Raw genomic sequence first — 144,179 nt, 5'->3', positions numbered from 1 at the left:
TCATAATTCACACATTTGATGCCGTGTTTGGTGTTTGCAAGTGAGGTCTTGATAAGTTTGCATTCTCTTACCCCCAGATGAGGTGACGGCCACCAGTATGAGGTTGGCAGGCTGGGTGGGTTGGTCCTCACTATACTGGAGTTTCTCTTTCACCAGAGCCAAGATCTCGCCGACCCGGCATGAGAGACGGCTCCGGATGGTCACGTACGAGTGATCTGGTGTGTAAACCCTGCAGAAGACTTAACAAGGACCAAACAGTCAAATTTACTATCCGATGCACATCGCCCACATCTTAGTCCCACTGACTGCACTGCACACAGTACATTATAGAACTGATTAAAAATCATTTTATTGGTATGTAATTATATTTCTGATCTCCTTACTGAATATCAGTCTGGAAGAACACTGAGATCTAGTCAAAAGCTGTGTAAAAAATTCCAAGGTCTAGACTATATCAATGAAGTGATCGTGCATTTGCTGTAGAAGCGCCTAAACGTTGGAACAGCTTGCCTAATTATAATCGAGCTGCCACTACTATATATGATTTCAAATCACAGCTTAAAATGTACTTGTTGGCGCTGACACTGGCAAATTTGATAGTCATTCAGTTCACCAATAAGCTTTCAGGCAAGAGTATCACATGCTTAATAATAACTATTAAAAAAATTATAATAACATCAACAACAATAACATGTTTTATTATTATTTGGAAAAAAATGGGGTCAGCTAAGTGAATAAAATTTAGTTTGTGCACAGCTCATTTTCTAAAATTAAATCAAATTAAATAAGATAAAATAAAATGTGAAATATTATTACAATTTAAAATATTTGTTTTCTATTTCAATATATTTTAAATTTAATTATGCATGTGATGGCAAAGCTGCATTTTCAGAAGCAATTATTCCAGGCTTTAGTGTCACATGACAGAAATCATTCTAATATACTGATTTGATGCTCATGAATCATTTAGTGTTATGATCAATAATGAATGCTTTTTTTGTGGAAACCATGATACTTTTTCAAAATTCTATGTTGAATAGAATGTTTTTGAAATTGTAATCTTTTCTAATATCATTACTGTTACTTCTGAACAATTTGAAGCATGCTTGCTGAATAAAAGTACCTATTTATTAAAAAAAAAATCTAAACAGTAGCATATATATATATGATTTTCTAAGTATTAACATCACCATCACCCATTTTTACTGAATAATTTCATGTCAAGTTAGATAAATGAGGCAAAACTTTGAATAGTAGTAATTCTGTACAATATTGACTTCCTTTCCATTCGGCAGTCACGGCTCTGACAAAACTGGCACAAACTGGGTCACTGTAGGCTTCGGGGTCAGTAGAGTTTTGTACTGTCAGATTGCCTATTGATTAAGGTCTGGAAAATCACTTAGCTTGGCTTGAGCCACTGCCCTCACAAAGAGTCCCATTCCATCAGATGAGCTCATTGCATCTATAAAACTTGGCAGATGCTACTTCTGTGACCCGATTGGTCATCCTAGTCTGAATGAAGTGGAAGCAGACTGGCACTTTCACAAAAAAAGGATGAATAAGATGATTCACTAACGGTATTCTCACGGGCGTTATTGCAAGCGCAGTGGTAATAAACTGCGGTCAGTCTGTGCAATATTTATGCATCCTATTGAAACGAAGGCTTGAACGTACTTTCGTCCGAGCCACGGAAAGCCTCTCGGGGCTGCAGGCAGGCGTCGATACGTCTAAAGTGTCGGAAGAGCGGGCGGACTTGCTTCTTGCGACTCTCCTTGTCCTCCTCGGCTCTGTCGGATAGAAGGGAAAACAAGTCAGGTAGCTATTCATGTGTAAATTACTGAATAAGTTATTTGTCTCCAAAAGACTATTATTTACCTAAAATTAGTTTAGTAGTGGCATCAGGGATGGAAAATATTCTATGCATGTGCAAGACATTTGAGGACCAGTCATGGCATGCTTTTAAACTGTTTATAACTGGACTGCAAGACATTTTAAACTCCAATATGCCAAAACCATGAATATTAGTGTTTTTTTTATTTTTATAAAGTGAGTTAAAGAACTGTTTAAGGGTTTTTGAAAAGACTGCTGCCCTGTTGACAGGCTTTAAATGACACAATTGAAATCCAACACAACACATTAAAGTACTAATCTCTGCACATTAATTCTTCATCTGGTTCTAAAACGCTTAATGGGCAAATGCATGTGCCTCATTTAATACTTTACTGCTCAAGCTGTACTTCACCAAACTAAGAGGCTCTGAGGGTTCGTGTATTATGTGATTTTCTGTTCCTCTATGATTTCTGCAGCCATTATTGCTCATAAAAAATATTTATAGCTTAAATTAATATTCCACTGTGAGGATGAAGGGGATTTGAAGCTTACGGGCTGTGTAATATCTCAGTCCAGCGCTGAAGCTTCAGGATGTCTTCCACCAGTTCAGGAAAGCGGCTGAGCTCCTGAACGGCGCACAAATACAGCTCCTGAAACGACATGCATTTATTATTAAGACCTGCAAGAGGAAAATAAAGGAGAAGCAACTGATGATTATAAAAAATGAATTTCAGCAAGTATATTAATATTAATAAAATGACAGATAGTCTGATGTCAAAAAAACAGCTGCAAGAAAACATAAGAAAAGAGCAGGTTTCAAAATAAACCTTGTGTAGTCATGTACCAGAACAAAATATCACAAACAAGAAAAAAAAAAACATCTGGAGCACAGGTGTGTTTGTATTTAATTAAGAAGCACTGATGTGAAACAGACGAAAAGAGCAACATTTTCCTTAGCGGGGTAAAGCTATGTTCTGTTACCATAGTAACCCTTTATACCAGTGATGACACTCTAAAAACTGTTCAAAAGGTACAAAATTTGCAAATCTCCAATTTTTTTGGAGTCGTGGCCTAATGGTTAGAAAGTCGGACTCGTAATCCAAAGTTTGTGGGTTCGAGTCTCCGGCCGGCAGGAATTGTAGGTGGGGGGAGTGAATGTCCAGCACTCTCTCCACCCTCAATACCACGACTGAGGTGCCCTTGAATGGCTGCCCACTGCTCCGGGTGTGTGTTCACGGTGTGTGTGTGTTCACTGCTGTGTGTGTGTTCACGGTGTGTGTGTGTGTGTTCACTGCTGTGTGTGTGCACGCTGGATGGGTTAAATGCAGAGCACCAAAACATTTTTTTCCTACATTTCACTGCTGGTTATACCCTGTATAATTGTGTATGTGACAAATAAAAATCTTGAATCTTGAAAAATTAGGTATATTTTTCTAATTAAATTTCTAACAAAATTGAATGAGGTTTATCCTTAAAACAATTGCCAATGGGTTAATAAATGTGATCTTAATTCAAGATATATTCTCTGAAGAAGACTCATGTTGTTTCCCAAATCAATCTAGTTTTTTTTTGGGTATTTTACTGAAAAACAAGACATAAATACATATTTAAAAAAAAAAAAAAAATTATAATTTTCAGTGTCTATTTTGCAGTTCTAGTTTGTTTATATTTTTGTTGTTTGTAAGCATTTGGGGCAGTCGTGGCCTAATGGTTAGAGAGTCGGACTCGTAACCCAATGGTTGCGAGTTCGAGTCTCAGGTCTGGCAGGAATTGTAGGTGGGGGGAGTGAATGTACAGCGCTCTCCTCCACCTTCAACACCATGACTGAGGTGCCCTTGAGCAAGGCACCGAACCTCCAACTGCTCCCCGGGCGCCGCAGCATAAATGGCTGCCCACTGCTCCGGGTGTGTGTTCACGGTGTGTGTGTGTTCACTGCTGTGTGTGTGCACGTTGGATGGGTTAAATGCAGAGCACGAATTTCGAGTATGGGTAACCATACTTGGTCACTTTCACTTTCTTTTTTTTATCACTTTGAAAACTTGAAAGAAAAAAAAACATTTTATGACCTTGGAGCTTTTTGTTTTTACAAACGTGAGCAGTACCTTTGGGAAGGTGTTGGAGCGATCTCCCTCCTCCTGCAGTAAGTCTCTGTATGTGTCCAGATAGCGGAAGGCCACAGTCAGAACTGCAAGTTTCCGCTCAGCTCCGTCCCAGCCGGGCCAGCCCTCACCCTGCTTACCCTCTGAGCTGAATCTGAGCCAGGAGTTAAGAAACAACACACTCACGAGCCAACACACACCTGCGCTCACTAAATACAGTCAATATAACTGTACGAACACGTCCACACCTGTACACAGACAGACAGACAGACAGACAGACAGACAGACAGACAGACAGACAGACAGACAGACAGACAGACAGACAGACAGACAGACAGACAGACAGACAGACAGACAGACAGACAGACAGACAGACAGACAGACAGACAGACAGACAGACAGACAGATAGATAGATAGATAGATAGATAGATAGATAGATAGATAGATAGATAGATAGATAGATAGATAGATAGATAGATAGATAGATAGATAGATAGATAGATAGATAGATAGATAGATAGACCAAATAGAACATACAGCTAGTGTTTTTCAGCACAGAAATTGCACTGAGTGGGATTTTATGAGTGTATGCAGATAAACACATACTCAGACAGCCGCTGTCCGATCACCTGACACAGATGCCGCACTGGAAAAACAAAATCTATGCTTCAGTGGCCACACAGCCAGAATAATTACAACCTTTGAAAAGTATTGAGGCCGATGGAGCACACCCATCACACCCACACACACACACACACACACACAAGTTACAACATAAACACACGCCAAATGGATTTTTCTGTACTCGCATGCTTACATAAGTCACGTTGGTGAAGTCACACATAAGCATTTAAGCAAAGACATATACTTCTTTGGCACGTAAAATGACCTAAAAAACTGCAAAGACTCCCTGTCCCAAATCCTGACACTCAGGAAACCTGAAAAGCAGACTAAATTTAAACTGGAGTATCCCTGAGCCTCTCTGCCTATGATTAAAGAGTCCCCGACACCCGTCTAAAATTGACACAGCTATTCCCAAACAAAAAAGGCCCGAGAGGAGCTTCTGTAAATGGCACCCCAGATCTAGTAAATCTATATCCAGAGCTGTCACCTCTGCTCGGGTGCCAAAAAAAACAGCAGCAGTCTGAGCCACTGGGCAGCTGCGAAAGTTGAACTCGCACAAGCCCAGGATCGCAGCCGCCGCAGCGGTTTGGAGTCCGGCCAGGCCGACTCCACTGGGACTGTCAATGTGTGAAGAGCTAAAAGCACTATCAGTTCTGAGTGAAAAGGAATCATCCTGCTTTGAAATCCTTTTATTAAACCCCTCAAATGAGCCCTAACGAGTGGGAAGTCTACGAGACGGGGCTTTTCTAAGCAGGAAGCAGACATATTGCCACAACAAAAAGATCTGATTAGGCCTGGATTAGGTCAAGTCAAAGACCAGGAGAAAAGGTGTGGAAAGTGGAAAGATAAATGGCCTGGGAGGAGGGACAGGAAAGAGAAAGAGAGGAGCAGATCATAAGGCGAGGTGGTGACGGCAGTCAGGGAAGATTAGCGAGGGTCACTGATTGCCGCAGACTCTCGGGGGGCTGCTGCGCAGCAGACACGCTGCATTAGAAGCGCTGAGGCATGCAGACGGGCCTCCCCAGGAATACCTTTGTCCTTACAGTCCGCAGACAAGCCCCTCAGACGCCATTATGGTCTGGGTAGAGGGGGTTATGGCACTCACAGAAGGAATGTAGGTCATCGAATGAGAGGGGACTTAGAGAGAGAGGGGTGTCCTCTACACACACACACACACACACACACACTTATACACACTCTGACACAACGCCTAAAGCTAACAGAACAAGCATTCCCCACATTGCACTCTTCTTATCTGAATTTAGGCAACCAATGGCCCCCGAGGGATGTGGGGGGGTTGGCCCACAGAGTCTGCTAGAGCTAGGTTAGCCTTGCGGCTAATTGGTAAATCATTTTGAACCAAATCTTAAACGGCATGTGCAACTGTTAGCCCCTGCGGTAGAAAGACGCTGGGCTCTTCGGCTGCGCGTTGGCTGTTTTTTGGCAGATAATTCAGTTTGTTTTGGAAGTGTCTTGAAGACATTCAAGTGTTTGGCTTGATAATTCAGAGCCAAATGCTTTTTCTGAAGTTTTGCGAAGTAAACAAACTGATCGGAGAACATGTAGGACACTAGCATAGCTGTCGGTGTGATAATTCAGTTTCAAACAAAACATAAACAAAGCCTAAAACTAATGAAGTTTTAGATAAAAACTTAAAAAGTTAGGTGAAGCATTACAAAATTTCACCAGAAAGACAATTAGCAGGTTATACATGATTTAACCAGTTCTGAGTTGTGTCTAGATGGTAACCATCAGTCTGATAAACCATAAAGCTTGGTCATGCTAGAATTTGATCATGTAAAATTTCTTCAGACGCTGTAATGGATATAGACAACAGAACATGATGTCACGCTATAGTAAACAGCCTCTAAGAGGACTTTATGATGGAAAAATTAGATGAGCAGAGAAATTATATTTTAATGCAAAAGTATCACATTCCCAAAACTCAATGTTACCAGGGAATGCTAAATAATTTGCTAGAAAAGTTTTGTGAGCAAACACCAAAGCATTTAAATTTAAGTTGTCCCTCAGTACTATAAGGCTTCTGTTTTCATAAATAATTAAAAACAAAGAATAAATAATACATTCAAAAGGAACTAAATGATGTTAAATCTTAAAATATTTAGTTCAAAATTAAATATTCAATTAAACGTAAAAAATACTTTATACAATCTACTCCACTTGCCCACATCAAATATGTGAGCTTTTGGTCCTGAAGCAGCATTCCTATCATAAATTGCAGCCTAAATTTTACTCTTAATCTTAATGCTAACAGAAATTATATGTTGATAAGACCCTAAATCCCAGCTGTAGCCCTAAAACTGGTTAATAAGGCTATGGTGATCCCAGGTATATGTTCTACTCAGACAAATCCCACTAAAACAGGGTTATAGTCGTCCAATGGAGATTTTCAGAAGTTAAAAGGTATACATTTGACACTTATGGTTCTGGCGAGGGGAAAGGATACTGCTGAAGCAAGACCTGCTGGAACTTGTCTGGGGCCAAGAAGATTGGGTGTGTCAGCATGAAGTCATCCAGGAGTATTTCTGCAAGACGACAGAGAGAAAAACACAACCTTATTAGTGACATCACAACTGAACAAGATGTTCGTGTTCGTGTGAACAAAGAGTTGTGTAGCGGAGATTGACACGAGGAGGGCAGTTACAAGGAAAGTCTCTGGAAAACCATGCAGACTTCATTAAAGCTGTTCTTCTTTGACAGGTTGTGAATGCTCGCTCTGTGAGAATGTGTGGAGAAATGAAGTTAAACCTGCCTTCACCTCTGCTAACTCATCTCAAGGACAGTGGGTTTGTGGGTAGAATAAATCACGGCGCTTTCTGGCCCACTTTGGACCTCAGACACTCCCAAAGGCTGCAGTGATGTACTGTACACACACATCTGCCCGTACAATACAGCGGCTGAAAGCAAAAACTAACAAACTAGCTCACATAAACGTCAACAAACAGTGAAAACGACATTATAAACAGCATAATAAATGAGCAACGCTTTGAAAAACTGTGTGACATGCACAAAAAAGAAATAGAAATGTGTATAATATCTTTCGATCTGGGGCGCATCTTGGCAGTGAGGATTTGAGGACTCTATTTTGGCTGATGAGAGGACATGATGCTTATTATGTATCTGGGTTAGAGCAATGTGGAGCACATAAATCATTGATACTTAACTATTAAAAACGTGATCGCTGAGAGGAATGAGAAACGAGTCAGTAGCACGAAATGAATAGGTCAGTTGAAAATGTTAAAGCTTTCACGTGTCATGCAAATAAAGCAAAGCATGCATGAACTAGAGCAAAACAGGGTCCAATATTCAAAGCTTAACTAATAAATTCGTATTTCAGAGCAGTAGCTTGGACACTGAATGAATTTGTATCGTTGGATCAGTCAGACAATGAATTTAATTAAGATGAACTGTCAGCTGAATTTCCTCAGTTGATCCATTCGTCTGAACAGCAAAGAATCCCACAATCATGCCCTGCTTTGCATACTGATTTGCAGGCAACAACCGATCACTGATTGGTGCAGATGTGTTTAGTTTAGCTCTTCATTGTGACTATCGAGAAATTACGCAAACGTCCTCGTGTCATTACGGGATACTGGGGCGCAAGGTGTTCTAACGTGCATTTTAGAAATGTAACATGTTCAAACCTGCATACTTCACACCTTTGTACATGTTTCTTGTGAAGTCACACCTCTTGTGAGAGTTACAGGTGAGGCATAATGTGTGGGGAAAATAGGGTCACATGCACACCTACATATTATTGTATTATATATATAAAATGCAATCTAATATTTATATACATTTTTTAAGAATAGAAATAATTGTTTCATTTGTTTCATATACATATGAATTTAAAGTATTAAAAGTATATTAAAATAATATATATATATATATATATATATATATATATATATATATACGCAAACATACTAAATAGCAATGTATTATTGTGCTTTATATAAAATAGTATGTGTGTGTGTGTGTGTGTGTGTGTGTGTGTGTGTGTGTTAGGCAAAACATAACGAATATATCATGAATGATATAATGCATTGAATTACTTTATATACGTATATATGAATTTAAAATAAGTATTTATATTATTACATTATTAAAATAAATAGCTATTATTCCTGATATTCCTGCACACATATATATTATTACTTTCATAAAGTATATATATATATATATATGTGTGTGTGTGTGTGTGTGTGTGTGTGTATGTGTGTGTGTGTGTGTGTGTGTGTGTGTGTGTGTGTGTGTGTGTGTTAGGCAAAACATAACGAATACATCATGAATGATATAATGCATTGAATTACTTTATATACGTATATATGAATTTAAAATAAGTATTTATATTATTACATTATTAAAATAAATAGCTATTATTCCTGCTATTCCTGCACACATATATATTATTACTTTCATAAAGTATATATATATATATATATATATATATATATATATATATATATATATATATATATATATATATGTGTGTGTGTGTGTGTGTGTGTGTGTGTATGTATATCATTTAATGAACATTGTTAAAACGTTAGTGTTATATATATGTATGAATTACATTATTATTATAATTATAGTACCTATTGCATCAAATTTACCATGCATGGCCCACTTTAGAGATCACAACATCATACTTGTTGAATAAAATATATGTACGTTGGAGTCAGACTTCCACATCTTTGCAGCTGCAGATCTTTTGCGGTTGCCATGGCAACGCTGACTTTAGAGGTTGCACGGTGAGTAAAGATGAGAGGCCAAGAGCAAGACACACAGACAAAATACAGACAGACATGCGCAGAGAGACAGAGGCAAAAAGACTCAAGGTAAAACCCACAAAAAAAAGCAAATGGGATGCAAAGCCAGAAACGGCGACAAGGTGGGCAGCGATGCAGTCAAGTTAGTGTGAAAAACAAGAACGGAATGACTGGAGATGGAGTCAACGGGGTTAATTACCACCTTTGAAGGCACATGTTAGTAACCAAATGGAAGATACACGCCGGACAAGTTCTAATAAAGTTGACGAGGAAATGATGAGGTGTTGTTTCAGAGCTGAGGGTGTGAAATATATTCACACAACTTACTGTAGCGGGTGGGTGTGTGTGTGTGTGTGTGAGTGCTGACTGGAGCCCCTCCGGTCAAACGTAAGCATTCTTTTCTAGGGCAATGACCATCTCTCTTCATTAGCATTTGTCATGGCTGTTGAGATTAAATTAGAGTGGGAGTTTATAATTCTCTATAACTTGTGGTACAGCAGAAATTGAGCCATGTGTTATGTCAGTGCGTGGGTCTGTTTGCCTCCCTCAGGCATATAATGCCTAGCAGAGAGCATCAAAACTGTCCTAAAGAGCCAAGTAAATTCCTGAATCATGTGAAGAATCACTCCAGGACGTGCGTTTAATGCATCCAGCTGTCATTACTCAACACTTTTGGCTTTGACACAACAGATATGAGCCAAATTTAGGATGAGTTTTATGCTAATAAAATTTTGCCACATCAAGGTAAATCAAAGCAATAAAACAGAAAAATGCAAATGTGCTTTTGCACGTTGCGTATGCAGGAACTATGTAAGCCTGTTCATTTATTTCTAGTAAATACACATTTATATCTCACAAGTGCAATTTTGTTTCTCATAATTGTTATTTAATATCTCTCATTTGCAGCGTAATATCTGCAACTACAACTTTATTTCTCATAAATACAACTTTATATCTAACTACTTAAACTCATAATTGCAACTTTACAACTTTCAGCTGCGACTATATCTCTTAATTTTGACTTTATATCTTTCAACTGCAACTTTATTTCTTATAACTGCGACTAAATATATATATATATATATATATATATATATCTTACATTTGTGACAATATCTCTAAATTGCAAATTTATATCTTAAAACTAAAACTTTTTTATAATTGCAACTATATCTTATTGTGACTATATCTTACCCTATTCTTATAATTGCGACTTTTTAATCTTACAAATTACACTCATAATTGCAACTTTACATCTCTCAGTCGCGACTATATCTCTCAGTTTTGACTTGATATCTTACACTGCAACTTTATTTTATATCTTACAACTGCAACCTTATTTCTTATGATTGCAACTTTATATCATACAACTGTGACTATATATTTAAACTGAGACTTTATATCTTAGAACTAAAACTGTATTTCTTATCATTGCAACGTTATTTCTTGTAATTGTAACTTTATCTTACAACTGCAACTATATTTCTTATAATTGTGACTTTATATATCTTACAACTGCAGCTTTATATCTCATAACTGCAGCGTTTTGCCTCAAAATGTGAGTTTATTTCTTATATTAAACATTACGTTGTGTCTCTGTGACCTGTTTTAGGTGGAAACAGGCTGTCCTAAGAAACTATCTATGTGTCTTAACCGTGTAAAAGTTTGATACCTACCTTTAGTGGTAAATTAGTCAGTGTTGATGTTTAGCTTGGAAATATAAATCAGCATGATGGCACAGAAGATGAAAATATGACACCTTTCCGCCTTGCATGCTTTTTTCTTTATTTAATCCCTTCTTTCTCTGACGGCCCACACATTCTCCAGCGTTCTTTAAAGCATTTTCCTCTTTCGACTCACTAGTTTACATTATGATAAAGCTTAAAGTGTAGCAAATCTCCTGCCCAGATTGGCACAAAATGCATCTATTAATATATTGCAGAACCTTAATATATTTAATTTATGGCTAAATGTTAATCCCGTGACAGAAACAGAGAAACAAATAGAGACATAATTAGCGTAGCTGCTGTTCCATCTAAGCAAAATGATTTGTTCAACCCAAGTTAAGGAATAATAATAAACGTACATTTGATCAGAAATAACTGCAGTACAAGATTATAAGATGCATTATGTGAATGCTTGGCTACAGAGATGTGTCTTTAATCTAGATTTAAACAGAGAGAGTGCGTCTGAAACCCGAACGTTATCAGGAAGGCTATTCCAGAGTTTGGGAGCCAAATGTGGGAGCCAAATGACAACCAGCTAGCAGTGCATTATAATAGTCCAGTCTAGAGGTCATGAATGCATGAACTAGCTTTTCTGCATCAGAAACAGGTAGCATGTTTCAAAGCTTGACAATGTTTCTAAGATGGAAGAATGCTGTTTTTGTAACTTGGGAAATATGATTTTCAAGTTGCTTTCTAATATAACACACAGATTTTTGACTTTAGAGGATGTGACAGTGTATCCGTCTAGTTGCAAATTGTAATCCAAGAGATTCTGTGTACTGTTTTTTGGTCCAATAAGTAATATCTCTGTCTTATCTGAATTTAATAGGAGGAAATTATTGGTCATCCAATCTTTTAAATTTTTTACACAATCTATTAGCTTAGATAGTTGAGAAGTTTCATCTGGTCTTGTTGAGATATATAGTTGAGTATCATCAGAATATGAAAACATATCCCGTATTTTCTAATAATATTACCAAGAGGCAACATGTATATTGAAAATAGCAGAGGACCTAGGACAGATCCTTGTGGCACTCCATACTTTACTGGTGATAATTGTGATGACTCTCCATCTAAATGAACAAAGTGGTAGCGATCGGACAGGTAGGATCTAAACCATCTTAAAGCCTGCCCTTGAATACCAGTATAGTTTTGTAATCGATCTATGAGTATATCATGGTCTATAGTGTCAAACGCAGCACTAAGATCAAGTAATAATAGTAATGAGATGCAGCCTTGGTCTGAAGCAAGAAGCAAGTCATTTGTAATTTTAACAAGTGCAGTTTCTGTGCTATGGTGAGGCCAAGATAACAAAGTTTGTGTTTATTTATTGTGTTTATTACATCGGTCTTCCACATTTTAGGGCAAATCAAAACAAATAAACAAATCAAAATGGAAATTATTAGATTTATACTTTTTATTTTTTAGACATTATACTGACTGACCTTTAACGCCAGTGTCCATTTACACTGTTTGCCCTGAATTGCAGTCTTTCTGCATGTGTGTAAATCAGAAGTCAGATCAGTTCTTTCGATAGGTTACTATGTATGTTATATATGTCTATATGTTTCCATATTTTATAGATTTTTTTATATTTTATAAGTTTAATGTGTTTATATGTTTATGTCTATGTTTATACATGTTTCAATATTGGTCCTGTGAGGCACAACATTTTGTTCCTTCGTATGTCTCCAAATATAAAGGACTGACAATAAAGCTTGCTTGAACTTAATCATATTAATGAATTTAGACTTTGCAAACTTCATAAAAAGAGCCAAAGATTAATCATAACTGGCCAACCACTATCAACACATACTTAAAACATAACCAAGGCCTCCTTCAGGTCTGCTAAAAGACAAAAAGTGCATCACATGTGCAATTTCATTTTCATATATAAATGTTTTTTAGACACTGGGACACCTCCAGGATAGGGGGGGTCACTGGGATTCACGCTCAATAAACGAGGCTGAGAGTCCCAGCTGCACGGATGTGGTCAATGTAGATTGTAATCAGCTGGAGATGTGAGATTGGGATTTCAGGAGAGCGTAATGGAGAGGACCAGGGTGGCGTTACATAAACCATGATAGACATTCCGTTACCATGGAGGCCTTATCAAATCTAAACCCCCCCACTACCCATGCATGCTCTCCTTTCTCTTCCTCACGCCGTCTTTTCTTCATCTCTCCCTCGCTCACGTTGGTGCCTTTTGGCATGACGCACCGTGTGTGTGCATTCGTGTGTTTTGAAGGTCTCTGCTCATTCTCTGAGGCTGTATGCTCTTGTTCTTCGTATCTGCATTATCTCGACCCCCCTGCAAAAAATCTGTCCGTTCTGGGAGGCATTTCACCCTTCAACTCCCATCTTTTCTTTGGCTCAAAAGACCCAAAACACAAAACAACCATCATTCACATGCAAATCTCCTCTGGCGGGCCGCCAACTATAAGTAAATACACAAACGCCACTGGAGGACTGCCGCTATTCCTGAAACAATCCTTTGAAATGAATGCTCATAGTGAAAACTTCCCATACAGTTTGGAAAGAAGAAAGCAGGTGCGAATGAAAATGCATGCGCAAAAGCAAGACAAAAGCAAGAAAGAGTCCATGTCAAGCCACCAGCATAACACACACACACAAAAAAACACCTTGTGGCCTGTAAACTAAAACAGAGCTTGCTGAATTTAGAAGCATGCCACTTTTTTAGGTCTAACCCAGTTCAAACTGGCCCCAGGAGAGATTGTTCCTAGATCAAAACTCACAAAAAGCATTTTTAAAGTCTGCTCTCTGGTCAGACGCGAGAAATGATTTGAAACCTCTGCGACTGGTATTACATAAGATGAAAACGAGAGGTGTTGTTCTAATAGCTCAACAACATCAGTCCAAGATGTGCCCACATGAAAGCACGACACAACAGATCTCAACAAGAATATCAGTGAACACCCATGCAAACAAATCAAAACCCACAGCAGAGGTAGTGGATTCATTTTGCACCCTTTTGTTTGCCTATACCATGTGCACAACCGTTGAACCGATCTCTCAAATTATGCTATAACGCTGGAGGCAGAGGGTTGATGCTGCTATTACTTGAGGCATTTTGCAAATTTTCTTGCAGCATTTATTGAACTCGAATGTGTGCAGTTTTATCACATAATTTCTTCAAAGATGGTATGAATATTTCGAGGGGCGAGAAGCAGAAGGACGTATGTGACATTTTTGGTGAAATGGAGCTTTTAATGAAAGCTCTTAATGAGCTCTTTCTACTGGCAAAAGTACTGTCATCCATAAGCGTACAAATTTTTTATTATAAACAATTGAAATCAGTACACAAATTCAGATCAAACTATGGTAAAATTTTAGTTTTGGCTCTCCTGTAAAGTTACGTCTTTCTGTTCTCACCCCTCAATTTATTCAGACTCTAATGTATGTATACCATTCAAGCGTTTAAGGTCAGTAATATTTTTTTAGAGAAATTATTACTTTTTTTTCAGCTAGGACACATGAAAAGTTTCATTAATGTTACAAACATTTACGATTTCAAAATAAATTTCTTTTGACTTTTATATTCATAAAACAATCCTGAACGAACAGTTTTCAATATTGATAATAAGAAATGTTTCTTGAGCAGCAAATCAGCATATTAGATTGATTTCTGAAGGATCATGTGACACTGAAGACTGGAGTAATGATGCTGACAATTCAGCTTTGCATCACAGGAATAAATTACATAGAAAACAGCTTTTTTTATTATAATAATATTTCATAATATTACTGTCAATATTACTGTTTTTACTGAATTTTAAAGGAAATAAATACAGCCATATATATATTATTGGTTAATGTTAGTTTTCCCATGCATGCTCTTGGTGACATTAACAGAAAAGTAATTTCTGTGCTGCAGAAAGTTGTATTTTCAGTGACAACAATAAAGATAGTAAAAATATCCTATAATGTTCACTGATGAATCATAAACAATAAAACCATTTACTAAGAAAGAGAATTGAGTAAAATGTCAAGTCCTGTTGTTTTTAAAAGGTTATCACACACCTCAATGCGATATACACAGTAAATATCCTCAAGCCAGCCTGTGTTTGTAAAACACTGGATACGCATAAACTTTCTTATGAAAAACGTGTCACTTTCTGCCTCATGGCTCTTTTTCCTGCAAGCGAAGAGAGATCACACACAGCGAGAACGGCCCTAGCATCTAACACGTTTGATTAAGTCTTTTTTTTTTTTTAGTCGTGACGTATTGTCAAGTATGGTGCCATACTCGAAATTGGTGCTCTGCGTTTAACCCATCCAAGTGCACACACACAGCAGTGAGTAGTGAACAAATGCACACACACAGCAGTGAGTAGTGAACACACACACACACACACACACACACACACCGTGAACACACACCCGGAGCAGTGGGCAGCCATGCTGCGGCGCCCGGGGGGCAGTTGGGGTGCTCAAGGGCACCTCAGTCGTGGTATTGAGGGTGGAGAGAGCGCTGGACATTCCCTCCCCCCACCTACAATCCCTGCCGGCCGGGGACTCGAATCCGCAACCTTTCGATTACGAGTCCGACTCTCTAACCATTAGGCCACGACTTCCCCCATGATTAAGATGATCATCAAAGTTAAAAGCTCCTCTATGGCTCTGTTTCTAAATGGTCCTGTATATAATCATCGCCATCTTCCACTAGAGTGAACTAAATGAATGAACTTCATCGCCATTATAGTATGCAGTGATTTATATTACTCCCTACACTCGCCGCTTTCTGCATTACTGTTTATGGTAAGTTGCTTCGGAAGGAGGCTTTCCATGTGCGACTGCTTCTTGGTGGGAGTGATCACTGTGTGCTAATCACATCCTTCTCTCTAGCAAGCAGGAGGCTGTTTTCAGGCTGTTATTAGGGTTGTCGGTCAAGCCACTGATCCGGGAGCTCGAGGCCATCTGTGTGTGCGTGTGCACGTGTGTGTTTGAGTGTGCAAACTGCGTGGTGAAAAAGAGCAACCTCTGCTGTCACTTCAAAGGGGCGTCACGTGGCGCATTTGCTATGGCTTGATTCAGCCTCTGACTCGCACTGACTGCAATGCTGTTTTTGTAATGCAGAATGAAAAGAGCGGAGAGAGAGAGAAAGATCAGAAGTGGCGCCTTATAATCGCTTTCAAAAATTGTGACTATGTAGCCAGAGTGTGATGTTCTGCAGTAACATCAAGGCAGGAATTATGGGGGTTTGCAAAGGGAATATGATGCCTAAAACAAGACATGACTCACCAAAAGAAGGTCAAAACAAAAAGATTATTTGTTTTGAATATATGTACGTCACCGGGGTTTTCAAATGTCAGTAACCACAAAAGTAAGATCGCAAGTTAATATATGGATATGTATGAATTTTCATCTTGCGGTAAATAGACACTCGCAACCCGAAATCGCGTTCACCTGACAAGGTAACCATAGCAACAGTGGACTGCTTGTGCACTTTCCTTAGGTTCGGATTGAACATTAACACACACGCATATATATATCAATGGATACATTAAATTAATCAAGTGTGACAGTAAAGGCTCAACAAACACAGGGTTTTTTTTTACTTTGTTTTCATCAAAAATTCTTCTATTCATCTTGAAAAAACATTATCACAGTTTCCACCAAAAAATATTAATATATATAAGTGTTTCTTGACCAACAACTCAGCATATTAGATTTCTGAAGGCTCACGTGACACTGAAGACTCAGGAATAAATAATATTTTAAAATACATTCAAACAGAAAACAGTTATTTTTAAATTGTACAAAAAATTCACAATATTACTATTTTTACTGTATTTTCGATCAAATAAATTCAGCCTTGATGACCATATGAGACTTTTTTCAAAGTAGATCTTACCAATCGCAAACTTTTAAACAGTAGTGCATCAATATACATAAACACAAATATATAACAAAAACGTTTTAAAACATTACAAAAATCTTTAAGAGTTGGTTAACAAACTTTACTAGGGGCGTCAAAGAGCAATTTAGCCTGCGCTCAACATGTTTCTAATTCAATTCAGAACATGCCCTAAAAGACATTGCATAACTTCTACCTCTGTTCCCTCCTTCCATTTACTCATCTTCCTACACCTCCACCTCCTCTGAAGGTGCCAGTTGCCATGTGAACAGGTCCTGAGACTGAGAGAGGCTCCTACACACAGAGGACTAGGAGGACCCAGTATGCTCACACAAATATCCATTTCATAGCATGGAGAAAATAGCATCCAAAAACATTTATTTGGGAAAAAAATGTTTCTCCACTAAATTCCGAGGCAGCACAACATGTATCCAAAGGCAATCCCAGAATGCACTGTGCCGAGCTCAGAGAAAAAAATAATCCAAGATGGTGGATTCTACATTTTTTCGTGCAGCACTGTAAAATATTGATTAAAAGGTTCAATACAAACTAAAATGAACTATTTTCTCCTACATTTGGGAACATTCTCAGAACTAATGTGCTAATGTTCTTCCAAGGTTCTCTCAAAGTTATGAGCAAACATTCTTCCAGTAATGGTATCAGAATGTTCATTCAAAGTGATCTGGACTTCAATAATGTTCTCAAAATGTTAACACATATACATCATTTATGGATTTTTTTTTTTTTTTCTGAAATGTTTTAGTTGGATGCATCTAATGTTTCAGAACGTCCAGGGAATTTTGACATTTTATATCAAACGCATAAAAAAAATGATTTTGCTTTTTAGAGAATAGCATTGCAAGATAATGCCAAACTGTATTGGAACCAACTGTGAGCTCTATTTGCTTAGTGAGTGTTGAGTTGTGGCAAAAGTTGCCTAAGTTGCCTATGCAGGAACAGTGCAAACGAGTCACATATATCACAAAATATAACAAGCACTTGAAAATGCCCAACTGTATACTACCACCCCCTCCACAAATACATCAGTTCTGCAGCATTAACATACATGAAAACAAAGTCGAGGTGGACACCGTAGCTGCTCTTCAGCAGAGCGCTGCCCAGGTGTGTGGATAAGCACACAATGAGTGGGCTAACCATTAAGGATCAAGAAGGGGGGCGAGAGGGTGATAGACTCAGAACGAAAGAGAGATATTTCGCTTTTTCTCATGTTATGTAAAGCCTTGCAAAGGGAAGCCAGTGAGTGGGCAGCCATTCTACTCTCATCCCTCACTCTTTTCAAAAGAAAAAAAATCCCAGCATTCCTCCTACACAAATACACTCTCTCCGATTGCACTTCTCTCTCTCCCTCCATCGATTTCTTTCTTTCTCCACTCTTGCTCTCTTGCTGAAGATTCTTTAAAACACCCTCAGGATAGTTTCGGCCCACAGGAAAGCAGCACATGGAGAGTGGGGTGGTCCTTATACAACCAGGCCTCAGTCCAGTGACTACCTACATCTTCATATGCCTTCATTAGCTTTTGATGAAAAAGCAAATCAGATATAATAATACCCAAAGGCATCTTTGTGCATATGACTACAGAACTTTTTAAGCCAATCTTCTGAGCTGCAAATGCCATCGCTGTGGGACCGAAGGAAAATGGCGTCATGAAAATGCTGATTGACAAAACAACAACAATGCACACAGAACCTTCACTACCAACAATTTGGAGATGTGAAAGGCTTTTAAGAGTGGAACAGAGAACGAATTTTCAATCATTATATAAAAAATACAGAATGACATTTGGCTTCGTTTGTGGTTTTCACACATACATTATTCCACCTGTGTGGATATACAGTGACGCCACAAGAACGCTACTTGAGTGAAATTACAGCACAAAACAGACAACGCAATCAGTCTGGTAGTCCAATTACAGTAAATCAAACACAGTGCAATGAAAGGTGCACTGTGCATCAGGACAGATATGCAAGTTGTCAGAGTCCCGAACAAGTGATTCATTTGAGTCAATTATTTTAATGAATAAAAATCACATCACAGCACAAATCGTGCAGTCTGATTTGCTAAATTATGACTCTAATGAACCGGTTCGTTTTAGTGTCAAACTCTTACAGCTTATTGTTTCTTTTACGAACTAGGCCTAATCACTTATTTACAGTATAATTACCCAACGATATAACTGCGCGAGAAAGTATTGAAATATATATTTTCCATGCGTTTCCTTCCTGTGAGCTACTGAAATGAGCTGCACTGTGAAACAGCCAATCAGAGCAGAGGTCAACATTATTATCCATGACCTATTGTGTGATAATAACAAAACCATTATCACACAATAGGACATTTTTGTTGACAGCAAAAACATTAATGCATGACGGTACAAGCCACTCCCCTCGGCACGTAAAAGTGGAAGAAAATTTCCCCAAAATTTGCAACTACCACCACGAACGAATCACATAGCCATTACACTGCTCTTGCCCTGCCCACTGGAACTTTGTTCTGATACGCCAGCCAACAAAACACTGTTGCCTCTGGCTCACAACTGGAAGGGCTAAAGGTAAGCAAAGTTATGTAATGATCAACTTGCTAATCTCGGTTCAATGAGCCCTACCGAATCACTCCATTACACACTGCAGTCATTACACACACTCATGAGGTGTCCATGCACATTCCAGAGATAAAGTTGTTTTGTATGGTGTGTTGTCTTGGAAGAGCACTAAAGTTCCTGAGAATCCTGGATTCTACACATAAAACCCAAGATATACAGGTAATAAAAGTATATACACTCTAAAAAATAAATTTTCTTAATTGGCATTGATGTTTAGAGGAAGAGCCTTTGACATCCATGGAATCTGTCTATTGCACAAATGGCTCTTTATAATGGAAAAAAAAATTTAAATGCTCTTCTTACATTGGTTCTTTTAAGAACTAATCACTGAAAGGTTCTTTGGGAATCCAAAATGGTTCTTGGAACCATTATTTTTATGTATAGGTTATTTCATTTAAACTTGCAAAGATGGGATCCAAAACGTAGAAGCATCTACAAAGTGCATCTGTCTACAGTTACTCATTCGCTCAACAGCTGGGCTGTTTGTCTTAAGGCTGATGCATTGACTGCATCAGGACTGATATGCAAGCAGTATCTTATTTCAGTGTGTTACCTCTTGACCCTGGATCAGTGGACTTCCCTCAGTCCATAATCCACAGTCACTCCATGGACAACAACACTAGATGAGACAAATTTCAAGCCCATTGTTGGCTAATCCAGGATTAGTGGCACTTTTTCAAAAATTCCCGGGCCTCAATAATGACAAACTGCAGAGAAAATGTCAGTTTTATCTAGAGGCAAGGCATCCTCCTTCACATAAAAAAGTAAAGCAGGTTGAGAATGAGGCTCATCAGTCTGTGACATAAAATTGAAATCTCTCTGATCTGTTCTAGATGGGCAGAGGTTCAAGATAAATTGCTTAAAATTCCCTCCACTGGAGAAAGAGAGACATGAGCTGTCAAGTGTCCAAAATGAATGACAGTTTAGGTCGAGGCTTCAGTTTATAGGTTATCAAGGGCTCACACAGAATGTGTTTTGAAAAGAAATGAAGCATGTTGAGTGAACTTTTGATTCCGAATCATTAGTGTAATATTTCAAACCACATATACAAATTAAGGAAATTCAGTTTTGATGCAAAATTCCTTCAAATGCCTCTGGGTTTTTAGCTTTTGATTTATTACACATAGTCTACCTCAGTTTAGCTTGATGTGCGTATAAACCTTTCCTCACCTTTCTGCTATTCACACAGGTAGAACAGTCCAAAGAAAAGAATAGAAAAAAATATCTGTTATCTTGTCTATAAAAACGGGACATTTTATTAGTAACTGCATATCCTAATAACGCATTGAACCAAAGCAAATGGACCATCTGGCCATCGATTTCACATCAAGCATAATTCTCTCTTTATGCACCGGCATACTGTCGAAATCCCTCCAGTTTCCATGGTTACGTCACAAAAACACTCTAATGCACATGTGCAGTGCGAACTGCTGCACTGTGGCTGCAAAGCATCACTGCCAATGAATGTGTGGGAGAGCCATTCTTCATAGCATAAAAGTCCTGGGATTTACAGGAACAGGTAACATGTATGCACTTGTTAAAGACACCCCATTCCCATCACAACAGTTTGACATTTCCCTGTAAAGCGTCCTTTGTCTGACACTACAATAGAAATCCCCTCACTTGGAACAGGAATTGATTCGTTCCTGGTGTTTTCTGCATACAGGTGCTCAGTGCTGTTTGTGTCAGGTGTGGGTGGCAGCGGCTTGTCGGTTCTTGAAACATCCATAACACCAATTTGAGGAAAGACACAATGGAAACATTTTATATTTTCATTCTCTTGAGATTAGCTTTCCCATAGCCAAGGAAATACCCTAGCACCGCCCCATTCCCCAGCCAGTTCCTCATTTAGTGATTGGGTCTGTTATTGACAAATGTGAAAGCACTTTGTTTTATGACATCACTATTTGTGACATTTTAAATGTTCAATGAAACTCAAGGTTTACCACTAGCCTTGACTGCCTGCCTAAAATACAGTGGTCCACTGCCGAGCCACATTTGTGAATATCACTGTGAAATAAAGAGGCAATGAAATGCATTTATCGATCATATAATCATGGCTACAACCAGATTTATTTTCCTCAATGGTGTGAACCTCAAACTGTTCATATGGCCCAAATACTGTCTGTATGAACTAATTATTTTTGTAATAGCAGTGACTAACATCTGTAACAATAGGGATAGTGACTTAAATAAATAACAGAAGTGCTACTGCATTATATTACATAACAGACAGCTAGTTGTCAAGTGTGATTCTGTTTACACAGCACAGGTTTTCCCGAAAATGCAGCTGTGAGGCGAGAAAATGTAAGGAAGTCAGCTTCCATTCTGGTTCGACACACCCACTTTTCACACTTTAAAAACAGTTTGTGGTACACAAAAAGGCAACAAAATTACAAGAAGTGACCAAACGGCCAACAATTTAAAAATCTTGTACAAAAGTTATGGAGCAACTCATTTTCGTGATTGTGAAATTTTATCCAGCACATTTCTATAAAACATAATAGCGATTCGCGATGTAGGCTATTTGTTCATGTCACTTTCTTTGAAAACACACCTTATGAAAAAGTTAGGGTAGCCTACTTATTCACATTAAACTTGCAATCATACAATAATGCATGTTTCCTTTAAGTCTTCGTAAACAAATGTGGCGCGTAGGTCGAATATTAAAACGTTTACAAATGTTTGAAATATGTTTCTTCCGCTTTAATCCAAATCTAAATCTGTCACATTCGTGCAATCCGCGAACTAAAAATATACGACATCGCGTTAATATTAAAAATAAAGAAAAGTGCATTTAAAGTGCACAATAATAGCGAAAAAATAGCAATCAGATAATCGCGACAGAAACTATGTTTATTGTAATCCACCGCCGGTGCGCCATAGCAACGCAAAGAAACGATGTTACAACGACCTGCTCTTCAAAGATCCACCCGAGAGGATGTGTGAGTGGAGCATGATCAGTGTGGACTCGTCTCACCTGTGCAGGTGGTGTACCGCTTTCCCGCCACGCTGTCCAGCAGCGCCAGCGCCAGGTTCTCCGCGGTGTCCGCGGGCAGCGGGGTCCAGTTCGTGTCCAGACTCGCCTCGGAGCTCTGCTCGTCGCTGGACAGCGACGGACTCCTGATATCCGCAGTAGCGGAGGGCCAGCACGGCGCTTCTTCGGTCTCCGGGCTGAACACCTCCCTCGCCGGGCCGCTCTCGGGAGACGTCTCCCTGAAGAACGGCACCACACGGGACAGGCTGGCCCGCCGCCTGGATGCCCCGGTGCCGGTGGCCTTCTCCCCAAAACCACCCGCCCGAGTGAGCGCATTGGTCTGTTTCTTCAAGAATTTTTCAAGAGGCTTCATTCCAGCCGGCATTTTGATGACAGAAATCGCAAGAAGACCCTGGGTTGATCCTAATTAATACTCAATAATGAACACTGATGATGACCGTATGGACGTGAGCGTCTACATCATAGCCGGATAATGCTGGATCCCAGCGCGGTTTGGAAAACGCCTGAAGAAATTCTTCTCCGTTTGTGTTAAGGTGTCAAGAATAAAACACGGCCATGTTCAGTGTCCCCGGTACACAAGTGGATGCTGATCGAGTCCTTACTACGCTAAGAAAAAAAAACCAAACGTATCCCAGGGAAACCACTGCAGTCCTTCAGCTCGAGAAGAAGGCTATGTGTGTACTACTACCATTGCCACTGTCAACGAAGCCTTGATCGATGAGTTAATTAGACAAATAATCAGACGCAAAAGATGAAAACAGCAGCAGGTATAGGCTATCTTAATAATGCATATGCATGTATATATATAAATCAGTCTCTGCCAAGGTGCTGGACCACATAAATGAATCGTCTCTTCCGGCAGCAGGTCTGAAGGAAACGCGAGTCGATGCTGATGAGGATTTCGCATCTGGAGGTATCTGACCGGTTCAGTGGAATCCGTGTTTATTTTTCTCTCACGGTACCGAGTGTCTCTGCGCCTCGAGTCCGCACAAATACTGCGCTCCGTCGCTCTCACATACAGTACAGACTACACACCCTCTCTCTCTCTCTCTCTCTCTCTCTCTCTCTCTCTCTCTCTCTCTCTCTCTCTCTCTCTCTCTCTCTCTCTCTCTTCTCTGCAGCTGAGTGCGTGTATGGCAAGCCGTCTTGACTTTTATTCCTCCTCAGGATATGAATTATTGATATCAACAATTCAGTTTTTACTAGTTAAAATGCTAATTCTTGATATCATGAATTAGATTTCTACTAGTAACAATGGCTATTTTTGATATCAGCAATTGTATGGACATTTTTACTAGTAAGAATTGTATTTCTGATGTGAAATTGGAATTTCAACTAGTAAGAAATTAATTCTTGGTATCAACAATTGATTTTGAATGGCAGCCTATGGTGACATTTAACTAGTGAAAATACAAGTACAAGTACAAGAATTAACATTGTTACTAGTGAAAATGTAATTGCTGATATCAAAATTAGCCATTGTTACTAGTAGAAATCCAATTCCTGATATCAAGAATGAGCATTTTAACTAGTAAAAACTGAATTGTTGATATGAAGAATTCATATCATGTGAAGGAATGAAAGTGAAAACGGCTTGCCACAGTGCGTGTTATTGGTGGTGTCAGGAGATCTTGCTCAATTGCTTTGAATCGCAGCAATTGCAGTCACAAGCTCATATAGCCTACTAACGCAGAAGAACCCACAAAGACCCTTCAAAAAGTAGCCTATTTGTTTTAATCATCTACAACCAAATGTGACATTACACGTGGTATCGAAATATTGAAGAATTGTTCAATATTGTAACAACGCCTCTGTGTTATCTGTGCTATGTGTCTAGATATTGCAATATTTATATGCAACAGTTATGCAATTAGTTAAAAGGTTAAACTGTTTAAATTCATATTTATATTTAGTACAATTAGTAAATGAATATTATAATATTATTATTTTCAGAACTATTCACTGAAAGGTTATTAGGGGACTCTAGAGTGGTTCTGGTCAAAACCCATGCAATAACACCCTTTGGGAACATTTACTTTTAAAAGTGTGTACAACTTTTTGTGCATTGGCATTAGTTCTATATAACAGTGGAAATATTGTGTAAATAAAACAAATAATAAAAAAGTGCCAAATTTAAAAAAAGAAACATTATAAATTATACATTATAAAACATAAAGATAGATAAACTAATTTCAAAAGCATGAAAATTAATTAAGGAAGAACCTGAGACTAAAGGTCTGCGCTGTATCAATTACAGTTGGCATGTGTCTTGTTCTCATTTAGGTCTACAGTTGGCCAGCTGTATGGTTTCAAATTGCCCAGCTGGAAAGCACAAAAAGGAGTTATCTCCTCCACAACCACTTCATGAGAACACCCACTGCATTTAAGAATCTTTAATCAAAGGCACTTATTAGCCGATAAGCACAGACACCATCAGACCTCGGGCCTGGTCAAGGTACCAGTGGGTTATAGTTGTGAGCTAACAGGGTAAGCAACTTCATTATCAGTATTAAGTTACATTTAGCAGGCCAAGCATGGTCTCTTGTTCAAATGTCTGTCAGGAAACAGCTTCCCAAGACACCTATGAGGGGTAAATATGGGGTCCGGTGACTTTCCACGACCGTACTATGTGCTGGGCACTTAATTGAATACAGGATCATTTTAACATATGGGAATAGAAGCCAAATGTGGTTAATCTGTTTAATAGCAAATGCATATGTGGTTAATCTGCTATTTTGAAAAATTAATGAGGCATATGTGGTTTATAAAACACAAAGAAACTATTATTTTACAGCATTACCAGTATGGCCTGACTTTTTGTAATAAAACTCACAAAACAAATAAGATATTGCGTAAAACTAAATCTTATGTTCTCTATCTTGTACAGCAATAATCTCAGAATAGTATGAAATTTTGCTGAAAATGTACTCACCATCAGGCCATCCAAAATGTAGATGAGTTTTTTCTTCATCGGAACAGATTTTGAGAAATGTATCGCATTATTTCACCAGTGGATCCTCTGCAGTGAATGGGTGCCATCAGAATGAGAGTCCAAACATCTGATAAAAACATCACAATAATCCACTAGTAATCCCCACCACTCCACTCCATCAGTTAATGCCTTGTGAAGTGAAAAGCTCAATGTTTGTAAAAAAAAAAAACCTAAATCCATTAATAAGACAATTTGAACGTCAAATCATTGCTTCTGGCTAAAATATGTGACCCTGGACTACAAAACCAGTCTTAAATCGCTGGGGTATATTTGTAGCAATAGCCAAAAATACATTGTGAGGGTCAAAATTATCCATTTTTCTTTTATGCAAAAAAACTATTAGGATATTAAGTAAAGATCATGTTCCATGAAGATATTTAGTAAATTTCCTACTGTAAATATATCAAAACTTCATTTTTGATTAGTAATATGCATTGCTAAGAACTTCATTTGGACAACTTTAAAGGCGATTTTCTCAATATTTAGATTGTTTTGCAATCTCAGATTCCAGATTTTCAAACAGTTGTATCGCAGACAAATATTGTCAGATCCTAACAAACCATACATCAAAGCTTTCAGATGATGCATAAATCTCAATTTCAAAAAATTGACACTTATGACTGGTTTTGTGGTCCAGGGTCACATATGAGTCCTCAATGCATAATATTGCTTTCTCCAGTGAAAAGTTGTCTTATCTGAATAAGGAAATATGCACAGATCAAGCACCATTCACAAGCGAAAACAGTCCAAAACTATTGATATATGTGAAATATTTCACTGGATTTTGATATGAGAGGACAACAGGGATTTTTATTTTTTTTTTGTGGAGGGAGTGTATAATGGTGGATATATATATAATGGATATATGTATAATGGTGTATAAAGTATAATGGATTAAGGACTGGTATTTTAACCAGAAGTGAAAATATAAAGTTAAAATGCTTTGATGGATTTGTTTCTTATGAACAAGCAGCTTTTCTCTTCATGAGATGTTAAGTGATGACTAGAATCATGTGGATTATTGTAATGTTTTTATCACCTGTTTAACTCTCAGTATGACGGTACAAATTCACTGCAGAGGATCCAATGGTGACGTAATGCTAAATTTTTCTGATCTCATCTACATCTTGGCAGGCCTGAGGTTCAGTACATTTTCAGCAATTTAAAATTTTTTGGTCAACTATTCTTTTAAAGGTCAATTGCAGTGGAAATGGTCTCTGATCAGTAAAAGAGGGAATCAACTGCTTGATGAACCCAGATGAATTCTTCCACACATCACATGTGATGACTGCGCACTGCAAAACCACAGAATGGGTATTTCCGCCCTCTGTGACATCACACAGAGAAACGTGCTGAAGTTATGCAGGGTGAAATGCACTTTAGCGACATCCCATATGATCCTGTTGAATTTTGAGCAATGTGTATGTTTTCACTCAGCCATGTCTGCAAGCTCAAAACTGCAGGCCGTAAAAAGCGCCGCTGGTATAAATTTAGCTCTGCGTCAGTAGAGGTCCTCGTTGTCACCATGGAAATGAGAGTGAAACCATGCTGCAGAGAAGTGGAAATCACACATCGAGTGAACCACTGCAGTCATCCGCTGGTCACAGAAATAACAAACACACTCATTCTCTCCAATTTTGTACACTTATCTATTCTAATAAGTCTCCTGGTTAGTGGCTTCTCCCTGCTTATCTCACCGCAGGTCATCCCTCGCTTTATCCCACTTCTACCTCTGAGGTTTCTGTGGCATTAGGCCCGCTGTCAGATGTGGATGTGCAAGTGTCAAAAGAATGACACGGTCAAGTGTTTGTCATGCCGTTTAGTCATATGACCTTCTCTGAAGATGACAGGCATGATGTTAACATGCACAGTCTATGACTTCATCACAAGAACCCCTACAACAACATTAGATTTGCCATCAAAGTCGTGCAAATGACTATACAATGTTTTCTGTGCTCTGAACAGGAGAATTTAGGGGGTAATGAACCCTTAAATAAATGAACTCTAAAGCCAGATGAGGTCCTCCAACTGGGAATGAATGAATATCAAAATTAGGAATGCACAGACATATTATGCCAGTTTTGTGAATAAATATGTACATATATACATACAGTGTAAAAAAAAAAAAAATAGTGGCATAGTCCTTATTGTTCAAAATTTCATATGTAGTGTATTTCAATATGTTGCTTGTTATTTCTTTGTAATTAATTGTGAAGCTTTCTAGCAAGTTCTAAGTGAAAATAATTTCTACACCACTTTTTTCAGTGTATATAAACAGTAGGTTTTTACACTTACAGCTATATTCACATCAGAACATAATGTAAAAATGACAAACTGGCATAGAAAAGGTGTTTACTTTTTTTGATTTGGGTGCAATGTTCCTAATATTATCTGCTTCCAATATCAGCTTTATTATTTTTATGTTCATAATTTAAAAAAAGGATGCAACTGGCCAATATAGCATTAGACATTATCTATCCCTATACCTGTAAAATCATTTGTATCTGTATATTTGTATCAGTTTCCTCTTAGAAATCCAACAAAAACAGAGCAGCATTTCCACAAAAGCGAGCAAAGTCATTACCATGGTAATTCCATAAGCATATTTGTCTTTGTAATGAACATGACTCTCTAATATATTTGCCTGGCAGTGAATCCCACCAGTCCTCATGGATACATAAACCCACCCACCCACTCACACACACACACGCAGATGATGGATGACCTCAACAGCCTAACACACTTGCCCTGGAGTGAGGAGAACAGAGCTCACATCTGTGATGACTCATTAAATACACCCCCCCCCCCCCACCCCTCCATGCTGTCACAACGCCATCCTTATGCCATGCGTTATTGTACACAGCGCAAACACACAAGCACTAATGCACAAGCAACTGTTGTCATTCTGCATTGTGAAAAGAAGCCTGTAATGTATTGTACGGACAAATAAAATGTCTTTAGACAGAATACCGAGATATTCAGCTTTTTTTTTCAAAATAAACAATACATCAATCATGTCCAATATTCACACACATTTGACTAGACTGGGAACCCCTTCAAATCCAGACAGAAGCCTCTCATGTGGACACACACTCACGCTTTTATACACACACATACACAAACTGTGTGTGTGTGTGTGTGTGCCTGTTTTTCTATTCAGGCGGGGACTTAAACCTGAATACACACAGACTCATGGGGACTCGTGTCACGGTGGGTGAACAGGCTAATAAATCACACAGAATGTCATTTTTTGAAAATCTAAAAATGCAGAAAGTTTCCTGTAAGGTGTAGGGTAATAGAAAACCGGATAGCAAACTGTGTGTGTGTGTGTGTGTGTACCTGTTTTTCTATTCAGGTGGGGACTTAAACCTGAATACACACAGACTCGTGTGTGTGTGTGTGTGTGCGTGCGTGCGTGCGTGCGTGCGTGTGTGTGTGGAGTGCGTGCGTGCGTGTGTGTGGACTATTTATGCCGTAAGGACATTAACTCATTAAACAGACCCACATTCAAGCACTATGATACAGAACCCCCACCCTTCTCATCCCTGATACCCGTACACATCATAAGGAGGAAAGCCGTTTGTCTTATCCCAGCGCAGACGCCCTCCTTTCAGTTGGTCTGGCAGATTAAGATGGTAATGTGACCACTGAAGAACATTTTCAAAAACACAATTATCAGATTACTGTGATCCTCAGGCTTAAAGCATCATTTAGCTCTGCTTCATTTGGGAAGTGTCACTAGATTATGCTACATGTCTTAAGACCTGACACCAGATTTTCATTTTCAATTTTCAATTTCATTAAGAGCTAGATATAAATCTTAACGATTTCATTGAATTTAAGTTTCCAAATTCTGGAATCATCACTTGTTTGGTAATAATAGGACTTCACTGGTCGCACTCTATACATACATGTATTGTATATTAAGATATTTTGATTAAATCCGAGAGCTTTCTGACCCTCCATAGACAGCAAGGGTTCAAGAAAGGTACTAAACAAAAATAAAAAAAGCAACTTTATTCAACAATTCCTCTTCCCTGAATCCCCCTCTGCCTCCATTATGGAGAGTATCACAACACGTGTGTGTGCTTTCCTCTGCGGAGGAGAAGAATTGTTGCATAAAGTCATTATTTGATTTTAAACAACATTAGGGTGAGTAATTAATGAAGAATTTTCATTTTTGGGTGAACTGTCCCTTTTAATACACTAAACAGAACCGATGTGAGAGTCATTTGCACAAAACTCAGAAGTCACTGCTCGTGCGGTCTGTGCATATTTCAGTATTTATTTTATGTCTTTAATGCACTAATGATTTTAATGTACTTTATGTTTTTGATTCACTAAAAAGAACCCAAAATCAGACTTGACTTGTCACAATGCATGTGTTTGATTCATTAATAGAAAGGGCTTATAGAAAAGATTTGCTTGCAGATCAGACCTTACCAAAAAGTAGTATACTTCAAGTTTATTTTATGAAGTATACTTTATGTTGTAAGTATACAAATATCAGTGTACTAGTAGTATACTTGTAAGTGTACTATTTCAATACACCTTGGGACTAAATTGGCCTACTTTCTAGTATATAAAAGTATACTTTTAAGTATAACAGTAGTACACTTTGAGTACACAACTAGTTTACATCAAAGTTGTTAGCTTGTACTGCAACTGTACTAAAAGCTAACTTATAGGTATACTGATAGTTTACTAATTAATACTTGTAGTAGCAATTTTAGTACACTTTGAAGTATAGTTTCAGTTAACTAATACTTTAGTAGTTTTATACTGAAAGTATACTCATACGTTTTTTTTAAGTGAACTTTATATCATACTTTAAGTAGTACTCTGTCCCTATTTAGGTATTAATTTGTATATATTTTGTTATATGAATATCTGAACATACAAAACATCAAAAGAAAGAGCAGGGTATCTGCTTGTAGAAAAAAACATTTTATTCTAGCTTCATGCGTTTTTTTTTTTTCCGTTTTTTTTTTAAATGCTTACCAAGTTCCCTGCACTAATCATAATAGGTTTTATTTTTGGGTGAACTATTCATTCAATAAACACTGACTAAATACGAAAATATTTTAATGTAAGATCTTTAATATAATAAATAAAGCAAAGAGACAGAAGAGACCAGACAGAAAGAGTGAGACTCTCTTTAACTCATTAAACACAGTCTCTCTTGCGTTCACCTAGGGATGCATGTAGGTTAAAGCAATTTCCTTGGCTGTGATATCACACCTCAGTGCTGCTCTCAGCTGTGAAGAGAATGTGAGAAAAATACACCATGAACAAATAAAGTGAGGAAAAGAAAAGAGAGAAAATCAATCAAAAGAAATGACAGCGTATATGGGTCTCAGACGTATGAGTCACTTCTAATGAGTTTGTATGAGTGAGCATCTTTACTTGAGCATGATACACACACATCATTTGTCTCAATGCATGGATGCTTCCAAACAGCTCCCATGAATAATGCAAAAGTTTAATGGCACCCACATAAACACACTCCTGACTCATGCTGGGGGATGGGGACCCAAAATGACATCACCCTGAGAGACAGGGGGCTTTGTTTGGTTACTGTCACTCCACAAAGACGCCAGAGGGGGAGGCCCCACCTCGCCCATGTGCATCTCTAATACAAAACAAAGGATGAGAGAAGAGACACTGTGAAATATGCAGAGGCCGCCAACTTAAACATTAAAAATGCATGGGTGACAAAAGCTTTTAAAGTAGGCTCACTAATTGTGCAGACTTCATGAGTTTTAAATGTATGTCAAATTTAGGGCAGCACAACTTTTAAGGCTTTTTTCTGGGTTCTTCAGTCTTTCTGGATCCAAAGTTTGGGTTCAGATTAGGGTCAATTTTTCTATAGTTTACAAAGATTCATCCATAACTGTCGTTCAAGGAAATGTCTTTGCAAAAATTGAAATACTGTTATGCACCCTTGTGTAGCTCCAAATCAATACGACTTTTTTATTTTCTTTTTTCAATGAAATACAAAACTTAGAAGTGTGGAGAATATCAAACGTTTGTGGTTGGTACGATTTTTTACTGTTTTTGAAATAAGTTTCTCATGCTCACCAAGGCTGCATATATCTGTTTGTTTGTTTGTTTGATCAAAAATTCAGTAGTTTTGTGAAATATTACTACAATTTAAAATAACTGTTTTCTATTTTAATATATTTAAAATGTAATTTATTGCTGTGATGACAGAGCTGAATTTTAAGCAGCCATTGCTCCAGTCTTCAGTGTCACATGATCCTTCAGAAATATTTGTTATTACTGTCAATGTCTTGCTGCTTAATATTTCTGTTAAAATGCATACATTTTTTATTCATTTTCATAGAATCTTTAAGCAATGAGGTCCTACGTAGTGTTTACTGCATGACATCTTGGAATGAGTTTGGGCTTGTGAGTCTAAAAGAATCTGTGACGTGTGTCAGGTTTGTGCAGGTCATCTGCGGCCTGAAGCCATAAAACAGGTCACGTTTCAGTGAACTCAGATGCAGCGTACAAACAAATTCAGCCACATGATCAGCATCCTTCATGTGTTGTGGGAAAGCATTGCTGCGGGTGTGTTTGTAAACACGGCATCAGTATGGCTGGAAATATATCAAGGCTTATTGTCTAGCCAAAAAAGGTGCAAGTCACCGCTGCTCCAGAGGGACAGAATGAGAGAGATTCCATACATAACAGATGAAAAGAGAAGAGGTCAGCTGGAGAAGTGGGAAGAGGGTTTGCTTTATGCATGTGGGTTGCTGTCAGTGGAAGAGTGGCTAGATAAAACAAGAGGAGAGGGCTGAAAAAACATAACTTTAATAGTAATAATCTTGTTTTTATATATGGTTTGAAAATATGGATTGTGCTTTCCTGTGCTAAATGATAGCAAGGTGTTGCTAAGTGCTTACTGAAGTCATTTTTAGGGTGTTACGAAGGCTGCACACAGTAAAAAAGAGCCAACTGCAAAGTCTCTTTAATATTTTGGCCTCTATATGGCTTTTTACACTGCGCTTAACCCTATCATCATTCTAAATCCGGCTTTTAGCCCAGGATAGAGGGATATTTCATGCTTGTTATTTAGAAGCAGGATTAGCACCGCATTTTTACCAGGGCCAGTGTTATGAAACCCTCCTCAGAAGCAGGACAAACTTGTGCAGTGTGAAATGATGCAGTGCAAGAATACAACAGCTAGATGCTTAGCAACACACACCCAGTCGCATGCCTCATATTCACATGTGTTGGACAGTCACAGAAACACCACACATTTTATAAACAGTAGTTTTAGCATTTGAGTGGGAAACGGTGACAGAAAATGATTCAAATGAATTGAAGAGGACAGTGTTTCACTCTTATGGAAGGCAGACAGGGCCAAAAGTGTTTAAACGGAACGCTTGTCACCACGCACTGTATGTCAGTTTTGAACGTGAGTCTTTTGTATTTGTAGACATGCACATACTGGCTGTGTTAAGGCATCAGTTTTCACCATGTTCCTGCAGTACGTGTTAAGAATCACAGTTTTACCATGTTACCGATCCAATATAGTCGCACAGCATCGTCTTTTAGTTTCAGTCTTTCTGAAAATCCCACGTCGAATTCCGCCTTGTTTGTAAACGAATCCGCGGTAAAATGAAGTGAACAAAGCACCAAGTTCTTATTGATGTGGTATGGAAAAGTAAAGTTCATCCACTCTTTCCTAACGTTGGGATCAGAAGGAAGGCAATTCAAAGACAGTTTTCCCCAAAACTTGGCACTGCACAGCATCTTGTTGTCTTCAGAGCTATCTTTATCGTTTGGTTTCTGCATAGATATGCATTTGCCCCTCTTGTAAACACAACATGCGCGAATCGGTGGGCGGGGATAAACAGGCAGTGATGTAGAAGCAGGCGTTGATCATCTTCTGTGGAGGCGGGGCTTCTCCACACTATTACATCATAGAGTGGCACATTCCACAAGCTTTCGTTTTGGCAGATTGTTTTCAATATAAGCTGATTTTAGACTAACGAGAAAGATTTGTGTTCTGAAACTTACAGGATGTTTTTATAGTACAGTGGCCTTTTATGTATCAAAAGATCAAGGGAATTTTGGTTTCACAGTTCATGACCCCTTAAAAGCTCATTTACCCACATATTCTTTCTTTTAGCTTATTGCAACATTGTTTGACTGATATCAACTCTGTTAGAGTAAATTAATTAATGTTACAATGTAAATTGAGGGTTTTCTACCTAAGAAAAAAACGTTGAGTTAAATGACTAAAAAAGACATCATGTCTGATGTTTGCATACGTGCATTTAAGTGTACCTTTATAACATCCTTCATGAATAAACATGAGGCCTGATGTGTTGTATACATAAATACCAACGTGCCATCTAGACACATACAAATATAGTCTCAAATACAGTAACCTCATTGGCTGCTGTGTGTTGTTGAGTTAACGCCGACAAACATGGTCTGTTCCTTTTAAAGACTTTTGGCCCTTTCAGCCTTCCATACATTCTTAACTTTATAATATGAAAAGTCCATTCAGGAAAAAAATAAAAAGTTGGCAATATTATATGAAGATGTTCAATGCTAGAGCCTTTATGTAAGCAAGTCGCGGGCTTGCGTTCATCCAATCAATAACACTGACACTGCAAATATGCAAATAAGAACATTAACTCAGTTATGCATGTTGTTTGCATTAACACAGACAAACAGTGCGTGCTGACATGGTCAGATTTCACACGTTACATTTATAGACTTTTGGCCCCTTCCATTCTTACCTATATAGTATGAAAAGTTCATTTAGGAAAGAAACTTGACAGTACAGTCGACAATATTATATGAGGAATGCGCAATACTAGAACCTTTATGTAAGCAGGTTGTGTGCTGCGTTCATCCAATCAATGATACTGCCACTACAAATATGCAAGAACATTAGCTCAGCATTTAGGAATGTGTGAAAAGAAAAGAAAGCATGATTCTTTTTTTATCCTGGGTTTAGAATGACTTAGAGTGAACTATTTCAAGAGTGAAAAGACTTTTGTGTCGGGTCCCTCCTTCAATACAAATCTAGGATTTTCTATAGCTTTTTTGTTATCTATCTGCTGGGTAAAAATCACACAGGAGTGTTTTTCTTTAACATGCCACACAATTTGAGGTATCGTTCAGTTTAGCTAAAGTTTAACACTTTGGTTCATCGGTTTAAACAAATCCCCATTCATTAATATGAGAAATACTGGTTAGGCTATGATTGCCTTAGTGAGCTTTATTCTACATTCACCCTGGGAATGAAATAAGAAATCTGATAATACAAAACCCTCAACTTCCTGTTTCACCCTTTCAGCGGTGACATAGGACTGTTACTCACCAGTTCACATGTTTTGTAACATGAACCCATAATCAATAGTGTAGGTATGCTCTACCCAGCGTGCTTCACAGAAGAGTGAATGCACTAGACTACATACTTCTATAAGCAGTTTCACTGTTCCTTTCAACTGCTGAGCATATCACATTATGATGATTCAAGAGGCAGAAGAGGGTGTTTTTTGGTAGGCTAAAGTCAAGAAGATGCATGCAGCAGCCATTGTTTCCAGCAGTAGCATCATCACTTGATAATTTAATCTTTATAATATAATTGGTTCCTCAAGCTGCATGAGTCACTTTGCAAGTGTGATTGGTGCGGTGAAGCAGCTGATGGCCTTAAGAATCCGAGTATGAATATAGACGCACACAGTGCGGTTCACACTCTGATAAAGGCCAAGGGTTACTCTGAACTCAGACTATTTATAGTCTTCTAGAGAAGACGGATCTTTTCAAGTTGATAACTTTCATGTACAGTACAAGTCAAAGGGTTAGACACACTAGCTCATTCTTTTGTCATGGTTTTCCACAGCTTAGAATAATAGTAAGATCATCAAACCTAACACAAAGAGAATTAAGATATAGTAAGCAAAATGTCTTGTAAAAAAAAATCAAATTTAATAGTTAAAAAGTTAAATGTTTCATTAAAATGTATTAAGTAAATGTAATGCAAACATCAGCAAGAATATGACTCTAAATGGTGATTATTTGAATGATTTCACAAAAGCATCATAAACTGTAAATACATTAATATGGTAGTACATGGATGTTATTATAGGCCAGGTGACTCAGTATATCTCTCTGTCCACCAAAGGGCTTAAGACCCCCGTTTTAGATTAAACTATTGTTCAGATCTGAACAGCAGTGTGATTTATCATTAGTTTTATAGTATTGATTCATATTTTGAATTAACTTTCATTTTTATATTTTCATATAAATTCAAGCATTCATAAATTTTTATATATATATATTTCTATTTAGATATAGTTTTACATTTTTAATTCGTAACTGTCATTTAAGCAAGTTTTCTTTTCTTTTTTATTTCAGTTAGTTACCAATGCAACACTTCTCATTTCTTTAAGCATTTTAAGTTAATCTTATTATATTTTATTTTAGCTCAATTCAATTTTTAATTTACAATTACAACACGGGTCCAAAATGTTGAATACCTTACAACTCATTTGAGAATATTTACATTATAAATAGATCAAGCAAGCAAGCAATTAGCTGAAGAGGGTAAATATATAAAAATGAAGATTTATCAGCTTCTGCAGTAATTATAGTTAGGTATGAACACTGCCGGGAACTGTTGTAGTGTGGAGTCCCTGTAAGAGATTTATGACAGTGCTGCAGTGAAGAATAAAGACATAAGTTCCCCCAAGTGGACATTTTGAAGCACTGACAGAGACAGTTAAACCTGACCTAATTCTACCTCCACAGAAGCCTATTGGTTTGGTTTCACATTTCACTGCTGAAATGATCTATAATTTAGTCTTTCTCGTACATCTTAAAACCGGCTATTCATGTTTAGTGGTGAACATAAGCAATCTTAGCCTCCTGAATTTGCATGCACGTTATTATGCATGGCCTCTGGAACAAAAGGTGTATTTTTTATTCCTCTAAATAACACCCGAATTAGGGCCGCAGCCCGTCTGACTATGGCTCTCACAGCGGCTGCGGTGTAACTCGGAGGCGAGCTGAAGCGGCAGCAGCATCAGTCCCTCTCTGTCAGTGGCAGAAGGCGACGCTTGGCTTTTGGCAAAGTCAGAGTTTAGCACACAACCACAGGCTGCAACCCAGAAAAACGCATTCTCTGTGTTCACAGACTAGAATGCTTTTTAGCACGACTGATATTGCTCATATTTCATCTCTTTGAAAAATGAAGACAAGCAAAATGGAGACATTTATCAGATGGTAGAGCTGAACAAAAGACAAAGCTGGCGAAGGAACAGGGTCTAAACAAGCAAACTAATAAATGCTTGCTAGTAAAAACTGATAGGCTAGTACATTTCAGTTAAATGAGCATTTAAGTGGAACAACTGAAATGTTAAAGCATACTCAAGTAATCTTCATTTACAACTTAAATAGCCTAACACGTATGTTGATAATCATTACGGACAATAAGGCCGACATTAAAAGTCTAAAGTCATTGTCTAAAATGTTAAAGAAATAAAACTAAATTGAATTTTACTATTTATAACTTCATGATCAATCATTTTAAAAGCCTACTAGTAAATTTAGGCATTACAACACTTTAATATACAGAATAAATTAATATCAGCTAAAGACGATATCCTAATTATATCATTAAATTATGATGAAGGTAATCTAAATGCAAAAACGGAGGAAATAAGCATTCATGTTTAAGCGAGTGCTGTCAAAACGATTAATCGCATTAAAAAAAAAAAAAGTTTTAATATATGCGTTCGGTGTATATATAAATACGCATACAGTATATATTTTGAAAATATTTACATGTAGGCCTTTTTACATGTCTATATTTATATTCATATAATTTGTATTATATTTAATATATAAAAATGTTCTGAAATATATACATGCATGTGTATTTATATATACACATAAAAATATGCACAGTACACATTAAGTAAACAACTTATTTTGGATGCGATTAATCGTTTGACAGCACTACTTTAAACATTCAATAATGATAATTATGGAAACAATGTTTCAGAATGTGTGAAAGAATAATTAAAAAACTAGGACAAGTCAATTGTTATATTCAGTTTTTGTTTAATTTCATCTCCTGACATTGCTCCACAAAATAAAATAGCAAAAATGAAACACTTATTCAAACAACTATGAAACACAAGCCCTCACAGTGTTGTCAGGTCTAATCAAACAAAAACAGATGTGTCAACTCTTTAAGGCATAGAAAGTAATATAACATCTTCTAATAGTCTTTATGAGCCATGTCTAAACAACGCTAGGAACGACAACATCTCAGTTAGGGGTTTTTTTTTCGTTCATTGGAAACAATGATGAAGGGAAGAATTGAAAAAGATGCATCCATAGCACTCCCACAGTGGGGCAAAGAATAACAGCTCAGTCAAATTTGCCATCTAGAATTGCTTTCACAAAGAAATATACCTAGAAAACCCATGCATGCCTGTACAGTGTGCCTGAAAGAAAACCATTTCAACCATAAGTATTTATAAAAATTGAATAAATCGCAAATTAATTTTAGAAATGAAAATTAAAATGAAAGACAGGCCTAGGCTAGGTTCCCTGCTGACTTTGTTCATACTGACAGCACTTCATAAATGACTAGTTCTTAGTATTATTCATTAAACCACTGGCTTCAATATACTTTAATATGTACACTTATAATAGAAAGCTAATCAAGCAAGTTACACTGTCAAGTAGGTCAGTATCTGGCAAGGTTAACGGTTCGCTTCGATAGAATTACAGTATTGAATTCAACAGTACAATCTCAAAAGATACAAGGGATGGAGGAAGGAGGACTGATCAGTCTGAAATGGGACTAGCACCATCACAGCAGGTTAAGCAGGTTTAACGGAAAAGATGATAACATGCTAAAAGAGCCTTAATTTGGCCCAAAAAAACGCTTTAATTTGTGCATTTGAAGGTCATTACCATCTGCTATCTTGACAGCTCCATTTGAAGCAGGACACTGATTGGAGACTATAATTTATCCTTTGAAACCAGGACCATAAGTTCAGAATTAATAATGCAGGTCCATCTTTCACACTACAGTTTGTTAGCTTTTCTCCTTTTCAATAAAAACATTTATTTGCCCAACAGAGTAAAAGGAGATTCGAAAGTCCAGCAGCCTCTTACAATTTGATTTCTCAGACAGAGATACAGGAGTTGTTTAGTGAAAACTAAAACATCTCGCTGTGTAAGACTGCACATTTAATTCCTAGCCGAACAAAACGGTAAACACTTTGCTGGTTATTACTGGAAATATAACCGATAGGAAAACCCCGCAAACAGAACCTTGGATGAAGACAGTGAACCTAAGCAAGGCGTAATTAATAAACAAACCGTATTAAACAAAACTAAATGTTAAAACCTAAATGGTGAATTCAATTTATACAAAAGCGGGGCTGGTCCTAACAGGCGGCGGCGGCCTCCTCGTCCTGTCAGCTAGGAGCGAATCTCCTCAGCAGGATTTCTGCTCTGGTCCTGAAATCACAAATCAACTATTAATAAGAGTTATTTATTTTCCCTCTTCAGTATCGTTTTAATTATTGCATTATTTTATGTGTTTATTCATTATATATACACACACATAAATGTAACTTAAATAAATGGGTACATATAGTGTGTGCGCACTAGGGCTGCACGATTAATCGAAAAAAAAAAAAAAAAAAAAAAAAAATCACAATCTCGATTCATACATAAATGCGATCTCATTTCTAAATGATGGCGATTCACTTCCGTGTATTTCCCTGCATTCGGATCATGCTGCATTCACGCGTTATTGGTCACACTCACACAATAACAAAATCACCGTATGACATCAAAGTACCACGAGAGCGATAAGAAAGCAGTCGGATCCTATGCATTCAAAACGCTCTTGCGGTACTTTGATGTCATACGGTGATCATTCTGCGCAGCGCTGCTTCAACGGGGCGTCAGCATCAACGCTTGACGGAGGGCGTGCCTGAAGCTTGGTGTTGACGCGCCGTCATAGTGATAACAGCCAATCACATACTTTTCTGGTGCTGCATGAACGGGATTGGCTAGCGTCTGCGCTAGGGTATTTGCATAATCTGATTGGCTGACGCCTGCGTTGGCGCTTGAAAAGTTTTCAACTTCTGCCTTGTGCAACGCCAGTGAAGCGACGCGAGGGACCCACAATTCAGTTCGGCAACGCTTGACGTCACTCCATTCAAAGTAAACGAGAGGCGTTGACACCTCGTGTGAATGTGAATATTTGTATTTATTATTGTTAATGTTCTCTTATGTTCAACAACTTAAAGCTTTAAAATTATTCACTTTAAGGGGTCTAAAATAAAGGAGAGACAATTTTTGTTACTCCAGCACTTTATTATACTGAATGTCCCATGTTTTTTTTTTTTTTGTACTTGAGTGGAATACATTTTGGTTGAAAAAAATGAGAATAGTGTAAGAGAATCGTGATCTCAATTCCCATGGAGAAAAATCGTGATTCACATTTTAGCAAGAATCGTGCAGCCCTAGTGTGCACACATAAATATATGCTTCATCTGTTAACATGAAGACAAATGTTAAATTGATCTTGCAGAACCACACGCGGCAATGCACACAAATGCAGGGTTCCGTTCTCTGTGTTCACAGACTAGAATGCTTTTTAGCTCGACTAATATTGCTCATATTTCATCTCTCTGAAAAAAAAGACATCTTTGAAAACATTTCTTCAGCTCTCCAATCTGATAAAAGGCAAAACCCATGAATAAACAGAGCCAAAAAAATAAACAAATAAATCAACCTACAATACAAATGCTAGTAAAAATTGCTAGTAAATTTCAGTTACGAAGAAACACAATTAAAAGGGGATTTTAAGTAGAAAAACTGAAATAGTATTTTCTTCTAAAACACACTCCAATAACCTTTACTTCACAAAAAACAGTACAAGCACAGATTATTGATATTTTAATTTTTTTTTCTCTTTTCTTAAAAACCAATATTAATATAAACTGCACTTATTACAATTTTGGCTGATACAATAAGCTGGTAAGTATTTTCATATGGTCGATAACTGACATGCCATCAATAAAATGCTATACTATTTTACCTAAAATAAGTGTTTGTTTGTTTTTTTAAATGCTACAAGTGAATTTACATAATCGCAACATTATAATGCACAGTAACAAAATAGAGATTTATTTAGAGATTTAGGAAAGATTGCATTAACATTGTCATTAAGTTATTAGTTTTGTTTATTACTTTTTTTAAATGCCATGTTATCATCATCAGGGCTATTTACATGGCAAACACAAGGTCAGCATCATAATCCATAATTTTAAATTATCATAAAACATTTCAAGTTGAAATAAGACAAAATATAAATGTATTGATCTCGCCTGGATGAAAGTTATGAACGATGTAAAGTTTAATATGCTGTTACCTCAGGAGGGGGAGGTCTGACTGTAACGGGATGAGAGGAGCGTCGGGGCGGGGAGCGTTTGGGCAGAGCTTGCTGATGTACCGTGTCGTAGTACGTCACACCACCATAGACCTGTGACTGTGCCTGGAGATGCACAAAAACCCTGTCAGACTCATTACTGTACTACTGGAGTGCATCACAGGATACAGATAACGCTTATTTAGATGTAACAGGCTCACCTGGGGGTTGGGGTACATTGGAGGTAGCGTAGCTCCAGCAGGGTATGGGTAGTTAGTGTTACCGAAGGTCATCACACCTGGCGGGGTGTAGAAGGGTGGGGGTAGCAGCTGCTGTGGAGGCGGTTGCCCAGGTGACAAAGAAACAGATGGGGCCGCGTAAAGAGCCGGATTGGGCATGGGCCCTCCTGACTGGTGCGGGTGCAAGCCTGAAATAATAAGCCGCAAAACACTTAACAGGTTAATGGTGATGCAACATCTGGAGTGAATAAAATCAAGAAAACCGATGTTGTAAGATATATTCTTCTGTACTGCGACGTACTTCTGAATGCAGTGGATTATCAAAAAAAAAAAAAGAGAGTGGGAAAAGTGGGAACTTTTATCCATTGGTTGTTAGATGGAGGAGGATCTGAATGCAGGCTTGTAGTCAATTGCAAGCAAGAGTCCTATAATCAAAATATATATTTTAATAAACACAACATGCATGGCTGAATCGACCCCAATAAAATCAATTACATGCCTTTAGAAAATAGATTGTGTGAATTTAGTTCATACTGACTTTAAAGCACAATCTCCAGACCAGGGAAAAAGGTAATGGGTTCTTGGATTTTTTATTATTTTTTAATTAAAAAAAAATCTTGTAAATAGCAGTTGAAATCATGTCAGAAATGATGTAAGAATAGAACGTGTTTACTTAGCAACATTCTTTTAAAACACCAATGTCTGTGGTGAAACCGAAACTGTAAACTGACCATAAAAAGTATGATTCAAGATTGTATTCGTCTCACACACAATTATACAGAGTATAACCAGCAGTGAAATGTAAGTGATTTAGGCACTCTCATATTGACCGTTTAACCCTTAACCGAAAGTAAGAATTTGAAACGGTTAAACGATTTTCTCTCTTTTTTTACAAATATCATTACCACAAAGTTAATTAAAATAATCAAAGAAGCTTTACACTGCACAATTAATCTCCAATTTACATTACTACACTCGAATTTGCGAACATGTAGAACACCAGCATTTTGGGTGGATAGTGGATGCGTGAAAATCAACAGATGTCTGTGATTGGCTCATTTTGGTGATTTTGCTCAACGCTGCTGCAAATACACCGTGAATAGAAACATATGATGAGTGGATGAAAAGTCCCGAACCGCAAATTGATGGGATTTTGTTAAAAAAAATAAGCATATACTGAGGTAGGCATGCTATAGATCAGGGTTCCTCAAATCTTTCCCTGGAGGGCCAATCTGCTGCAGAGTTTCAACCCTGATCAAACTCACCTACCTGTGATTTTCTAATGATCTTGAAGACTCGCATCTTGAAGATTAGCATGCTCAGGTGTATTTTGATTAAGGTTAGAGCTAAACTCTACAGGAGTGGGCCAGATTTGAGGATGCCTGCTATAGATTTTTGTCTGTCAAGAAAACGATTACACCATTCTTCAAAGTGCATAGAAGGATTCAGTGTGTCTGTTAATTTTGATATACATTTAGTACATTTAGATAAGCCTATTTTATTCTTTAGTTTATATTATTTTATTCTGTTTTTCTCATGTTCTCAGAAGCCTGGATCCAGCAGGGCTGCCACTAACGACTATTTTTATTTTGATTAATCTATCGACTAATCGGTTAATCTAAACGATTAATTTCCCACAAAAAAAAACAAACAATTTTACTTAATATTTTATTAAACCAAATGAAATCTAAATTTCTATGAAATCCTTTTTTAAAGCAAAAGTAAAGTGCAACAAAGACTGCAAGACAAAAGTGTCCATCTCAGTCCAAATCACTGAAATCACAGTTCAGTATTATAGTGCGAGAATGACAACACATCCACGTGTTCTAGTCTACTAATAATACAATTATAAATCAAAAAACACTTTTTAAAGGAGTATTCACCAGAAATATTATTTATCAGAATTTTAGGTCAAAAATGTAAATGCAGTATTTCTGAAAAAAAAAAAAACACTAATTTAAAATTAATTGGAGATGCTTGTTTATTAACATTAAAATGGAATCCAGAAAATAATGGAAAACAGAATTTGGTAAAGAGAAAACCGTTTTAATGGTTAAATTAAATTTTATTAATCAAAGGTCTAATTAATTGAGTTTTACAGAGTATAGAAAAATTAATATGGAAAAACCTGAATTTGGAAATAAAACAGATTTCATAGGGCCCTATAATTAGAAGTAATTATTTTATAGTGAACAATAGCTTTTAAAATGACTTAAAATACATATAATAGCAATGATGCAATAATAATTAGTTCAAATAAAGTATCAAAAGCAAGAAATCATATGGTTTTATTGAACAAAAATCCCGATTCTGAAAACAAAATAAATTATAAAACGCAAATCTAAAATACAATAATTCCGAAAACAAGTCAGAAAACACAACGACAAATTCGAAAAGGGGAAAGGAAAGGGGTGTGTGACCCATACTCAGAATTTGTGTTCTGCATTTAACCCATCCAAGTGTACACACAGTAGTGAACACACACCCGGAGCAGTGGGCAGCCAATGCTGCGGCGCCCGGGGAGCAGTTGGGGGTTCAGTGCCTTGCTCAAAGGGCACCTCAGTCGTGGTATTGAGGGTGGAGAGAGTGTTGGTTATTCACTCCCCCCACCTACAATCTCTGCCAGACCTGAGACTCAAACCCACGACCTTCAGGTTACAAGTCCAACTCTCTATCCATTAGGCCACGACTGCCTAATGGATAGAAAATGTGAAAATAGAGATTTTGTGCTGTGTATACTACTTGTTGCAAATAGTGGCAGTTATCTGCACCTCAGTATTGTAGTAAAAAAAAAAAAAAAAAAAAATAAAAAAAAAAAACACAACAGCATGCAATAACGTACTGAGCGTAAATTAATTCAAATTATTAAATGGATGCCACCTTAGTGGTACAATAAAGCCCTCCTTACACCTACCCTAACCCTACTCGATAATTTATTTTCAACTTTTTGATAATTTCCTTCATTTTTATTGAAAATAAATGCCTTTCCGATGAAATTTTGGAAAAGGGAGAAAAAAAAAAAAAGTTTGGCAAAAGGCGGGATCAAACCCGGGTCGATCGCGTCAAAAAAGACGGTAAGACGCAATCTACCATCTGCGCCACTGGAGCTAATGCTTCAGCTGACTCTGCTGTTCTTCTTCTGGTTCTTCCTGCACACCTTGATTGACAGATATCTCGTCCAGTCAGCGGTGAGTAATCTATTCCCAAACTAATGGGTTGTCTCAAACTATACCCACCTCTTCCGGTTTGTCTGATTTGTCGTTATGTTTTCTGAATTGTTTTTTAGATTTGCACTTGCGTTTGTAATTTGTTATTTTGTTTTCAGGATCATGATTTGTACTTCTCGGCCACCGTACAAAACTGTTAAAATACATAAATGTATTATAAACAATAGAGCTAATGTAGATTACGCATTACAAAGGCCTGCAGGGGGCGCCAACGGCCTGACAATTGTTTTTACACATTACTGCGCGATCTAATCCTTGTTTAATATTGACCAAGCCCCATTTAATTCAAATGTCCACTTGATCTTTAATATTTGGCCATTTCTTTAGGACAGAAATGCTATAGCTAGGGTTGGGTACCGTTCACATTTGAACCGGTACGGTACCTGAAATAAGTCCAAAACTCTCAATTTCAACTTTTTGAACAAAAGGGCCCTACAATTTTCTCTTTTTTTTTCCTTCCAGAAATTCGTGTTTTATTTTTTCTGAGAATTAAATGAAGGCATGAAACAATTATTTTTAAATCAAATGAAAATGAAACCCTTTTATTTTTTGGCAAACAAACAGGGGTTTACTGTAAAAATTAATACATGGTAGAAAAATTGTGTGAATATTCCTTTAAAAAAAAAGTTAATTGTATTTTTTCTACAGTTAAATGGCTAATGTGGTTGTAATAATTATTTTCTTCATTTAATTGTTTTATTTAAATGTGTCAGTAAATTGAATATATATAGTACATTATTCTGTACAAAAGTAAAACAAGAGTAATATATTTGTTACATGTTAAACCGCACTTATTTTGACAGGTTGCCGTGAAGTTTCTGTGTATACAGTATGATATGATGCTAGTTCTCTCAAATGAAATGGTAAAATTTGTAACGCGCCGAGTTAGGTTGAATTTAAAGGATAGCTCGCCTAACTCAAGTTGAAAAATATCAGTCGAAGCTCACAGGTCGCATTCCACATCTTGAGCTTTATTCCTCTGTCAACAGAGTTACTTATTTGAAGAAAAAAGTTAAATGAGCAACAGAAATTAAAAACCATCGGACCTGCACACACAGACTTTTCATTATTGCACCCCCACTCATTTTTAAACATCAGTGTATTATTTGAATTTTAGGGAGGAAGAAAAAAAAAAAAAAAAAAAAAAAAAAAAAAAAAAGTAAAATCAGAAATACTATTGGGAACTACTGATTATGTGGCCATTAACTAATTTCAACCAGAAAGTCTGCAGACGTTCACAACTCTCACCTGGGTGTCCAGGGTGGGTGGGGTGTGGCAGGTGCATCTCAGGCTGAACTAGCATGCCTTGAGGGGGCAGGGCCGCTGGGCTGTCCCCGTGCGTGTAGATTGGTCCCTGGAAAGACACTGCATGTGGAAATGCAAGTTATTATCTTGGATGTTTGGCCACAAAAATAAAAAAAATAAAAGTATGACATTCCCTAAATTAACAGCACTTGAATTTTCAAATGAAGGACTAACTATAAAGTTTAACTACTTGGTAGGTGATTTTAGGACACATTCCCATTATCCATTTAAATTAAAACGGGCCAAAAGCAGTACTGCACTCACTGGGTTCATAATAATGGCCCTCCATGACTCCAATGTGCATGGGTGCAGGCTCGGGAACTGCCCTCTGGCGCTGTGATGAATACCGCTTAGCCCGGCCACCACCAACACCCTGATAACAAGAAATAACAGATGAAACCAGGTTGTAGCTTACATCAGCAAATTCATACACATTTGCTAAACAGATCTTTAATGAAAGTACTTTTAAGACTAGTGTTAAAGTCATGATGAAACTGCGGTAGCGACAGATCTTTTCATCCATACATCGGAGTGTAATGGATTTTCAAAAAGCAAAAAAATGCAGGGGGGTTTTATGCATCCGTTGATGATTAGCTTTTGAGATGTGGGTGCTGCACTCAAAATCAGAGGCAGATGAATGTGAGCTTGCAGGGACAAGTTTAAGCCAATTAAATGATCAAATGACCAGAGACATTGATTAAATTAAGAGGTCAAATCTGTTGTTACATACTGTATTTCCGGAAATTATAAAAGATGTTGCAGTGTGCAAGTCACAGTTCACTATATTCAGAACTAACTAAATACAAACGAAACACACAAACATTGATTGTAGTTCCCCACACGCCACGATCAATATTTTGGTATCGCAATTGCAAAACTGCCAACAAGTGTAGTTTTTTTTTTTAAATATTTAAACTTCTTATTCTAACATAAAAGGTCTTTAAAGTTGTGTTTTGGGCCATTATGCTTTGGAACAGTTTCTGTCAAACGAACTAAAACGGAGTCCCCTTTAAAGTTCAGGTATAAGTCATTACACTGACTTTTCTCTCAAAGTATATTAGATAGAATAATAGAATAATTTAGAACAAAACAAGAACAAAAACTAACAAACAAAACTATAGTGGCCTTAATGAATTTAAGCGAAACTAAAACTACTTTATGCATTTTACAAACAAACTAATAACTTTCCAGTAAAAATTATATATTTAATGTTAACTGCATTATGCAAGTTGCTATGCAATAAAAATCAGCACATTTCAGATGATTTCAGAAGATAAAGTACATGAATAAATTAAACTCTGTAGGGCCCTATGACTTCCACGATACAAAAAACGCAGACGGAATCCAGTCATAAATACAGAATTTACAGTTTAACGCAGAATGTCACAGAATTTGTCAAAATTTGGATGAATTAATCAAAAGTAGGTCATTACACTTCAATCAAATCGCTATATGGACTAGTATCTGTAAATATTAAGCCGCAAAAGTCGATTTAAATATGAATCCTGCATGTTCTGTATGAATGGAGCAGACGCACGGTTTTGTTTACTATATACACAGCGCGTTTGGCGCTCGCGGTGATTTCAGCGTCTGCCGTCTCAATGAGGACAAATACATGAACAATATCTCCAGAACTGCTCTGAGTCACTTCACGAGCATTTTACCATTTCATTTGAGTCAAACAAGCGTCATATCATACACACACAGAACTTTAAAAGTATTCATGGCAACCCGTCAAAATAAAAGTTTGGTTTAACTTAACTTAAAGACCGTGTGCCAGAAATAGGCTATATTAATATTTAGTAGAATGTACATAATACTACTACTGATTAAAAAATTTTTTTTAAAGAAATAAATCACAAAATATTAATTTTAATAGTAAATCCCATTTATTTGCCCAAAAACATAAATGTTTAATTTTCATTAATTAAAATATAAATTAAATCAATGTTTTATGCCTTCATCTGATAACCAGTAAAATTTAAATACACAACACAGAATTTCTGAGGGGGAAAACAGTTCATAAGGCTACTGTAAGAATAAATAAAAATTGTTTGTATGCATTCAAATAATTAGACATGCTAAAACACAGAATTTGGTAACAATAAAACATAAGGTGAAAAAAAACATTTCATACGGCCCTAAACATGTAATTTTTGTTACAATTAATAAATTAATGTTAAATTGTATAAGTTTCATGACTTTAGACATGCTTTTTGATTAAATTTCATTTGACCATATAAAAAAAATACAAAAAAAGTCCAGAAAAATTTAAACGGAAAAAATGAATTTAGAAAAAAAATCAAACAGAATTTGGGAATAAAACGGATTTCATAGGGCCCTACATCTGGAAAATAGATAGCTATTTTTCATTTTTAATCACTCAGTATTTGGGATTTTTCTGATCTATACAGGCAATTATTGATGGACCGGTTGACTCACCATATCCTCCATGTTTCCATATTGTGGAGGGCCTCCTGCCATGTGCATGGAGCTACGAATGCCTGTTGGGAACAAAAATGCAGAAAATGTAAACCAGCTTTAAAAAAATTGTAAAACAACGTAATTACACAAAGATTAAGTATTACCTCTCATCTCGGCCTGCAGGTAGGAGGGTGGGCTTTGGGCCCAGTTCTGCCCTGCCAGGCTGAGTTGGGCAAGGTCCTGGTCGAGCCCTGTCAGTCCACCTTGTGTTCCAGCATCACTCTGCTCTTGCCACGACTCGCTCTTTGCTGCCGCCGGGGCTTGCTGGACCGCGGGCGAAGACTCATCTAACGACGCCTGCTTAACGAGATCAGACGGCCGCGTTCGCGTCGCCCTCCGCACGAGAGAGTACGATTTCTTTTCCACCGGCCTTTCTTGAGGAGGAGATGATTCTCGCGCCTTACCGGCTGCACTGACCCCTTCCGTCGCGGGGCCCGACTCTTGTTTCCGTGGACACGGAACCCTCTCTCTCTCCGTCTTGTAGTGATGAGCGGTATATGTAGTTGTCGCTGTTGGAATCTCACCCTCCTCCTCATCTTCATCGCTCCAGATGTCCTCCACCATGACCAGGCTACGCTCAGCGTGAACAGCATGTGAGCCTCGGCCCCTGAGCCTCGGGCCCCTCTCACCATCTACAGGCTGTGGGCGCCCTCCTCGAGGTGGCGGGCCATCTAGACTGGGCTTTGAGTGTCTTTGACCTTCCATCCTGTGGGGGGCTGACGGGGCTCGACTGCTTTGGAAGCTGCGCTGGGGAGGCTGAGTCGAGGGTCGGCCGGAGGGTTTGGGTGCTGCAGGGGGAGCAGGAGGTGGGCCTGACTGTAGGGTAACAGACTGAGGGGTATTGCGGTGGCCAGGTGGAGGTGCTTGCCATGTTGCACGAACTGACCTTTCACCGTCACGATGACGCCTCGGCTCCCGACTGGGTGAACCAGCATGTCTGCAAAGAAATATGGAGATATTAGTGGGTAACACATTGCATATCTGGCCGTTACAAATATCTAGGAAATAATTATGATTAATAAAAATGTGGCCAAAAATTTGTGGTCAGTAAGATTTTTTTTATGTTTATGAAAGTCTTTGTACCGTTTTTGATCAAATCAGGCATATTAGTAATAAGAGTAAAACTACTATAATTTAAAAATAATTAATTCCTGTCATTACTCCAGTCTTCAGTGTCACATGATCCTTCAGAAATCATTCTAATATGCTGATTTCCTGCTCAAGAAATAATAATAATAATAATAATAATAATAATAAATATTATTATAATCATCATCATCATCTAGAACAGGTGTACTGCTTAATTTTGTGGAAACAATACATTAAGGACTCAATTAAAAAAAGTTCAAAAGAACAGCATTTATATGATGCTTGATCTGATGTCTTTACGTGTACTGTGTTTATTATGCATATATAAATACACAGTAAAGATTTTCAAAATATTTAGATGTACATACATATCTATAAATAGAATTAATATATAAACATACCGTTTTTCTTAAACATACACATGCATGTGTTTGCATTTATATATACACATAATAAATATACACGGACACTCAAATATTATGTAAACAACTTATTTTGGATGCGATTAACCACGATTAATCGTTTGACAGCACTAATTTACTATATAACATACACACACACACACACACATTAGTGCTGTCAAAGTTCACCCTCAACCCAGAAGGGGGCGCCCGCAGCAATGCAACGCTGTTTGATAACCGCCAGCAGAACAGCACCGAATGCCATGAGTTGCGCACTTGAAAACAAAGCCCCCTAGACAGTGACCATGTGCTGATTCTGAACGCGTCTCTCACGTAGACTGATAAAGGAGTATACTTTAAAGCAGGCGTCGGCAAGCAAGTTTGACATCGGGCCCAAAAAAAAAATTGCGCCACTAGATGGCGGGCAAGAACATAGTCAAAGAATAATTTAAGAAATTAATTGATGAAAAATGCAACTAGAATTGCCTGAGACTGACTGTTACACGGTGTTAAATCCTGTAGGAGGACAGTCATTAACAAAAAGCCACATTTGCATGGCGGTGTCCGGCAGAGTATATGAGCGGAGTGGAGCGTCAACAATTTCCCCTCCACGCTCCGAGCATTTCATAATTACTCCGCTCCGGGTTCACCATTTCCCACTCTGTGCTCACTGATATCAGAAACACCCCTCCGCGTATAAAGGATTTCAGTTTGTTTGAGATACAGTTCTGTTCATCACGTATATTAAAAAATTCAATAAAATAACAGGAGAGTTTCTAAGTGACTTGTTGGAACACTAGTGCAAACTTTTTTTCCTACCAAGTCCACATGGCAAGCTAATAACATGGTTGTCAGCATTATAATAGCTGCTTTTTGCGGTGCAAATTTTGTTTGATGAAGAAAATAAGTTTTCCTCAGTTATTTTACATACGGAGCTCTTGGAGCGAGTGAAAACCACGACGCTCTGACTTGTTAAAAATCCGCTCCTCGCTCCATTCACATACTCTGATTGTGAGTAACTGTTGCTGTCATGCAGGGCTCTACACTTACTTTTCTTTTTAGGAGCGCTTGTGTTACTAATTTTAAAAAATTAAGAGCACGGTCAAAAATTTAGGAGCACCTTCAAATCAAGAATCAAAAACTCTGATCAGACATTAACCTTCCCATTACAAGGTGATATTTGACTCCAAGTGATTTACAGGGTATTTTGTTTTTACCTTTGTAATGGCATTTTTCTAACTTCATTAAAAGCAAGTCATCTTTTGTCAAATTCAAAAAAATAAGTTTATCATTTCTAATTAAAACAATAAAAACAAGTAGAATAAGTAGAAGAATAGGATACCAATCAAATGAAATCAGCATTTAAGAAATATATTTGTACTACAGAGGTGGCACAGAACAACACAAGTGGCTTGTAGGTGTATTTTCAGATGTTTAATGTGGCTCAGAGATTGCATAAGTGCAATTAAATTCATAAGTTCATGTTGAGGTTAATGTTTTTGAATGTAGAAATATTAAATGATTTAAATAAAAAGATAAAAATTCAATTAAAACCACCAGTAGGTGGCGGTATGTCACTGATTTATCACTGAATCATTCATTTAATTGATTCGTTCAAACGGCTGATTCATTCAGGAACGAAGTACGTGACTGTCTTTATGAATGGGTAATTGAATCATTGACTCACTAGATTTGTTTAAAAACGCAGTTCATTCAAAAACGAAACACCGCTGTGTTCGATTGGCGATGCGCAGCGGCTTGGTTAGGGCTTTGTTTGAAACTATTTTAGAGCAAAATAAGGCAATAGTGTTGTCATCAGACAATATAAGTCACTTAATATTAACTTCTTGTTTAATGAACTGTTGTATTAAATCAATATCACATTTGCAAACTCCCTTAATCATTAAAAGCTGTCACTCATCAGTTCTCAGCGATCTCACGAAACTACTATAAATCAACGAAGCTCCTTACACTGCACAATCAATCTATTATTTACACTGTCTCTACACTTTTTTTGTTATAATGAGAGGATGCGTCTGTGATGCATTACTCAACGCTGCAAAAATACGTTGCAAGTACGTTAGAAACCTTTAAAGCTCCCTCAGCACAAACACATGCTCATCGGCTCAGTCGCACTCGTGCTCCTAAATATTTTTTCATAGCTGCACGCAGTAGTTTTCAGTTGCAAACGCGACTGAAATGGTCGACACTGCAGAGCCCAGTCATGACAGATTTATTTCAGAACCAGCCGCTATCAAAATAATCTGGCCTGTTGCTGACCACTGCTTTAAAGGCTTGTGCACTCAACTGTTTGCGAAACGGGGCTTTGTGCTCGTGTATCCTACCTCTTTCATTCGTCACAAATCCAAATATTCCATAATATTTGCGATGTAACGTATCTGAACGCTAAACTATTATTTAGTATGTAAATTATAGGCACGTTCCAACGGTGACACACAGGCAGGCACACTGATGTTTGCTTCACTATTTTATTTTGATAAAGTACCAACTGCGCTGTCAAGTTAGCAATGCTGGAACTGATGTGTTTTGTGTGCGCGCGCTCCGGTGTGATTACTTATACCAGCAGAATCAACTTTAAACATTTGTCTTATAGCATCACTGTATAAAGGTCTGCTTTTATTTGTGTACACTCACAATGAAAACTAAACATTTTATAGGCTATATATAACAATTTAATAATATTTAGTATTTCCACATCTAGATTGGAGAAAAAAAAAAAAAAAAAAAAAAAGTAATTTGCACTACTGTCCGTTCAAAATAAAAGAAGAAATCGCGCATAGTAGATTTGTTATTTTTTCCTGTTGTACCGAAATCGTATCGAACCATGACCCCCAGAACTGAGGTACGTACCGAACCGTGACATCGGTGTACCGTTCCACCTCCAGTTAAAAAAAATAAAAATCTCTCTCATACACACATATATAATATACATATATAATGTATGTGTGTACATTAATGAGGGTGCTGTGTGTACATTAATGAGGAAAAATACTGAATACTTTCCGTACCCACTGTGTGTATATGTGTATTTTTTTTAAAAATACACATACACACAGTGGGTACGGAAAGTATTCAGTATTTTTCCTCATTAATGTACACACAGCACCCCATATTGACAGAAAAACACAGAATTGTTGACATTTTTGCAAATTTATTAAAAAAGAAAAACTGAAATATCACATGGTCCTAAGTATTCAGACCCTTTGCTGACACTCATATATGTAACTCAGGTGCTGTCCATTTCTTCGGATCATCCTTGAGATGGTTCTACACCTTCATTTGAGTCCAGCTGTGTTTGATTATACTGACTGGACTTGATTAGGAAAGCCACACACCTGTCTATATAATACCTTACAGCTCACAGTGCATGTCAGAGCAAATGAGAATCATGAGGTCAAAGGAACTGCCTGAAGAGCTCAGAGACAGAATTGTGGCAAGGCACAGATCTGGCCAAGGTTACAAAAAAATTTCTGCTGTACGTAAGGTTCTTAAGAGCACAGTTGCCTCCATAATCCTTAAATGGATGACCAGAACCCTTCTTAGAGCTGGCCGTCCGGCCAAACTGAGCTATCGGGGGAGAAGAGCCTTGGTGAGAGAGGTAAAGAAGAACCCAAAGATCACTGTGGCTGAGCTCCAGAGATACAGTCGGGAGATGGGAGAAAGTTGTAGAACGTCAACCATCACTGCAGCCCTCCACCAGTCGGGGCTTTATGGCAGAGTGGCCCGACGGAAGCCTCTCCTCAGTGCAAGACACAAAAAAACACCTGAAGGACCACAAGATGGTGAGAAATAAGATTCTCTGGTCTGACGAGACCAAGACAGAACATTTTGGCCTTAATTCTAAGTGGTATGTGTGGAGAAAGCCAGGCACTGCTCATCACCTGTCCAATACAGTCCCAACAGTGAAGCATGGTGGTGGCAGCATCATGCTGTGGGGGTGTTTTTCAGCTGCAGGGACAGGACGACTGGTTCCAATCGAAGGAAAGATGAATGATCCCCAAATCCAGGTGTGAAAAACTTGTTGCATCTTTCCCAAAAAGACTCATGGCTGTATTAGATCAAAAGGGTGCTTCTACTAAATACTGAGCAAAGGGTCTGAATACTTAGGACCATGTGATTTAAGTTTTTCTTTAATACATTTGCAAAAATGTCAACAATTCTGTGTTTTTCTGTCAATATGGGGTGCTGTGTGTACATTGAGGAAAAAAAATGAACTTAAATGATTTTAGCAAATGGCTGCAATATAACAGAGTGAAAAATTGAAGGGGGTCTGAATACTTTCCGTACCCACTGTATATATATCTATATCTCTCTATCTATCTATCAGAGGTCGTGTTAACCGAAAATCTTCTGTCACTGACTGAATTTTTTTTTTTTTAGCAGTGACGCAAAAACTTGAAGACCGTCCTTCATTTTGACAGATTACACAGAGTGATCTATTGTAATTTACAACTGTAGTTACCACGCCTGTCCAGTTGGTGGTGAGTGCGCTCCAGTGAAGCAGCAGAGCCCCGCGGAATCATCAGCTCCAGTACAAAAATAGTGTTACGAGTCGTAGGAGTACCCAGTTTAAGCTACAGCGATCTATCAGACCACATTAAAGAGCACCAAAACAATATTTATTGCTTGAATTTCCTAATAAAATTGACAGAATTTGAAATCTGAGACCGTTTCATATCAAATGTAACAACGCGATTTATTGGATAGAAGGTGCATCTGTACGGTTCATTCATCAACTGAAAACAGCATCGATTGGGATTTAATAATCGATATTGGTTCATAAAAATGAGAATCTATCAAAATTGAGAAATAAAAAAAAAAAAAAATTTACCCAGCCCTTGCATATTTTGTTTATAGTGGCCTCCGCTGTCACTGTGGTGTTGAACATGAAAAATGACGCACAGTCTGTTCATCGGTTCTCATCATAAATAAATAAATCCATAAACCTATATGCTCCTCCTGTAGGTTCAATATTAAAAATGAAAATGAGAACAAAAATAGAAGCAATTAAATAACTAAATATGAAAATTAAAATGACGGGTAATAATAGAGGACTGAATTTTTACAACCCTGTCCGTCAAAATGGAAACGGAAAATGTTGAAATCTAACAACATCTGAGATATGTATATAATTTTTTTAATCAAATTTGTTGAATTCAGAAACTGAAACGGTTCATTATCACAAATTGAGAAAGCGGAGGTAACATCTAAAACACATTTTTAAAATGGCTAAAAATAGCTGAATAATCAACCTGGATAACTTGTGAGTCCATCACTAGTACATACATAAAACTATAAGTACAACAACTAAAATGATATATTTTACCTATAGCACTCAATTCCAAGCAACAAAGAAATAAACACGGGGTTCACCTGGGTTTTCGGGAGCGGTACGATCGTCCGTCATTCAGCCCTGTGTTATTGCGGATGTCATAACCATATAAAGCTACTAGCTCTTCGCGTGATTTTGGTGCCTGCTCCTCTTCACGGAACTTGTCGTGTTCCCATCGGCCCTCGTCCTTCCACAACTTCCTATGCCTGCCTTTAGGTCTGATGACAGATGGACAAACAGGGGAGGAAAAGACAGCACAAAATAAAACTATGAACCACATGGCTTTGTGACAAATTCAACACTTGAAACTCATCTTCAACTAACTTACATTAAATTATGACTTGATATGACTTGGAAAGGGAGTTGTCCCTGAAAGAAAAACCCTCACGTCTCTCACCTCTCCTCCTCTGTAGCCTGGCCTCTCACATCATGCTCAAAGAAAAGGCCTTTTCGGGGGATGTAGGCTGGATTCTTCCTGTCCTCATCGTCATCAAGCTTTTGGCCTTTGCTGTCCGATTTATTCTCAGGGTCCTCTGTGCTCTCCTGTAAACATTTTAGAGGTCTCAGCTTCAGTTTTGGGTTAAAAGGGATTTACAAATGAGCAGTGCAATTTAGCATGGTCTTAGTCCAGAATGTGGCATACTGGCCAACTGCGTTAAATCTGTCAAAGGATCGTTTTAATTATTTGGGATTGTTTTAATTCAAACTAAGTGTTTTCAGCAAAACAAAGTGTTTAAATGTTAGTCCCACCACACAAACTGAACCTGAGCCCTTCAAGAAATTTAGTAGTAAAAGATGCAATGTTCTGTTCCTCCATACCTGTCCATCCCCACTCTGTCGCTCCCCAGCTAGATTGCCCTTCTCATCAGATTTAACTTCCTTGCCCCCTCCATCTCTCTCTTCCTCTTCACCAAGCTCCTCTGTTGGGGCATCTGCAGCGGGCTTCGGTTCCGCGGCAGGACGTGAGGCCTCTTCATCACTGAAATGCTCTCCCTCCTCATCCTCGCCTCCCTGAAACAAGCAGTGCCAAATAACTAATTCTCAGATCAGAAAACACAAACCAAAAATGATCACATCAAACATTCCTATAAAGTACATTTAAACAAATTAAAAAAAGTGCAGATGTATTATTTTACAGCGTCTTTATTACATATTACATGTACTTGCTATAGTAATCTAGGACTGGATGATAAAACAATCACAATATAATTTCTCGATAAAACAATATCAAGAGTACAATAAATGTTAGATATAATGTTTATGCACCAAAAGCAGAGTGAAACAGAGCAAGTAATTTGAAGCGTGCCACACGGACCATTTATCCACTCGGATCAAAGTTAAAACGGCAGCGCAGTGCGAGCTTACTAGAGCAGATGAGTTTACTCGCTGATAAATCATGTGACCACTAAACATCGCTGTGGGATCCAGTGTGAAGCGCTTGAATTCAGCGAAGAACACAAATGACTGATTTAAACCAGTTAAGCCAGATGAAACAGCGCTGACAAACAAGAGAAGCACCGTGCACAACAACAGTCAGAAGGCTTTTCGATCTACAAATAAATCAACATTTACCATGGATTAACACTAACAGCACCATGGTATTTTGTCAGAAATGTGGTCATTCATATCGAATATTATTATATAAAGTAGACAAGTAATGGAACAGTATTTGTGTGATGAAACTATAGCGTTTAAGCATTTATACTTAATGTATTTAGACTAGTTTTTCATTCACATACTTAAAGAATAGTTAAATTTTTGCCATGGTACTGAGGTGCCATGTGTGTGGTTTTAACTGTAGTTATGATCTAAATTAGGGCTGCCACTAACGACTATTTTTATTTCGATTAATCTATCGACTAATTTTTCGATTAATCTAAATGATTAATTTCCTGCACAAATAAATCAACAATTTTACTTAAAAATATTTTATTAAACCAAGTGAAATCCAAATTTCTATGAAATACTTTAAAGCAAAAGTGAAGTGCAACAGAGTGCAAGTGTCCATCTCATAGTCCAAATCACTGAAATCAAAGTTCAGTATTATAGTGCGAGAGACAACTTTTTAAAGGAGTATTTACCAGAAATATTATTTACCACAATTTATTTAGGTGAAAAAATACTTAATATAAAAATCAATTAATTGGAGATGTTTTATTATTAAAATGTAATGGAACAATTAAAATGGAATCCAGAAAATAACGATAAACAGAATTGGGTAAAACTGTACAACTCAATTAATTAGACAGGCTTTTTGATTAATAAAATTTTAAAAACTGAATTTGGAAATAAAATGGATTTCATAGGGCCCTATAATTATAATATTATTTTTGTGGTAATAAAAATGGATTTAAGTGAACACTAGCTTTTAAAATGACTCAAAGTACATATATAATAGCAGTGATGCAATAATAATTAGTTCAAATAAATAATAAATTTTATTTGTAATGCGCCTTAAACTCAAAGCGCTACAACATGTACAAACAAAATAAATCAACCAAAACTACAGATCAAAATAAAATCACAGTAAATAAATCACAAATTAAAAGCTTTACTAAAAAGATTACGATTGCGATATTACGCAGACGACATTAATATTATCGTGAAATCGTTTGGGATAATGACAGCTGTTTGCATAGCTTCTCAGTGAACTAAAGCTCTGTGTAGTAAATGCTACTCTTTGATATGAAAGCATGTGAAAATACCATATTTAATAACATGATTTTACTCCAAACTCACTTCATAACATCAGTCGAGTGTTTGAAATAAATCCCTCTGTGAGATGATGTGGCTTCTAACATTGAATAAGACATGCAACATTTCATAGTATTCTAAGCAGTGATAAAGGCATTGAATAAATAGGGATGCACTGAATGTTCAGCAACCGAAACTGTATTAATTAAGCGAAAAGACCTAATAAATTGTAGCGAACAATGACATGACGCGATCAAATAGAGGCGTGCACTAATGCAGCAAGCACGTCTGCAGTGTGAAAGTATTCAAAACTGTCAGAGATAAGACGCAAAAATCATACAAGCACAAAACACCGACAGCGAGAGACTGCTTAGCGCTGCATCTCATGTCTCCGATAAGAAGAGGAGCTTGTTGCTGGTGGTTACTATGATTGAAATCACGAAATGGCCTCAAACCATTAGTAAATAAACCGCTAAATGTTCTGTTTTCTGAAACACGCACGAATTGCATGTATTCAAACAGCGCTGCACGAGCTCGAGGCACCAGGGTTCAAAGCCCAAAGCGCAAGAAAGATCTGTGCTAAAACACTGTTACTCGTCATTTGCTCAATTACATTTTTTTTTTTAAAGACACGTGACAATGTAGTAAGTGCGACAAACATCTTCCCAAATTCGTAATGAGAATCATTTGAATATCTGCATGCTGTTGACGACAAAAACATGCACTAAGATCTTCCGGCAGGTTTCTGCCAAAATAAAATCTAAGAAAAAGCAACTCTATCAACATTCATAAATGTTAGTATTGTAATTTGTTAGTATTGTAATTTGAAAATATTATTTTAGTAACTTAATTTTAAATTAAATTGTGCTTTGTTGGTATAATGTCTGATAGAATGTTAAAAAATGTTCAGTGTTAAGTAAATATTTTTAAATTTTGTAATTGATTTTTTTATTGATTTAATTTATGCACTGGTTAAAAAAAAAAAAAAAAAAAAGGCAATAGACCTATGTGTGGGAAATAAAATAATGCGGAAAAACCGTGTTTGGTTATTCGGCCTTCAGTCTTCGGCCGAGTGTTTCATTTTGTTCGGCTTCAGCCAAGAATTTTCATTTCGGTGCATCCCTAATTATAAATATACTTTATTATAATGAAAATTATAATAAGAACTCAGATAAAACATTGTCGTAGTCACGTTGAATCAATGAAAGCAGTTAAATCGGTTTATTCAGCTGCAGCGATTGGCATTTCCTGGGTTTCTTCTGCGGGCGTATTTGGGGTTTCCACACGAGAGCGCCCTCCGGCCTTCGGATGGAGAATTACTGCTGATCACAGAACATCGCAGCCGTCTAATCGCGATTTCATTTCGATTTATCACGCAGCCCTAGTTGCTAGGACACCAAACAATGTGGAACATCAGCAGCCCAGACTGCACCCGATGAGCTGAGAACTACAACAACCCCAATCAACTCCACCCGCAGGCGCCACCACCTCACCAGCCCCAGCGCTCTCCAATACTACGCCTAAATTACCTGATGAGCCCGCAATCATCAAAACGCTACTTGCATAAAGAGGAAGAGCAGCAAAAAGTGTGGATAGTGCACCATGTCTACTAAAATTAGATGCGGACTACAGATGCACGAACAGCATGGGGCTTTGGCAGTACTCATAATGCCACGAGAGACGAGCAAAAATATTCTTGACACAATTTCAACAAAAACCTCCCCCAGCTGAGTCTCGTTTAATTCAGCTCTTTCGAAATCAGTACTTCGGGAGGCCCATATTGAGCTTTAGATTTAAAACTACTACGTTAAACTATAAACATGCTCTGAGATTCACAATCTCCATAAAGAAAGGGCAGCACTCTCACAATGACTGAGCAAAACACAGTTCGGCTGCAATGGAGACATTCTGTCCCCTCGACACAGCCCAGGCTGGTTCTGTGCGGATTTATCACAGCATTGTCTTTAATAAAACTGATTGATTTCCCAACGAACCCCATAAACGGCGTTACCATAGAGACTTACCTCCGTGTGCGATCCATTCTCCTCCAGATCAGCACTGTCATAGTCCGATAAGACTGCTGAAGAAAAGAAACCAGCCATTTTAGCAGGTCCGTTCACATTTCTGAGAGCAAATATAACAGGCTATAGAACTGCAGAGTGACGGTTCATAACCATTTCACCTGTTAGCAATCATCTGCACTAAGACTGGTGTAGTTTGTGAACCATAATAATGTTTGATGCCAAAACTCAAGTCACAAAGACAGACAGCAGCAAGAAGACAAAATACAGACTCACCTTCACCAACACCATCTTCGCTTTCCTAAACAGAAAGAGAACAGAATCAAATATGCATCAAACACACTTAATAAACAAGAAGCCTTGATTAAAAACGCATCTAGATAATCAACCCAAGAATTAAAGACCCATATGGAACAAATCAAGAAAAGCAAGGTTGTTAACACAACATATGGCACATGCAGGTTAAACAACACTGAACTTCCTCTTCAGGGTCAGCAGAGCTTTCTCGTCCCATTACAGAACAGATCAGATATCAAACACCTGGATGCAAATGTCATCCAGACAGCCTAAATATCTGACACAGCAGCCAGATACAAACTAACAGCGAATTCACCTTCAACAATGTGTCTCAGCCCTGTTTCTAGAGGTCCACCAATGCATTTAAGGGGTCTTATTAATCTGACACACACACACGATTCATTTTTATTACACAGGCTGAGCTGATGAGTTGAATCATGGGTGTGTACGATAAAGGAGACTCCAGGACCATGATGGAGGAGCACGTTAGGGACCCACTGTCCTGCAAACTGGCTTCAGCACACCTGCCTTTGTATTTAAGCAATCTTGATTATCCAGGTGTGTTTGATTGTGCAGGACAGTGGGGGTTGAAGACCTATGCGTTAGATGATTGAAGAGCAAGATCTTTTAAGGTCAAATGAAGTCAACAGCACGTTTATATGAAAGCAGCAGCACCATGAATTGTATATCGCTGTTAAGTAACCAAGACTAGGCGCCTGTTATATACTTGAACATGAATCTCAAGGGCTAACCGCTACAGACATCTCACGTGAACTGTTTTATCACATCTTTAAATGGCATTAACTCTAAATGACACACACTAGCACGCACACAGTCCGATCGGCCCTGGTTATAAAAGCAGATTTAGAGCCACACACTCACACACTCCGACTCATCCTTGTTCTTGACGCAGACGCGCTCCGCGGGAGACTCCAGCGGCTCGGGCTCTGCTCCGCGAGGCTTCCGGCCGCCAGACACCGACCTCCCGCTCTCGGAGCCCGAGGCAGACTCGTCCTCCTCCTCGCTGTCCTGAGAGGCGCGCCGTCTCCGTCGCCGCCGGTCCGCCATCTTAACTCTCAAGGAAGGGAAAGCGGAACTGCGCGCGGAATTGTGGGGGATCGAGCGTTCGTCATATCCTCTTATTGGAAAAGGCGCGCGCGAGTGGCTAGCTTTTTTATTTAAAACATTTAAATATTTAATTACTAACAAAATGAGATTTTCCCGAATAAGTGCTCTCTTAAAAGACTTAAAAATTATATTAATACCAGCTGTTCTTTCTGTTTAGAAAACTCTGAAACTTCTTGACATTTGTTCTAGAATTGCTCTTAAAACAGCATCATTTTGACATTCTTGACTTTATCAAACGTTTTGAGTTTACTTTTGGCTTTCACGAATGTGAAAAAAGGTGATACTTATTTCATAAACCTTATTGTGAGCTAAATATTCATAAATGTACATTTTCAAAATGCAAATATATCAAATGGTCTCGTTCACTTAATGAAATTCATTTATCATCTGAAGTGACTGTAAAAACGGAGACGAATTTTTTGGTTGATGGCAAGTGTATTTATGACATAAGAAATGTGTTTCAGTCAAGGAAAATAATTACTCTGTGCGGAAATTGATTGGAAAAAAGCATGGCTCTTACCTTATAAATTCTGTGTCCCCAATAAAATAAAATAATGAAAGATTGTGCATAATATATACCCCACTAATGAAAATGTGCTAATCCTGAATTGTAATTTCTGTAATGTCAGTCTATTGATCATCAAGAAATTTTGGTCTGACGTGTCAAAAAACATTGATTTAACTATGTGTGGTATATTTTGTTATTTTTCTCATTGTCCACACATAACATAGAATATATAGCAAATGTATTTATTTTATTGGGAAAATATTATATTCATAAATGTACATTTTCTTCAACATCCCCCAAATTACATCATTTTCTTTTTGTGACTTTAACTACCTAATTATAACACCCAAAAAAGTGTCAAACTATATAATGATCTGCTGAATGTTACATCATTTTGATTTATTACCTCTGTACTTCTTTGTTTTATATATTTATTCTTTTTATTTATTGTCTTCCTATATTATTTCTATATTCACACTTGCAATAAAAATAAAAAAGCTCAAAGGCGACGCGTGAGAAATTCATTAATCTGCGAGGTTTAGTTTCTGCGTTCATCTAAATATGAAAACATTGGACATTGAAAACAAGTTTTTCATAAGTAATAAAGTAAAAGAGGTACCTTTTGAAATATTACACAGAACCCTGTTAAAGAATTATTTGAACGGTTCAAACTGGATTTGGAAAACTCTTGTGATTTTTGTGATGTTGTTGAATCTGTAACTCTTTTCTTTCATTGTGTATATATAAATATGATTATTTTGGGTAGATGTCTCTAACTTCATTTCTAGAATGTCTGCAACATGGAAACTGCCCAAAGTTCTGCTCATTTGAAAACTCCATTTCTGTATTCATCCGTTGTGCTAACGTTTCAATTATATTAGCCTGTTTTTATGTTACCCTGGCAACAAGTCTGTGTGTATTCTTGTATTTTTTTCCTTGTACTATGTCTTTGTGTATAATTGGTATAAGGTGTTATTGTTTGTACTGTTTAACAAAAAACAAACAATATAGCTCTAAGTCTAAAACTACGTTACATTACTGTTTTCCACTCGTTGTTAAATATATATCCATTCATTCTGCTTTTTTTGAGGTAAGTACACGAGAATAGTAAACTACCATGGTATTACTATGAATTATTTTGAGTACCCTTGAGTACCACAGTACGAATATTGTAATCATTCAGTACCTTTTTTGAGGTTAATAAATGAAAACGGTAACAAAATGTGCCACGGTACTGGCATAATTTGACATGTAGCACCAGGAAAGAAGTAGTACAGTTTTCAGTACCATTGGATTTCCATTATTTCTGAGGTAAGTACAACAAAATACAGTGGTATTACCACTTATTTGAAATACTTTGGAGCACAAAAAATACCAGTTTACATTGCAATTTGGTATATTTGCCTTTTTTAAATGTAGGACCATAATAGCACCAACAAAAATTATCCCCCCAATAGAAACCATCACAGAAATTCTAATGGTTTCCACTACAAATACCATTACAAACTATCAACTTTTACCAATTGAAAAATTGTTTCCTGTAGCATGTTCTGAGACATATTGCATTAGGATTTAGTGGTTTTAACAAGCCACAAATAGAAGGCGACCAATTACCAGCAGATCCATTACAGTTTCCATTAAAACCAGTAAAAACATTACAAATTCTGTGATGGTTTCTATTGTTGTTTTTATTCCAGCAGGGATATGGGCTATGCTTTTTATATGTAACATGGTGGTAGAATGTTTTTTAGACATTTTAGGACTTGTCACAGTCCACAGTACTTATATTTCAATTAAAATACTTTTGGCATTATGCAGCATTGACACTGCAGCAGAGCGTATTAATTTGTAAAAACATTTTCTTCTGCATAATTTATTGCCTGAAGAACAAAAGGTCTTGAACTACAAGAATGAAAAGAGCCCCCACGTCACACCTCTCCTAATCTCACTGTTTCCTGGTTGAATCCTATTCCAGTACATTTTTTAATAGCCAAACATAAAAGTCAAGAAGAATTCTGTGATTTAGCTTTCAAAACAATAATTCATTAAAAGACATGAAAACACAGTATATTCATATGACTCGTTTTAATATTTGAAATAATTTCTTAAGTTACAAGTATCTTACATATTTCCTTTGAACAAAGCGTTATGCTACAACAAATGCTTCGGTAACCGGTTTTCACCATTTTTCCCTTTATGTGACAGAGAACTCACACACCAAAAAGCATGTTTTGATCTTTTACGGCAGCTCTCAATGTGTTATGGTAGAAGCTTTGGTCCATACTAATCAAGCTAACCTGCAAAGCATGACGCAAACGTGAAGACTGAAGTGTCACACTCGGCACTGTGTTGTTGGGAGAGCTTGTTTCTCAGACATTACAGAGCAAAACACAGTTTCTCATGGAGACCAAGCATGGGAGGCTTATGGGATATCCAAAATTCACCCTTCAATCTGCTTCTGAAGATCCAAAGTGCAATATAGGTGTGTACGAGAGATGAGACCACAAGGCTAAGATTTTGGAAGGAGCTTCCTTGGTTTCATTTGCGACATGTCCGATGAGGCGTCCGTTTCTTTGTCACCTCCGCTCGACAACGACTATGCTCATCCAGCCAGGGCAGGTCAAAGTTTCTGTTTAAATCAAAACAAGATGTCAACATGTACATTATTAGCAACATGCAAAAAAAGACATATATTGAACTTACTGCTGTGTCAGGTTGGGAAGGGGCCTTCCAAAAGCCACCACTGGCAGGAAGGATGTCACCATAATAGACTCCACTGAGGACAAACACAGAAACAGCACTTTAAATGAGCAGACCGAATACTTTCAAGGCATGCTGGAAAAAAGCCATCTGCTGACATACCATCTTCAGTGTCTGGATAGAAGGAGAGTAGCTCCGGTTCGCTCTCCTGAATGACCTTCCTCCTGTTCATCCTCTGCTGCAGGCGCTGAAACATCCTCTGCTCACGAATACGCTGGATATCCCACCTAAAAAAGAGAAAAGAGATTATGGGATGCTCTAATCTATTTGATGCTATATAGAAGATAAATAAAACAAGCATCACCTCTTCCTCCTCTTTTCATCCAGCTCAAGTTTCGAATGCCTCTTCAGAAAGACATTATCATCTAGACACTGCACAGAAGAAAGAATGAGCATTTAAATGCATTAAGGTGGAACATTTAACTGAAATAAAACTAAAATTGTGATAGGAGTAAGAAATTGCAAAGGCTGTGATTTCATTAAAGGGATAGTTCACCCAAAAATGAAAATTCTGTAATTAATTACTCACCCTCATGTCGTTCCAAACCCATAAGACCTTCATTCATCTTCGGAAAACAAATTAAGATATTTTTGATGAAATCCGAGAGCTTTCTGACCCTGCATAGACAGCAATGCAACTGACACGTTCAAGGCACAGAAAGGTAGTAAGCACACTGTTAAAATAGTCCATGTGTGTTATGAATGTAATGTTATGAAGCTACGAGAATAATTTTTGTGTGCAAAGAAAACAAAAATAACAACTTTATTCAACAATTTCTTTGATGCGTGTTTGTTGCATAAAGTTGTTATTTTTGTTTTCTTTGCACACAAAAAGTATCGTCAAAAAAAAGCTCAAATACAAAGGTATTACGGGTTTGCAACGACATGAAGGTGAGTAATTAATAACCGAATTTTCATTTTTGGGTGAACTACCCCTTTAAATGAATATATATGCGCTGCGTGTTTCAGAGTCAAGCAGCATCTCGGGTCACAGAAAACACAGCTCCACATGAACTTTGCCACTTGGGATGCTTGCGGGTCTTACTAACCTCAGGGATGTCCGACACCTCTTTCTGCCCCAAAGGCTCTAAGATACTCTCCCGCCAAGAAGGAACTACATATGGTGAATAATGATAAATTTGAGCATCTTAAATTTTCTTTATAATCAATATATGTAATTAAAATCATTAAAGGAATAGTTCAGCCAAAGACTGTCATCATTTACTCGCCTCATGTCGTTCCAAACCTGTATGAGTTTCTTTCTCAAGCTGAACATAAAAGAATACATTTGGAAGAATGCTGGTAATCAACGGTCCCCATTGACATCCAGTATTTCTTTCCCCTACTATGGAAGTCAATGGGAACCAACAACTGTTTGGTTCTTCAAAACATCTTCTTTTGTGTTCAACATAAGTTATAACTTATACAGGTTTGGAACGACATGAGGGTGAGTAAATGATGACAAAAAAATCATTTTTGGGTGAAATATTTCTTTAACAGTGAAATTACATTAATTTCTCCCAACCTGCAACTGTGTCCTCATGCACAGGTGAGGGGTCTCGCCAAGGTGACGGAGGCGGCTGATGCCAGCGGCAGAGGTACATCTCTGTGGTAGTCAGGTAGGGCAGTTCCTCTGACTGAGACTGCAATTCAAGCTCCGTCTCTTCCTGAGGTTCCTCCTTCAGAGTTGGGCTATCCTGTGGTGGTGGTGGTGACCTGGGCTGCCCACGTCGTGACCTACTCATCCGGGAGTCCTGGAAAAGAAACCTCCTTTGAGAGGGTGAAGAAAATATACATATTTAGTTTAATCAACTCTCATTTCATTAGCTACAGCACATTAGGGCTGTCAAATAAAAATTTGAATTTCGAATATTTGTCGAATTTAAAATAAAAATCCACATTCGAATGCAAAACCGTTGCATTGAAATTTTAGGTGTGCGTCAGGCAGCGTTATCAGTGGCGCACAAGACGCGATTATGATATAGTGTCGTTGCATTTTAATGTTTTTGTTAGCCTATAGGCTACAGACCAGAGAAGATCTTGTTTATGGCAAAACTGAAGCTGTTCACACAAAACACTTATCGCATTTTCTAGAGGGACACCTATCACTGTTGCACTCGTGTCTTGCACAAGAGAGCCTCATGTATAGAAAGCCATGCAAAATTAATATAAGTTCCACTTTAAAAAAACATGCCTCAAAACTGTATGGCGGTTTTTCCCAATCCCACTTCATTTCATGTTTTTAAATTAAAAAAGTACTTTGTTATTTGGTTCTTTGTGTTGAACTTTGCATACATACATGATGCTGTTTTGTTCCTAATTGTTTAAGCATCTTAATTATACTTGCTTTATAAACATTATTTTAAACATTTTTTTCAAGGATAGTCATGTTATTTTATTGCTTTGAATAAACGTGCATTATTAATTTTTTGCTCCATACATCCTCTTGTGGCCTCAGAAGAGAAGCCAAAATCTTTTTCGAAAATATGCCTTTTAATTCTAATATTGATAATATTTAAGTACAAAATTCAAATTTAATTTTTCAGCCTTTTTGACAGCCCTACTGGAAATAATGAGGATAGCTCGCCCACAAATGAAAATCCTCATTTACATACCCTTATGTCTTCTTTTGGGTTCCGCAGAAGAAAGCCAGTCATACAGGTTTGGAACGACACGAGGGCAAGTAATTAATGATGAATTTTTGGGTGAACTATCCTTGCAATAAATATTAATTATATAATTAGAGAAAAAGTCATGATCATACCTTCTCAGGCTTTTTCCCCCTCTTCCAAAGTGCATTTGCTTTGGGGTTTGGACCCGCTCCTCAGATTGCTGGAGGTCATCTGTGGCAGCAGCCTCAGCCTCGGGTTCCTTACGACGAGGAGTCTGAGAAGGACGGGGTTCTGTACCCTCTTTTTTCACCATCTGCAGCCAATGCTCCATGCGTTCAATTCGGGCCATTAGCTACAAACACACACCTGTGTTAGGCTGTGTATCAAACATCAGGTTCAGACCAATAAGTGAAACAAGAAACAAGTGTTACAAAACAACAAGTGGGAAAGCTGTCAGCGTACCATCTCTTTTTCAGCTTTGAGATCATCAATCTCTTTGCTCTTGTTGTGCAGTTGCTTCTGCTGCTGTTCAATCAGTTCCAGTTGCAGCAGCAGAATCTGTCGGATGCAGCTGGTCTGCGTGTCCACGAGGCCGGAGCCTTTCCTCACATTGCGACGCTTCCCATCGGGACTGTTCTCCGGCGAGGGGACCCCCACGACCGCCCCCACTTCTCTCCGCTGATTGCTTCCATTTGATACCATGGGATCCATCTTCCCTATGTGGGTGTGACTGGCCTGACAAAACAGTGATTTGCTCTTGACCGGGGAACCTTCGGCCCCCATCTGCTTGGTTGACAGGAGTGTCAAGGCCCCCAGCGTCTCCCAGTTCTCCTCCTGCCCGAGGTCCCCTGCTGGAGATTGGTCAGGGCAGCTCAACGCGTTCCGGCGGCTGATATTTGCTTTGCTGTGCAGGCGATGCTTTTGATTTACGCTGTTGTGGATCGTGCTCAGCACATGGGTGGCAAAGTCGCGGCTTTCCTTCTTCAGGGATTCATGGGCTCCTGCTGGCTTCCTGCTGAGGCTCGTGTCCAGTCTGTGTCTTCCACTCGTGAACACAGTGGATCGCATAGTCATTGCGATTCGCTCCAGTTGGAGATGTTTTACCAACACCCGCCTCTATAGATGAGGAGGATTTGTGACAGGCTGAATGTGTGTCCTTGAGGCCACTTTTCTATAGCCATTCTGGGGGAAGAGAGCAAAAACCTGAATTTTATTGCACAATTTGGCATTGGCAATGAATTGGAATTCTTAGTAAGGCAAGAAATCTAATTTAACAAGAGAAATTGGTTGTGCAGCTCAATTCAAAGGTAGGCATACTGATATGACTGATATATGGTGCTTTAATTGTGTTCTGAGACTTGAAAGCACATGAATCCAAGAGCAAAAATTTAATTAACAGAAATATTATGTATAAACAGATTTCCAAAATAACGTATATGGCTACGCTAAGCTCACTTTAAGTACCCTTCCCATCTGTTGAGTGTGCACTGGATGCATTGCATGCACTGATTTACATGCATGCAACTGGGAGGTTTTTTATATATATATCTACAGTGAAACTCAAGAGTCATGCACGAGCCACCGGCTGAGCAAAGGCAGAGGCCTCCATTTTAGATATAACGTTACAGCAAAAACAATGACAATCACTTTAGCAGTTCCCTTCGTCTGCTCTTGAGGGACGATGTCGCCATTTTAAGTCATGCAATCATGCCGTTCATTTAAATACTGAATGAAACAAGTCGCAACCAACTTGTTCTTCATCATTTTGCATCGACATGTTATTTAAATTTCCCTGACCCCCGCCCGAACTCACCTATCGCCTTCCTTTGGCCCGCTTTCCGATTTGGTTTGAATCTGCGCACACAGCGCACGCGCGGTGCGCTCTCGCGGAACAACATTTCGTGGCGCGCGCCTGAGGTTTGCATTACATCATTCAGAGTTGAACTGAAGATTAATATTCAACTTTTAAAAGCATTGCAACATTGCGGCAAATATGAGTAAGATCATTGAACCGTGAACTTATAAAGAATTCACAGACGAACATAAATGTTTGTTTATTAGCACACTATTGAAAGTTCTAACAGTTTTACAAACAGGCTACAGTAGCCTGATTAAATAAATACCGAGGAGTTCTGGAGGATGATTTGCTGGCAATGCAATCTGGCAAACAGGCATGCTAACATACACAGCTGTTACAAATATTGTAAAAATACTGAAATATTAAATATTATGGCAGCCCAAATCTGTGTGAAGACGCTTAAAACATGAAAAAAGTGTCAGTAATGTATAATAATACTATTAAACACTCAATTTTCAGTTAAAGTCATTTCATTATTGAATTCAGAGATGTCTTTGTCTAGATCAGTTACTATACTAATGTTGATATGACTAATATTATATTCACCTTAAAGCTACGTGGATACTGTTTGCCTTTCTAAAAGGACTTTGCAGGCAGAGGAGCCCAGAACATGAAAGCAATGCACAGTTTCAGTATTTTCCTTCCATAGAAAAGTTATAAAAAATAATGTGGCTTAATAAATTAAGAACGTAATATTAAAAGACAAAACTCAGTATACACCTTATTAATGTTACAAACTAGATATACAAGTAAGCAGATGTGTCCAGAATATGAAAGCAACGCTCAAAGTTTTCACAGTATGCATTTTCCTCCCATAGAAAACCATTATAAAGAAAAGTTTAACGTAAGTGGCTTATTGAATGAAGACAGTGATATGAAAAAGAACTATTAAGCCATAACTCGTTTATTATTGAAAGGATTTTCGTATGTTATATACATACTATATTTTCTGTTTGTTTTATACATACTGTAATATTTGTTTGTTGTAATTGCAATAAAAATCTGTGATATGAAAAGGCCAAATTCAGTATAGTTTATAAAAATATATAGGCGTACTATGTACAGGTAAGCAGATGAACCCAATGCAGCACGCTGAATTTCATTTTTCTCTCATTGCACTATAAAAACATTTAATATGGTGCAATGGAGGAAGACAGTGATAAAGACCAAATAAATAAATAAATAACTAAATTCAGTATAGTTTGTTAATAAAATATAATATGTGGCAACCAGCTGAGCCCAGAATATATATGCAAACATGTTAAGCATTTTACTCCCATTGAAAACCGTTATAATGAAAACATTTAAAGTGGCTAAATGCATTAAGAAATCATATTAAAAGGCCAAACTCAGTATACACCTTACAGTGATACTGCATAAAGGACAATTTCGGTATACAGTTATATACAATATGCACTATGTGAAGGATTTCCTTCCTGTATTCCTTGAATACAGGTCGCATCCGCTGTTATTCTGTTGTTTGGTCATCGGCTGCTGAGGGAAAAAAATAAAAATAATAATAATAAAATAAATCCACAATAAAAAAAGTATATGTTTAACTTTCTTAATAACAAATGCATAAATATATCTGAGCAGATTAGTATAAATATATCTGAGCAGATTAGTATAAATTAGATTGCCATTTCGATTTGAGATACCTATACTGATGTCAAGCTTGTTACCCAGGCTAAGGTGAGATACAGTACAAGGTGTGTTTTTCTCTTTGTTCTTCAGTGCTGAGTTCCATACTCTTCCTCATCTGATAGGTTCCGTCAAGGTTGGGCAGCAGTTCACCTCCTGTGACCCTCTCTTCATTAACTGGCTGGCCATCTTGAAGCAGGGTCAGATTAATGTGACGTGGGTAAAAACCAGTTGCCAGGCAGGTCATCTGAACTACACCTGCCTACAATAGCGTTTAATCACTCTCACTCTGGGCTTTACTGTCAAGGAAAGAGTGAGCACATTAAGCAGGAAGCACATCATTAATGTTTTCCAAACCAAATGGAGTGCATTTTTGGAGGTTGCTTTAACTGACCTTTTGCCATCACACGCTTCTCCCCCGTTTTTAGATATTTCCTAAGCTGGCTAATGCACAAGGGGCGGTACAAGTAGGCATAGAGCCACGCGTCGTACTCCAGCTGTGCCCTACTCTTTATGACAGGCCATTTCCAGTCAGTGTGCTGGTCTCCTTCAACGTTATAGCGTCGTTCAAACCACTGTCGCCATTAAAGGCCTCCAGCGTCATCATTCCGCCAGGCTCATCACGGAGAAGTTCACATCCAATCAGCCTCTGCTGCACGTGAAGGCCTTGGGAAAGAAATACAGAGTCTCTGGTTAGTTCACAGAGTGCCAAAAAAAACAGAACTTAATTTTGCTGACATCTGATTACTGACACCGTCACAACAGTTCACTAACAATAAGGTTATCCAGCCATTTAAATGGTTTGGGTATGATCTATTTATTTTTTAAAATAAGTCTTTTATACTGATTAAGACTGCATTAGTTTGATCGAAAATTACAGTAAAAATAGTAATATTGTGATTTTTTTTTTACAGTTTAAAGTAACTGTTTTCTGTTTGAATATTTAAACATGTCATTTATTCCTGTGATGGCAAAACTGAATTTTCAGCATCACTACTACAGTCTTCAGTGTGACATAATCCTTCAAAATCAATATTCTGATTTGCTGCTTATCATCGGTTTTAAAAATAGTTGTCCTGCTGTTTATTTTTATTTTTTTTAATGAAAACTCTGATACATTTTTTTCAGGATTGTTTGATGAATAGAAAGTTATAAAGAACAGCAAGTATTTTAGAATTAAAAGTTTGTTTGTTTTTAAATCCTAGTGAATTCCAATTTTTTATTTGATTATTTGCATGTAGCCTACACAATGAACCGATCTGAATGAAAATAGGCTACTTTTTTTCACGCACTCTCAAGAGAATAACGCAAGACCATTAGAAAATAATCACCTCTTGTATAATTTAGGTAATCAATTAAGTAGTATGCGTTGTTTTTCATGCCCTCGTGTATGCCTTTACAGACTATTGATATAGTCATTAACGGATGACTATAACGGATTCTTGCACCGTGGCCGGGACAAAACGTCTCTCATCTGCGCTATAGTGACCGATGACAATATCATCCAGCATAATAACGGCACTGAACTGTCTCCAGTCAAAAATGTAACGAAGACCCATAGGGAATGCGACCCTGTGAGAGATCAGAATTTTTTTTAACTTCATAATTCGACAATATAATGAGCAAGAATAGCAAAATATGCGCTTAGTGCTGTGAAACTAGTTCTTGCTTACCTGATTCAGAAAACACAGTATGCGTAGAAGACAATATGTACACCACAAAGATGAAATAAAACATGCCTTTTACAATGTGCTAAAAATCTTAAAGGTTTTTTCAATGCAAAATTAGGAACATTAGTCATAGTATCTATTTTAAGTCCAAGCATGACAATATTCGAGTAAATCTTTGATATGTAGTAATTCAGCACCGTCCCATCATTGTTGTGCGCGAGGTTACATTCACTGGAGGTGTGGTTTAAACACGCGTGTCTGCGGCCACTAGGAGGCGCCAATCAAGAGCGCCAAAACTGAAAGTGGAACTTTGGAAGATACATTTAAATTTTTGGAACGTGAACGTCTTAAACCAGCTAAGACCAGCAAACCACTTTAGGTTGGTTTAATTTATTTTTAGAAGGGGAGCTGGGAGTGCAAAAACAGAACTGTAATTATCGTTCTTCTCCACTAGAGTGCACTCTTTGCCAGCTTTAGCCTATTCTCAGTCACAGATTTATAAGCATGTAATACTGAACACTCTCAAGTAGGGCTCTAATTGATAACATGTGAACAGTAAGACTTTGATTCATTATTTTTAAAATACGGCGTACAGATTGGTAGCAATGTTAATAATTGATCTGTTTTTGAACAGTTAATTTGTAACTTCCCACAAGGTAGTTAAGTAAATATGGGAGTGGATGAAAGATTCCATGAATAGCAGCTATGCCATATAGTTATCATGATAAGATTTAATTTTATACTGCTGTATCATGCAAAGCATGCAAGGTCAAGGCCAGTAGGAGTTCAGTTAGGCCCATGTGATATAAATGACATCTACAAACTACATATGGATTTATATAGATTACTATTCATAATTTGATTTCTTAATGTTTGATTTATACAAGTAACAAATTATCTATTCTCATTCCTCACTCTCTTGTCTAGCTTTACAGCACGGAGAGAGCCAGTCAAAACCAGAACTACCTATAGTCTGAGTCACTTTCTTTAGTTTGTGAAATATTTTTAAAATCTGAAACTGTAACTTTAAATATATGCTTTCAGGCCCAATCCTTCCACACTTTTTCTGTGATGATCACACTAGTGGGTTAGTTGGCCATCTAAAAGTCTTCTGGGATCAGTGCTTCTCAGGAGCTAAACAGTAGAAGCCACTTGAATGAGAAGAACAAGAACATGTTTATAACCACGTAGCCTATGCTTTAACAGTCATCAGATACCCAAACCACATAGTAAGCAGAACATGAGAGGATAATGAAGTTCCTGAGCAAATGATATATCAGTAGCACACATGAGCAACAATAGGCTACTGGTATTTATAATAATTGACAATAAAATGGATTGTTCTACGAGTCCACCAGAGATGAAAAATGTTAGATGGAAATAATTTAAGAATAGTAATAAGTTATAAACAACAAGTCATCTAATCTTGTCTAGCGTGAATACAGTACCGTATAGAATGGGGGGAAACGCCCTGCTTAAGGATTGTGTAATTTCTTTTCAGTGAAATGAAAGTTAAATGTGTTCAGAACAGTTATCATAGTTTTAGTGACAACAATGACAAGTATGAAAAATGTCCAGAGTTGTCATGTTATTAGATTTTTAGGGGTGGGGTAAAATGCCCCCCAGTCTGACAAAGCAAGTTGCTTTAAACATTTCCAGCAAGATTACAGGCAGTTTTAGCTTAAAATTAAAAAAATAATATAATCAATCAATTACAAAATTATAATAACCTATTTAAAAAAAAAAAAAAAGTTAGCTGATGAGAACTGGCTACCTGATGCTAACTTGAGGTCATTTTTAAAGTGAGGCGTCCAAGTATTTTTATTCAACCAACTAGTTAGAATTAATTTGATGGAAAAACAAAATAACTAGTGATTGCTCATTGCCCCCTGGAGGCATTTTAGCCCACACACTATGTTTGAGAAACAAATTATGTCAAGGGGACACAGTAGAGATGGCACGTGTGTGTCTGTATGAATCCACGTTTAAACAGAGCGACAACCCAATTGCACGGCTTTGGCTTCCCTCAGTCAGACTGCTGCGATGTTTACAGTAGTGCATGACCGAGGCTACCCGCTCTCCACAGACACAGAGCTCGCCGGGTCGACGCCCACTTGACTGCTCCACTTCAGGGCTGGAGTCGTAACAGCACCCCCGCACGTGGATCAGCCTGGTGACAACACACCCCTATCACGCTCCTGTGCGGGTCGACTCACATGGCACACGGGACCCTGCGACTGCAGCGAAGCATGTCTCTCTCGATGCATTAAAGAGGTTTCGCATGGCGCTTATTATATTTGCTTGAGGACTGAACTGTAAATGTCTTCATAATAAAGCTCAGGCGCGTCCACGAGAAGCAAATAACCTGTCGTTGTTTGAATTAAGAGGTATAGCCTACGTTTGTTGTTAAAAAAACACCCGCCTTAAAATGATCCTCGCGAGAAAGGATTGTCTCGACCGCCAGTAGAGAGAAAGAAAGGGAGGAAGAGCCTCATTGCAGTCGCTGAAGCTCATTGAGTCACGCGGACAGTAGGTTAGGAGGCGGCTCAAGTGACCTAGATTCATAACGCATGCAGTTTAGTCTTCGCATATTAAAACTTTATTTTAATTATGATAGAGCCTTGTTATAGTAACATACTGCGTTTGCTTCCAATGCCCGTCTGTTTGTTTTTGGAATTCATAGGCTATAGCCTTATTAAAACGATGTGTTTAGATTCATAGTTCAAGCAAGCCGAATTATTTTAATATATTTTTAAATATGACAACAAATAACGTCTACAATAGTGAAAATGACAGCATTTTGTTCAATTTTAGTCCACTAGCAGCCCACTGTTGCTGTGGTTACCTCCCCAAATTAACCCTTTCGCGATCGTTTGTTTGCAGATATGTGAAAATACACGCTACTTTGGTAACTTTTGTGGTTGCTTAAGCGTTTAAACCCCCTGTTAAAAAAGTACTCATGTCAAACTAAATCTTATGCACTTTAATGAGGGTCAGACCTCCCTCCCTATAGCCTACATCACACCCCTGTCTTTATCATAGTTGCTATTTTTTAGAATATTGATTAATCAGAATTCTTATTGTTCTAAATAGCCTAGCTTTGAAATGCTGTATGTCCAAGTGCTATAGTGATAATGTCAGAATCCTGTAAATGCATTAATACTCTTGCTTTGCTCATCCTTAAGGAACGCGTCAGTTTTTTACCAACACGTTTAGATGGTCTTGGCTGTCCTGCCGCCTTTGTTGTTCCCAAAGGGAGGAAAACCGCAATGATGAGTGTTGGCCATGCAAAGACTTCCTCGCGTTGTCGAGCACGGGCGCTGTTGCGCCAGACAACACAGAGAGGACAAAATAACACAGGGATAAAACTACAGCAGAATAGTTGAGATACGCAGAGCTTTGCTGCTGTGAGTCCAGTGCTAATTGTCATGCTGTACGTTGTAAATTGATCATCGTTACTAAAAATATGCACGGCTGACAAAGTGTGGTGATTGCTGGAGAGATTATTAGCTATTAAGGTTATTTAAAGAACTTGTAAGGTTTGATGTGTCACCTCCGTTTTAAAACAATCAACACGTAATAATGTCACAATTAAGCATGCATAAATGAGATTACGTAAATATTAGTAAACTACTAATAGTTTTCCGCAACGTGCATGCACCATTTAGGCTAATACCACGGGGTTTGGACATTAAATGTTATATACTTTTAAATAGGCTATAGTAGCACGAAAACAAAACATCACCTGTACAAAAAAAATTGCCATTTGAACATTAGGCTATACCACAACTAAGGTTCCAACCATAGATGACATTAGATGACTTTTTTGTAAGGCCAGTAGGCCTAAATATGCAACCTAAATATATTTTTAGCTCAAAATTACAATGCTCATGATATCTCTGATGGATTTAATGACTTTTAAAACATTTTAAACTTTAGAATTTACTATTACAACTAAATATTTAATTCTACTGTATACAAGCACATTTTTAAGCCCATGCTCAATCAACAATTGCTTGAAATATGTTAGGGTGTGTCAGAGGGGCGTTATATAACTTCAAAACTATAAAATTGGTCAAATAACTTTCTGGAAGGAAAAAAAACTAGGCCCATTTCAAAATAATTGCGATAGATAGATAGATAGATAGATAGATAGATAGATAGATAGATAGATAGATAGATAGATAGATAGATAGATAATTGATTTATATTGAAATTTATATTTCAGTTGGGTTTCTGATTACCAGGTTAGTTTTGCCAGGCTAGTTAGATTAAGGTACACCGGTGCGCTCCATGTGAGGTGTGTGTGTGTGTGTGTGTGTCAACGCGTACGGAGTGTTTTTGCATGTGACAACTAAGCGATGTGCCAAACGCAGTCGTGCATTTGCTACAAGTCGCGGGAGTCGATGTATAAGTCCACTTTAAACGATTACATACTGCGCGCGCCCGGTGTCATGGTGTTTGGTCCAGGTAACGTGATGTGCAAACGTGACGAAAACTTTACCATCTCGCTTATGCATTATCCGTGTCCCTGATAGAACAACCAGCACAAAAATTCAGACACTTGCCATAAAGATACAGTCCGAAAATAGAAGCAACAGGCGTGGTCAGTTTACAACATCAGCCACACAGTGAATCATCTACGTTTATGTAGGCCTATTCCACCCGCTTGTCACGTGTACTGTCACGCACTGTTGTTACAGATGAGAAAGATTAATCATACCTGCAGTAAGGCGCCAGAGTGATTCACGTGAATGCAACTAGTGACTCATACAGTGCCATGACCTGTATAATTGATGCTACTGATGTGACTCCTTTTAATGCTACGAGTGCTCCATTTTTTTTTTTTAAAGTAGCACGGCTTTGTTCTCAGACACGTGCCTACTGGAGCCCCAAAAGAGGATAATGGTCTTCCAAAAAGCTGGTGAGCTGTTCTCTAAGGGAGGCGCTCTATCTGGGACACAGTGGAAACTTATTTTGGGGGTGAATTGCTGTTTTGAAAATAACCTTAAAATAGCTTCAAAAGCTGAAAATGCGCAAAAAAGTGCCAAAATAACTCTCCAAAACACACGACTTTAGACATTAGGATTTTGTGCATTCTAGCCTGTAAATACATACTATAACCACACACATATATAGCCTGTATAGGGTAAGATGGGGGAAGAAGTCCCCCGTTATGTACACATAGCATAGAGGATCTTTTGAGGTTAACAGAATTGTTCTTATAGGCTGTGGAATTAAATCACAACAACTTAAATATCAGTGAATTCCAATTGTTTATGTTTAACATTTTCAAGCAACCTATTAGTTTGGGGTGTCCCCGGGGGCCTTTTGCAATATTTTACCCCATCTTACCCCAAAGGTACAAAAAATATATTTCCTCAGATCAAAGTTAATTAGTCTGCAGTGTACACATACTTTTATAAGTTACAAATGAACTCTCTAAAACACAACTTACTTTACATTAACATAGCTTGACATTATAATTTTGTGCATGATAAAAGTGATGACCCTATAAATAATGAGCATATAAATAAACTAGGATATTTATTTATTATTACTCTGCCATTTCCTGTGACATCACAGATATAATTCACCCTATATTCTTTGCTTTTCTATGGAATAATTAATACACTTAGGTGATAATACAGAAGAATTGCAATTTGCCAGATAACATCATATCAGATATTAAACATGTGAATGTCACATTATATGATCTGCAATGTTCACGTTTAAAAAAAATTAAATAATGCATTGTTGCACCATTTTTGTAGCGTGAGCAAAGATCTTTATAAACGTTTCAGAGGTGCCGACCAGTTTCACACATTTACTGAGAAATCTACATCCCTCGCGCTGAACACTCACTGAAAACTTTCCCTCACTAAAAAAAAAAAAATTCACGCGTGAGACGCAAGCACAGAAATCAGGTTCAGTGATCCAAACTATTCCAGGCGATTTCAAGCCCTACAATGTAGACTACATTTCCCAACGCATAGGCAGCCACGTGCGCGGGGATTTTTAAAATACGCAATGAAATGTGTTCTGGAGAAACTGTGTCACTGGGCCACGAGGCTCACGGGGTCACATGGACACATTTCGAGCCTCGTGCAGCTGCGCGCCTGCGCTCATCTCATCCATGCTCCTTGGTACGAGGCAAAAAGCAAAACTGGGCCGACTTGACAGAACAGTTCAGAGCGACACAGATTGGGCGAGTGACAGGCGCGCTGGCGTATGAAACACTTACTGAATGAACCACATTTCCCTGACGTCTCTGCGCAGCATTTAACACATTTTCTCAGCATCTAGCAGATGCGCGCGTAGTTTATGCGGTTTAAGGACGGTCGCTTCGTGGCAGTTATGACTTTATCGTAAAGAAGAGCCGATCTTTGAGAAAAACAGAAGTGCATCTGGAGAGAGTGCATCTTGTCTCTGGGTGTTGCATTGGAGATTCTGTCATAAACCTGCATGACTTTACTGGGGCTCAACATGACGACCGCAGTAGATACAAACAACACAGGTATGACTTCTTTCTGAGTGCTTTTATCTTGTTTTAGTCTTGTTTATCATTCAGTTTCCTTTCAGTCGCCTCACTGTCAAATTGCATGTCTGTAAGTTTCTATACGCATTAATGAATGTCGCACAACAGATCCATAAAGTACATTTGTAAGCATAGCTTGGTGCAGTGGAACGGCACTGATAGCTTTCTTATAATAATTCTAATAAATCGATCTAGCGGTAAGGTTCGCCGAATTACCTCGACATTTTGTAATAGCCTATTAAACGACGCATGATTTTGAAAAACAATTTAAATTTAAATATGTACATAATATCTTTTAGCATGTGCAAATACTTCATTGTGCTTTCGTAAAACTTTATATGTGAACTGAAAAATGCTGTTGAAGTATGCATACTTTCAATGTTTATATCGTATTTGGCGTGATAAACGTCCTGTGTATACAAATACCCAACGAGGGCAAGGACATCACGGGTTAAGGCACAGTGTTCTCATGAATTTCGGAGAACTAGGTCATAACTGAAGTGTCAGGTGTACGGACATCCCTGTGATGCAGGCGAGCCTATACTATACTCGCTCGATTCACATGTACCGCCGTGCCTAGCCATGTGCTTTTTGTTTTCATTCTCCGCTCTCCGCCTACATCCATTGGTAAGCGCAGGCGCTCATTACATAATTCCGCCTCGAGCAGCGTTTGCCCTCCCAGCGCGAACCCGTGTGTGACGCCGCAGTCTGAGCCATGTGCGCGCTGCGATTGGACCGAAGAGGGAGGCGCGGGGCTGGGCATCACGTTAACCCGTGCTCGCTTCAAAAGTGGGACATGAAATTGTTCCAGTTTAACGTAACAGTTTTTGTCCCTCTCATGACATGAATACAGCGTCACAAACTATCCCCATCCCTGCCTTTGATAGATTATTTCTTGAATTTAGCGTAGTGTTCAAACATACTGATAATGAGCGGATTATGGTGGTTAACTTCAGTTTATGATACAACTAAGAGAGGAAAATGATTTGAAAATGTTTAGAATGGGTTAATTAGTCAATGGTATATCCAATGTTTTCGGCTCAATTCTGATTGGATGAATCGCGTTCGAAACTATTTGATAAAATGCTGATAAACACCTATGACTGTAAATTCGGAATAGGCTACTGATTACGCGGCTGGAATGCGCGCTCGTGAATGGTCAGTCATTTATTCAGAAGTCAAATATTCAACGCTGTGTTGCTTGGCACCTGTTACCAATATACATTAAACCCAAATTATATAGCTAACGTAGCGGGAAAATGTTAAAATGTAGTTTTTGTAATGCTTACAATTATTATTGAGCGAACACACTTGTCGAGAGGCAGTCAAATATAATGAACCCAATGTAAACACTGACAGCATTTATTAATGTAGAGTGAAAAGGGCTCACTCATTGCGTGTAGGCGTAAATGAATGGTAAATGTTTTTAAAAAAGCGGGTGTGTTTTGAGAGGCGTGCCTAATGAAGTGAGTCTCGTTGAAAGGCTGTCCTTGCGTGGCGCACGTGGAGGGGAGGTGTGCTTCCCCAATGACACGCTTCAACAGCTCACACGCGCCCGAGTTGTCCTTACACGAGTATTTCCTTTTGACAAAATGTTTAGGAACATCCAAGTGTTTGGATTGAAAACAATTAGGAGCCAGAGAAAGCACGTTTTTGAGCATAAGCAGGGAGAAGATCTCAAACCACTGCTGCCATGTAACTATACCAGAATCATCCACATTGATCTCACTAACTGCAGGCTAGTGGACATGCATTGATGAACCTAATGCTGGACAAGTGATTTTCAGGAGCTTTTGAGGCAAACCACTTGGGACTCAAAGCTACAGCATGTTTCCCAGTGTTGGCTCCACCTGACACAGTAACTTTTTGACCTTTTGTGCTAGTGTACAGTTATGTAACCTCTACACCAGTTCACCTTTGACATTTAAAGCGCTGTAACGATTATACTCGCAAACACTTCGCAGAATAATTCAAATTGACCAGTCAAGTTTATTTACTGTATAAACTTTGGTCTGTCATATAATAATAAATTTTTTTTAGTAATATCGATCTATCCATCTTTTACGGCCCATAACCATTTTAAGGCTCGTTAATTCAAACAATTAAATAAAGGATACCGACCGAACATATTTGGGGGCTCGTCCGGGTCATCTATGGGTGCTTCATTTATTTTAAGAGAACAGCATTAGCACAAATCTCCCCAAAACATAGTTTCATGTTTTCCATCAAACGAGAAGGAAGGATACAGTGTTTAACTTCAGGGGACCAAAGGTTAGGAAAGGCAGGAGGAAGTATCAGACACTAAGGAATAGTTTACATGCTAGAGTCAATGCCAAGGTGTAAACTCTAGCGCACTGCGCAGTTCCTCAAGAGCAAAGTTGACTAGTCTTATCTGATTTGAGCTGATGGACGCTAATGAGCAGGATGTAACTCAAGCAAAACAAAGTTGTAAATGCCATTTAAATTCACATGGTTATGCATGTGCTACTGACACATGCAAAGTTGAGTATAAACGGAAATAACATCAGACAAATGTGGCTTGCTCACATGGCATACTGGTGCCAGTGAAACTATAAACCACAAGCCCTCTGAGCCACAAACTCAGGAAGAAAGGAGTGGTCGCTGTAATTTTTTTTTTGTATGTTCCCATGCAGTTTACAATAACAGTTCCTATAAAGTATCCCTATTTTCCACAAAAACATTCTCTTGCTCCCTCGGCTTCCTTGTTTCCATAGTGCGATCTGTTTCAACTCCTTGTGCAGTAGAAAGAAGTATTTATGGGAACATTTTAACGAGGATGGACCGTTTTAGGCAGGAGAACAAATACCTGAGAACATTTTCAGCCCTCTCTCAGTGGGCCTCTCTTTTTGTGTTCCCACAGTGGAGTAAAAAGGATTATTTCGTAAATGTGGCTTTCTTTTCCATCGCTAGGTGGGGTAATATCATACATCGGATCGTGTGGAGGCTCTCCCAACCGCACCAGCCCCGTGTCCATGTACAGTGAGAATTCCAACAGCAGCCTGCAGTCCCTTACACAACCCTGCTTTGGCTCTTCATTCCCACCTTCCCCCAATGGATCCCATGATTCCTCACGTATGTACACCAGCAGCAGCAGCTCGAGTTCAGGATCAGGAGAGGAAGGAAGCTCATCGTGCTCTGGTGGATCCCCAAGAGGCCGCGATGATGGTGGAAGAAGTGCACGCAATTCACCCAACAAATCAGTTGCCACCCTTACTAGTAAGCAATAAGAACCACATTTTACCTGATTAATGTATAGTATGGTATCCAAGAGAAGGATTTTAACATCTGACTTTTCATCCAGAGCTGAATGGAATGGTGTTGCTGTGCAAAGTGTGTGGCGACGTGGCTTCCGGATTTCATTATGGTGTCCATGCCTGTGAGGGCTGCAAGGTAAGACAATAGCATTAATTTACATGCTCATGCACCATTAAAATATTGTTGCATTTTAATATTTTTTTTTTTTATAATTAATTGTAAATATTGCATACATTTTTTTTACATTTTACGTTATCTGCTTTGTCCACAGGGTTTCTTTCGACGCAGCATCCAGCAGAACATCCAGTACAAAAAGTGCCTTAAGAACGAAACCTGTACCATTATGAGGATCAACCGGAACCGGTGTCAGCAGTGCCGTTTCAAAAAGTGTCTGTCTGTGGGAATGTCCCGGGACGGTAAATATCTATACAACCAAACTTCTGAACGATGCTGATAGACCGATATTTAAAAAAAATTTTTTATAAATAATAAATACCAATATTAAAATGAATACAATTTATTTACCTTATACTATTTAAAAACTCAAGTGAATAAAGACAGTGAAAATAGTATTAACATTAATATTAACTTTAACGTTAATATTAAAAGTAAAATCTGTTTTTAAATTATTAGTGTTTATATGATTAACTTTGAGGCAAAAGTTTATGGCTAAAGTGAGCTCACACAATTACCTATCCAGTATCAGCTGAAACAGATAAGAAAAAAAAAACTATCACCCAATATCTGATATTGTACAATTATATCTTACATCCCTTGAAAGGTTTATAAACAGAACACTGACATACAGCATAAATATGATGAATTTGTGACATATTCTATCCTTTCTTTAACCCCTAGCTGTTCGTTTCGGCCGTATCCCGAAACGCGAGAAACAGCGTATGCTGGCCGAAATGCAGAACGCCATGAACAACATGGTGAACAATCAGCTTCAGAATGAATTCCAGCTGGCGAGCATCACATCCAACACCCACTGCTCTTCGTCTTCATCCCCATCCACCTCTTCCTCATCTCCGTGCCCGGGGCTTACAGTGGGACCGCAACCCCAGCCCCCCGCAGTGCCCATAGCACCATCCCCTTCCCCTCCGGCCCCAACCTCCCCTTCGGTGCAGCCGGCTCCGAGTCCCCCGGCTCTGACTTCTTCTCCACCACTGTGCTCCAGTCCAGGTGTTGACAAAACCATCGCTGCCATAACCAGAGCACACCGTGAGACCTTCATCTACGCCCATGATAAGTTAGGTCCAGCACTTCTGCCTCACAACGGTGAGCTGGACAACCAAAGCAGCAACCGCTGCATGGCTGGATATCACCTCAATGGCCACAACACCATCTACCACCACGATAATAATGTCACTCATCATTGCAACAACATGGAGGTGTCACCAGAAAATGGCCTCCATTTTCAAGCATCTGGACAACATCAGCAGCACAATAACAACAGTCAGCAAACTCCAAACAGTAACCTCTTTGGCGTCCACCACAGTCAGGAGATGAACAGCAGCTCCCAGGGTCAGAACTGTCCGTGGAAAAAACGCAAGGAGATTCTGCTGGTATGATCTTTGATAATTAAACTACTCTATAGGTGATTACCCAGTAAAGAGAACTTGGAAGTGATGATGATTCCTTTTTTTTCCAGGCTTGTCCAATGAACATGCATCCTTACTCAGACCCCAACAAAACACCACAGGAAATCTGGGAAGACTTCTCTCTTAGCTTCACCCCAGCGGTCAGAGAGGTGGTGGAGTTTGCCAAACACATCCCAGGGTTTGGCACGCTATCCCAGAACGACCAGGTCACTTTGCTGAAGGCCGGAACATTTGAGGTAAGTTATTGGTGTTTTATTTAAAACAACTGACTTGCATCAAGGACACAGTGCCAATTACGCCTCGATGGTTTTACTAAGTGTGTTTATTTTTGAATATCTTCTGCAGGTCCTCATGGTGCGCTTCTCCTCTCTGTTCAACGTAAAAGAGAGGACCGTAACGTTCATCTCGGGCACCACCTACAGCCTGGAGGCCATGAAAAGCATGGGCATGGGCGCTCTGCTGGGAACCATGTTCGACTTCAGTGAAAAACTCAACGCATTAGAGCTCTCATCAGAAGAACTGGGACTCTTCACTGCAGTCGTGCTGGTGTCTGCAGGTCGGTTGCATATTAGTCTTAAAGAGAACATTTACTCAAAAATGTAAATTGTCACCATCTACTCATATTGTTCCAAACCTGTAAGATTTTGGTTGATCTTTAAACACAAATTTGGATATTTATGAAACCTGAGAGGTTTCTGTTCCTCCACTGAAAGTCTAAGTAACCAAAACTTAGAAGATCCAAAAATCCAAGTCTTGTGAAGAGATACGAACTTCAACGGAAGGATAGAAACCTCTCAGGTTTCATAAAAAGTATCTTAATTTGTGAAGATCAATCATAGCTTTATGGGTTTGAAACAACACGAGGGTTGGTAAATCGAATCATGTCATTCCAAACCTTCAAGACTGTCTTTCTTCTCTGCAACACAAAAGTATTTTAACAACTAATAATCTGGTCTCTCATTGTTTGTTTCTTTTGTACAGACCGTTCTGGCATTGAAAACGTGAATTCAGTGGAGATGCTTCAGGAAAGTTTAATCCGGGCTCTCCGAACCCTCGTCAGCAAGAACGCCCCTAATGACGCCTCCCGATTCACCAAGCTGCTGCTCAAACTTCCTGACCTGCGCACGCTGAATAACATGCACTCAGAGAAGTTGCTCTCTTTCCGCATTGACGCCTGAGGTTTCAAAAAGCTGGTGAAAGTGGGTCACCTCTGGTTGACTGAAAGACAGAATGGGTACAAACATTAGAACTCTTTCCAAGAGAACCCTCCAGAAAGCAAACTCATGGCTTTGGCGCTTAAAAGCACTTGAGGACAGATTGAAAGGGACACTTTGGTGTCTAATGGTCGGTCAGTAGCCTTTATGGCTTGATAACCATAAAGGGTCCTTGAGCCACTTTCAGTATTTACCTGAAATGGGTGGTAAGATTAAGCTAATAATAACGCAGACAAAAAATGCTCACATTTGGACTGCATCTACATAGGGAACAAGTGCAAAATGCCTCTTGTAAGGAGTCACAGCCAGGCCAGAAGGATCTCCAGGCCACTTCCAAACAGGAGACGACGGCAGAAAAACGTCAAGCATCTCCTCGTGCCCAGTCCGGCCTGGGTTCCTGCTACACCCACACTCAGAGACAGTTATGATCATTTTAACTAGAATGCAAATGACAAGTTATACGTGGTATGAATCTTCACGCATAATCACATCCCTGTGACTTTGTAAAATATGTGTAAATATGATATACATACTTTAAATGTTTTAAAATGTATAATATATATTTTTTTGTAAAGTTCACATGCTCAATGCAAATGATAAATCTATTGAAGCACAGACATATAAGTAGAGTGTATGCATATTATAGCCATCAAGATATGTATTTTAGTTGTCTTCTTCATAAAGGCATTTTATGAAACAAGTGTAGTGTCGTTTTTTTGAAAAAAATATCTCTCTATGAAAAGTTTTTAACTTTTGTATCTTGAATACATTTTGGTTTATCTGTGTACTGAACATGTTTACGGTAAAAAATGTATAAAATACTAACTGAAAGACAAAAAATCTATATATATAAAGTACTATGTATAATATACTAGGTATACTAAAAAGTTGCTTTTCAGTGTCAAGAGAGCACTAGGGAAAATATATCATTGCTGTCCTCAATAGTAAAGTTAAGGCTGTGTCCTCTAGTGGGAGCAGACGTGTACCAAATATGGAAGACAAGAAATGATACCAATTCTTTTCCATAAGCTCTGACACAAGAAGAGGACTGGGAAGTAAACTAGTACATTGTATATGTTTAAAAGTTTGGGATTAGTACAATTTAATAATAGTAATACTTTTAGTCAGCAAAAAGACATTTAAGTGATCAAAGGTGACTGAAGACAACATAATTCAAAGATTTATATTAAGGAGCACAAGTCTTTTCAACATTGATAAGAAGAAATGTTTCTTGAGCATCAAATAATCATATTAGAATTATTTCTGAAGGATCATGTGACTAAAGACTGCAATAATGCTGCTAAAAATGAAACTTTGCCATTACAGGAATATTACATTTGAAAAAAAAAAATATATATATATATATATATATATTCATATAAAAATGTTATTTTATAAATTACCAACGGTTACACATATATATGAAGGAAAACATGGAGGAATATTGAAAATATATACATGTGTGCCATTCAATAATACTGAATTCCTAACAAACAATAAAATCAATATTCCTAACACAGGAAACATTAAAAAGTTATTGCAAAAAGTACAAACATTTAATAACAGTGGACATGAGTAATCATAAAATGAGCAAGTGGGAAAAAAAATGGGAGCATAAAACACAATATCTACCTCAATCATTATAAATCACCTCATTACACTGACTTGAGTAAATACTACCAATAAATAAAATTGGCACTTTAAAAAAAAAAAGAAAAAGAGAAAGCAATGTGGAAAGAATAAAGGTTGAGTATGTTTAATTAACTATGCAAGCTAATACTGATTACAAGGTACTACAAATTCTGTATAAGACCCTTTAAAGCATTTATTATATACACAAAACCAGATTTTATTCAGGATAAACAGAGGGACAGAAGCAATAGTTTAGTGAGGCGATTACTCAAAAGGTCAAAAGTCATTATATGTCAAGCTCTGTCTTCATTTTCCCCACCGGATGTGGAATCTGATCTACAAAAACTGTTGTCAAAGCACATCACATAGTCCAGGCCCTTTCTCATTACAGACACCAGAATAAGCAGAGAATATGTGGAGTGTTCTCCACACACATGGACCCAGAACTGGGTCACTGTGCCCTCATAATCAGTTTCACAGCTCCCTATTGGCCAAATCCAGAGCAAACCTCACAACTTATGTGGCCAATGAGAGAGCAGCTCCTGTTGTGCAGCGCCTGAGGGCGGATAACTGGTACAGAAAGTGAAGTCATGCTCTAAGTGCCAAGTGGAGTATGTCAGAACAACTATGGGAAGAAGAAACTAAATGACTGTGAAGTTGATCTCGTTTCATAACAAGCTCGGGGGAGGCCAGAAGCCAATGTGATAGGAGCTTTTCGTGTCTGACAAGGAAATATATACGACACTTCAAAAATTAAAAATGATTCTACACAACTGTTGAGTAGTAAAAAAGGGGATTAAATATACAGGCAGCAGAAGAACAAGCTCGAGTCTCCAGATACAGTCTTCGTTACCTAACCTGTTATGTCAGACCACAGCGGATTGAACAATAAGCATGTGGTGCTCTTCACAGGAAGTGCTGCCCTCTAGTGTGGAAAAACAAGAGCTGACTGTAAATGTAAAAGAGGGAAGTGAAAACTGCATGCCATTTTATACATTTTAGATTTGTTTTATTTGCCTTTTTGTTATATAATAGACATAAACATGACATTTAAACTATACTGCATATACTGTGACCTGCATTTACTGAGTGAACAATGCAGCTCTTTGCTACTTGAAAACATATGAGTCTCAATCTGAACTGCTGGCTCTCCCAATCTGTTGACACGAGTGAAGAGCAATTTTATGCAAATAATAATGACAATTATAACAGTCTGGGTTGGTTAGATAAAGTCTGAAAGCACTTTTTGACTCACAATGCAGACACAACACCAACATTCATTTGTATGTATCAACAATACAGCTAGAACTGTACAATGCAAATGGATTGTGTGTCATATAATAGACTCTGATTCAGGGCATGACATACATGATGAAGTCTAACCGGAGGATCTGGCCTGGGGGAAATTTTGTGATGTCAGATGTTTGGATTGGAGGAGAGAAACTCAAGCCACTCTGTCAGAACAGCACGTTGCACTGGGGGCTGAAAACAGTGATTTATAAATTAACAAACTGAATTCAGAAAAGACACAGAAAAAATACATTGCAAGGATCTGAGCTGGTAACATCTAGACCTCCTATAAGAGAGGATATTCCAATTACTTGGCTTGGGAACATTTTCAGAAAGTCTCTCAACTACAATTACTTCACATACAAAAAGACCCAATCTAATAATTCATAAAAATAAAACATTATTAAATAGTTTGGCATAATTTTATACAACTTTTAATTTTTATACCATTTTTTTTGGGGGGGGGGGGGGGGGGGGGGGGGGTCTGTGGGGGTCTTATAACAAGGCAAAGTTAGTTCAGAATGTAAAATGTCATGAGGGCCAGCTCCCCAAAGTATATTGATATCTATGAATGAATAATTCCTGATATTTAATAAAAAGAAATACACACTTGAAAATGTTTTTGAAATTAAACACTCACAAGCATTAAATATGTAAGGAAAATATATTTAAACATGGTGATTGAATTAAAACCTCTCTTAAAACCATTTAGAACCTTTCAAAAACATATCAAGCCAACATGAAAACGGAGTACAATTTATAAGAATTTGGAATAATATTTATGATTAGTAAAAAAGCAATTAAATTAGTGAATAGAAATGAAAGCTTTTCACTCTTCCTCACCTTTAGATCGGTGATATCAAGCAGACTGCCGTCTTTCCTCACAGACAGGAGAGTAGCTCGGCCGTGTGATGGGTATCCCTCCTCAACCCTCAGGTGACATACGGTGGTCGCAGTCTTGAGAAAGATCAGAAGCTTTTCAGCAGGACACCAGTCAATCGCAAACCTGTCGAAACAAACCAAAAATTGTATATGAGGTATAGGGAGTTCATTTCTTCATAGAGTAAAAAAAAGAGTTTCCCATTTTTGCTGTAAAAAACAATGTTAAGATCCAGTGCTGTTAACTTAAATTTTAATTTCTATTCTTTTTCTAAATAAGAAATTATTTCAGCAACTGAGATCCAATAAAACCATAAAAGACGGTGGTGAACAAGTTACTTTAATGATATATATTATTGCAAGACTGCATGATGTAGTAATAAAAATAATTAAATTAGTTCACTTCCAGTGCCAAGTCTGTGACTTCATGCATTACGTAATCGCTTTGGAAGAGTCGTGCGTGGTTAGTTATTTGTTTTTCGGTTCAAAAAGGTAGGGTTGGGCGAAAAACTCCATATCATTTGCTCCACCAACTTCAAAATAGTCTGACATCATTTTTACCCTTTTGTTTTTGTCAAGAGCGTTTAACTTCCTTTGCACGTTAGCTTTGTAAACACTGGGTCGGTACTTTTGCCACACATGCGTGACTATGTAATGCATGAAGTCGAACGAGCATTTGTGGTAAAAGTGTATACATTTTTGTGCGTGTTTTTAAAAAATAATTTTTTATAACTGATCGTTGTGCTAGATAAGACCCTTATTCCTCAGCTGGGATCGTGTAGAGCTCTTTGAAGCTGCACTGAAACTGCAATTTGGACCTTAAACCTGTTGATCCCCATTGAAGTCCACTATATGAGGAAAAATCCTGCAATATTTTCTTTTCGACTAAAAGAAAGAAAATTTCAAAATCATCTTGTATGACATGGGGGTGAGTAAATTATTAGGACATTTTTATTCTGGAAGTTAACTAATCCTTTAATGTAAACTGAACGTTTTAGCAATAAAAAAGAATATGTAGCTAACACAACCTTTCACAGGTAAAAAAAAAAAAAAAAGATTTTCAATTTGAAGACCTGAGTTGTATGGTGTCTTTGGGTTGATGAACCTTTTTCTTTATCAGCGACCTTTACAGTCATGAAATAATATAGAAATTATAAGATTTATGAAAAATGAATGTATATACTTTAATAAAATGTACCTGGAGTGCAGAGCCTGAATCTCAGACAGCATCTCTCCTTGACTTATGTACCGCTCCAGCACCTCCACAAGGGCGGCGCTCACTTGCCTAAGACGCCCATTCACTGCCTCCTCTACAAGGCCAGCAGTTCCCTGAAACACCTGAAACACAGGAAAGAGAGATATATTTACAATAATGTAGTAAAAGAAAATAAGAACCAGATAAGGCTAAAAATAAATATACTTCTAGAGGAATATTCCCACTCACAAAAACAAGAATATTTAGTTGTATTATTATATGTACACTACCGTTCAAAAGTTTTTAAATATCAGATAGTAATAATTGTTCACATTAATAATGTCGTTCTTGATTGTTGATTTTTTTAAATAATTAAATACCACTTTTAGTGGTTAAACGTGTTTGAAGTTATGTAGTATGAATAGTGCTGCAGATCTTTTTTTTTTTTAATTCTCGTCCTATTTAATACAGCATTACAAATTATAGTCTCATCAAAATGACAGTGTGTGTACGCATGTACAAAATATAATTTACAAGCATGTTCCTTCTTTGGCAATTCATCCCGCACTTCATAAAACACAGCTCTCAGCTTCTCTATAGGGAAATATATGCTGAGACACAGTACCTGAAGATGAAATTCATCGCTGGTTGTCATAGTGATGGAGACACGCAGGGGTTCAAGTGATTTTTCGGCAGCACGAGGCAAGAGCTCAAGGCACAGCTCAGAGGAACTGACTGACAGCAGCCTGTACGCCATGTTTCTGTGAGTCACGTTGACCAAGGTTTGCAACCTGAGAGTCAAATTCGCACGGGATTAGTATTATCTGGGGACCATGTGTGATTTTGAAATTACCCCCCACATCTGAATTTCGTGTGGTGCATTCGCACGGGATAAGCAAAGCCTGTGATTTTACTTTAAATTATTGACTTATCTCCCGGATACCCGGATGTCAAGGCTTTGAGAGTCCTGTTCTATGGTCCAATTAGACGGATTTAAAAAAAAAAAAAAAACTAATATAGTTGTGTGCCCAGTGTCATTTACATTTCACCAGGTTAAAATAATATCTCAAGGTTTATGCTTGATTTATTTGTAACACATTAAACCTTTTCAGCTTTCTCTTTCTGCAAATTGTATACAAATTGTAGCACCCAAAATACAAACACTCCAACGCAGCTCCATTCTTTGCGAAAGATGGATAAAAAGGCGCACAGGAAACAAAAACCTTGAAAAATTATATACGACCCGCCAAATGCTGGCCAAATCAGAGATGTCGATTCGCACGGGACTAATATTATCACAGGGCCTCGGTGTTCGGCGAAATATGGTAGGTCATTTGCGGGGGAATATTTACTTTACAAATTACAGACATGGCCAATTGGCACGGGATTAAGATCACAGACAACCTCCGCAATTAATACAAATGACTGGAGGTCACCAGGTAATACTAATCCCGTGCAAATAGGCCTAAAGAAAATAAGAGAAAGAAAAAGGGCAGTTTGTGTTTAAATATTTTTGCAGCAAAAACATTCTGAATATTAAAAAAAAAAAAATCTTCAGCGTATTTAGTCACAACAAAAGCACAGTGTTCAACGAATTGTATTGTTGTTGCTGATGATGTCTTTCCAAAACAAAACATTCAGTGCACAAGAACTCTGTAAAACATCAAAATTATGTGATTTATTATTACGTGAATTATTTAAAGAGTGCAAGCTGATGTAAAAACCAATGAATCCTGTTCCTCACTGCCTCGTTTTAATCCACATTATAGTCAATATGGCTTCGAAACTGACTAAAATCTATTTCTCCAGGCTTTAGTGTCACATGATCCTTCAGAAATCCTTCTAAAATGTTGATTTGCTTTATCACTGTTCAAAACAGTTGTGCTACCTAATATTTTTGTGGAAATTGTGAGAATTGTTTTTTTTCTTAATTATTTGATAATAAAGTCTACCAACCCAAAACTTTTCAAGAGTAGTGCATGTACATTCTCACCCATCTCTTAATATTGTCCAGTCACTAATTCGAGCCTGCTGCTTTTCAACCTCATCCTTGAGCTTAGAAAACCGCAAATCACACGCATTCATCGAGTTTTGCGCTGCCTGGATGGAGTCTTCCAACTGAAAGCTGATTTGTTTCTGTGTGTGAGAGAAAGGAGTAAGAATTCAACCAATTTGATTCAACCCGTTTGTCCCACAGCTGTTTTTGGTGAAGAATAGTGGATATTATTGGAGCTAACTAGCCAGACCAGGAAGTCTAAAGTTAGCGGATGTCTTACCTCAGCTCTCTGATTTCGTTTAGCTGTGATTCTCTCCTTCTCTTTGTGCTCTTCTTTCTGAACAAAAATGAGATTTCATGTACAACCGAATTCCAGAAATGTTGGGACGTTTTTAAATTTGAATAAAATGAAAACTAAAAGACTTTCAAATCACATGAGCCAATATTTTATTCACAATAGAACATAGAGAGCATAAATGTTTAAACGGAGAAATTTTACACTTTTATCCACTAAATGAGCTCATTTCAAATTTTATGCCTGCTAAAGGGCTGAAAAAGCAAGAAATTTTGAAAAGATTCAGCTGGGAGAACATCTAGCAACTAATTATTAAGTTAATTGACATCAGGTCTGTAACATGATTAGTTATAAAAGGGATGTCTTAGAGAGGCAGAGTCTCTCCAATCTGTGAAAGAGTGCGTAAAAATATTGTGGAATACTTTAAAAACAACGTTCCTCAACGTCAAATTGCAAAGGCTTTGCAAATCTCATCATCTACAGTGCATAACATCATCAAAAGATTCAAAGAAACTGGAGAAATCTCTGTGCATAAGGGACAAGGCCGAAGACCTTTGTTGGATGCCCGTGGTCTTTGGCCCCTCAGACGACACTGCATCACTCTGTCTTTGACATTACTAAATGGGCCCAGGAATACTTCCAGAAACCACTGTCAGTAAACACAATCCGCCGTGCCATCTGCAGATGCAAACTAAAGCTCTATCGTGGAAAAAGGAAGCCATATGTGAACATGGTCCAGAAGCGCCGTTGTGTCCTGTGGGCCAAGGCTCATTTAAAATGGACTGTTTCAAAGTGGAAGAGTGTTCAATGGTCAGACGAGTACAAATTTGACATTCTTGTTGGAAATCACGGACACTGTGTCCTCCGAGCTAAAGAGGAGGGAGAACTTCCAGCATGTTATCAGCATTCAGTTCAAAAGCCAGCATCTCTGATGGTATGGGGGTGCATAAGTGTATATGGTATGGGCAGCTTGCATGCTTTGGAAGGCACTATGAATGCTGATAGGTATATAAATATTTTAGAGCAACATATGCTCTCCTCCAGATGACGTCTATTTCAGGGAAGGCCTTGTGTATTTCAGCAGGACAATGCAAAACCACATACTGCAGCTATTACAACAGCATGACTTCGTAGTAGAAGAGTCCGGGTGCTGAATTGGCCTGCCTGCAGTCCAGGGGTCTCATTTATAAAACTCTCCATAGATTCCATACTAAAAGTGTACGTAGGCACAAAAGCTAAATTTTGCACAAAAATCCCTTTATAAATCCCAGTCAGTGGAACATTGTGCTTACGTGCATCTCCACCCTGTCTCCTCCCAGAAAACACCATATATGGAGCTTGCAACACCTAGTTTTACTGTGCATAACCTCATCTGCATATCATTTCAATGCATATTCCCATCCACGTGACCCCAGGTGAAAAACAAGTGCACATTAAAACAGCATGCAACAGGAAAAGTGATCAAGCACATCCACTACAAATATGTCTAATGCCTGATTTTTGTTTAACTTCTGCATAATGACTTTTTCATTTCAGTGCTTATTTACATTATGAGAGAGGAATATTTCATGTAAATGTGTATATCGACATGAAAACGGAGTTTAAAATTGTTGTTTACTTCATTAATTTTCTCACTCCTGGAAAATCAGTTACACATGGGTCAGAGTTTGAGTGCAGGTTCGCAAATTTTCTCGTCAAGTTTGTTTTTATAAATCCCACCTTTTGTGTAGGAAGTGGTGTACGTATCTTTCAGGGCAGGTTTTGTGCGTACGCAACAGTTATAAATGAGGCCCCAGATCTTTCACCTATTGAGAACATTTGGTGCATCATTGAACGAAAAGTAAGTCAAAGACGACCACAAAGCAGCTGGAAACCTATATCAGGAAAGAATGGGACCAAATTTCAACACCAAAACCCCAGAAACTCATAACCTCGATGCCCAGATGTCTTCAAACTGTTTTGAAAAGAAGAGCAGATGCTACACCATGGTAAACATGCCCCCTGTCCCAACTATTTTGAGACCTGTAGCAGGCATCAAATTTGGAAATTAGCTCATTTTGTGCATAAAATTGTAAAATTTCTCAGTTTAAACATTTATGTTCTATTGTGAATAAAATATTGGCTCATGTGATTTGAAAGTCTGTTAGTTTTCATTTTATTCAAATTTAAAAAATGTCCCAACATTTCCAGAATTCGGGTTGTACAAAACAACAGTAAGAATATGCAAGTGTAAAGCTACATGTTTAGTTGGATAAAACTGCATCATAAAAGTAGCCATTGTTTGAATTCATGAGTAAAAGGCCACACAGTAACCTGAAACAATAGCTTTTTATCAGATGACTCCAAAACATAAATCGTATGTGTTTGCTAATTCAGATAAAAAGCCATTTTTTTCTGAATTTATTGATAGAAGAGAGACAGACAGATAAAAGAAAAGACTGATTACCTTTATCTGCAGAGCAGACAGTAGAGTCTCCAATGTCTTCCGTTTCCCCTGAAGCTCCTCCATGCGATCCCAGAGAGTGCTGATCATCCCCTCCACCTCCTGAACTCTCTCCTGATATTCGGCTTTTAAAGCCTTCCATGCAGAACGTGCTTCATTACCTGTGTGCCAACAAGGCACCATTTCACTGTTTAGCAAATGTAGCAATGAACAGTCATATAGAATAATTCACGGTGTGTGTGTGACCTGGGTTTTGGGGACATGGCTCATTCAGCAGCTGATCCACTGACTCTAGACCCGCCAGCAGCTGGATCATGTCAACCACCACACACAGCTGCCTGAATATATGCTTCTGTTTTCGCCTGCAGTCCTACACAAACAAAAGGCAATCAATATGTCTGTTAAATGTGAAACACTTTATACAGTAGTACTACAGTTATTGTCGCTACAATAAAACCATGGCAACTGGGTATTACACCAGTGTAATCAAAAGTAATACTACTGTAAAAATAAATGAAAAACAACGTCAAAGAGATTCTAAACGGTTCTTACATTATTTGAGGGAAATTCCAATTTATTGTTAAATAATGGTGAATTTTTGTAAGTTAGTTATTGGCATAAATTGCAGTTACACAACAAAACACAAACTTACCATCAGATAAGGAGCCATAATTTCTCCCTCTCCTGTTTCCTGCAGTTCGGTGGTGCTGCATGATTTCAGGAAGGAAGGGTCCGTCCTTTCCAGAAGCCTGAAATCAGAGAATATTGTTTTTTTATTAAATACTATTTGTCCATACTTCATGACTTTAAAAACAAGGACCATAGTAAAACAACCGTCAGCCTGAGACTATTTTAAACATTTTGTTTAATCCTCTAATGTAAATCAATTAGTTGATCACAAAGGAAAAATCATATATCTATGGGAAAAATATGTTCTTTAAAAAAAAAAAAAACAAGAAGAAAACCATGCCTGTTTATACAATATCAGCTGCAGTTTATTTGGGTTGTCACACTCAGGTCCACGTCAGTATTTGTGTTAAAATCTATAAAATATAAGCATTAAAAATAAATGTCTTTAATTATTTAATTAAAATGTCCTTGTGAAGGGTCATCGGTGGAGGATTTCAAATAGTGTCGCAGCATGTTGAATGTAACGCTAAATATAAAGATGACAGTCATACAGAGTTATAATGATTTAAAGAAGATGCATCAGAGGATTAATGTAATGACTGAACACGGAGTGGCCGCTTTTTTATTGTAATAACAATAACTGTATTGATGGTATTTTAGAGAAAACTACCGTTACCACGGTGACTTGAGGTAGTTCAGCCATCACCATCTAAATAAAGGCGTGCCAGCGAACTAACTTGATTCTTATAGTGACAGAGCATTTTTAATCGTACAAAACACTATAAAAATTATTCAAATAGTATATTAATTCCGCATATGCCTTTATAAAATGATAGACAATACTCACGCTTCAGTTCTCTCCGCCGCCATTTGTGTTTTGAAACTTACTGCCTAACGCTGATTGGTTAGAACCGTCACAGACGTCCACCAATCATTTGTGTTTTGAAACTTACTGCCTAACGCTGATTGGTTAGAACCGTCACAGACGTCCACCAATCATTTGTGTGTTGAAACTTACTGCCTAACGCTGATTGGTCAGAACCGTCACAGACGTCCACCAATCATTTATCTATGAATGAAACCTTTACATAAACAGCGATTTAAAATATATTAGTAACATTACATAAATGGGTCATTCCTGGTATCCGGTAACATTTTGGCTTCATAATTTTTGGAAAAAAAGTTACATGGTTTTCATGTTTTTAGCATTCTGACAAAATAGTGGCATGTTTAACTTAAACGCATACAAGCTCAGTGACTTAAAAAATAATAATTATGGGTATATTTTTCAGACACTCGCTGTGAGTGTATTCCACCCTGTTAGGGACATATACATAGTTATCACAAAATTTCAATAATGTAAATGTTACACAATAATGAGCAGTAATAAGATAGTATATGTCCCTTATGCCATAATGGTATTATTTATTCTTTAAACAAAAACAAAATAATTAATAATGAATAGAATATGTCTTGATTATTAAGAACAGCTACTTTTTTTGTGCCCATTTTTGCCAACAGGATGGTAAATAATATAAAAATTTTGCTCAAAAATATATATATGCTGGTAATGCTCCTCACCTCACAAAATAAGACAAATGTATGCCAAACATTAAATGTTGCTTTCAAATTTTTATTTAAAATAACAGGGTGGAACAGCAAATGAGCTTTCCGTAATTGGTTTGCCATTTATACCGTGTGGAACTGCACCTACATAATATTGTTTCAAAACAATACAAAAATAGCTATGTGGGTATAACTACAATCAAATTCAACATTTATCAGGCTTTAAAAATAACTTTTAATTTAAGTGAACTTAAAACAATCTACACATAAACCCATTATAACAATGTTATATGTATGTGGCCATCCTACCTGTCTAACAGGTACACTCATAAGAAAAATGGTTCTAAACAATACCTAATTGGGGTTCTTTGGTTTCAAACAATAGCAGAATTCTGCTAAATAGACCCCTTTTTTATAAGTTTCCATAAAGAACCGTGCTTTGAAAGTCCTATATATGACCTGCTGTTATAAATACCCTTTTTAATAACAGTTTATTTTCATTAATCAGTATCTTTATATTATTAATACAATTTGAAAGTTTCAATTTAAATATTTTTCTATCTAATAAAATATTTGAAGAAATAAATAATTGACCTGTTAAGAGTATGTCGACAGTCTGTCTTGAGCTACAGAAAATCAGAAATCAGGCTTTGACAGATTTGAAAAACAAAAGGCAGGAAAAAAGTATAATGCAAAGAACCGTCTAAAAACCTTTAAAGGACCAACTTTTTTGTAGGTAATATACAGAAATAAAGTTATCGAACAGTCTTAACTGCATCAATTAAATATAGACTAGTCCATATAGCTACAATTATTATATATATATATATATATATATATATATATATATATATAAATTCAGCTTTGCCAAGAGAAATAGTTATTTTAAACGGTAAAAATATTTCACAATATTACTGTTTTTGCTGTATTTTTGATCAAATAAATGAAGCCTTGGTGAGCAGAAGAGACTTCTTATAAAAATTCTTGCTGATCTAAAGCTTTTGAGCGGTAGTGTACATATATACAATTGTATTCATGTACATTACCACTCAAAAGTTTAATGGAGGTAGATTAATTTGCAGTATACAATAAATACTAGTTATTCTATTATAATTTCCACCCAGGTTTATAGACCTAACAGGGTGGAATCTAACAGGGTGGACAATTTTGAGCTAAATTAGCTGTAGTTTTTTGAGCGATCAACATTTAGCTCTCTAACCTTCTATAGATGAACATTACTTTTATAACTATGTCAGATGTTTTTAATTTTTCTTTGATCGGACAAACATTCTCCATAATATAGCCTAACAGGGTGGAACTTTAAGAGTGTGAAAAGCAGGAGAACATTTCAAAAACTTAAAAAAAAAATAGGAGTGAGAGTTGACACCATTTGTACAGTTGAATTCCAGCGGAAGAAATAAACAATATCACTTCCTGAAAATGATCTCAGTGGAATTGTAGTCTATTTTGGAAGGCGAGGGAGTACATGTTAACAGGGTGGAAGATGACTTTAGGGAGACAATTGTAAAAAAAAAAATATATATAGTTTCACATGATTTATATGTATGATTGGATGAAGTTTAGCCTAGTCCATAACATAATTTAAAAATATTTTGAGGTTTTTATCATTTCATGGTTTATATTTCTAGTGTAAGTTGATTACTTTGCACTGAGCACGATAAAACTGAACGCCTGCATCAATAAAAAAGTGTGTAAAAAAACTAAATATTTTTACCTGAATGCATTCATTTATAAAGTCATTTAAACAACTTTCTCTGACCTGCATTATGAGAAATATCCTTATTTTGAGAACATTGGCCTATTTAAATGTGCCTTCACTGTAGTTCCTTTGTGTTCAAATCTTTAAGTGTTTGAAAACATGGTCAAATTAGTTTACATTAATCTATTAATCATTAGTCATTTTTATGCCAATATCAACTCCAATATCTGCATTAAAATTATATAGAGTATCTAGTGATTAAATTTACTGAAGAACACAAGTCGTCAAGATAACATATATAAAGCCTTTTAAATTAGGAAGACAATCTAAACTAGATGTGCCTAAGCAGAGACAAGAAGACACAAATACAGTCCAGACACCGGTTTACTCATCTTTTATTGTCACATTCATATCTATGCTCTGTATTCTTTACAAGGAGTTCAAAACAATTGTGGATGAGAATCAAAGAAAATCAGGCAGGCAGAGGCTGAAAGTCCTGATAATGTCTGTGGCACCTGCTGTAAGAAGGCTGAAGGGATAAAGGCAGTCTCCTTCCTCTCTCATCCTCCTAAACTATGCCCCATTTAATTCAACAGACCTTCACTCTCCTGTTGCATCATTACAGGTGAAATGAAACAATAAAAATTAAAATTTCAATATCATGCTACTCTGTGCGGCCTGATAAGATACTATTATGTTGCGGTTCACAGAGAAAGAGAGGATTCTATTGCAAACATAAGAGATACAATCCTATGTCATTTTTAAAAAGCCATCAGAAATATAAATCAAATAGAAAGACGAAGAATCTGTAAGTTAAAAATAAAGTCAGTTTAATAATAACGAAGAAAAAAAAAGAGATTGGATAGTGAAACTGACATGTTTATTTCCCCTCCCACATTTCCAAATTCATCCTAAACAACTGAAGAAAAATCATCTTTGGAAGTAAAAGACTCCTATGCACTACAGTATATGGAGATGCTGCTACCCAGTTGCTTAAGTCATTTATTATTATTGATTCATTAAGCTTAAGAGTTTTAAAAATTAACATTGTGTGTCCTTTTTTAGTTGTATGATCTGTTTGTCTTTATTCTAAGAGGTAGATCAACAAAAAAAGAAAAATTTAAAAAATTAAAAGCATGGTTACAGGTGTCATGCCTTTCGATTCAGGCCGTGAAGTCATAAAATGGGACTACAGGTGGAGGACAGAATGTTAGTAGAAGCTCCGGGCAGGATGTGCCACTTTATAGCCGACTTAACGCTTTCACCGTCTTTCTTTTTTGGTGAAACTAGATTTTTCAAGATCGGCGAGAGAAGATGGGAGGGTTGTATTTAGGGTCAAGGCTGCATGGCGTGGAGGTAGTGTGGTGCCATCGAAGTGGGAAGTGACACAGAGGAAGTAGCGCAACAGGTACAGTTGTGTGTTTCGTCTACACCGGTATCGTTACTCACTCTACGAATGCTGGCCTAGTTAACGTGTGTCATTAGTTTCATAATAATCAGGGTTTATGGCGCACTCAAGTCCAGAGATTTGTTTTAGCTTCTCTAAATGATAAATATAGAATGCACATCAGAGGTGTTTTTCTTTATGTTTTGTATCCAGTTTATAAAAGGTGCTGTAATCGTAATTGTACAATACTACTTTATTTTGTACATGCGATCTATCGAACCTTCTATATTTCCTTACCGACAAGCCCCCAACTTGAAAATTAAGGGCTTACAAGAACATTTGCTTAAAATGTATTCACCCTCAGGCCATCCAAGATATAGTTTGCTTCTTCATCTCAACAGATCTGGAGGACTTTTGCATCACTTGGTCACCAGCGGATCCTCTGCAGTGAATGGGTGCCGCCAGAATGAGAGTTAAGAAAAACATCACAATAACAACAAGTAATCCATAAAGTAAAGCAATTCTATAGATAGAGGACTCGTATTTGAAGTTATAAACATCTTGGATTCTTACAAACACACAGCATTTCATGTCACTCGCTGTTAACTGATGGACTGAAGTTGTGTGGATTATTGTGATGTTTTTATCAGCTGTTTGGACTCTCATTCTGATGGCACCCATTCACCGCAGATGAAATCTATTGGTGAGCAAGTGATGCTAAATGTCTACAAAATTCATCTACATCTTGGATGGCCTGAGGGCGAGTAAACTTTAAGCAAATTTTTGTTTTGGGGTGAATTTCCCACTTGTAATAACGACTTTGTGCGTTCAACTCAGATATGACATTTCCTCCGACATGAGTTGAATAAGTCACAACGAGAATTTTAGCTTAATTGTGCACAAACAGAATTTCATAGGTTTTTCAACGTTCCTTGTCCCGTGCAAACGGTCACACATCCGTTCCCTGTCCTGTCACCTCGCCCCGAAAGAGTCCCAGCTCTAAGCTGGAGTAGTATTCTATCCAAACGTCTACAGAAATGAAGAGCTAAAAATAAATTAAAACTCAAAAGCAAAATGTAACATGCACTTTCGCTCTCATCTGCTTGATAAAAACAATCTTATGGCTAAGTCTTGAGGTAGCGTTCCTAGTTATGTGAGGTTTGAGTCGTCATTTGTAGCACCCAAATGTTTTCCTTAAGGAGAGGCCAAAAACTAGCATGGTGAGATACAACAGTGGCATGCAACGTCGATATGATGATCACACCCAACTAAGCTGCGCTTCAACCTGTGGTCTACATGTAAATCTATGCAGTGGACGCCTAACAGTCCGCGTGACAAACGACCATTCGCTTGACTCGTCACAGAATTGCATAAGTAAACAACATACTATCGCTTTTCGAAGCTCAGGTATACTAAACGGTTCTACAGTTTGTTCAAGCCTTCGCCACCAACAACGTGTGGAGGACATTGAAATAGAAAGAAGAGAAGAAAACACTTCCAAGTGCCAAATAGGAGGCCGACTCACAGTACTCAGGGAACCGTGTAACTACTGCATCCGTTCCTGACTGCGAACAGTCTTAAATTAGTTCCTTTTTCCTGGAGTACAACGACAAAACACGAAGCGAACCCCAGTTTGGCACAGGTATTACATGAAGAATGAATCATTTGTTAGTATTTCAAATGAACTAGTAGCAGTGTAAGAGGTGTCTGTGCATAAAGAACTCTGATCGAGGAGAAACCTAGCTATAATCCAAACTAAATGGAGACCATTTGAGAAAAAACAAAAACAATGAAGAATGAGGAAAAATTTTAAATCGCAAAGAAATTCAACATCAAACGACTGAACTGAACAGAGAAAACGGTCACAAACGAGGCCAGCGTGAGAGAGGGCGTTCAGAAGTGAAACGACACGTCGCTCGCAGATAATCAGATAATAACGCAAAACTAATGAGCGGATGAAGGTAGCGAGTGGTGGAAGGGGATGATAGGTGAGAACACATGGGGGAAAAAGAGGAAGGGGACAAATGTGGCATCTTTACAAAATGTCCACCTGTCCATTAAAACTGTCCAGGGCATCTCCTTCTCATCGCTTATACCTTTCACCCAAAGAAGAATAATAATACTCATAAAAGAGACAAAATAACAAAAAATGCATTACAATAATATATCTATTATTTCGGTTTCTTTTTTTTGTCACAACTATGTTAGTTCTTGGAGATCTGCTGTTATGTTAATATTTCTCGCTCACAAATTTTTTTGTCTTTTATTGATGAAACAGTTCGCAACCAGATGTCATGTCCAAATAATGCTTGCTGTCAAAAAAAGAAAAACAAAGGAAAAGCTAAAAACAAAAAGGCTGCTGCAGTCTGAACAGAGCAGAAGTGTGTGAGTGTGTCTAGACAGAAATCTATGGGCTGGAACAGTACTGTGTCTCCATGAAGAGGACAAGTCATTGACAAGATCAACCCTCAAGCAGAAAACAGAAGACTGCCATCTAGTGTGAAAAAGGGAAGCTTGGAAAAAAAATAAATTAAAAAAAATAAAAGACTTGACTGGTTGAAGCACATGAACATGCTAGCAAACCCTTCGTCTGAATGGAACCTGAAAAGGATGTGGTCTGGCAGTGTCCATCCATCTTTAACGGTTAAAAGTCTTTCCATCCTTTATCCAATTAGTATTTTATAAAAAATAATAAAAAAAATCATCATCCGATTGTTATTTACAGGTTTCAATTGGAGAGATGTGAACGTTTTCATTTGATTCTTTGACGTTACATTTTTTCGGCTTCCGTTTTTCAAAGGTACCTTTTATGTTGTCAGTCGGTTTAAAAAAATGAGTGTGACCGAAGCCATAGAGTGTTTTTCTATGTTCCTGCCTTTTTAAACACCCAAACTACTTCCCCAACAAAAAGATTTAACACTTCAACTCAATTAGAAAACACACTCGCGCACACTTGCACAGGACAATGGGGAAGGACGAGACTCAATCCAAGAAAAAAAATGGAGAGAGATGTTGAATGGTTCACATTCAGTGTCTTGGGGCTGTGACTGTCGACATGCTGTCGTTTTTCAAGCATGGCGAGTTAAGTCAAGCCCTTTCAAGTAAGTCATCCAAATCCATCAGTGCAGAATGATCAAGATCACACCACAGGTGCAAAAACAATGGCACAAGGTAGAAAAAGAAGCCATTTTTAGATTCTACGGTCAGCTTGTATGACAAACACACGCATATGCGTCAAACTTAAAATCCTGTGGTCTAGCAACGTTCATTATGCACCAGTTAAAGATGGTATGATCCGTCCTACGTCCCATTGAACAGTGATTTCAAGTGCGACTCTACAAGGACCCCCAGGCTGGCCTAAAGGATGCACGAGAGACCATCTAAACAACTCATAATTTTTCCTGGGAGTCCTTCAGAGCTCAGGTGAGGAAAAAAAAAAAAAAAAAACTCAATTGCACTCGCGCATACAATCATACCAAAAAAAAAACAAAAAAAAAATTCTTCCTTAAAAAAAAAATTAAATATTCAAGACTATCAGCTTTTATATAAAAACACCAGCAAGCAAGCAAGCAAAAAAAAAAAAAAAGGAAAAAGAAAAGAAACAAGAAATTAGGAATACTGAGGTAACAATACCCTGAGGTAGGTTTTTTGTTTTTTTCTTAATTTCATTTTATCTCATCTGTTCTAGGTTCAGTGAGAAAGGCCAGGACTCTGTTCGACATTTGCCGATGAGGTTGCCAAAGTGGGCGAGAAAGAGCACAGAAACCATTTTGCGGTCACCTGTTCTTAACCTTTGACCTAAAGGCAGACTCTGTACCCTGTCATTTCAAACCTGGCATCCCGGCCGACTGTTCTCCCTTGATTCTGTCTCTGCTTATTTTACAGCATATTCACTCTCAGGAAAAACAGAACAATGCGTCTGAAGGCCAGGTTTTACGATTGCTTTTTAAAAAATCGTGAATATGTAAAAATGACACATTCCTCAAAAGAGAAAAGGTTTCAAAAAGATGCGTTTTCTGAAATTGCGGTACGCTCGTTTTCATCGTCTGCCTGCTGCACTGCAATGAGGGGCCAGGTTAACTCACATATCATATATATATAATATATATAAAATATGCCGTTTGGGTGTGAGCGGCGCTGCAGCGATCATCGCCGGCGTGGTTTAGGGCGGAACTGATGGGCTTCCGCGCATCAAAGCTGAGCCACTGCAATACAACTGCAGAGGTCACCTTTAGCCCACACGCTTACTGAACTCTCGCCGCACGTCCCGCCGGCCAAACGGCACGCAGCCTAAAAGGGAAGCCTCGGAAAAACACTGCAACCCTCTTAAGCCAGGTACACGATTGGCGACGGTTAAACGTGCAGCATCTCAACACAAAGTCATGAAGATTATATTTACAACCTCATTTTTTTCATCTTTTTTTCATCTCGTCACCCCCACAGTTTAGTGTGAGGGACTTCAAGAGCAGTGTTAACAACTTTGGCCCCTCCCCTCGTCTCTGATAGGCAGGGAGAAGTCACCTGATCGGTGACCCCGCCCTCCAAAAAATTGCGACGGATCCTCTGCTCTCTCTTTCCCATCTCTACCTCACTGCATTTCATTAATAATACCTCTGAATAAACATTTCTATACATATATCTCTATCTTTAAAAAAAAAAAAACACCGTTAAAATTTTGAAGTGACTGCTGATGGCTGAGGGTCCCGAGTAGCTGGAACACACTTCTGAGGGGCCTTCATTACGCCTGATTCCTAATAAGCAGCAATGTACAAAGCTCTCACCAGAGGGCGCTCCGCTTTGACGGACCTCCTCGCCATCCTCAGTCACTCCATTTGGCCTGGCATCTGGTCTCTGTTTTCTAGGTATCTCTCTTTAAAAAAAACAACAAAACAAACACTTTTTTTCTTGTTCATTTTCACTAAACTTCTCTCAGGCATGTTTTTTATTTTTGTTTTCTTTTTTCTTCTCTTTTTAATTCCATCTCAATTTGCTGCTCATTTCTCCCTGTCTACCGCTGGCTCTGTGTTTCACTCTCTCTCTCAGTCAGTCCGCTCGTTTGTCCTCCCATTTGTCTGTCCGTCTGACTGGGCAGCGGCCCCGGCCTCTCACTTCCTCCTGGGTTCTTGTGCCTGTCCCTGAGGGGTCCCCAGCTCAGATGTGCCCTGCGGATGGGGCCCCTGCGAACCTCCTGTAGTTCCTGTACCTCCTGTGCCTCCTTTCTGCTGCTGCTTGACTTGTGTCAAAATGTCCCTGATCTTCCTCTGTGCCAACTAGAGAGAAGAAAACAAACAGCGTTTGAACCAAACTCTTTGGGTGTCCACTCCTAACTGAGCAAAGTATATAATATGTGACCCTGGAGCACAAAACCATCATAAGTAGGACAGGTTTATTTGTAGCAATAGCCAACAATACATTGTGTTTTTCAAAATTATTGATTTTTTTATGCCAAAAATCATTAGGATATTAAGTAAAGATCATGTTCCATGAAGATAGATTTGTAAATGTCCATCAAAACGTAATTTTTGATTAGTAATATGCATTGCTAAGAACTTCATTTGGACAACTTTAAAGGCGATTTTCTCAGTATTTTGATTTTGTTGCACCCTCAGATTCCAGATTTTCAAATAGTTGCATCTCGACCAAATATTGCCCGATCCTAACAAAACCATACATCAATTTATTCAGCTTATTATTTATTAAATGATTGATCTGGTTTTGTGGTCCAGGGTCACATTTGTGCAGGGAATGCAGAAAGACAAGCCACTGACCTGACTTGCGTAGAAGTGGCCGATGATTTTGACGATGACCTGGTCTTGTTCATCAGGGGTCTGCTCTCGGGGAACCACTACTTCAGCAGCGGTGAGGTTCTGCAGTTCATTCACCTATGATGGGTCGTTTAAACACAGAGGATCAGTTAAATCAGCCTTGATCAGCACATTTCATCAATTTGTTTTATTAATCAAGTTATCATATGTACATTTTTGCACCACAACACATTAAGAGTTCTTTTTAAAGATCTTATTTGGCAAGGATACATTTCAATTGATTAAAATTGACAGTGAAGACATTCATAATGTTACAAGAGATTTGTGTTTCAATGAACTTTTCCATTTTATTCTTTCTAAGGATCCTTTATCAAATCTACAGGACTCTTAGTTTCACAAATTTTACCGACTTTTGTGCAATACTAGTATACATTAACAGTAGTATCATTGATGCACTGTTACAGTTTCAGGGTTTTTTATATTCTCTGTTTTCAATTTAATCTTAGTTAATGTTTTAATAATTCTGTTGTGCGTTTGTATTTGAAAGTTTTACATTTACATTTAGTTATTTAGCAGATGCTTTTATCCAAAGCGACTTACAAAAGAGGACAATAGAAGCAATCAAAATCAACAAAAAATAATGATATGCAATGCTATAACAAGTCTCAGTTAGCTTAACGCAGTACACGTAGAAAGTTGTTGTTTTTAATTATATAATAAATAAAAAGAAAAAGAATAGCGCAAGCTAGTGTAAAATAAAATAAAATATTTTAAAGCCATAAAAACCTCTCTCTGATAAGATCTTCAACATTTAATTTCATGAGGTAACTTCAAAGAAACTGTTGTCATCTATCATTTTTCAGTCATATGTTAATGATGTACAACTTACAGTTTTCCCGCCCTTTCCGATGACCCTTCCTGCTGCTGCAGCTGCTACTTTGATGTGTGTCTCCAACTTCACTTCCTCTTTGGGGCCAAAGAAGTTCTCCTCCTTCAGCTTACCGTATATTCTGCCTTGAGCCTAAAACACACAGCGCTTCTTAAGTGACTTGGGTCTTCCTGACATCAAATTCCTCAAATATTTTCTGAAATTAGTTTGGAAAACATGCTAACCTTGAACTGGGCCTCAGGTGGTCCTGTAACAATGACCATTCGCATTTTTGAGTCTGGAGCCTCTGCTGGCGCAATCTGAGGAAAAATGCATTTGAGATCTGAAGTCATCTTGACACAGCTATGCACTTCAGAAAAAGAGAACATCAACCTCAATATTTTAGATGACACACACACACACTCACCGGCCACTTTATTAGATACACCTGTTCAATTGCTTGGTAACACAAATTGCTAATCAGCCAATCACATGGCAGCAACTCAATGCATTTAGGCATCTAGATGTGGTGAAGACGACTTGAAGTTCAAACAGAGCATCAGAATGGGGAAGAAAGGGGACTTAAGTGACTTTGAACAAGGAATGGTTGTTGGTGCCAGACGGGCTGGTCTGAATATTTCAAAAACTGCTGATCTACTGGGAGTTTACCAATTGAAAACACTGCATCAGGTTTGGGGAAAACTGAGGGCGAGAAAATAAATTTTTCATTTTTGGGTGAACTATCCCTTTTAAAAGTAAATGCAGTGATAAAGTGAAATAACTGAACATAAATATAGGAGCCTTGTTTTTGAAGAAAATTTCAGGTGTCATTTAGAGGCTTTCGCATTTGAACTCTTCAAATTCAATTGTTTTTTAAAAGCATTGGAAAGCAAAAAGAGATTACACACAATGCATTTTCATAAAAGCTACCTTAATGGAAGCTCCAGCAAAACGGCTTAGCTGCTTGATATGCTGTCCTTTCTTGCCAATAAGGGCTCCTACGGCTTGGGCTGGAATGTACACGTGGACGGTCTCCTGTTCAGCGGCCTGTGGGGAGACACAAAAATTGAATAACCGCTTAGACCGCTGCACCGCAACATATGGTGAACGCCACAAACGAGAATTGCGTTAACCGACCATAATAAGCTAAAGATGCCACAGAGGCCTGGTTTATGTGACATCAGTATCTATGACTTTAAAAAAATAATGAATAGTGACAAAATTGGTCATACCCCAATAGGGCCATAGGGGGGTCCAGGCACAGAGTTTCCCAGGGCAGGAGGAGGCAGGGCAGAGGATGGCGGGAAGAGGCCGATTGCTCCCAGGTTTAGTCCAGGGATCAGGTGAGTCTGTTGCTGAATGAAGGCGGAATATATTTTCAGATTAGGATTCAAATTCATGTTTATTAGCCAAAAAAATGTACACTTCTCTCTTTTTGTGTCTCTCTCACACAAACTCACATTCATGGCAGCGATATCATTGTCATATGCCTCCCGCACTTTCTTCATGATTTCCTGTTCTGCCAGGCAACATGCTTCGATCGAGCCCTTCACTGTAATCGTCCTCTCTGGGTTATAAAGAGTCAGGTCCTGCAGTCTGCATTAAGAGACATTAAGAAGAAAATCATGTTAAGAACACTCAGCAGAAAAAGCAGACCACTGGTTTTGTGATTGTGTCCGTTCAATGCTTACGGTGAAATTGTGATCTTGGTATCAGTGTCTTGTTCCACTTTCTTCAGGTTGCGTCCCTCTTTGCCAATCAAACGGCCGACAAAGTTGTTGTGAGCAAGAACCTTCAGAGGCACCTCATCAGCACTACCAGAAATGAACAGTATTTGTTAATACTGATCTGAGAACATGACCCAATGAATTAAATGTAATTACAACAATAAATGTAAATGTCCATTACAGCTACTGAGAAAAAAGGTTACACTTTATTTTAAGGTGTCCTTGTTACGGTGTAATTATACACTTAAGTACTGAGTAATACTGAGTAATATTAATTAACTACATGTACTTAATATATGGTTAGGGTTAGGATTAGGGTTTCTTGCATGTAATTATGCATAATCTATTGTTATTATAAGAGTAAGTGCATGTAATACGTGTAAGAAGGACACCTTAAAGTACTACCAGAAACAAATTTGTAATTAAATTAGTTACTTATGAAAATGTTAACGAAAGGGGTTACGTCTGAATATTTTCACACACACCCAGATCGCAATATATTTAACCCCAGAACGAATTCAAAGTAAAAATAGGTGCTGAATTCTGATTTTGTGGTGGCTGTGCTTTAAAATTGAATTACAATCTTAATTCAAGTGATGAAGGATTTTGATAGTCAGACAGTAATCAGTGTCGAGTACTACTAACTAAGGTTAACCCTGCCTGCTTGAAATGTTTCAAAATGATTAATTGTTTAAAACATTCACCAGAAATGTAGAAATCAAATGTAATCAGTTACATTACTTTAATAAAGTAATTGAAATAGTTACACTACTTATTAAATTTTAAGTAGGATAAATTGTAATCTGTAACCTATTACATTTCCAAAGTAACCTTCCAAACACTGGTAAATTTGGATTATTAATGAATAAAGTGCTAATTTTTTTGAAAAAATAACTTACCGACTCCAAACTTTTGAACATATACAGAGGACATTATTAAGAGTTTATTTGCAAAAACAGATTTTTTTCCATTTTCAAAAATCATGTTTTTTATTATGTTATGTTTTTATTGTGTTGGTTAGCTGTATTTTTTAGTTATGTTTGTAACCTCATCAAAATAACCCAACGGGAGTTTGATTGAGATTAATTGAAGTGCACAGTGAAGAAACATTAGTTTTGAAAGTTATCGGTTTTTGCAAAATGAACTTCACATTTTGAAGAAAAATCAAATAGTGTGAGGGGTGACTGTTCTGGTTGTGTCTGTCGTTGACACTCACGTTTTGGTGTCCTTGGCCTCCTGGATCATGATTTCCAGGATCATGCGGCAGGCAGCTGAACAGCCCTCTGGGGTAGAATGGATACTTATGGGCTTTTCAGCGGCACCTGCGTTCTCTTTACGATGCACATCAATCCTGAGAGATGAGAGGAGAAGAGAAGTGAGGGCGGCATCGTAAAGGTTATGCAATGAACAGTGTATAAAATATACAAAAGGCACAAGGAAAATTCAAACAATCAGTAAAAAAAATAAAAAAAAAATAAATAAATAAATATATATATATATATATATATATAAAATAATCATACAGGTTTGAAGTGAGTGTGAACTACTAATGAGTTTCTGTGCCATTCCTCCACTTTTTCCATTAAACCACACCTAGAGTCATTTACTCACTTGCTCTGAGTTTGCTTGGTGATGTTACGGATGGTGGCGCCCTCCTTGCCGATAATGGCGCCCACATATTGTGTGGGGACCAGCAGCCTGAGAGGGATGTCAGCGTGCTGATGTTTGGTGGGGATCCCAGAGCCAGGCGACATCTGGCGGGAGTTTCCTCGCGGACCGTACCCGGGACGTCTGCCGTTGTCTGGGCCTCGTTGAGAGTCGACATCAGAGTTTTCATCAGGGATGTATGACACACGCAGGGCGTTGTTCTCAAACTGGTAACCATTGAGCTTCTGGATTGCTCTTTGAGACGAGAAGCATGAATGATATGCATGAATGCGAGAGGATTTATAGTAACTGACAGTATCTTGAAAAAAAAAAAAAAGTCACTGCGGTGTGGATGAATGCTGACTGATTAAATGTACAAAGATTAAATCATCTGAATAATTTCACAGTTCAACAGAAGAGATTTGCCTAAATGGTTAAGCAACTTTATGAATTAACCCGATGAAGAATCCAGGCTGACAGATCTCATAGCAAGCTAACCTCAATAAAAGCTTGCAAAGCGGCTGAATCTCCAGTAGGTGTCAGCCACAAACAAGGAAAAATCGTAATGAGAGGATGCATGCTTTGTGGTGAAGGTTTAATGTGATATTGCAGAAAGACAAGGGATTTTTTAAAGCTGAAATGTGCACCTTTTAATTTTAAAATACTTAATTTTATAACAGCACAATATGCACATACAGACATTTGTAGATTTGTTGTTGATAACCTAGCATTTTCAAAACATTGAGAATCCAGACCAACCCAGCACTGCGACATGGTGTTTGAGGAGAGACTCAGTTTGTCCAAACAATGGAAGACAAAGGAAGCCAATCTGACAAAAGTCAGTATTTTTGCAATTGCATTTGGTGAAAAAAAAAAAAATGAAAATGAAGGTTTCAGGGCAAAGTTCACTCACTGTCTAGCCTGCTCCCGTGTCCCATATGTGACGTTCACAACTGCAGTCTCACTGTCTGTAGTCACTGTAGTCACAAAATAAGAACCGAGAAAGAGAGAGTAAATAACTACTATTTTTGACAATTCTTTTGATGCAACAAAGCACATGCAACATTTCCAGGTGTTCAACATGCTTTTGATGTATCTTTAGAATAGTAATTAAAAAAATGTGTACTATTTTTATCAGTAATACATAATTCAAAACATAAATGAAGCAATTTACCTTGTTCGCAGTTCTCAACAGTTCCATACTGGGCAAGCAGACCATCAAGAACCTACAATGGATAAAAGAGAATGAATGAAAGAGGGGAAAAAGATCCTGATTGTGAATTTACTTAAAATTGCAGCAAAAAATGCAGCAGCTGACTGAATCGGTTTTACACAAGACTGAAAATTAAGGGCCATGAGTGTATACTTCATTTAATGTAGTTACCCAGGATGCTCTCTTCAAAAATGACAAGTTTTAAAAAAAATGTTTTAATTAATTTTATTATGTATTACAGAAACATCCCAACTCAGAATCCTATCCGTTTAGTAACCAAACTAATTTCACTTAGGAACTTTCAAATCTTGTCAAAAACTTTCTGTAATTTTTTTTTCAAAAACTCATATTAGAACTCCCGAAGCAGGTGTTTATTTTGTGTATGATAGTAGGTTTAATTTCTCCATACAAAACTTTACATCAACTACATGTTTCACCCATTAAAACCTGGTTGGCATCTGATTGGTTTTGCCACCAAGGTGTCACCTCCTAGTGGTTGATGTTGGAGCAAATGGCTGGCAGAAGTGGGGCCTGCTGGACAGGTGCCAAGAGAGACCCCGCCCCGCAAGAACAACAGTCAGTCAGTACAACATCCATTGGAGAAAACACACACACAAACAGTGCCACGCCCGCGCACGCACACACACACACATACCCAGACGCTGTATGTTGATGGTGTAATCTCATAATCACACACCGATCACCTAACCTGAATGACATGGATAAAACTCGGAGTTTAAACCAACACAGGGCACTGCCCTTGCCAGAACATGTAGGGAAAGTTCAAACTTTGCTATTCAGCGTCACACTAAACAGACACGTTGCAGAAATTTCATTTTCAACAAAAAAAAATTTCCAAAAGACATTTTAACAAAACAGTAACATTGGTTTGCAGCAGGATAATCTGTTTGTCTAACCAATGTAAAATGAAATTTAGCAATTTCTGTTTCGGTGATACTAAAAACCTACATTCAGACGGTTTTCTAGCTAAAACCTAAGATACTTCCCTTGCCAGAACATGTAGGGAAAAAGTTCAGTCTTTGCTATTCAGAGGCAGATGAAATGCTAATTATACAGTTATTACACTGCAGTTTTTTGTCCACAAAAATATTTGAAAATGTACATTTTAAAAAGATTTAAAATAGAAATAAAAACGGTTGACAAATATTTTTACTTTAATACTTAATTTTTAATTAATACTGATTTTCAAAAACTATTTTGTTGCTGTTAAAATACTCCTCGTGCAACCAAACACGCAAAGAGAACTTGGAGATCTTATATGTAGCTTCACTTTCCAAAAGAAGAGCAAAATTAGTGTCTCAGAGGTACTATTAAAACACATATTTTTGTTTTCCGTTGGGATTATGTATTTGTCTGATCAATGCAAAATTATTGCAATTTCTTTTTGGTGATGCATAAACATTTACATCCAGAATGTTTCTACGTCAACCTTAAAATAACGTCTGAATCTATGAATGGAGAAGAATCAAGTACACAATCATTTATTCTAGGATTATGCTTTAATCTGTCTGAAAAACATCCTTAAGAGCCACTTATACTTGGGTGAAGAGCATCATTGTGTTGATGGAGAATAACCGAAGAAGTCTTACTGTCAGAACAGACATGGGCACACCCAGACTCACCTCCCACTGTAGGTGTGGTGGAATGTTTCTGATCTGGAGTTTTCTGGTCCTGTAGAGGGAGAGAAAAAAAGATTTAGAGAAGGCTCCCTCACCAACTTTGCTTCATGAAACAAGAGCCATCAATATATCCAATACAAAACTAATGAGAGTAGCGTTTACAGCCGCAGACATCTTCAACAAAAACTGCTCTCGAGTTTACACCCACGATCACGTTAATACTAATTACACTAATGACATCCAACATCATCCAAAAGCTGATTTACGCTGACAGCTAGTGTTCAGAAAGGTCCTGGTCTTGTCTATATCTAAATGATGTGGAAAGAGATGCATGGAAAGGTGAAAGTCAAAGTCAGAACAGGGATAAATCCACCAGAACGGTAACTTCCATCATAAATGGGACTTAATTCTAGCTCTGATATTAAAACTTTCATCCTTTCACCTGCCATAAGAGTGAACCGATATAAAACAAGTTCTTGAGAAAAATGAACATTACAATTTTATGCTGAAAAAAACAACAACAAACTACTTTTGTGGGTTGATCAACAGTCAGTGTCCATATTAAGGAAATGTAAAAATATAGTTTTAAACATGTCAAGTCTTTATTAATGTAATCTTTGCATTCGTCTTGGTTTCATATAAATTTGAAAAAAATTGTAATGACATTTTTGATGTAAAAATAACATGTTTTCCTTAAACTTTGAATATGACTGTAAAACAAGAATCCCAACACACACTGAAACATCCTTATCATTTCCAAAATGGTTTGTAAGTAGTTTTCCCCAAGGTAAATTTCCTTTCCTTTTCTTTTTTTTTTTTTTTAAACAAATGTTTTTAAGAGTTGCGTCATATACCTTGTAAAAAAAAAAAAAAAAAAAAAAAGTTCACACTTTATTTTAAGGTCCAATTCTCATTAATTAACTATGACTTCTGCCTCAGTAAACTCCCAATTACTGCTTAGTAAAGTAGGTGTTAAGTTTAGGTATTGGGTAGAATTAGGGATGTAGAATATGGTCATGCAGAATATGTGCTTTATAAGTACTAATAAACAGCCAATGTGCTAAAAATATGCATGCTAATAAGCAACTAGTTAATAGTGAGAACTGGTCCCTATACTAAAGTGTTATACTTTACTAACGTTTATTAAATAAATTGAAATTGAGGAATTAAAAAGGTGTGTAAAAAGAGTGATCAAGTCATTGCATTTAACATTGATTACTTATGTTTAATGACACTCAAAAAAAAAAGAATGATACAATTTATACCTTGAACCCTGGATAAAAGTATAAATGTAAATAAATATGAATGTAAACAAACATTAGATGTGGATCAGTCCAGAACTTTGACAAGCTATACAAGTAAACCACAAGAATGTGTTGACTATCATTCAGGTAATTCTAGTACATGATTTAACTTCATAAATTAACACTATGTATCATTTCAAATCAAGGACAGGACCTGTGAGGTTTGAGAAAATCTCTCAAAATTATCTGGAAGGAGGTATTATTTGTAGGTAGATTAAACATTGTGAAGATGCTTGGGTGCATCCGTCCTGCTCGTCACTCGTGGAAGCAAGGCAGATTGGGCAGAGGAGAAAGAGAGAGAGAGAAGAGACTGAATGGGTATATTGAAACTAGACACTGATGTAGTTCAATGCCAGCTGCCCCGGAAGCATCCAAATTCATCGCCCGAGAAAGAGAGAGAGCGGAAAAGAAAGAAATGCAAGTAACTACAGCAATGTCCAAGCAATGCAAGTCTTGGAAAAAAAAAAAAAAAGGAAAAATGAGTGAATCGACCATAAAGTCCAATAGAGGACTGCAGCATGGCATTGCTCCACAACCATAACAATGGCACAGTTATAAGCAGACCAGATAACCTACACAAAGCCGTAGCGCTCTGGAACCTCTAGAGGGCGTAGCAGCAAACTTCTGAAGCAATGCATGAGTTTAGGATCAAGGAGGGAAATGGGTGCCAGGGGTCATGTGGGAGGGCCAACCCTTTTCTGGTGACTGAGAGCAGAAACCCTAAAGACCTCTGAACTCCGGAAGGTTGACGCCCACCGGTTGACAAGCAGAGAAAATGGCGCCATTTGCCCGCTTTCAAGCTCCCTTCATGCAAATGGCGGGCAAAACAACCAATCAGGGAACAAAGAATCCTGCTAGGGTGTTTCACACCAAAGATCAGCATTGTGAGCATGCCTAGGCCAAATAAAACCAACTGAAATCATGCATTGCACAATCTTGAAAATGGCCATGCAGGCCTTGAAGCACTTATTGGAGTATGCACTTTCCTTTTTTATTGGCTTCCAAGATTATTCTCAAATCAGGAGAAATGCAACATGATTTGACTTTGAAGAAAATTAAGAGCAGGAAAGCACCAAAAGGTACAACAAAAGGCAAAGTCCACACAAACACCAATCTGTTCGCTCTCCCACTGATCAATCACCTCATTCCCAAACCCATCCCCCAACCTGACACTTCCACATCCCACCCCCACTACTACAAAAACATGCCTCTTGTTTGGCACCTTTGAACCCATCATGTCACGTCCCACCAAGTCTCTCACCACTTTGATTGGTCAACGGCGTGCACTGCAAAAAATGCTTTTCTTAAATTTGTCGTTTCTAGCCAAAATATCTACAAATTCTTAAATCAAGAAGGATTTTCTTGTTTTTTCAGAAAAAAACTAGTCAATATTAAGTGAGTTTTTGCTTAGAACAAGCTAAATAATCTGTCAATGGGGTATGCAAAATAATCTTGTTTTCAGTTTGAAATAAGATTATTTTGCTTTGCTTTCACTTAATTTTGACTTGTTTTTCTGAAAACAAGACAATTTTAACTTTTCAAGAAAATCCTTCTTGATTTAAGAATTTGTAGATATTTTAGCTGGAAACAAGACAAAAAAATCTAAGTAAGAAAAGCATTTTTTGCAGTGTGGAAATCACGTCCAGATGAAAGAGGTGACCTTTTGGTCTCGTTTTCTATTGTTTAAAATTGAGAACATGCATCAACTTTGCGTTACTTAATTGATCTGTTGTGCAGCAGGCCTTACGTCCAGCCGTGGAGCAGTGGATGATGGGACACCAACCACAGAACCAAAACTGTTAACATGCTCACATTCTCCAGAAAGAGTTGCATGGGATTTCTCTGTATTTTATGGTGTGGCAAATAAAATCTGTGTTTAATAAGTATCGCTTTTGATTTCACCTCTTTTCTACTACTAGTTTGGCGTTTGGCTTAGTGTTATATTAGAATCATTATTATACTCGTACCTTTTGTTCTTTAATATTTTGAATTGTTTTTAGCTTTTTTTTTGTCTTTGATTTAAATGTTTTGAAATTTTGTTGTATGCATGTGTCATTTTTATATAATTTCTTTATTTTTAAAAATGTGTATCGGTAGTATTTATCAAGTTTTAGATCTATTTTTACTTGTTTTAATACTACAACTGATTGCTTCTGTTGTCCTCATTTGTAAGTCACTTTGGATAAAAGCCTCTACTAAATGACTAAATAATAAAATAATAATAGTTTAGGTTTGGCTTTAGTTCAAACGGGAATCTCAAGACTCAAGTTCAATCACACAGCACTAAAAAGACAATATAAAATGCTAATAAAAAGACCAAACAACAAGAACAGAAAAGAAAAAAGAAGAGAGAGATTCACCCCCTATAAGGGCCAAAGGTGAGGGCTCTACAGGCCAGCGAATAGCTTTAGGGTGAGGGCTGGTGTGTGGTATTGAAGCTCACTCTTTTAAAGAAGAGAATCATACTATAGCTTGAGCATGTAGCTGGCAAAACCCTGCTCCGCACACACAGCATCACATGAGCCCACAAAAAAAGAGCTATATGTCTTGACACAGTTAAGCACATTCAGTTCCTCCACACACACACCACACAGACATGCTTAAACACAAACACATTGACTTTGCTATCCAAATGAGGGCATACATCAAACTACCAATCAAACGTTTGGGGTCAGTGAGAATTTCTATATATATATATATATATATATTTAAAGAAATTAGTACTTTTATTTTGCAAAGATGCATCAAATCACAGTTTCCACAAAGAGCCTAAATGTTATCAATATTGATAACAGTAAGAAATGTATCTTGAGCAGCAAATCAGCATAATAGAATGATTTCTAAATCCAAATCATAGTGTAATTTAATGTAAAATACTGTAAAAACACTATGGGAGAAAAACAGTAATAGGTTATACTATATGCTAAATACAGGGAAAATTTAACGGGACATTTCATGTTTTTACAGTAAAATATTGTTAAATGTACAGTTATTATAAGTAAAAAGCAAATCAAATTATAATTTATAGTGAAAAACTGTAAACTGATAGTCCCAGAATTCCCTGTGTGAAAGTATTTCGTTTTAATAATCATGTTTCTTAATAGCTTTTATTATCAGTTCTGTACATTTGGGTTTTATGTTACATCCTGTTGTTTAATGAATGTTTATTGCATTATTTTAGCGTCATGCGTGTTACCATGATAGTGTTTTGAGCTTGTGTGAATGACCGCACCTTCTGTATATTTCAGATTGTGGAAAAAGCTAATTGTGTTGAACTTTCATGATTCTTCATGTAGCTTCCTCTTTTTTTTTTTTTTTTGTCAGTGTATGTGAAAGTTACAATACAGATTTTAATAACAGTGAGCCTTAATGGATTTACTGGTTTAAACTGCAGTTTTCTTGTTTGTAAATTCCATTTTTTATACTGTAAAATTTACAGCTTGTTCTGTAAATTTTTAATTGTATTTTTTTAACCAAATTATTCAGGCAACCACAGCTGCCAGGATGTTTATTTTTAACAGTGTGTGACACTGAAGACTGGAGCGACTTCTGAAAATTCAGCTCTGCTATCAAAGGAATAACATTTGAAAATATCTTAAGTTATTTTAAATACTGTTTTAAGGTATTTTTAGAAAATATGCAGACTTTTTCCCAAAAACAGACACATTTGAACAGTAGTGAATGTATATTGTATATACAAATCAGAATTTAGGCCTATTTTAATATTTTATTACATTTTAATGTATTTTATATATTTTAATTTGTAAATATAATTGTTACTTTTTTATATATATTTCATATGCACAATTAAATTTCCATTTAATAAATGTGATTTAATAACTAATAATAAATTAAAATGAGTTCTATCACACACACACACACACACACATATAAAGCAGGTGCACCACCACTACCTTTGCTAAACATTAGCAAGCTTATCCAGATGCATGATGGGCCAGTCTCAGCTGGCTTGGAGGAATCAGCAAGGTTCTCTTAATCAGATATAGACATATTTCATATCTTATATTCACAAACACTGGCATATCAAAAACTCTTACACACTAAACTCAAGGATGTTGCATGCTGACTATCTTACATGCTAGTTTGTGATAAAAAAAATGTAATAATTAAGTATTAATTCAAATGAAAGTATAACAGAATTACGAAAAGTATGGAGCAATAAGCTAAAATGCTACTCCTATGCTCGCACACAACACACACTCACAATCTAAGCATTCAAACAAACAACCCCACAGTGCAGGGAACAAATGTGTCACACTGACATTAAACACACGGGCAGACTCCTACACCGTCAGCACTACACAGGTGCATGCCAACGTAAGTAAATCCACCAAACCACTTCTGATGAGCGTCGACCTGTCAAGACAGAAGAAAAGACACAAATCTGGAAGACAAATGCATGTTGTCGAGGATAATAGACGTGCTTCCCAAAACATCGCTCTCAATGGATACACTGTATTAAAAAAGTGAACTGTGTCTGTTCTACAAGCTTTACCATGCGCCATCATCTTAAAAGCTTTAGACACTGGGAATTATGTTCTGTCAGCTGTGTATGTGGAGTTTTCTTTTCTTTATGAAGTAACATGTTGGAGAAAGGAACTGGGAGAAATGAAGAAATCATTGAAGACGGTTTGAAGATGTAAATACAGGGAGCTACAACAGTTTGACCAACAATAGTGGAGATAAAATGTGATTTGTAGTTTACATTAGCGTACATTTAGGTCAACGTCAGGGGGCAAGAACAAAGTCCTAAGTGGCATTTAATTATGGGACTTAAAACTACAAAATGTAGTGATCCAACACTAATTAACCATTCAAGGCCCATCGTGCAAGAGGTCCAACAGGAAACCCAGTACACAGGAAGTCAAAACTAGCCCCTTAGAAGTCACAACCCTCAACGAGCAACTTCCTGTCTTGCTTTGAGCCATTGACACCTCAGCCAATCAGAGGTGAGGTTGATTTAAAAAAGGGGGAAGGGCAGATAAGCAGAAAAAAGAGAGAGGAAAAAGAGAAACAATATGCCAGCAAGAAAAGAGCCTTCACTTGCATCTTTAACCCCTCCTCCATGACTTATACATTCATTCACCTCACACACACACACTTTCACAATCTACATTGTTGACCAATAAATCAACCTAAATTTACTCAATTTAACCACATATTCAAGTAGCAAAATATCAACTTGTACTTGCACAGTAATTCAATTGCATTTGGGCATTAGAGGGATCTGGAAATAAACTGCATCCCAGATACTTTCTAAAACATTTAGGAGAGGCTACAAATTCACTAAACGAACCATGCGTAACTCATCATGCATTCGCTCATGCAGATAATGGAGTTCTGCAATTTGGAGAATTTAAAAAATAATTTTATTCAATATAAAAGGCAAAAATCTAAAGCACTGGTGAAACCTATAATTTGGGCTAAAAAGACTGTTGGTTTGAATACTATTAATAAAAAAAATAAAAAAAAGGGGGGGGGGGGTTGTTATGTGTATATATATGCTATATAAAAATAAAATAAGCTATGATTTACTAAACAGCCAGGTTGTTTCACATAACCGCACTGCACTGGATTTTATATATCTATAGCTACATTTTTTTAAACATTCCTGAAAGAAAATGAATAAATAGGATAAACCACATTTTTTTATCAAAATTTTCAATCATTTTTAAACAAAAGTTACTTTTTGTCTTTTTACAAACACTCTTTATATATTCAAATACAAATGCAAGATAAATAAATTATTAGATATATACAAAAACATAGTATTTCTATAGAAATCAACTAGGAAAAAAAAGAGAAGCAGACTGTGATTACTCAGCACAGCAAAGCTTATATTTATAGCTCTGCAGAAATATTTCACACCAAGAAGAGTTTGCTAGACATAGTGCTTAAAAAACCCACAGAAGTGTAATTTTTACTAGGCCAATTAAACTGATGATAAACCAAAATGATACAAAGCTAAACCAGCTTTTAAATATGATGCACTGTGACAGTGGTAGGCAGAGGAACGACATGAATCAGAACTTCAGTCAGTAAACAGCTAGAGGAGCTTCGTATACAGCAAGGCCTCTGCAGCCAACACTGAAAATGGCGGGTAAGTGTGGGAGGGGAAGGGGCGGATCCTAACGTCCACACACATCCCTTTCCTGCTCTTTGCGTTACAGCAAGTCCACCGAAGGACGAAGTAAGCTGCTTAAGGTCTAGATGGACGTGGAGGTTCCTCGAGTCAATGAAAACGTCCTGGTAACATAGTTAAGGAGTTCAGCTTGGTGGCCGTGTAGAAAGCTATGGGTGCCGTCGGAGATACCCTCTCGGCCGGGGGGACCAGACCCGGTGGTTTCAGGCGCTGAATGGAACAGCAAGGGTTAAGCCATAAATCAAAGTGGTGTAGAGAGTAGCAGCGATGGTGAGACAACTTCACCAGAAATAACAGACGTCCCATCCCCCCTTTTTCCTGCTTTCTTCTCACCGTTTCTCGTTCCCTCTTTCTACACTCCTCCCTGTGGAGCTTTCTGCTCTGCATTACCTGATAGGCCTTCCCTCACCCTCTCCGCTCTGCTTTTTTCCCCTTGCCATATTCCTCTGAGAGGTGAAAGGTCACTCCCCAAGCTTAACAATCAACACATGCTGATGCAACCCGTAGCATACCAGAAGAAGAGAGTGAGGGGCAATACACTGCTTACTGCCAGCCCCAGCAATACAGTCGTATAACAATGAAACCAATAAAATAAATCTCCCGCCTCTAAAAGCTGCCTCTTGCCGTTGAACACTGGTGCTGGCCAATAGCATGGTAGTAGTGGACACGGTCTGTATTAAACCATCAAATCTGGGACTTAGATTTAAGTTACTGATCATTTTTGTATTTTGATTTGAATTTTTCAAGTCCTGAATTAAATAACGGCTTATAAAGAATAAAAATGTCTTAAACTTTTTTTCTCTTTAAAATTAGGAAATTATTATCAGAATATGAATCCAGTAAATGCAGCTGAATATCAATAAGCTACTGCAGGAAAAAGTGTATATTCAATAAATGCATCATTATAAACTGATAAATTCATAAATATTATTCATAATTAGGTACGCACGTACACACACACACTCAAACATACATAAATATATATGTATAAGTGTATGTGTGTGTGTATATATATATTACATTGCCATCCAAGAAGTAGAAATGTATCTGTTGCCATTCATGCATTCAAATGTAACAGAAAAGGAAGTTGCATCATGCTACCTTGATCTGAGATAAATTGTAACTTCTCATAGGCTGCTATAGAGAAGTGACAGTAAAAAAAAAATGTATGCTACTGGCAAGCAGGAAAATCAGAATAAATTTTTCATAGTCCATGCAAAAGTGACCAGTGACTGAAAGTGTCTTTCTAAAATGGATTTGACAAACAAAGATTTGAGGAGCAAGCCTTCACAGAAACTGATCTAAACAGTTGCAAGGATGTAAGCCAGATGTTTGTCATTAGATATATTAAAATAAATCAAAATTAGACAAATATTATCAAACCAATGAACTCCAAAAGATGGATAAAGTGAGAAAAACAACAAAACAAGTACTGCTTTTCATTACAAGCTACACCACAAGATTATGTCATTCTCCACATAAAGTAACATCACACACTGATTTAAAAAAAGACAGAGAGAGCGAGAGAGAGAAACCATTTTGTGATTTCAGATAAACAGTATGATACTTTTGTGATGTTTAGTCTGAAGCTTAGGCTTCTCTAATTAATTCAAACAGAAGATTCACAGTTTATGTTTGATAAAGTTTATGCTTTTTTTGTTGTTGCCTAAATTCAGTTCTCTCACAAAGAACTGCAATAAAAAATGTTTAATTAGGAAAAGTATTCCCTCACTGTCAAAAAACAAAAAAGCATATGAATGCTAGTTAAATACAATTAAAATCTGCTAAAAATACATGAATTACAAGACCAACAATGAATCTTCACATTCTCTTTCTATCGGTGATCTTGATATAGCAAACAGTTTAGCAATGATTTGAAATCTACACAATCCAAGTTTAGAATCATCAGGCAAGTAAACCACTTAAAGTAAATTCCTGATTATTTCAAAATGTTTTTTAGAGTTTAGAACTAAAATTGTTGTTGACTTGCATGAGCCCAACAGCACAGGGAAAGCACTCTGCCTTCGACTGCATATTTTTAAGCATGTCACAATGTGCAGGGAGCGACATGCTCAGCTGAGGAATGCAAACGGCAGCCGGTGGGGGTGAAGCGAAGAGAACCTGAGGTCCTTTCCTGCACATTATCATGTGAAACACCCCTCCCTCTCATCAGTCATCCTCTCTTTCTCTCCCTCTCTCCTTTGGCCATTTGACTGAGACAGAGAGCCATGGGGAATGGAGAGAGAGAGAGAAAGACAGAGAGATTTCATTTTATCAACAAAGAGTTTTGTCTGCAAGTAGTTCTCAACCTTGCATCTCAACCTTTGACCCCAATGTGGACGGGGAACGCTTTGGCCGGGACGTTAAAAAGAGCCGTAGGGCAGGGCAGGGCAGGGCAGAGGACTGGGGTTACTAGCAAACAACTGAACTTTTCAAAGAGGCCGCAGATTATTCTGAGGTATGGTGGCTCAGTTAAAAAGGGGGAAGGGATTGCAGGACATAAAACAGGAAATATTAAAGTCTTTATTAAATGTGTGGTGTACAACAAAAAACTATTGAAAATGCTCAAAAAAAAATTATATATACACATCACTTTCTGCTGAACATGCCCCCAGACAAGTAAAGAGGCTTGTTGAAAAAGGGGCGTTGTCTGAATCATAATTCATCAGCAATAACACAAGGAATTGTCTAAATGTTTTATCAGTTTCACACACACTGACATAATTGAAGCAACTAATCTCGGCTTGTACGATATTCACGTAAACATCGCATCGCATATCTATGCGCTACACAGAGAAAAGGCGCTCAAGCACAAGCGCCTTTGCGTCTTTCTAAAAAATTCCAAATGTATAGGCATTTCCCCCTCGGGAGGGGTTGGTTTGGTCGGTGGTGTGTGAGAAACAACTGTAGAAAGTAACAACTCAGCGATCCATTTAGTTTGCAAAAGGTGATATACCCTTAGTTTGGGTCAAAGTTCATGCTTCGCTCTGCTGTGGAGAAGATGGAAGCGCTCGTGCGCCTCCATTTTGTGACTCAGGAGCAGAACACGGGACAGACAGCATGACTGACTACAAACTGAGTGAAGAGACAGAAAGTGAGCTCAAAATGAGCAAATACGGTTGCATTGTGATTAATCCACACGCAAAGTTGCTTTACACAGAACAAATCACACGATTTAAGAATAAATGAGGAGGTCTGACGCTTAACTAACCGAGGCAATCTTGACAAACAGGCTGTAAATAAATGTCCGGAAGACTTTTGTGCGTCAATCAAGTTTCTAAGCTCATCAACGATATACATTAGAGTGTAGAATGTTAATTAATGTTTTTAACTTGTGTGTTTTTAATAAACACGTATGCAAATACTCCGTGTCTCGCCATTTCATGAAAGCCAAGTGTTCAGGAAGAAATGAAATGTCAGATTGCACTTCAGCTGCAAAAGTCACGAAATCACCTTTGAGCTGTTTTTGGATAAAAACACATGCTCATGATTTAATCAGATAATCACACGTGTTAATTGATTTTCTTCTTTTTTTAAGTTTCTCAGTCTCGCGCAGTTTCATTTACTGACAAATACACTTACAGCGGTTTAGTCTAATTGCTCATATTCAGTTTACATTTTAAAAGTAGTAAAAATCTCAAACTTTTTATTATTCTTATTATTAAGTCTGCACAATTATAATGCTGACAAATAAGACTGACAAAACAGTTAAGCAGCTTTATTTCAGTTGATATCTACTAGTTACGCATTTTGCATGAAGAGCGCATTAAAAAAGAAAAAAAAGATCATACCCAATTTAACAATTAGCTTCATTAGAGGATTTAAATTATAAAATGAAAATACAGGCATATTAAAAAAAAACTTATCTGTAAAAGTTACCAAATAATTTAAATATAGGCTCCAGTGAATCATGAAGCACGCAATAAATACAGGCACTAAAATGCACAGCCTAGCCACCAATTATTTAAGCTGCGTCTTTTGTTCTGTGTTTATATCCCACGCGCACAGGTACGCGAGGATGTTTACGTGAAGCAAACTCGTACTATTTGGTTCTCTCGTACCACAACAAAACCAGACGGAAATTCTTGTTCAAAGTGAGTAACACAGGCCTGGATACATCTCAACAATGTGGGCTAGCGTGCGTTCAGCCATCTTCCACTGACAACGCCCAATTACCACAATGAACCTCAGTCACATGAGCAGGCGCAGAATGTGCTAGAAAACTATAGGTAACATATAGGAGCCGAATAAGCATCCAGCGCGAAATGTGGTGTGTCGTAAGGCTGCTATTGCAAAATGCGTAAAACAAAGACCGTGCGTGTGAAAATTGCGTTAGTTCTACATATGAGCGTACAAAAACCAATCATGAATAGGCTAGCTCTAAGGTTGCTATTTTATTTGATGGATTCAAACTCTAATATCATCCTCCCCTTTTAAACTACATTATAATGCATTGCTGTTGCACCGTAAAGTGTGTGCTGTTATGTAGGAGTTATCAACGAGTTCATCCAGCAGTAACGTAGCTAGGCTGCTGTTTTCCGCATTAAACTACATTTACCAGCGCCTTCATTTGAGCCACATCGAACTAATGTGAGGATTTTGCCTTTAGATGACTGACTGCCTGCAGTGCAGCAGGCGCACAACGCTCGCGCTTCTCTGGATCACTCCCCTTTACGCACGCCGCGCTGTGGCTTCAGCTTCTCGCAGGCAGCGAGGGGAGACCTGCCTTCATTCATAAAGTCACCGGGCTACTCGAGAGTACTATAGCGCCGTGAAAGAGGCGGTGCGCACAGTCACTGTACCGCCCACCGCCGAGGAACGGAGGGGGTTGGTAGAGAAGAGGAGATCTGCACGTTCACGAGGAAATAGGGGGTGTGGAACGGAACAGAAACTGTCTCGTACAGAACCGAGCATCCAGGCTATATGTGCCACAATGCAGTGCACCTGACTCAGCACGGTTTAATAACGATTTTGTCAAGACTCGCACCGCTTCCAGTGCGGTCCTCTTCAAGAGCACAGCTTGTAGTCTATGGATTTTCCGCGTAAAGATCAGCAAATGAATAGTTTCCATCATGTTCTGGTAATAAAAGCCCGGGAATAATTTCAAATAAATTATTTCGTTCCATTCAGAACTGATCATGAATATGATTAGCTCATCTACGGATGTAAATAATTCATTCTTTCATACTCGAAGCAGCACATCTAGTTGCAATCTATATCATATAAGAGAGTTCACGCTGTTGGGCAAAGTCACATTTGAAGCACATGACTCGCTGGAGAATCCTAGTCTATATGCCTTAAACTCTGCAAATGTGAATGAACACGCCAGGGAGAAGTCTGATATTATCTTGTGCATACGGTTTATATAGATTTCGCAAGGCCAGCTCATTTTCGACCCGCATAAAGCATAGTTTACATAGTTTCTCTCAAACAAATCATCATCTATTTCATAAAAGGATAGTTCAAGTCAAATAAGCATCAACACGTGTTACATTTCAAGTAGTTTGCCTTGTTCCCATTTCAGGTGTATTATATATAAATGAATGAAAAAAATGCAGTTTATGAGGCCATCAAATTCAATTTCAGGTTTATTCATTTATTTTGTCTGAAACTGTGTTTTATTTCCCACTTCCCATCTTAACAAAACCGAAGAAACAAATAACTATCAATTACCACACACTGAGATTTCTACTGTTGTCAAATTTATAGCCTAACTTGATTCAAAGTCTCAGGCTTTTTTTTTTTTTAAGAAAAAAAATAATATCCTCAGGTCAAGACAAACAGGGCGTTTCTTTTAAGGCAGTTATTTGATTATTAAATTCAAATTGTTAATTTTGTTGACCTTTCCATATTTTTTTTTTTTTCAAACTTTGAATTAATCAAAAAAAAATGTACAACATATAACATATCAAACAAATTAAATATTTTCATTCACAAAATATTTATGGCTCATATTTAATTGCCCTGTTAGAAACAAAACTTTAAATGCAGCAAGTATACTTAAGACTTCACAAGTTTTGCTTTTCCTTTAAGCACATTTCATTTCTTTTTTTTTAAATTAAAACAAACAAACAAACAAACAAGTGAACATTAAAACAAATAAATACATTTCGGACAAAATATTAAGAACTCTGAAATGTTGTTGTACAGTTTTTTAATGCAGTTTATATAAATATCTAAAAGGTAAAAATGAAAATTTCTCACTGTATACCTCACTTCAGTATTTTTACTTAGACAGTAGTTATACATGTTTCAAACAAAGTTTGAAAAATACTGCCATTTTAAATTGAAATAAGGTTTGAAAACAATATTCTATCTCTAAAAAGTCAAAACAATTCAGTAAATTACTTGGTGAATATCTAATAAATTGGTTCATTGTCATCCATCTGAAATTTAAGTAAATCTAGCAAATGTGTCTTGAACCAAGAAAACTTTTCTTTCAAAGCCAGTTTCTTCACATGAAGGACCTTCTTCTTTGCAAAGTGTGACGTCAACCCCGGATGTTATTTTTTAATCTCCTAACCCAACACTCTCCTCTTACCGGTCTTCATTATCTCTCCTATCTTACATTCAGTTTGTCTTCGACTGGTTTCTTTGGAGGGAAAATAGTTAAGTCAATTCAAAAGGGTTACAAATTAAGTTAAAAGTGCACAGTAGTCAACAGGACAGCCTCATGAGTAAAGCTACACAAAGTAACAAATTTAAAATGGGAATAATTAATTTTCCTAAATACTACTGAATTAAAACCGTATTAGATAAAAAGAAAAAAAATATTTTTTTTTTAAACAACTCTCTCCTGGCTGTAAATAGCATAGCATACCATCAAATCATCCACAAACAAGACAAAGCGAACACCATTTTTTTGCAGGAGAATTAAAAAAAATCAAATTAAATCTATTCTCTATTTCACGACAACCTTTGTACTATGTTATATCAATATATGAACGCACTTGTTTGATTGCACAGAAATGATCAGGAGCATAAAGTCCACTGAAATGTTGCTCTGAATGCCATCACATATAATTGCATGCAATCTGAAAATATGATGGATAGTAATGTATTTATGTGTACGTAATGTATACACACATGGTGGCTCTCCTCCGCCTGAGAAGGCCTTCGTTCTACACTGTAAGAGGAAGGTATGACTCCATGTATGTCTAAGGGGAGTGTTGCCAGCCCCTCCCCCCTTTCTATGCTTTTAAAATGCATGTGTGTGTGTGTGTGTGTGTGTGAAGGGGGATAGCATGACCATACCAGCACATGCCTGTTACGAGGCCATGTGATCTAGAGGCTCCATTTTAAGTGATTTGGACTCAGTAAGGAATTGCAATGTGGAAGAAGAGAGGGAGGGGGAAGAAGAGGGATACAGAGAGAAAATAGCATAAAAAGAGAAGACTGGTCTCTATGGCCTCATGAAGGAGAAAGGGGTAAAGACACGAACAAGCCATGTACGTTCTCTGCCACTTTCATGCTTCTACGCCTATGGTGAATTTTCAATAAAATTAAGCAATTAAACAACTGCAAACTTCTGATTTTGTTCATTTATATCGACAGTTAAATGCTAGCTGAAATACTGCTACAAGAACCTAAATATGTGTGGACCTCACTAACATGAAGGAACAGACTGAACATTACAAACAAATCAAAACTAATCTTAATGCAAACAAACATAAAAGTTGAGATGTAACTGAAGCATTGATCAATCTTTTCTTCCCTATGTCGTACATCCAAGTGGCATGATTTATCAGAAAGTTTAAAAAAAATCTGTTGACTAGATTTTGAAATGTGAGCGCTGAACTCATCTGCAGGGTGTAAGTGGACTAAATGACTGGAAACACCACTAGAGAAGTAAGTATGACGTTTCACTGGAAAACCCAGTTATGATCATTTATTAAAAACTGCAGGTAAACTTTTTTTTTTAAAATAAAACATGCATGGACGAATTATAAGATTAATAACATGCACTTACAAAATAGATAGTGAATTTACATTTAATTCTGATATTCAAGTAGAGTTTTACACTTCCAAAATGTTCTGTTTATTCGGTGTGAAAAGCTAGCTATGGCGGGTCAGCATCCAATTAATAATTAGCTGGCACACAGCTCTCTAAAACATACATTACATACATTATAAAAATGCATACGTTATACATACAAAGACAGAGGGGAGATGGTCACTAAAGAGAAAATAATACGCGGTGTAACGTTCTTGTGATGATTAATCCAGCAGTAATGTGATTCTGTAGGACTTGAGTCATATCCTCATTTTTAAATTTTCTGCGATTTTTCTCCTTTTGAATTATTAATGTAACAGGGAGAAAGAGCTTTCAAATAATTATCCGTTTCTGTTACGTTGCAATGTACGAAAACAAATGCAACCTAATTGGATATTAATTTAGTTTCTAATTATTTTGTAGGTGCAAGGAACAATTATATGCTCAATCAATTCACTAAAAGAGTACAGCTATTAATAGCAGCTTGTATGGTAGAAAAGTTTTTGGGGTGCTGGAAGATGACACCATGCAGGCATCACAAGAAATCTTTATGAGCCACATGAAAATGTCACAAGCCTAATTTTCACCATCCTATGATGGTGGACAGTTTTCTTCTATTACAACCCAATTCCACAGAAATTAGGTGCGAGTCAGGAAATACTCAGGAAAAATAGGATTGATTTGAGGGACCTGTATACCTTAATATAATTGCAAAGGCAAAGTAGGTATGAAAGAGTAACTAAAGAGAGATGGCAATCAAAAAGCGTGTGATTTGAAAGATGTTTCTTGAACATGCTGTTTAACTAACACTAATACAAAAAAGCAAACAAAGTACATCTAGCCAGTTTTAACAATATTCAAATATATAACAGGGTAAATAGAAAATGGCAATATGTAGAATAATAAACATTTCAATTGCTGTGCTTGATTTGCAGGATCAAGATCACAAATAGTGCAGGAATTTAAGCCATCAGCATTTTAACACACACATCCTGCGGAAGAACAATGTGCAAAATAGCTTCATTATTTACAGTGCAACAAAAACTATTTGGAACACACTCATTTATTTCACTCCTAAACAAGCAGAGCATCCATTTAAATATGCAATGAAGTCAACATTCAGTCAAAATCATATATCCTTTGACCCAGGCACTTAATACATGTTCACTAGTCCATTTGGGGGAAAAAAGGAGAAAGAAAAATGTAAAGAATTTTGGGTTCAAGGGGCACCCCTGTTCGCCAGTGTTTATGATGGCGATGCCTTCAGAACAGCCTGTTCACCAGAGAAATAAAGAGTCATTGGGGGGGATGGGGCAAACAGGGGGCCCATACTTCAGAGGGGTAAACCACCATGAACTTTTTTTCCCCTTGGGAAACACCCCTAGTCTCACATCCCCTCCCACACACAGACACTAAAAAATAAAAAACACAGACCTACACGCACATCTAGACTGTCCCACTGCACTCTGTAGAAATACCCACAATGCTATCTGAACGTTCAAAAGAAAACAACAAGGTTAGGTTAAAAAATGTACGCTTGAGAATTCACAAGTAATTCTCATCCAGGATGTCAAGCCTGTCAAAGAAGCACGAATGGCACCATTTTTTGGAGAAAAGTCAACAGTTTGAACATAACGTGAACTTGTTTTATTTGCCACAACAGAAGTCAAATTTATTCAGCGTTTACAATTTAAATAAAAACATGTAAATGTTCTAAATCGGTGCCAAAATTTAATAATTTTACATTTTAGATATGCTGCAAAAAATGAAGAAATCTGAGACCCTGAAACCCGTCCCACAACAACTTGGGCAGCCATGCTGCAAAATGGCGCCAACCAATGATTTGAACTTCAAGCCAAGTCCCATCCACCTGTTCACGCTGCCTTGTGACAGCAAGCCTCTGTGGTGAATATATTCATCTTTGAGAGAGGGTTTCTGGAGCCTCGTGTCACAAATGTTATCAACGGACAAGGAGAGAAAGAATGTTCTTATTCTCCATTGGACCAGAACAAGAATTAGGTCTTACCAACACTATTGATCCAACTCTCAACGAACATCAAAAGTGTTTATTAGGAGACATATCTCTAATAAATATACATACACTCATTTTTATCATGTATTGTAGCCCATTTTTTGTGTAAAAGCCCTTGAGGGTGTGAACGTGCTTGTGGTACTGAATGCTAGTCCAAAGCTGAGGTAAAGGGACTTCGATCCTTTTCAAAAAGCACAGCACAGATGGTTCAAAATAGGGAAAGGGGGAGAGAAGAGGACACATTGGTAAGGGGTTAAAATGGGAGGTGTGCTCTTAAAGGCACAGCGCACAATTAACTTTCACATTTTCACCATGTCTATGTGCTATGAGCCTTCTTCCCTTTGTCCCTCATCCTTCTATTTCCCCTGTTCAAAACAACGGTCGTTTTGAGAGAATCGCTCTCGGTAACAGCAGAAAAAGGGAAGCCCACAAGGAAGTGCTGCTGTGCATTCCCTCCTCAATCCCCACCCCCTCCTCTCCTCTTCTCCTCTCTTCTTTCCTCCTCTCCTCCCTCTTCCTGCTCAGGCAAGCCCTGCGAGTAGCACATCATATGACCAAACTTACAAGACTGCCTGCACGTTCTGCAAATGTGGGAATCAATCAAAAATGCATGTTCTCTCGCAGCAGAAGGAAATACAGCCTATGCAATACAGAGGGACAAAAAGAGGAAAAGAGTGCAAGCCAGGAAAAGAAAAGGGAAAAAAACTACACTCAAGCAAGCACGCTGCTGGGAGAAAGAGAGAGAGCGAGTGAGGAAGAATGAGAACGAGGTTGCCTCGTGTGCAGCACCGTCAACGGCTTCTGAGAAACTGCACACAGGTGTTCCTGGCCCCCGATTGGTCGCACCTCCTTCTTCGTAAAAACCCCTCCCCCTGCCTTCTGTAGTACTACAATCACAAGCGGAGATGGAGAGAAAAGGACAGAGAGAAAAGGAGGGAGGGAGCAAGAGAGAGAGGACAGAGCAGGCAAGTGTGGCTTCAGACTGCCTGAGCATGCAATTGCAACACGCTCGTTTATTTACCCGGCGAAACACTGCGATTCGATTCAAAGCTGAAGCTTTCTTTTTTCTCCCCTTTTTTTTTTCTCTGAATCCACTTTGCAAAGGTCTGGTGAGACGTAGCTACTTTAAATGCACAAATCTTTACTTAAGAGTTACTTCAACAAAACTGCTGTTATTTCAGCCCTGCTGTAAGCCTGTAGGTTTTTCCTTCAGTCAAAGCAACCAAAGCATTTGTTAGATATTGGGTGTATTATTTTTAAAAAGCTGGCTATTTACAGCACTCTCTAAATTGCAAGATAGCAGACAATTAATTTTTAGTTGCTCTTTAAAATTATATTTTGGATTTATTATTTTAATCACTATGGATTTGACAGCAAACATGGGCCATGGTAAATGACAAACTCTGGCTTTCAACAAAATTGAGCACTTGAAAGAAAAATCAACAGCGTACGGTCTCAATACAGAATAACATGAGACAAAAACAGCTCAACGGGAAGAAATTACTACACACACACACAAATACACCTCAACAGGTCTTCCCTTTCACTATTTATCAAGAAACCTGAAGCTTTCAGTAACACAACTTCAGTTTCAGAACTTCAGTAACAATTTTTTTCCTACCACTCACAAATACATACAGTCAGATGAGCAGCTACATTACTTTAGACTGCCATTTTGGAAATACATTCCAGTTCACGTTTCCCAAAGAACATTCTTATTGAAATTTTTAAAAAATATATTTCTATTGCAGTTCTATACCAACGGCTTCCACCACACTGGCCTCTAGCACTACTTCGCTACTGCATTATTCAGTTCACAAAGAATTAGCCTCTGCCACAATTTGTCAATATTCTACTGTTAATTTTTTTTTTTGAGAGAGAGAGAGCAACAATGTTGCAGCAAAAAAAAAAAACATGTTGCTTTCTGGACCTTGATAAGTGCTTACAAGGGGAAGGGAGCACGCAGAGTAGCATCTGGAAGAAGGGGGAAGGGCCATTGTTACACTTTTAACACCCGGTATTGTCATAAAGGTGTGGCTCTTCCCCTTGTCTCTAAATCTCTCCTACCGAATGACTTCAAAAGTGGCCCATCAAGCCATTGCAAATGGCCCCGTCACACCAATGCAGCATTACATAAAGCAGGGAGAAACTCCAGGCGTGAGACATGGAGCCGCCCACACAGCTCTATGCACAAAACATTATGGCTTACTCACTACACCCTCTATGGTCTTCACTGTATTCTTTGCATACATTTAATGTCAGTTTTACCAACAACTACTTTACATGCATATCACTTTAAACAACTGAATACAAATGCTCTTGATATCAGCTTTTGGTGGTCTTGATGTTTTTACAAGTTTTAATTATTTATTTTCAACAATAAGACCTCTTTCTAATTTAGGAGCATTACATAAGACAGACCCATAACGTTACCAAACTAAGGGGTGTGCACAATAGGAAAGGAGCTGCTCTGACCCTCTACCCCACCCCAAATCTTGTTACTTATCCTACATTCACACTTCTCCAAAGCAACACATAAAACCTGGAGCAACTGAAATGCATCCATGCAAAAATTAAGCAAAAATATATCTATTTGAATTGGACAGTCACAATTCCACCAGCACATACGCATACAACACAACAAAGGGTCAAATCAACATGTATGCTGACCTGGGGGTGTACGCTGCTTTTTAAAGTCCCGCACCTCAGAGGCCAGCCGCACAAAGACATTTATCAAAATGGCGACGAGTAACAGTTCCACCCTAATTAACATTTCTAATGCATTTTCCACAACTCTGGTTGTGTTGTGTATGTGCGCGCGCGCGTTCTGGTTAAATGGAATTTTCAACTCAAAAGAACCACACAGCGTCACACCGGAGCAGACTATGAGAATTCTACAATTATCATAGGCACACAGAGAGGGGAAAAAGTTCCTTAAGTATAAACGTAAATGGCAAAATAGGTGTGTTTAAGTGCAAAACGTCTTTTTTAGCTAAAATATCTCACCTAGCAATTATATCAAGGATTAGTTCACGGATTAGTAAACTGTTTACATGGCGCTATCAAATGAATTTGTAAATATGCATTTGCACCCATTCATATTCATGCCCCAGTGTTTTCAAATGGAGCCTTCGACAGGGATACATTGTACGCCATTTTCTCAATTGCTGACGTTGGTTACTCCTCACACTGATGGCGACCACGTGTCATACTATCAGTGTACCGTTGGCCTCCCAACACTAATCACAACGGGTGCCATTAAGGTCTGTTAAAAACGTATATCTGCTACGAATTAATTCATGATAATTTTATAAAAAATCCGCTTTATCAGGATATACATTTGGACACACGCTAAGCCTCTGCATGACAAATATGCATTAAAAAATAAAAACAGCTATAGGCCTATCATATGTGGAGTGTAATATTAAATATGCAAAGCATAAGTTCACACAACACGTCTGTCAGTAGTAAACAGGTTTATGACTACAGCGCGTAAAAGGACAAAGCACTGGTTAGAAAGCGGCCATCAAAACAACGTAAATGTATCAACTGTACCTACCACAGAATTATTGAAACATGAACAGCAGAATTGAAAATATTCACTGCACATTATTTATTTGTACTATTTAGCACATTATCGTTTTACTATATAGGATGCAACGTTTTAAAAGAATATACCATCGAGTTATACGCCAGGTTAACAGGTGTAGCTCGGGTGGTTGTGAAAAAAATGCGTTTAGGGTGTAAAGAGGTAAGAAGGAGAGTTGAGCTGGGTGGGGACGAAGGGGGAGACCTTTTTGTTCCACATAAACAGTCTTCTGCGAGCCATGCAAACTCCCCACAACACAAATAAATACATTTCTGAAGATCATTTTTTTAATTTTAAACAGCAAAAGTTGCACGCTCGTATCCACATTTACTCAAAACTATCGGCAGAAACACGGATAAATGATCATTTAGACAAATCTTTCAAATTGTAGTTTATGGAATATAGTCATGCTTTGTTTCTCCAGCGCTGAACTGAAGAAGCGTTCCCTATAAAGGCTACCCTTTAAATATCCGAACAAACGCACGAACAATGATGGTGCCCCAAAGTAATAGCAGCTTTTAAAACCACAGCGGGCTAGAAAACTAAATCTGTGTTGCATGAATTGTTTAAACGAATCAAGCACCGAGGCCTAGGCCTTACAGTAGGCCAAGGCCTAATCAACAGGGAAAAGGTGATTGAAATGACACGGAGACCAGCATTATTACATGTTTGACAAATATGCACGCATATGCCTAACGTGGAGTCGACTGCCATATAGCGCTGTAGTAAGTGTGCGTGTAACAGCACGTGGTTTAATGCTACGAGCATATGCCACTTTGAACATCCAAGCACTATACCATCCGCCACGTGAAGAGAAACAAAGAATATTCACTTACAGAGATAGCCTCTTAAAAAGTAACAACTACTTAACTGTTACAACCAAACAGCAATTTAAGCACACAGCGAGATCCAGCTTACACAGTACACATATTTGTAACATCCACAGCACGACATACAGACATTCAGCTTTTATACAGTACAGTAAGAAAACAACTGTCGAACTATCAAGAGAAAGCAAATACCTCTGCTTCTTAGGGACAGAATGTTCGACCTCAATTCGTTTGCCGTGAAGTTCCACTTTACCTGGAAAAAGGAAAGAAATATTTTTTTTTTCCTATTTTTTTTTACCCCACTCACAAAATAAGACCTCAAATGGCCCTTATAAATCCAAGACAACTTTAAAACTAAAACATAATAAATGTGTGCCTCAAATATTTCTATATGCATATTTTTTTACTGTATAACTTGCGTTGCGAAAGGCCTAAACGAGCTTTTGAGGTGTTGGGTTCGCAAGGGTGGGTGTTCATAAAAGTAATTAAACTTAAATAAATAAATGACAAAATTCTTAGGACGCTTTCAAGGTTCACTACTCAGGGCTACACAAGCTATTTGCGTCAACTGCATGACAGAATCCAAACGTGTAGGCTATTATTTGTTGTTCGTGTCTAGTTGAGACCTAAGAGGCATATGGCGATAAAAAGAACAGCTGAAGATGAATTAATATTAACCGTGACTTCATGTGGTGGATAGTTTTAACTGGATCCTTATCGGCATGGCGACCTTCGTGCTATATAGAGCACATGCTACATATGTGGAGAACCATATTTTGTGGTCAGTGGGACAGATGCATTGAAACTGCATTGTTAAAGTCAGCATATGAGCATGCTACATTGTCGGGTGTGTTGAAGACAAGAAGGTATCCCTCAGCATTGTGCCTGTTAACTCAATAGGAGCTTCACGAAACATGTTTCATTTTAGCTCCACTGGCCTATTAGCCAAAAGGGGGAGGGGTGAGACCTGATTCTATAGCTGTGCCGGGGTAGGCTGGACTAAACCTAAAGACCGAGCTTAGGAGAACCACGTCCTACAGTAGACTAAACGCATAGTTATTATAGTTATTTTAAACCTGTCAGAGCAAAGAAAGTAAAGTCGTGGTTGACGTGTGCATGAATGGTTTTAGTGTCTGTAAACCCCTCGGCTCTTAAAAGTTCATTATCTCAGGCACCTTTGCACTATAGAGCCTTACATTGCCCTGGCTTCAATGGCAAAAAGTAGAAACATTGATTCATTTTCACAATTAACCTGAGATCCCCAGCAAAACAGTAGAATTTGAATTATAAACAAGCCAAACACTTATGGGAGGTTAACCAGGGTAAGTTACGAAAGAAAACCGGCGAAGAGGCAAACCGGTAACGAAAGGCCCATTAAAATCAATTTACTCACCAGAAAATGTTTCAATCGCTTTCATTGCCCATTGGTCGTCTGGGCAATCAACAAACGCATAGCCAGTTTTCATGAGAAACTGTCCTGAGTATGGGATCTTGTAATCTTCAAAGGTTTTAACCAAGTCCTCTGCGGTCACGTTTTCATTGAGATTTCCAATATATAGCTTGTTCATCGTGAAAACTGTAACGCTCCCCCCCAAAAAACAGAAATTAAAATAAAACTTTTCGGCAAAACGCTCTTAATTTTGGAAAAAGGCACTAAAACACCCGCAGATTATAAAATCATGTAGATGTCAGCCGGTTGGAATTAAAAACGGGGAGGAAAAAAAAAATCAAACTGCAAGACAATCCAAAATAAAAAGGGGAAAGTTCGACTAACAGTATCGTTGTAGTCTGATTAAGTCCTGCAGGCGAGTGGTAAATATTCTTCACTGTAGCAAGCTTCGCGAATTCCCAGCACGGCGTAGAAATGATAGCAGTTTGAATTAAGCTGATGTTTGTTACGATGGAGTATATAGCAGGATCGGGAGAAATCCTTTCCTCTCGCTGCCCCTCAACCTAAAGCTGTACCCTGCACTGTCACACAGATCCTACCGCTTGGCGATGGCACCGCCTCTAAAACAGAGTCGAATTTACTAATTTTTTTGTTTGCAAAGAAGAAATCACGTGGTCTCAGAGTAGCTAGAGAAGGGGCCGGTCCTCCGCGCTCTCTCTTATGCGCGCGCGCTCTCTCTCTCTCAAGCTGTGCTTGGAAAGACAGGAACGTTTTCTGTACATTGCTCCGTCATGCACACAGACATACAGATTCATACTAGCTCACACATGCTCCAGTTTTACTTGTGCGCTCAACGCCACGTTTTCTTTTAACCTTAAGTGTATGCATTTGCAAGAGTTTCTCGGATTCCAACGAGACACCATATACAGGACCAAAGGCCATTTACTATTATTTTTAATTTTAAGAGAGTCTATGTGTAAGTGCAACCCCTCTGTGATTGTTGCTCGGCTGCTTTTCCTGATCCTTGCCCTTTTTTATACACTAAAGTGGCTAAAGTTGATCATGAAACGCGTATTTCGAACCAATAGCCTTATGGCATTGTCAGCTGTGGGTCACGACCAGGGCGAAGTAAAATATTTAATTAGAGTCGTTTTACAACCAAAGTTTATGGCAAACGTTTTTGAGGTGGAGTAAATACTAAGCAGTGACACACATATTCAATGCATGGTTTTATTGAAACACTGTATCCTTTTTAATTCGGCTCTTGGGAACTTGGCTGCGCGGGGAACGCAGAATCCAGTTGAACTTTAACAGGTCAGCTCCGGCAGCGAGACAGATTTCCACAGATCTCTAAAGTTCTCGTGCTCACCTCCATGTTGCGCCAAACCGAGGCACGAGAAGGTCCAACAACTGATTCAACTGGGGTGTTGAGAAAGCAGGGCCTAGCCTAGGGGATACCGCCTACCAGCAGGAAGTGAGCAACTGTTGCATTGCCTATTGTGTGTGCACGCTCGCTGTGCATGATATGTTTCATTGCGAGCGAGGATATTTTCAGCGGTATACTCGGGTCTGAAAAATCCGACCTCAAATCCCCATTCAAATGAATTAAACGCAAATTAGATGGGAATGTCAAGCGGTTACTTTTGTTAACGTGGCTCTCAAATTGTACACGTGGCGGCAGTACACCGGCTCTCTGTGAGAAAATGGCTTCCCGTCCATTACAGCAAGAGTGAGAAGTGATTCACATCTCGCAAGGGTCCGCAGTGATGCGTAATTAAGTGTATTTCGACCAACGTGCTTAATGAAACAAGCGCAGAGCTTCCCTCGTGTTTTAAATCAGACACGACGGGCTCCTTCAGTAACGAAGCACGACTTCGCAAGGATGTCTTCATTCAAGAATGATTACGATGAGTTGACTAAAGAGGCGTAGTTGTGTGCATATCCGAATTGTGTAACACCTCTGATTAATCACCTTGTCTTTTTAATGTCTGGATATGCTAAATATAAATATTCCTTCAGGCAAGCACGCATCTTGAGGGTCTCTTGCCAAGGTTTACTACAATGTAAATAAAGGCTGCTTTGAGCATTGCACTTCCCATTTTTAACGTTCATTCACCACAATGCATAAACGTATGCTCTTTGTCGTGCCTCAAGGCCATTCATAATTCACTTTGTTAGGTGTATATGCATTTAAATAGATTCAGTTGCACATCTCTGCTGCAACACCTGCTGACATGCAGGGTATAGATCTACTAAGAACTAAAGGGGTCTCTGATCTGATGGCCTCTGTCTAAACACTGTTGTTATTTTTGTGAGTGGTTGTACAGAGTTGGCTTTAAAGTTACTAGGTCAAATGCATGTGTAGCCTATATTCTATTAAAAGCAACAGTAAATGTGCAAAACCGCAGAAAGTTGTCATCTCTTGCATTGCATGAGATATGAATTTCTATTCATAGTCCTGTTACACTCAGTAACTGTTGCATGGGGGTGCACTTTGTGGTCCTGTGAAGAAATTGGCATGTCAATACAACCCCCTGTGAGTTTAAGAGGGACTCGGAGATTTGAGATTTGTGACCTGACCACACACTGTGAGGGGGATGAGGAATAGCTGGTGTGGGGGTAGGGCATCTCCTTTCTGGGTGAGGGGGACCACAGGCATGGAGCTCATCCAGGACAACAAGGAATTTAGGAGTTTGGTGGTGCATCAGTGAAAGTTGTTTCTTGCTATTCCTTACAAAGTGTTATTCTTATTATACTAAATAATTATTTTATTGATAACAGTAGAATTAGATTTGTTTCCATGTTGCATTTAGCAATAAGTCTCTGGATCTTACCCAGGAACAAAGCGTGGTGGGAAGGAAGTTCTGGAAAGAAGCACGAATAGTGACAAAATGTTTATTTACAGTTTACATGCTTTTCAGTTGATTTCAGTAACTTGAGGTTACTTTTTGGAGAAAATAATGAATAGTATAATGAAAAAAAGACACAATTAAACCTGATAAACAGCTGAAGTTATTTTTGGTCTGGCCCCATATAGTTCAGCGTTGTCTGATTGGCTTACCTACGTATGTAATTGTTTCTGCTGCAATTCTTAGGATCTTTTCAAACAGTTAATATTTGGAAAGCAACATTTGCATATTGGAGACCAGAGGCAAGGTCAGCCTTAAACATGGAAATGGGAGACTGTAGCTGAAAAAACAGACAGTTAATCATTTTTTTTGATGTAATCGGTGGATGTGCATTTTTAATCAGACTCTTTACAAAGAAAAAAAGTGAGAAGTGTTGCATAACTACAAAAAAAAAAAAACTGTAGCCACAACAAGACTCTATTGTGGAAATGCACTCTAGGGACAGGAATACAACATTATTGCATGTAAATATCTTTTTATTGTATGATTATAATACAAGATTAGACCTAAAGTTTTTTTTATATAACCCAAAATAAATTGTAATTAGTATGCATATTTATGCAACCCACATGATCACCTAAAGGCTTTTTCAGAAGAAGGTCTAAGAGTGCAAGAGGTAAAGTCTTCATTACTTATGTTTCCTTTGAATGCTTCCATATTTGTTTTCTTGCTTCTTTTGAATCTTCATGCATTTATAGGCAATTATCATCATGGAAGGAACTGATAGATTTTTACAATCTTTATGAAATTTTAATTGTTTTTAATCAATTCTAAATTAAATGTAATGAACTGAATCTGAAAACAAATAATTTTGATAATTAATCATTAATTAAATCTGACTAAGAACAATTAAATGAAATAAACAAATACCACAAGTGTCTGATCATTTTTAGATAGTGGATATTTAAGAAGCACTTAACTACTTTAAATTAAAGAGTTAACAGAGAATTGAATTCCTTTTGATAATTTTGGTTAGTTTCATGCATGTACAAGAACACAAATGTTACAAAAAGTAATTCAAACACATTGATTTCAGTCTGAGTTTGAGCAATTATGTGCATATGTAGCAAGAACAAAAATAGCAGCAGAACCAAATCTGATTTAAAGTTTTCAAAGATAGAAATTTTTGTTTTTCCCATACCTTGGAATAAGGAACATTACAATTCCAACATAAACCCATGCAAATATTTATTTATTTTGACATCCTGTTACATTTGTCTCATACAGCATCTGTTCAAAAGCATGTTTGGACTATTTAAATACCGGCAAAGAGTGATGTTATTTCTGCTCTCTTGGAGAAAGTTGAGAATGATTGGCAGTTCCCTGTCATTTCCCATAATGCCACTCAAATGATGTGAGACCCTCTCTGCTGTCTTAGCAATAACACAATAATCCGTGTTTGTGAAATCCTGTAAATCCATCTTTATTAATCTAATCAGTAAGCCACAATGAAGACCCAGCAGTATGTTTCCAACTCCTGAAAGAGTTTTCAAACGGTCTTCTCTTTTATTTATATAATATGTATAACCACATATCTAAAAAATGTTCCCGTTTGTAAAAACATCTAAACTAGATGTCTCTTTAAAACCTGTTGATGACCCCCCCCCCCCAAAAAAAAAAACAACAGAAAAAAAGAAATAAAAACAAAACGTGGGTTTATAATTTTTATTTATTTAATAGATGCAAAATAAATAAATTCTATAAAAAGCAGTGTTTCATTTACATACAATTCCAGTGATAAATAATTAGTAGCCTATATTTTATATAATCCTGCCTCTCCCAATAAAATACGTTTCTCAGGTTTCCCAATAAAGTTTCTCAAGTTAAAATATGATTTATTCTCCAAACAAAATAAGCCACTAAAATGTTTCTTTCTATTATATATACATAGTGTACAAGTTAAGTGTGCAACATATTTGAAGCTTTCACGAAGACAAGTCATTTCCAACAAAAACAAAACAGTTAACAGCACAACACACAAGCGAATTTAATTATTTGAAGTATGCAATTTAAACGCATAATACAAGCACGTATAAAACAAATAATGAGCAAAAACAAAAAATACCACTGCAATATTAAACACGCAAGCTTCTTTGAAAATTAAAGTCTTGTTAACAAATGAAAGAAAAGCGACTTGGATTAAAAAATGTTTGACGTACAATCATAAAGCAAGACAAAACAAGACGATAAATGAACAAGAAAAGAAAGAAAGAAAGAAGGGAATGATCATCATTCAATGCACGCGCTGTTGTTGAACTACCTGACTGCTTCATATCATCACTTCTTCTACTGTATTAAACTTGTCGATGCTGATACATTGAATATTCGATATCCGGTTTTTCGAACGACAAAGAAACAGATTTTATGAACAGCAACTTGAAGCTAATATGCGGGTTTTCACAAAATGGTGAGGGGGAGGGTGTGTCCAATCAGAGAAGAGTTTCGCCTCTAAACTGGTGACGCACATCACACACCCCCGCGCGTGCAATATGAACACAATTATACTCACCAGTTATTGCATTTCCCTCGTCCTTATACTGAATATATACGACTCATGCTTCAGTTCACGTAAATCGAAGTATGTGTTTTTCTTCACCAACCTTAAGTAATATTAACCCACTGAGCGTCTAACACAATAAGCAATGTTTATTAATTTAAGCGTGTCAAATGCGCCTGAGAGAGAGAGAGAGAGCGCGCGCGCGCTCTGGGGTTGACTCTCATATCAGAGATCTAACTTATCGACAGTTGCATCAACAGCTCTCCCTATCAATTCTGCAAACTACAAACTATATTCAACGCTCAAAACGAGATCAAGAGACCGACAGCTATAAGATGTTGGTGTTTGAAGTATATTATGCCCACTAGGGCAATAACTAGCACGTGGCTGCTTCCACCAAGCGGGCATTTTGAGATAATGCATGCTCCGAGGAACTGAGATGCATAGAGAATTGCGTATTCACTTTAAGTTCATTTTAAGTGCGTATTATGTCATTTACTTCTTGCAGTTGATTACATGCACCAGATGAAGCTCCATTAAGTGAATTAGTTCACATAAGATCTAATATCATATTTCAAGCGAATATAGTGGTATTTTCATTACATTGTGGGGTAAATTCCATAAAGACTGATAAAGATTGCATTGGTGCTAGGTTACAAATCATAATGAATTTCGTTTACTTGAAGCTTCTGCCAGATTGATATCACGTGGGATATAAAACTGTGTTGTTTACCAGACGTTTCATTCATAATATGTGACTTGGATGTGACAGGTATGTTGCTACAGAGTTACACATGACTGATACTCAAAGTTCGTGTAGCTTGCATTGAATTGATTTATTTGGTCAAGTGCACCGATGCGTCCTGACAACGACATGGCTTTAAAGATGTTCAATAGCCTTCATTTATAGAGATGTTCAACGCGACAAAACGGGAAAACAGCTCAACAAAATAAAGCGCAATATTGTGTTAACGTTGTGTGCTTAATTCATATATAATTTTCCAGCACAGCAACACATTAGATTATGAATCTTTTCCCAGTTGCTAAGATTGTTCTTTACTTCCAGCACGTGTAAAGAAAACAAATAACAAAGACTAAAAACGACTAAATGGCACACTAAATGATATAAATTGCAAATTAAATAAAAGTTAGATTAGGTTATACACCAACCTAAACCGTAAACAAGCCCAATCAAATCATTTCACTGTGCTCTGCGTATTTAACGAGATATTAAATGTTTTAAAGGTTTAAAGTCAATCTGTTACAACAACCATGTTTAGCTCTTTCTAATAATTGTATGAATTAAATAAACAGTTTGCTATAACGAAAGACCAAAGAGTCAATCAAACAACTGTTTCTAAATAGGAATAATGCATAATGAATCATGTAGGCTATCTTAGAAAATCAATCGTTTTGATAAATGAATGAATGCAGTGATACTCAAATTGTTCATTTCAGCAGCCTAACAATTGTGTAGTTTAGATAACGCCATCATATCGCACAATAATTATTTAAAGCACGAAGCATAAAGACCATCAAGAAACAACTTTCATCTGTTTAACATCTAACCTTTCCTCATGACTTCCTCTGATACCTTTCTTTTAAACAGAACTTAGGCTGTTAATGGCTTACAGTTGTCATAAAGTCTTGGTTTCCTCGGTTTCTTTTGTCATCATGGTGAAGTTTGGTGTTACTCTGCATGGTCTCGTTAGTTAGTTTTCTGATGAACTTGCGCAGGGTGGATATATAGTAATAGTTGTGGTATTGTCGTGAAAGTGAGTCACTATTCATAAGGCAGTTATGTGACAAAATCAAAGAAACAGAGGCTGCTATGGTGCATGTAGGCGACAGATATCATACAGAATAAATGATGGCATAATGACAGGCTATGTGGATATGAAGAGAAACTAATTTATAACTCAATTCTAATGAATACTCGAAAGGATGAAGGGTCCATATTTTCTGATAAGTGAATCTTGTAAATGCATTTCTGTTTTCAAAGATAATTTTAGAACTAACAATCTTTTAACATTTACCAGGTGATCCCTAGCCTATAATAAATAGGCTAAATAAAGTACATTTATGAAGTGAAGTGACATACGGCCAAGTATAGTGACCCATACTCGGAATTCGTGCTCTGCATTTAACCCATCCAACGTGCACACACACAGCAGTGAACACACACATACACCATGAACACACACACAGCAGTGAACACACACACACACACACACACACACACACACACACAGAGAGAGACTTGTTTCGCTATCCTTGTGGGGACTTCCATAGGCGTAATGGTTTTTATACTGAACAAACTGTGTGTGCTATTGCCCTACACCAACCCTACACCTAAACTTAGCCCTCACAGGAGACTTTTTGCATTTTTAGAATTTCAAAAAACTCCATTCTGTGTGATTTATAAGCTTGTTTACCCGTGGTCCCCACCGTGACACAAGTCCCCATGAGTCTGTGTGTATTCAGGTTTAAGTCCCCACCGGAATACAAACACACACACACACACACACACACACACACACACACACACACACACACACACACGGAGCAGTTCCTTCAAAGAAGAGCTACATTTCTTCACGGATTTGCTATATCACAAAGCTCCTCCTGTGTGCACTTTCAAGATTCATGTTTGAAATCAATTTG

General features: G+C 37.7%; 6 protein-coding genes and 1 pseudogene across 9 annotated transcripts in view; 1 reads left to right on the top strand and 6 right to left on the bottom strand.

The window, feature by feature from the left end:
* Positions 1-23,539, bottom strand: part of LOC306868685 (rap guanine nucleotide exchange factor-like 1) — a 37,141-nt gene extending 13,602 nt beyond the window's left edge. Inside the window, exons 1-6 of the mRNA XM_079414973.1 lie at positions 22,554-23,539; positions 7,022-7,100; positions 3,933-4,083; positions 2,383-2,480; positions 1,675-1,787; positions 72-239 (exon numbers count right to left, since the gene is read on the bottom strand). Coding sequence (XP_079271099.1) covers positions 72-239; positions 1,675-1,787; positions 2,383-2,480; positions 3,933-4,083; positions 7,022-7,100; positions 22,554-22,935 — 991 coding nt within the window. The 5' untranslated portion in view covers positions 22,936-23,539. The remainder of the gene's footprint in view (positions 1-71; positions 240-1,674; positions 1,788-2,382; positions 2,481-3,932; positions 4,084-7,021; positions 7,101-22,553) is intronic.
* Positions 23,540-37,638: 14,099 nt separating this feature from the next.
* LOC306865119 (protein CASC3) lies at positions 37,639-61,185 on the bottom strand. Of its 2 annotated transcripts, XM_079409503.1 has the most exons (13): positions 60,989-61,185; positions 60,086-60,110; positions 59,813-59,868; positions 55,914-56,105; positions 55,492-55,637; positions 55,136-55,312; positions 48,356-49,188; positions 48,210-48,271; positions 46,032-46,140; positions 45,711-45,827; positions 41,218-41,423; positions 41,000-41,122; positions 37,639-39,072 (listed from the first exon to the last, which is right to left on the bottom strand). In XM_079409503.1, exons 1-13 carry the CDS (start codon positions 61,172-61,174, stop codon positions 39,034-39,036), a joined length of 2,271 nt encoding a protein of 756 aa, XP_079265629.1. In that variant the 5' UTR covers positions 61,175-61,185; the 3' UTR covers positions 37,639-39,033. The 2 variants fall into 2 exon arrangements, with proteins under 2 accessions (XP_079265629.1, XP_079265630.1); XM_079409504.1 differs by lacking the exons at positions 37,639-39,072; positions 41,000-41,122; positions 41,218-41,423 and adding an exon at positions 41,537-41,660.
* Positions 61,186-63,409: 2,224 nt separating this feature from the next.
* Positions 63,410-69,022, bottom strand: LOC306868932 (male-specific lethal 1-like 1). Its single transcript, XM_079415409.1, has 9 exons — positions 68,928-69,022; positions 67,577-68,296; positions 67,267-67,466; positions 66,028-66,272; positions 65,552-65,616; positions 64,807-64,874; positions 64,605-64,729; positions 64,446-64,518; positions 63,410-64,371 (listed from the first exon to the last, which is right to left on the bottom strand). Exons 2-9 carry the CDS (start codon positions 68,186-68,188, stop codon positions 64,281-64,283), a joined length of 1,479 nt encoding a protein of 492 aa, XP_079271535.1. The 5' UTR covers positions 68,189-68,296; positions 68,928-69,022; the 3' UTR covers positions 63,410-64,280.
* Positions 69,023-70,333: 1,311 nt separating this feature from the next.
* On the bottom strand, positions 70,334-74,566 carry LOC306868587 (major histocompatibility complex class I-related gene protein-like; annotated as a pseudogene). The gene is made up of 5 exons: positions 74,500-74,566; positions 71,945-72,185; positions 71,008-71,279; positions 70,631-70,912; positions 70,334-70,344 (listed from the first exon to the last, which is right to left on the bottom strand). The product of its transcript is annotated as a major histocompatibility complex class I-related gene protein-like (transcript).
* A 3,656-nt stretch (positions 74,567-78,222) lies between these two features.
* Positions 78,223-85,609, top strand: LOC306865710 (nuclear receptor subfamily 1 group D member 1-like). Its single transcript, XM_079410466.1, has 8 exons — positions 78,223-78,800; positions 81,753-82,058; positions 82,144-82,232; positions 82,369-82,513; positions 82,956-83,665; positions 83,752-83,937; positions 84,047-84,257; positions 84,683-85,609. The coding sequence occupies exons 1-8, from the start codon at positions 78,749-78,751 to the stop codon at positions 84,877-84,879; spliced, it is 1,896 nt and encodes a 631-aa protein (XP_079266592.1). The 5' UTR covers positions 78,223-78,748; the 3' UTR covers positions 84,880-85,609.
* An 845-nt stretch (positions 85,610-86,454) lies between these two features.
* Positions 86,455-96,226, bottom strand: LOC306869158 (outer kinetochore KNL1 complex subunit ZWINT-like). Its single transcript, XM_079415787.1, has 10 exons — positions 96,123-96,226; positions 95,298-95,394; positions 94,892-95,015; positions 94,649-94,806; positions 92,188-92,244; positions 91,905-92,047; positions 90,537-90,702; positions 89,915-90,054; positions 88,681-88,843; positions 86,455-88,029 (listed from the first exon to the last, which is right to left on the bottom strand). The coding sequence occupies exons 1-10, from the start codon at positions 96,143-96,145 to the stop codon at positions 87,964-87,966; spliced, it is 1,137 nt and encodes a 378-aa protein (XP_079271913.1). The 5' UTR covers positions 96,146-96,226; the 3' UTR covers positions 86,455-87,963.
* An 8,638-nt stretch (positions 96,227-104,864) lies between these two features.
* Positions 104,865-136,766, bottom strand: LOC306865975 (insulin-like growth factor 2 mRNA-binding protein 1). Of its 2 annotated transcripts, none has more exons than XM_079410899.1 (15): positions 136,113-136,766; positions 134,912-134,972; positions 112,812-112,860; positions 111,130-111,181; positions 110,869-110,932; positions 109,920-110,210; positions 109,525-109,659; positions 108,273-108,395; positions 108,042-108,177; positions 107,814-107,936; positions 107,512-107,628; positions 106,827-106,901; positions 106,603-106,734; positions 105,717-105,830; positions 104,865-105,218 (listed from the first exon to the last, which is right to left on the bottom strand). In XM_079410899.1, the coding sequence occupies exons 1-15, from the start codon at positions 136,285-136,287 to the stop codon at positions 105,054-105,056; spliced, it is 1,812 nt and encodes a 603-aa protein (XP_079267025.1). In that variant the 5' UTR covers positions 136,288-136,766; the 3' UTR covers positions 104,865-105,053. The 2 variants fall into 2 exon arrangements, with proteins under 2 accessions (XP_079267025.1, XP_079267026.1); XM_079410900.1 differs by having other exon boundaries at positions 104,922-105,218; positions 107,814-107,930.
* Positions 136,767-144,179: the final 7,413 nt, after the last annotated feature.

Source organism: Barbus barbus (genome assembly GCF_936440315.1).
Source record: "Barbus barbus genome assembly, chromosome: 4".
Lineage (NCBI taxonomy): Eukaryota > Metazoa > Chordata > Actinopteri > Cypriniformes > Cyprinidae > Barbus > Barbus barbus.
The sequence above is the reverse complement of the archived record's forward strand: the minus strand, read 5'-3'. Positions and strand labels throughout refer to the sequence as shown.

What these genes read in the sequence shown, in the direction of transcription:
- LOC306869158 (XM_079415787.1), bottom strand. Translation starts at nt 96,145, where the DNA reads ATGGCGGCGGAGAGAACTGAAGC. An exon ending in GCGGCGGAGAGAACTGAAGC is followed by an intron (nt 95,395 to 96,122) that starts GTGAGTATTGTC and finishes CTCTGATTTCAG; the next exon opens with GCTTCTGGAAAGGACGGACC. An exon ending in TTGATATCACCGATCTAAAG is followed by an intron (nt 88,030 to 88,680) that starts GTGAGGAAGAGT and finishes CACTGTTTTCAG; the next exon opens with CCCCCAGTGCAACGTGCTGT.
- LOC306868932 (XM_079415409.1), bottom strand. Translation starts at nt 68,188, where the DNA reads ATGACTATGCGATCCACTGTGTTCACGAGTGGAAGACACAGACTGGAC. An exon ending in GGGGGAAAAAGCCTGAGAAG is followed by an intron (nt 66,273 to 67,266) that starts GTATGATCATGA and finishes ACCCTCTCAAAG; the next exon opens with GAGGTTTCTTTTCCAGGACT. An exon ending in AGGTGTCGGACATCCCTGAG is followed by an intron (nt 64,875 to 65,551) that starts GTTAGTAAGACC and finishes TCTTCTGTGCAG; the next exon opens with TGTCTAGATGATAATGTCTT.
- LOC306865975 (XM_079410899.1), bottom strand. Translation starts at nt 136,287, where the DNA reads ATGAACAAGCTATATATTGGAAATCTCAATGAAAACGTGACCGCAGAG. An exon ending in ACACGGGAGCAGGCTAGACA is followed by an intron (nt 110,211 to 110,868) that starts GTGAGTGAACTT and finishes CTCGTCTCAAAG; the next exon opens with AGCAATCCAGAAGCTCAATG. An exon ending in TCGGAAAGGGCGGGAAAACT is followed by an intron (nt 105,831 to 106,602) that starts GTAAGTTGTACA and finishes GACCCATCATAG; the next exon opens with GTGAATGAACTGCAGAACCT.
- LOC306865710 (XM_079410466.1), top strand. Translation starts at nt 78,749, where the DNA reads ATGACTTTACTGGGGCTCAACATGACGACCGCAGTAGATACAAACAAC. An exon ending in AGTAGATACAAACAACACAG is followed by an intron (nt 78,801 to 81,752) that starts GTATGACTTCTT and finishes TTCCATCGCTAG; the next exon opens with GTGGGGTAATATCATACATC. An exon ending in TGAAGGCCGGAACATTTGAG is followed by an intron (nt 83,938 to 84,046) that starts GTAAGTTATTGG and finishes TATCTTCTGCAG; the next exon opens with GTCCTCATGGTGCGCTTCTC.
- LOC306865119 (XM_079409503.1), bottom strand. Translation starts at nt 61,174, where the DNA reads ATGGCGGACCGGCGGCGACGGAGACGGCGCGCCTCTCAGGACAGCGAG. An exon ending in AGAATGGATCGCACACGGAG is followed by an intron (nt 56,106 to 59,812) that starts GTAAGTCTCTAT and finishes TGCTTGTTTCAG; the next exon opens with GGAGGCGAGGATGAGGAGGG. An exon ending in CAATGTACCCCAACCCCCAG is followed by an intron (nt 41,123 to 41,217) that starts GTGAGCCTGTTA and finishes GTGCATCTCCAG; the next exon opens with GCACAGTCACAGGTCTATGG.